Source organism: Triturus cristatus, chromosome 12, assembly GCF_964204655.1.
Source record: "Triturus cristatus chromosome 12, aTriCri1.1, whole genome shotgun sequence".
NCBI classification, from domain to species: domain Eukaryota; kingdom Metazoa; phylum Chordata; class Amphibia; order Caudata; family Salamandridae; genus Triturus; species Triturus cristatus.
This window is the reverse complement of record NC_140595.1, coordinates 402,001,947-402,146,125: the sequence shown is the minus strand read 5'-3', so window position 1 is coordinate 402,146,125 and position 144,179 is coordinate 402,001,947. Positions and strand designations below refer to the sequence as shown.

Below are 144,179 nucleotides of genomic sequence, written 5' to 3'. Positions count from 1 at the left end.
ACTAATCCCTCTATGTGCTTGTATTTATCTAGCGTATAGCGACATTCAAAGCCATTATATTCACCTTTTTCCGATCCTCCTCGATGATGCAACGTCACAAAGCAACATATATCTTGCAATATTCTATCACCACATATACTACTCATTAATATGCGTACAGATTTTAGTTATAAGAGTTATTTAACCATGCAAATAGCAAATCCCATGTGTAGTTTAAATTTTAATAATGTTAATTAGTATACATGTAACACTCGTTTAATAATATTATAGTTAATAGATTATATAATTAGTATTTTCATGCAAGAATAGAGGAGGTATACAACATTTTACACTACCTGCTCCATCAGTAGCTGGAGTCACCGGCTTAAAAGGCTTTTGCAATGCAATAAACAGTTGACCTTGCATATCAGAACGAAATTCAGAGGTACTTACCTCATATGCTTTTAGGCATTGCACCACACATAATTTGGGCTTATCTGGAAACATTGGGTAAGACACCGAGATAGAGTTACATTTGGTGCGTCTAGAAATAGTAAAAGTGACCCCTTCCTGGGAGAATCGACGACCAGCCAGGTTTAAAGCCCTGAAGTCGGAAACTCTTTTACAAGAGACTAGACATAAGAGCATAGCCAATTTGGCTGAAAGTTGCTTTCGTGATAGATTCTTGTTCGCCGGCCAAGCCTCTAGGAACCGGAGGACTACTGTCACGTCCCACAGGAATGAATATTTCGGACACGGTGGTTTGACCATCCAAATGCCTCTTAGTAGTTTACAAACCAAGGGATGTTCTCCCACCGGTTTGCCTTCAAGTTGGGTGTGCCCTGCCGAAATCGCTGACCGAAAGTTATTTACTGTCCTATACGCAGAACCCCAGGAAGCCAAAGAAGCTAGGAAATTCATTACCATGGAGACATTAGCTGTTGTGGGATCGACGTCCCGTCCAATACATCAGCTACACCACTTGTTCCATGCTGATGAATAACACTTGTGGGTATTAGCTGACCATGCCTGTTTGATGAATTCAGAAGCGTCCGCCGAAAAGCCTGGGACGTGCCACCTGTCCCAGAAACTCGCCACGTCACTAGGGGCAGTTGACCCGCGTCTATTAGTGGATGAGGGGTCTTGTGAAGGTCCAGCAACAGATTCCATCTCTGAGGGAGGAGTACTGGTGCAGTACAAGACATTTCTAACACAATCGGGAACCATGCCTGTGCTCTCCACAAAAGGGTTACTAACACCAGTTCCTCCCGTTGACGCCTGGCTTGGGCCAGGACCCTGGTGATCATGATAAAGGGCGGAAAGGCATAACAAAGAACTTGGGGCCATGTCTGAAGAAACGCATCCGAGGCCAGAGCCTCCGGATCTGGGCGCCAGCTGTAGAACTCCGGGAGATGTTTGTTCAGACGTGACGCAAATAGATCCACCTGACAAAGACACCATAAGAGGTTCAGCATCCGGAAAACTCGAGGGTGTAAGCGCCAATCGCTGTAATCCCATAGGTAACGGGAGTGCCAGTCGGCAACTTCGTTCCTGCGTCCTGAGAGATATTCCGCCACCACCGACAGTCTGTGCTGTAGACAGAAATGCCAAAAATCTTTGGCAATTTCCGCTAGGATACGAGACCTTGTACCTCCCAGCTAGTTTACGTATTGAATCGCCGATACGTTGTCCATCTGCAATAGGATGCAACAGTCTGTCTTCTGTGGGGAAAGGCTGCAGATGGCGAACAAACCTGCCAGCAACTCTAGGCAGTTGATATGGAGAGAGAGCTCCTCTGGAGACCAGCGGCCCCCCGTTGAGATCGGACCGCATCAGGCACCCCAGCCCCAGCGGCTGGCATCCGACTCGATCACCACCTCGGGCTTCGAGCCGAAAATGGCTCTGCCATTCCACGACTCCATGTGATCTAACCACCACAACATCTCCAACCTCGCGTCCTCTGAAAGAGGAATCTGTTCGGCATAACCGAGGCCTTTGTGGAGATCCTGGATCTTCAAGCGTTGGAGTGTGCGGTAGTGAAGGGGGCCTGGGAAGATTGCCTGGATCGACGAGGCCAGTAACCACACTACTCGGGCAATGGACCTCAAGGACACAATCTGCCTGCTCACAATCAACTTCAATTCTTTCTTGATCGCTCTGATCTTTTATGTGGGCAGTAGAAGCTGGCAGCTGCGGGAATCCACTTGAAAACCCAGAAACTCTATGGATTGCATAGGGGTCCGGACTGATTTCTGGGAATTCACCACGAATCCTAGGCTCTGAAGGAGATGGATGGACCATTCCAGATGAGTAGTCACAAGCTGAGGGGACTGCGCCATGAGAATGATGATGTCTAGATAGACGATCAGTCGCACTCCTCGTGTGTTCAGGGACTCTACCACAGGACAAAGGAGTTTTGTGAAGCACCAGGGTGCTGACGAAAGTCCAAAGGGAAGGACCATGTATTCGTAATAAACGCCTTGCCAGAGAAACTGAAGGAAACGCCGATGTGGGGCGTAGATGGGAACAGGTAAATACGCGTCCTTCCGGTCCAACCGGACCATCCAATCCCCTTCTTGTAGAAGGGCACGTAGCAGATGAACGCCTTCCATTTTGAAGTGGCGGTAGACGATTCACCCATTGAACTCCTTGAGATTCAGGACCAACCTGGACCCGCCCCCTTTTTTCTGAACCAGGAATACATTTCTGAGGAAACCCTGAGGGTGACATTGAGTGATCGCAATCGCCCCTTTCTTCAGGAGGAAACCTATCTCTTCTGAGATAAACGTCTGATCTTGTTGGGAAAAAATTAGGGGGAGGGGGTGGAGAGTTTGGGAGGGTGTCTCGTACATCTCCAGCTTGTACTCTTGCACCGTCTCCAAAATCCAAGGAAATAACTGAATACGTCCCCCCAAGATCACCTCTGAACATGGGATTAGTCTCACCTGTAGATCCAGCATCTTGGTGGTTTCCCTGGTTGCCACCAAACCATCCCCTGCGGAACTGGTTCCTCGCTCTTTGGGAAGGGTAGAAGTTAGGATTGCCGGAGGAGTTGTCTTGATAGCCACCTCTGTGATGTTGTAGGCCACGTGGGGTGCCTTGGTTGTTTCCTCGGCCGAACGACCGCCCTCGACTTCGTCCGGCCCTGGTGAAAACCAGTTTGAAAGCGCAGCGAAGTGATTCCTGCGCCTTGTCCAGGCCACTAAAAGTGGCCACGAACTTGGTCAACTCTTTTAAGAATGGTTGGCCGAAGAGGAGACCTTGGGCCACAGGACCTGCCTCTGACGAGGATAATTCAGCCAATTTAGGGTCTAGCTTGAAGAGTATAGACCTCCTCCTCTCGCTTGACATGGCGCAATTGGCGTTGCCTAATTGGCACATCGCCCGTTGCACCCATCCAATGAGGACATCAGGATTTATCGGTGATCCAGATTCCTTAGCATGGAATCCCATTTCCAGGATTTTTGTTAGGGGGCCTGAAAGATCCAGCAGTTTATCCTGGCATGACCGCCAGGCGCGGTCTATGCCTTTTTTGGGATCCTTGGCATACTTTTTTAAGTAAGTGAGCATTGTCGGGTCCACCTCAGGTGTTTCCGCGACCAGAGCCGCGAGATCTGGTCTGCGACACTCCGACCGAAGCCGGGCTCTGACGTCCTTATCAAAGGGTCGGCGGAGGTGGGATTGAACGTAATCCACCACCTCTTGCGGCGGGAGCCATGCTGTAGAGTTAGGGTGGACAATGTCCGCTGGGTCAAAGTTTAACACCTTGGGTTGCGGGGGTTCGGTGTGATGTTTTTTCCTGAGCTTTTTCGCGGGTTGAGGACTCTCTTCCTCATCTGAATCTGTATCGGTGTTGAAGGAGGAGGAGGAAGCGTCTCCCTGATCGCCTTGGGTAGACTCCGTTTGATCTGCTCTCGCGACATACGCGTGGTCATTAGCCAAGGCTTTGGAGAGTCTTACAAAGGCCTCAGCATGAGGGTTGGCAGCTTTAGGATCTTTAGCCTTTTGACGACCGGCTGAAGCCAGGATCCATCCCTGCTGTATTGCATACTTGTTCAAATGGCGCTTAAGAGGTGCAATAGCCCGCACCAGGGCAGAGTTTATAGAATGCTGCACACCAGCATCCAGGGCCTCCACGAGGTCTTGCTCCAGGGAGCCTGATGGCTCTGCACCATAGTAATTATCCTCATAACTGTAATCAGCCATGGTAGGGTGGATGCTACCAACTGTAATGCTGTGACAGGACAGAGGAGTAAGGGGGAGAGGCACAACCCCAGGCAAGCCAGACCAGACATCCAAACAAACTTCAGGAGTGGAGGGAGGGCCTGCCTACAACAAACCTCTCTAGGCAGTGCCTATGCTGAATTATGCAGCCCTCAGCACCTTAAGCTTTGGGCGTCAGCGGGGGCATAAACTACAACGGGCTGAAAGTTTAAAAACTGCAGCTTTCCCGCTCCGATCTGCTCCGTAGCGGTGAAATTTGACAGCACAAAATGGCCGCCGCGCATGAGTGGTATCGGCCGCCCGTTGAGGCAGATAGAGGACCTAGTCCTCGACCCCCTGAGACTCCCGCTCCACTGAGAATGGACTCGGGCGACTCGTGCCCAGCCGGGGAGGCTGACGCGCTACCTCCTGCCGCACACCTGAACGGAGGATCGATCAAGGGGCTAAAGCGGATGAGCGGGCTCAGCGCTGCGAGTACCACCGATGCAGGTACTCGGCAGCCGTGAGCCTGATAGAGCGCGAGCGCGCGCTAACAATGCCAACACAGCGGGATAACGCTAGCAAAATACAATAGATACATATACATGAGTATAAAAGCGCAAAATACAAAGTGGTGCCCCCAAACCCATACACCACTAATGCAAGCAAAGTAGTGAGGGAGAGGCACTTAACTGGCTGCTTAGCAGCAAAGAAAGAGGACGTGTGTGCCTCGGTTGGACATTATGTAGGCACAGTCTCTATGGTTATGGAGTACAGGGTGCTCATGGGATTTGTGGTTTGTTATGATATGTTGAATAAAAAAGATCGTTTTTTATTGGCTGCTGTAATAAAGCAAAGAAAATGAGAAGCATAATCGGAGCCTCCGGTCCTGACATAGAATTACTTAAAGTGTGATTATTAGAAATAAGGGTAATATTTGGAGTCCCTTCCCTTTTGATACATACTCCCAGCTAGCATATAAATGACAAAAGATGATAGTGATGGCCCATTGCAGAGTGGCTTGCTGCAGCTATGTTTTTTTCCACTTACAACAAAGCACTGTTATCAGCATAATGCTTCTTATGGACAAAGCCTGGCACCTTCCCTGGGATCAGTTGAAGCCCTCGCTAGAGGGGCCAGACCTCCTGTTTAAAGACCCCTGAATTAGATCAAGTTTGCACGCCAACACTCCACTGCCCCGTTGACAATGCTATTAATGAACTAAGAGGGATGTCGGCTGTCGTGCACTTTGTATCCATTTTTAATAGGCAAGGAGCAACTTTATAATCTATGAAATGAAACACAAGAGTTCATAGCTGCCAAGGTTTCAGATTGCTATGTGTGACATTTTCATAACTTCAGTGTAATTATGAGTGACATTTTAACGACTATGAGTGACATCTTCTTGTGACCAAAATCAAGCAATGAAGTCTAGTCCCACTGCCAGTATAAAAATTAGGAAAATCACCCTAAGTCATTAAACAGTCCCGATGTTCTGATGTCATCAGCCCAGCCACCCTCTGCCACAGATCACCTGGGGATTAGTTAAACCCCATCCCACTGGCCACTTACCAACTGGCTATGCTTTTAGTAGCAAATACTGCAGGAGAGCTCATCTTAACTCTACTATTATAATCATGACCAGCCCCACCACCATAACATAACTTGAGAAACTATTGGCATGGTCACTACTTACCACCACTCTCGGCAGCCTTTCAAATGTTGCTGCGCAGCTAAGCACTGCCACCTCTGCCTGGTGAACTTATTGGTTGATTACCTCTCGCAGCTTCTTTCTGAGCATTAGAGTGCTGATCTGGTGTGCCACATGTTGCGTTGGGCCGGCTCTAAACCAGACTCTCAGGGCCTCACTCAGTCTGTTGTGCGTCAGGACTCGATCCTCTGAAGAGGTGAGGAGCCGCGTGGTAGAGAGCTGCTCTAACAGGGGTGTGGCTAGCTGGACTGGTGATCCCAGGTCGCGCTTTTTATTAAATGTTTGCACGCGCCGGGACAGACACTGTGTGCACCACCACCCAACCCCCAGCAAACACATGTGGTAGTCCATGTGGTAGTCAGGTGTGAGAAGTTCAGTTGTTGACTTATCCAGGGCCGGCAGGGGACTGGCTGGGCAACTTGGGCTGGGAGACAAGTCGCCTGGGGAAGAATGACCCTATAAGACTGGAGGAGGGGGGTTGATTTCAGCCCCTGCTCGCCGGAGTTAGATGCAGTGAAATCTGTCCTGACTGGGGAGAGGAGTTGCCGCTCATTCGCAGGCTGTGATGGCGACTGGCTGAACAACTGGGGCTGGCCCTTAAAGCCCTCGGTGCTGACTTGCCCATGCCCCCTGGGGCTAGCGGGGCAGACGTTATGATCGATACTTAATTCAGTGGGGGGAAGCAACCGGGTGAGCATGGGCCTCCGACCCCTGGGAACGATCGCGGGACCATAATGAGTGCTAAATGGGGCCCCCTCCCCCTGGACCAACACAGTTAAAATAGGAGGGGATGCACTGGCTAAGAGAGGGCATAGAACGGAAATGCTCCAGGCTGCATTTCTCCTACTTGCAGCATGCACCGCAAAGAAAAAGAAAACAAAGTTGCTGCCTGCCGCCTTATGACGTGTGAGTTGTGATGTCGTAAAACAAGGCAAAGTCGGCGCTGCCAAATCCACGTATTGCTGCCGGCGGGCCAGTCACTGTTGTTGTTATGTTTAGCCCACGTGGTCTGCATAGCCGGAGCAGCTCTTGGTGGCTTGATCTAAATTTAAACAGGTTTTTTTCACTACTGTGAGAGAAAATGTTCAGAGTCGCAAGTTGAGCAAGCCAATTTTAGCACACTGGCAGACTGCTTTTTATGTATTACTTTACTAGAGCGCCTCTTCGTGGTGTGGTGCTGGTGGTCTTTTTGATAGCTGATTTGCATGACAATGTTTTTGCTTGCGGTAATGCGCTACATTAACTTAAAATGCGTTAGTGTAACGCGAGATGTGTGAGACTTGGCAGGACTGAGAGTTTTCTGTACAGCGCACATACTGCACTCACACTTTTCAAGTTGGTCTCACAGGCAATAATGAAGAACAAGCAAATATGGCACAACAGGGAAGAGGCACGTGTTCCGTCATAGGGAAGGTAAGAAGTGTTCACGAACTGCAGGTCATGCAGTAGATTATTTAAACAGAACCGGAACTGTGTCCCCACAGTTGACTGACAATCAGACAGTTAGGGGGAAAATGGCTAATTGCAGGTTAAAAATAGACGACCGGAATGGCTTATTTATTTTAGTGCTCTGAAGCTACCGAAGCACTTTACAAAAGCCCAAAGTCCAAAAAAGAGTCTCAAGTTTCACAAAAACAGTGAGTGTCAAGTTTCACAAAGGCAGGGCTTGGCAACCCTTAGAGAAGCCCATCTAGGGTAGGTGGCGGCTTGGATTAACCACCTCAGTGTCAACACTTGATACATCATGTAATCCAGCCAATTTAGGAAGTAAATAAATAAATAAGGCTTCTATCAAAGCTCCACTTCCACTTTGTTCTTGGTTTTCTGTGGACACAAGAATGCTATCTTTTGACTAATGCAATTGTTTATTCACTATGTTTGGGTAGCACGTTATGGGATCGTAAGCCGGGGCTGTTACTGTCTTCACAAACTGATGGCCCAGGGAGTGGGGTTGAATCACGTTCCCAAAACTGTTACGGGTAGACGACAGGCACTCTGCAAGTTGGGGGTGGCGGGTGGTTTTGTACCCGTTGTGCAAGGAGGCAGGGTGGGGGATGGGAGTTGAGTTTCGGGGGGGGCTGTTTTCGGTGTTTTGTTTTTTGTACTTGTGCAATGCTATTGTTTGTTTTCCCTTTCGTCAATGGGTCTAATCGTCCTATGCAACTATTCACTTTATCTATGACACGTTGTGTTCACCACCGGAATCCTATGGTATTGTCATGGGGAGCACTGGAGGTACTTAGAGGTGTGTTCACTTGTCCACTCATGGACCCTACTACTACCCGATCTGTCTCATTGCCGCACTGCATGCCCGCCCGCTTCCACTGCACCTGTGGCACAGTCATGAGCCTGTCTTCTGAGTCCCGACTCTATATCGCCCACGCATTTTTACACACATGGTACCACACTTAGTTCTTAAACTCCTTACATGGAATGTTAATGACCTGGGAGACAAGATTAAGGGGGAGTAGTACTGTAATACCTGAAGTGACAGGCACCGGACATTGTCCTACTCCAGGAGACACACTTAATTGGTAACTCCGTTGGGGCACTGAAGAGGTGGGGGTATTGATTGGTCGCTCATTCAGGGTTAACCTCGGGTTCATGAGGGGCTGGTGTGCTCCTCCGCAGGGGATGTCCATATATGATACACAAGACTTGGACTGATGAGCAGGGTAGCTATGTAGCTCCCTCTGGCACCTAGGAGGGTTAGACTCTCAACGTCATATCCATATATGTCCCCACTGGATTACAGCGTCCTGCGTTGCGGGACATTAGAGCGCTCATACTTGACTTGCCATTGGGGTTACTGGTGTTGGGGGGAGACTCTAATCTGGTAGTTGACGGCTCCAGGGCTCGCCTCCCACCCCGTAGGGACCCCCCTGGGGGATCTCAACTGACTGAGTTCTTATCCGCTATGGGTTTGGTGGATATCTGGCGATGGCTCAACCCGACCACCATACAATTTACGTTTCAATCTGGGTCCCACAATAGTCAATCACGCATTGATCATATGTTCACGTACGCTCAAGATATCCATGTTTTCTATGAATCCAGGTGCCTTGCGTGGGGAATCTCTGACCATTCCCCCATTCTCACGAATTTAACCTTGGGGCAAACCAAGCGCTGCACTACCCTCACTATCAATCCTTGGGCACTTAAGGTACCCCACATTAGGGAAACATTGCTCAAGGAAACTGACTACTATTTTACAGAGAATATGGGGTCGGTCACTTCAGCCTGTGTATTGTGGGGGACGTCCGGTGTTGTCATTAAGGGCCGAGCCCTATCGCTGATGGTGGGGCATAAGACGAAACTCACCAAGCGTGTAGTGGAACTGGAGGAGGAAATCCTGATCAAGGAAAAAGCCCTGGCGTGTGCTCTTGGCTCGGATGCACAACATACACTAAATATGGTGTGCCTTGACTATCAGCAGCTGCTGACGGAAGCGGCCAAAACTCGTTATAATGCCACCCGCCATAAGATATACGAGCATGGCGAGCAGACAGGTAAACTTCTGGCCTGGCTAGAAAAAGGGAACAAGCATCACTCGATATCTGGGACTGACGGTGTACTGCTCACTGATCCCCAGCAGCTTGCCAAATGTTTGCCTCTTACTTCTCATCGGTGTATACCTCTGCCGAGACGTCCCAGTCCTCAATGGCTGCGGAATTCCTGTCGACTATTAAAGTTGCCTGCCTGTCCACACAAGACAGAGACTCCCTAGAAAGTGACATTACAGAGACCGAAATTCAAAAAGCAATTCAGGACATATGTTCAGGTAAAGCTAAGGGACCCAAAGTGCTCCCAATTGAACTCTTTAAGCCATTGGCTTCCAAGCTCTCTCCCCACTTACTGCACATGTATACCGAACGTTTTGATCCAGGAATCCTACCAACTGAAGTCAGGACGGCCTCAATTGTGGTTATATACAAACCAGGCAAGCCAGCAGAGGACTGCAAATCATATCGCCCGATATCCCTCCTCACTGTTGAGGCGAAAATTCTAGCAAAATTATTGGCCATTAAACTTATCCCCTATATTACCGAGCTGGTGCATCCGTATCAATCCGGATTTATGCCAGGGAGGAACACAGCCTTGAACTTGAGGCGATTGAATGGGGTTCTGGGCAGAATAGATACGATCAGGGAGGATGTGATCCTGCTGTCACGGGATGCCTCTATGTCGTTTGATGCCATCAAGTGGGACTTTCTCTTCGCAGCACTGGCTAGGATGGGCTTTGGACCCAATTCTATCAAGTGGATCCAGTTACTTTACACCCAACTGACCGGGCAGGTAACAGTCAACGACCATGTTTCTAGGCAATTCCCATTGCACAGGGGCACCAGACAGGGGTGCCCTCTATCGCCCCTGCTTTTTGCCCTAGTACTGGAGCCCCTGGCTGTCTGGGTCAGGGGAGACCCAGAGATAAGGGGTCTGAAATGGACAGAGGAACACAAAGATTGCATTTCGCTATATGTGGATGACATCCTCCTCTATTTGGCCTCGCCCTCACGGTCCCTTAGCCGAGTTCTCCACATATTCCACATATTTGGTGCCGACTAGAAGTATACAATTAATAAGTCCCAACTTTATGTGCTATGGGGAGAACCGCCACATATCCCTAGGGGCTACAACATACTGGTGGCATTACGGGGCTTCAAGTACCTTGGCATCTTCATTACCCCGGATCTGACTTTATTTTATAAGTCCAACCTGCTAGTGCCCTTGATTCGTCTGTGATCGGACGCTAAGCATTGGTGATCCCTCCCCCTGACCCTCCTGGTGCGGGCCGCACTTTTTAAGATGTTAGCACTGCTGCGTTACCTGTACACACTGCAAAACACCCCCAATGTGATCCCCGATGCCTATTTTACCAGTATTGACAGCGTAATGCGAGGATTGCTGTTGGAGGGGCGGGCACCGTGCATAGCCATGAAAAAACTGACAATGGGATGATACGATGGGGGTATTGCATTGCCCGACAGGCGGCTCTATTACCAAGCGTCCCAACTGGTTGGAGTCAATAGGTGGGTGCCTGGTGAGCACGACGATCCAAACTTTCACACAGAACGTTGGCTCTTGGGACGGAGAGGATACAATAGAGCACTCTACACAAACCTCCGCAAGTTTCACCTCACCGGACTCACCGCACGCACAGTGGAGGTCTGGCATGGAATCAATAAGAAATGGGGCTGGCATAACAAGCTTACGAAAGCCACACCACTCTGGGAACCGGATATGCTGGGTCAGCATAGCAAATGTCCTGTATTTGACAGGTGGGACATGATAGGCATCTCAACAGTGGAGGAGGTGTGGGTGAGGGGTAAACTGGCCCCATTTGCTGACCTGCAGACCAAATATCAATTAGCGCAAACTGAGACTTTTAGATATGTTACATATCAGCCATGCAGTCACAGCTGCCTTGCCCAAGGAGCTTCCTCTGTCTGAATCTTCTTCACTGGAGGACATGTTGATACTTGACCCTAGGCCAACAAAAGCCATATCCCTTACCTATAAAAAGCTGTTGAATAAACAGCCTGACCCTATGCAACACCTGCAGCAGGGTTTGGAGGCTGACCTGGGGGTTATGGATGAGGAAGACTGGCGCGATGCACTGGCTTCTTCCAGAGAAGTGGCTATCCCAATGAGATTGCGCCTGGTCCAACTGAAAATCCTCCACCGTGTTTACTTCAATGCAAAGCTCTTGTTTAAATAAGCTAGAAGGCCTGACCCCCTATGCCTTCGAAATTGCAACCAGCCGGGCACTTTCTTCCATATCCTATGGGACTGCCCAATAGTGAGACAATACTGGGATAGGGGTACAAAACAGATGGTGAGAACGTGCGGTAAGATCTGAAGGCCTCCCCCAGTTGTGCCTCCTTAATGTGTGGGAAGCCACGGACCTCACGCAAACTGAGCAAACATGGGCCTCAATGGGGTGGGCCATTGCAAAACGCAACATTGCACAGAAGTGGGGGGTGGGGACGGCCCCGTGCTTGCAAGATTGGGCTATTGACATGGATAGGGCAATGATTGCCGAAAAGGATGTGGTCAAGCATAGAGGGTGCCCTAAGAAATGAGACCATAAGTGGGGGAGGTGGAATGAATACAGAGGCGATATATGTTTATCTTCTTCAAGTGAACTGCAGCCTGAAAGACGTTTATTGTTGGATACTCCTGGGATTGATGCGGTGCCCTTGCCCTAAACTGCACAAGGTAACTGCTCAATTACGAGATGCCAACTGGTGTGCGCGCATTGTCTGAATGCTAATCCACCTATGTACTGGATGCTTAACCCGTTGCATGCTCATGACGAGCTCAGCTCGTCATGAGTCACAGTGGAGCTGTGCTCATGATGAGCTGAGCTCGTCATAACGGCCGTGGACCGCTTACACGCAATTAATTCACCGCTTGTGCGGCAGAATTAATCAGTGGGCGGGGTCGTGACGAGCCCAGCTCGTCATGCGCACAGCTCCACTGTGAGTCATGATGAGCTGAGCTCGTCACGAACACAGCGCCGCCGCCGCGGCCCCCCGCACCGCGGGGGAATTACCCCCGCAGGCAAGGGGTTAATGGACAGGTTGGGCACTATCATTCTGGTTCAACATGGTGAAGTGATTTGTGCTTATCGAACGCTCTCTGTATTGCAATATGTGACTCTGTACTGTAGACCCAACTATTGCTTTATCATTGCCTTGTACCTTTTACCTTTTCTTAATAAAAATTGTTTTTAAAAAAATGACTTTTATATGACTAGTCTCTATCTCTATTGGCATTGTAGGTAAACATTGGACTGGAATCTGGCTCAAGTGATTGCCAGTGGCTGAGATTTTTGCAAGCATTTCTCCTATCATCTTTTTGTTTTATGGAGAGCAACTTCGTAAGTGTGATAAGAATGCCTAGATGTAAGTTCCTTGGCTGCTTTGCCACAGCACTCAAGCATTATTTCACTTACAAGGCAGAACTAGGCCAAGATCAGTATCAGGTTGCTTGTGTTTCCGTTCATAGGGAACTTGGTCTGTCAGTTTTCCCAGGTTGGGGCTACTGGAGTGAGACCAAGATTAATTTGCACATAGAAGGACTCTGTTGTGGCTTAGTGGATAAAAAATCATGGACTGAAATGTGGCCCTGTGTGATTGCCAGTAGTTAAGACTTCTTAAAACATTACATCTATGACTTTTGTTTTTTCTTTGGTATCCTTTGGTCTAGCCTGTGTGTCCTTTAACTTTGGTTATTCTTTGGCCTATCTGGTGAGTCATGAGGCCTTGCTGTTGTCAGAGGTTAGGGTCGTGGGAGGTGAGGTCTGGCCTTGGGTGGCAGAATACGACTGCTACGTGATGAGGATTGGCACGTGATTGGCAAGGCCTGGCCAGTGAGTGGCAAGGTCTGGCTGAGGGTAGTAAGTTTCAGTAGGTAAATCATGAGCCTGGTAAGTCACCAGGTCTGATTGGTATGTTTAATGGGCTTGTGGTGTGGCCTGAGGTCTGGCTAGCGTGTCCTGTTGTCTGTCTGCTGAATGGCAACAACTGGCTGCTGGATGCTGAGGTATGGCTGGTAAATCTCAACTTTCGGCTAGCTGATGTGAGCCAAAGTCTGGCCCAGCCCGGAGTTAGAGCTGGTGGGTCTTGAACTCTAACTGATGGTTCCTGAGATTGGGCTGGTGGGTTCCATTATTATAATGGTGAGGACTGAGTTCTGGCTTGTGGGTCCTGGCATATGGCTGGTAGCTTAAGAGATCTATGAGAGCCATGGTTCAATGTTTGGGAGCCAAATTCTGGCTTATCAATGCTTAGGGCTTGCACTGAGGTTCTAATTTCTGGATGATGGCTCTCGAGGTCTGGCTGATGGGAGTCCACTCTGGCTGGTGTGTCTTTATGGCGGAATGGAGAGTCCTGAGAACTAGACGGAGTGTTCTGAGGTCTGGGAGGGTGTGCCATTTGGTGGATTCTGATGTAAAGCATTTAGGTTTTGATTTCAGACTGGTAGGTTCAGAAATCAGGCTGTTGAGTTTGTGTGTTAGCCTTGTAGACGCTGAGGCCTTGCCTGTCTGTCTCAAAGCCTGGTGTGTGTGTCCTGTAATCTGGTGAGGTCTGACTGAAGGGCAGAGAGGTCAGACAGAACTATGGAGCGGTCCAATAGGAGTGCAAAGATGTCTAGCTTGTGAGTGGAGTGCTCATCTGATAGGTAGATAAGTCAGGCTGGGAGGTGATGAGGTTTAGGTGGTAAATTGCAAAGTCTTGCTAATGTGTGTAATGTGCTCTCTCTGGTGGTTTGCAAGGTTTTGTTGTTCAATGGAGACTTCTGACTCATAGATGATTAAGTCTGGCTATTGATTGCAGGATGTCGCTGGTGAGCTCTGATGTCTGAATTGAGAATCTGATGTCTCAATCTAATGTTAGTCTCATGGATATTGATTTCTGGTTGGTATGGTTTGATGTGACGTTGCTGAGAGTAGATGTCAAGCTGGTAGAATCTGAGGTTCAGCTAGTATATCCTGTGACTTGCTTTGGGTGTTCTGAGGCCTGGCTCATGTGTCCTGAGGCTTGGCTTTTGTGTTCTGCATCAAGCTTTGTGTATCCTGAGATAAGATTTGTGGGTGGAGTATTAAGAATGGTAGATGTAATGCTATGGCTACTGGATGGAAATAACCAGCTGGTGTCTGGAGAGTTACAGCTAGTGGGGGAGAGATGTCTAGCACATAGGTTGTGAAGTGTGGCTGCTGTGTTAGGAATTCTGTCTGCTCGGTGTTGATGGATTGCTCGTGACTGATGAGATCTGGCTGATGTTTGCAGGGCCAGGTGTGTGTGCTGCAAGTCCTGGATGTTGAGCACTGACATAATAATAATGGGTGTGAAGAACCAGTTGATGATTCTGATGACAGGCTGGTATGTTTCAATGTCAGGCTGCTAACTTCATTTGTCAGGCTGGTGAGTTCATGTGTCTGGCTCCTGGAACCTGAGATCTGACTGGCATAGCATGTGGCCCAGTGGTGCACCCTAATGCTTAGCTCTTGTATCCTGAGGCCTGTCATTTGCGTTTTGAAGCCTGGTTCTTGAGTCCTGAGATGTGTCTGGTGGATGGAGTCCTATGATTCGTGAGTGTAGAGGTTCATCCTGTCTATCAGGTAGGTGGTTAATCTGGCTGGTGGGTGGCATGGTCTGGCTTGAGGTTGAATAGGTCTGGCAATTGTTTATAAGGTCTCAATGATGGGTGGCATTCTCCGGCTGTTGAGCTCTGACATTTTAATAGTGGTTGATGTGAGAAGTTGGCCTGGTATATGCTGTCCACTAATTAAAGTGGGCACCCTGTACCAGTCCAAACAACCCTTCTGGTGATTAGGTCAAAGACAACCTTTATAGAAAGCTATCCTAGTGGTAGCTTTGGTGAGCAGCCTTCAGGCTAAGTCTCGAAGGAAAGTAAAGCAGCTTGTTTTACCAGATCAAAACCTCCTGAATGACCAAACGAAAGGAGAACCACACAAGTGTTATATAAAATATATGTATTTATTACTAAACAGTCTCTACTAACCTCTTTATGAGATTAGAGCACAAGGCACACAATACTTAATCAATAGAACGACAATAAATAGCACAATACACAGCGGGCTCCAGGGGAGACCGAACCATATACTAAAAAAATGGTATAACAACAACGACTTCACTAGACACAGTGCCTAGAGCACGTAGAATCACTGGTACCCCAAGGAACCACCCAAAGGAGTGACACAGGGAGCCCACGGAGGGCGGGTGCAGTGTGGGAACACAGACGTGAGCTCCGTACAACTCTATGGGGAAGTCGCGGTTGGAAAATTACAGTTTAAGGACACTTCGGAGAGGACTTCAAGCAAACCCTTTGGAACATAGAAGATTCTAAGGCCAGCACCCTTGTGAGTACTGAGGTACCTGTGTTACCTATCCCAAAGGAGCCTGGTGCATAGGGGTCAAGTGGTGTTGGAAACCCTCATTGTTTTCAATGGCGTGATGCGAAGCAGTACTGCTGCCGGGAAGATGAAAAGTGTCCGGTGGAATCCAAGCCTGGATCCGGGGTGAGAAGAACCTGAAAGCAGAGGGGACAGAGTCTGGGTCACATCAGGGTGACCAGGGGCTCGGTAGATGAATGCCCACCGATTGCGGGTGCTTCAGGTGTGAAAATAGGATGCTTGACTCTGCAGCCACGGGGACCAGGAGACATCGATGATGACCAAAGTCCGGAGGTGAGCTGTCCCATGAAGGATGTCGAGTGCTGAGGAGTCAGTATCTGGATTGAACACCAACAAGCCTTGGCAAATGCAACCCACGCGGACAGAGGGAACAAGCTACGGTGAGGACCAGCAACGTCCTGGGGACTCTCCAAGCTATGGGGAGTCAGGGCACAACCAGGGAAGCCAAAGGAAATTTAAGTGACCCTTGCTAGGACCCACAGGGCAATGGACCAGGGATCGCAAAGGGACCTCGAGCTGAATCATGAAGTACCAGCCCACGGAGCACTTGTGAAGTGGAGGCCAGAAATCTTCAGTGGAAATACTGCTCGGGGTCAGGACTACACATATCCCAATGCACAGCCTCAGGGATCGCCAAAAAGCATTTGCAGCTGCAAAAGTACACGGTGCACAGGGGCTCGGGTTGCCAATCCCCACGAGGGATACTGGTCTCAGGATTTCTGAGAGAGCAGATCAACCTCAGAGACACTCGGGAACCCACCTCCAGTGTTGCAGAAATCTTTGGAGTCCTCAGTAGCTCGGGAGATGCAAACCGGTCAGATGCGTTAAGGTGCCTGCTGCTGCAGGGGAGTAACTCTTTTACTCCAAGAGAGATTCTTCTGTCGTCCAGTGAAGTGTAGACTATCGAAGTACGTGGTTTCTGCTTGCAGAGTTTAGTCTAGGTAAAATCTAAAGTCCTGTAGTCAGGTTTCCTACTTTATACCCAAGGAAGGGGTTGGACAAACTCTGGGGACCCACGTAATGGAGGGTCAGGACAGAGGGGTGGCTACACCCATGTCCTTTGTGCAGTTTTGCGCCAGAGCAGGAGCAAATGGCTCCTGCAACCGGTTTGACCTGGACTATGCACAGGAACACCAAAGGTGCCCCCAGTGCAGACTTTCTGGCACTCTCAGAGTGCACCCACCCAGCCTCAATACACTAAAGCCTGTCCGGGAGGTGGTCACACCTCCCTGTGACAGGAAACCTATTGTCAGGCCTTCCTCTGCTGGAGCTTGGCTCAGCAACAGGAGGGCAGACTTGTGTCTGTGGCTGGCAGCATCCATTTTGTTATGCCTAGGTTGAGAAAGCTGGTACCGGGTGTACCGGTGTTTCACATATGTCCCTCTAGAAGGGTGGAATCATACCTACCCCGCCGGTTACTGGTGGGGAGGTATAATTCCAAGGTGTTTGACACCAAACACGACATGTTTCTAAGCAACCGTTTTAAAGTTAGCATTTCCGCGAGGTTATAATGCACTTAAATATATATGGTAGGCTGCATCACAGACAACCCCGGAAAATAGGTTCCGAAGGCTGCAGAGGGGCTCTGCTCATTCAGGGGCACCCTCTCACTTAAAACCAAGCACCCTGCCTTCAGGATTGATAAGACCTGCCCTAGGGGTGACTGATAGTTTTATATGTGCAGTGCTTTAGAATAGATATAGGTAACCTATATCTAAGTAAGGGGTGCATGCACCACCTTACACAGGCTGCAGTATCAGACCAGTGGTGTCATTTTGAATGGCTTCTCAGGGGTGGCACAATACATGCTTCAGCCCCTGGGAGGCCTCTGGGGTACCTATGCCCTGGGTACATAGTGTACCATATACTAGGGACTGATAAGGGTACCCCAGTATCCAATCTGGAGTGTACCTAAAGTACATGCAATCAGTTTAGAGGAGAAAGCAGATAGACTGGGGTCCTGAATAGCAGGATCCCAGTCAGTCTAAGTCGAAAACAGTGATACATCAGCAAAAAGTGAGGGTAACTATGAGAAGCAGATCCTACTCTCCTACAGTTGCCAAGATACAGCTGATGAATTCTGATGTCAGGCTCGAAGGCTTCTATTTTTTACCACTAGGATCTGATATCAGGCTGTCAGATCCTGTTCTGGGGGGTCGCACAGATTGGGCAGAGGCTGTATGTCCTTAACTGTAGGAGTTGAAATTGTTTGTCATTGATGTCTCTATAAAACTAGGCCAATTATAACCTTTTCTGCAAATTGCTTGCAGGGTAGTGAGAGTGAGCATTCACAGGATTCTCAGAGAGGTAGTGTGGTGTGCTCAAGCTCAAAAATCAACTATCAACCAATTGATAAAATAAAGTTAATGTCCAGACCAAGAGAGAAAGTACTTAAATCATACAATTGTACTAAATACTACACACTTAACATTCACAAGTCAGTGATTTTTGATGCTATCTCTTGTAGATGTTGCACCACCCGGCTCCCTCTCTGTTCCTTGCCACGTGCTCACCTGGGTTCTGACTTCCCCTTTACACTAAGCATTGTCAAGAGTAGCGGGTATCTGGCTCGGGTGCAGTGTGATATTTCCCCCATTTAAAAAATCTTTCTTTTATCTTGCCCCGTCTCATGATTGGTGTGTTCTTACAAGGCCGCTTTGCTGCCACTGTGTACCCAAAACAGCTTTTCTGTGCATCTGAAAGAGCTGCAGAGAACCAGCAAGTCTTGGTTAGAGTTCATCAGAGCTGGATGTGGATCTTGGTCAACAGCTCGCCCGCCCAACCTTTCCTTCAAGGTTGTGGTGCAGGTTCCAGTGTTGATAGGTTTGAGGATCCTCCTTAGGCATTCTGGATGGCGTAGCTCCATCGGAGCAAGTGCAGCTTGCGGGTTGTGTGACAGGTGGTCCTGAAAGGTTGCATTCCCAGCTGGAATGATTGTAGGTGCAGGGGCAAACCTCCTCAGTCAGCAGTTGTAGCCCTCTTCCAAGCCTTCTGTTATGCAGATGCAGCTCAATTGCGTTAGCGTTTCGGCAGTTGTAGTAATTCAGTTACCGAAAAGTTAAGAAAAGTGTTCCCTTTGAAAATGCTTATCACATCATCCACACACTTAGTGAATAAGTGCATGGATGATGTGATAAACATTTTCAAAGGAAACACTTTTCTTAACTCTCTGGTTATTGGTGCTCTGTCCCTTTGGAACATATGAGCCCCTCGACTTGTTTTTCAAGATATTCCAATTACCTTCAGGAACTGGAGGGTGAATCCCCGGGAGACCCACAATCCCTACCATATTGCTCTTGTGCAGTCTGCGTCTTCCTAGCCACTAGACAGCAACACAAAATGCGCTGGATCTTGTTCTTTCTGCAGGGCATGGAATGCTCCTTCCCTCTCTCAGCAGGCAGGCAGACTTCTAGGCACTTCAAGGCAAGTACGCACCTCTTCCATCCAGTAATCCAGACTTCAGGTGATGTCTCCTCACCTCTGGGAGACTGGCAGTCATGCAGACATTATCCCTTGTTGCACAGCAGTCCTTTGGGTCTCACTCAATTTCTTGGTTAAAAAGGACTTGGAACTGGAACAAAGTGGATTGGTTTGGGTCCCATTTTTGCGCACAATTTTCGAATGCGGGATGTGGATATATTGTCTTTAATTGCAGAAGCGGTTTGGGTTGGTACATTTTTCAGTATCTTTTCCAGGCAATGTTTGTGTACAATGATGCTTCTTAGTGGACAGATGTCACCATCATGATGGATCATGAATCAAGGAAAGACAAAATAGGTGTTGGGATGGAAATATTGCCTGTATGATTTACAGTTGTGCCTCTGCCATGTGTGCCCAAACTGTGAGAATCTTTGATCCTGCTTTTTGGATTTTGGCCTTGCAGCACATTATTCAAGTAGGTATGTGAAGGCCTAGGCAGGCTCTGGGCTGAGATATGTTATGAAGTTGTCCTAAAACTGGAGGGGCACAGAAAGCAAGCCCTCGTAATGACAGAAGGACTACTGTCTCTGTCACAGATTTCACATGTGTAGTGTAGTGAAGGCAGCATACTGTGTTTTGTAAATGATTATAGTGACCAGGCCTTTTTACCTGTGTCATGTGAATGCAAGCCTACTGGCCCGCGCATCTGACAGTTCGCTGCCCACTGTGAACCTGGAATGCTAGCGCCAAGATCCCATGTGTGTGTGCTAGTATGCAGTATATGTGTCTCTGAGTGAGCCAGAGTGATACAGGTCTGTGGGTTCCATTTTGGAAGCCCCTGTTTTGGGGACATGCACAGGATGGAGGTGAGTTTGTTTCATTGCTGCCATTTCTAAAATGGGTGGCTGAAACTGAAGTGAGGAGCGATGAGACGGGCTTTCCCTTAGATGATGTCCTTTCTGATCCAGAGGACTACAAATTAGTCTTGATGTAACTGCCAGTTGGTGGACGGCAGGGTAGTGAGGGGTGAAGACTTCAGTATCTGTTCTGAAGGATCCCATTGAAGGGTAGCCTAGCTTTGTCCATTCCTGATCTCTTTCAGAAGTTGTCATAAGTAGCTAAGGTATAGCCTGCTCACACCTTTTGTGCCTCTGTGTGTGTGGGGGGAGGAGAATGCCCAAGCTGAAGACTGCCCTTTTGCACAGAGCATCACTGAAGATAAAGGCTGGATCAGGAAGATGGCCTTGCTGGAACACAGAAAAGTGAAAGCAGCCCAAACTGGTTCAATGAAGGCAGCTTTAGAATCCACATCCTCTTCTGTGAAAACCATATAAAAGTGAGAGCTGTTGACCCTCTTTTTGTTCCATTCTAAAGTTCTCTTTGATTGGGCGGGAGGATGGGTACTCCACATCGAATTCAGAGGACTACTGAGAAACCAATGGTTGGTGTCGGTCTGACAACCAACTCCCTAGAGGTGAGAGAACATCACATGTAGTGACAAGGAGTTGCTGCACTTTTCCTGGGAACCATGAAGTCCATCCTATGCGAGAGGGAAGGGAGCACCAATCCTGGAAAGGGAGAAGACTGATGAAGAGCCTGCAGGAACTGACCCTGCCACAGGGGTCTGTCAAACAGAGACTCAGCCATAGCCTTGTAAACATGGGTGACAAGATCAGGAGTGCCAATCTCTTGGTACAGCTTTATAGAAGGAGCAACAACACTGCAGAAGTGTGTTGGGCTATCTCCTTGCATCACCCCCATCTTTACTTCAAAGGCACCAAGAGCTGTGTGCCCGATTGGTTAGCCTGGTTGAAGCCAGGTTAAGTGCCAGGTTGTGGCATCCACTTTGTGTGCCTAAGAACGTGGATGGTCTAACCACAGCACGGCCAATCTGTGCCATGTGGTCCTGACTGGTCCCCAGAACTAAAGAATGCGAAATCTAATGTGCACAGTATTAAGTAGAGGATCCTGCACTGCCTACCAGGGCCCCCCTGCTTGGAAGAATTGAGGCTGTTGCCTTGAGGCACTATGGCCCATATGTACAAAATGTTTAATTTGGGATACCTAAATAGTGAATCTGTAGAAATCGCTATTTGGGAATCGCTAATCGGAATGCAGATACCCTGACATGTCCTAATAGCGATTTCTATGGATTCACAATTGCTATTAGGAAATCACAATTTAGGAAATCGCTAAATTGCGATTTCCTAATAGGAAGTCGCAATTTAGGAAACGGAGACCCAAATGCTGCTGGAAGCAGAATACTGATGTCAGAGCCCAGGTGGAGGCTAATTACAGTGTGTAGCCACCAGCTAGTGGCCTAAAACACCTTCTGGAAGCAAGGAGTGCACCTTCCTCACTGCTGCTAGTCTCACAAACAAAGACAAAATCAGACCATGGCTGCTGAAGAGGGTAAGGACGCTGGGTGCAGCAGTCCTGCCGGATGAATGTGCTGCCAACGTGGACCAGCTGTTTGGCAAGGTCTCATTCACAGTCCCTGAGGTCCAGACAAACAGGATCTGGAATGGAATCCTTGATAAAGTTAACTCCCTGGATGTGACACAGAGGACCATTCCAGAGATAAGAAAGAGGTGTTACGACCTGCGGTCCCATACCAAGGAGAGGCTGGCCAGTAGAATAGCAGAGGGACGTGGGACAGGCGGAGGACTTTTAAAACACCCCCCTCTGACTCACATAGAGATGCTAATTGAGGGGACCCCTGAATAGGAAAGTGTCTGAGAAGTTGGGGACATCCACATCTACATCCAGGGTAAGTCATCTTCCATTTATGTACCATCAACAACATAATGTTAGGCAATCCACATATCATACATCACAGCATGAATTACACCGTTGAGGCGTTTGGCCCAGCTAGGCAGTGCATCATAGGAGTTGTATGAACATCATTAGCATGCGGTAATGAGTGCTGATGACAACACCAAACATATGTGTACAACACAAACAGATACAGCAGAGTGACATCAACACTGTGGTAAAACATGAACCATTTAATTACAAAAATCATATTAATGCATTTCCACAGATCACAGTCAGGACCCGTGGCTGCCAAAGGGGCTACTGGCAGTATATTTGACTCTGAACTCTTAACACCACTATCCCATCAGCCCATTGCAACAACATGGACTTGCAGGAGAGCCACCATCTCCCCACTGCCCGATTTTGAGGACAGCGATGGCTGACAGCCACATGGCAGGGACCCCACAACATCAGAGCCCAGGACACTGAGAAGGCGGCCAGAGACCATGTCCAATGTGTCTGATACACCGCCCATGTATGGTGGCCCGGAGAGGTCCATCCTGAGCACACAGTGCCTACAAATCAAAAACCTAGGCGCTATCAGTAGGCAGCTTCAATGCGTGGAAAAGTCCAAAGAGAGGGGCAGGAGCGCTGGCTATCAACGATGGAGAGGGAGCACTGTGTGCAACAGCTGTGGCACAGGCAGTACCATGTCCGCTTTTACACCTTCTCCAGGTCAATCAACCAGCTGGTAGCCGCAACATCAAGCCTGGCAAGGTGTACTCTAAAAATACAGACAGACATGACACACTGCTGTCAGGACGTCGCTTGCAAGCTGGTGCAGGTCTCAACTGCTTTGTAGAACATACAGACCCACAAACTGTGCATCCTCAACATCCCACCATCACCTGAGAGCAAGAAGGGTTCTAGCCTCAGTGGCTTGTCTGTCCAGGAGCCATGCTCAGCCAGGCATACACGCCGCAATCCCTTCGACACTGACACAGCGTCAGTCCCACAACCCAGTGCTGCAGATATAGCACCCAACCGAAGGGGACGCAAGAAGTGACTCCCTAGCAACACAGTGGAATGAGTTGCATTTGTTTATCCAGCACATTGTTTACCCTGTTAATTTCATGTTTACTATTATGTAGTAGCCACCCGAATAAAAGGTGGCCACTCGGTTGTGCACCAAGCACTACCCCATGTGTGATGTTTAATTTCTATGATGTGATGTAATCCATTACCTCAGATATAGTTGTTTATCTATGTATATCATGTGCGTCCCTCTGCTGCATAGGAACGCTCCTACTGCCCCCTTAGTGACAGTACGTCATCATAAGAATCAGGCTCGATGTGGATGTTGTGCAGACCCCTCCTCCTAGCAATATTGCTCAGGATGGCACAGGTAGCGATGATTTTGCAGAATGTGTCCGGGCCTGTAGAGTAGTGGCCGGCCAGTCTTGTGGAGGCAGCGGAAGCGACACTTCAGGATGTAAAGGTCCTCTTGGTGATTGAGTGTGTTGTCCTGTGTGGCCTGTTGTATTGTCTCTGACTTGGTGTCCTCTGGGTCAGGTACAGTGTGATTAGCCGGGGCCGTAACGCATGCGCACTGTCACCTTAGGAGCATGGGAAGGGAAATCATTAGGTCACATCACACACACCATCATCACCACTGTATTCATTGAGTTTGTGATTCTCTTACCAAGTAGGAACCCATTGCTAAATTTCCCTTGTGCCAATCGGTTCTCTATTCCACTGTGCGTAACATGAAGGAGTTGTTGGTGCTGCCTAGGTATCTGACCACAAGGTCTGTGATGATACAGGAGGCGTCACACACTACCTGCACATTCAGTGCGTGTCAGCTTTTCCTGTTCCTGTAAATGTAGTCAGTGACTGAGGGGGGACATATGGCAATTTGTGTGCCATCAACACAGTCAATGACATTGGGTAACTGTCCAACCCTGTAGAAATTCAATTTTGTTTGCTGCAATGCTTGAGGGGTATTGGGGGAATATATGTATTGGTTAACCTTTCTAACCATTATGTGTAGGAACTTGTGAAAGAACCTGGAAAAGGCAATTAGTGCCCCCCCTGCTATGACCCCCTGGTAACTCCCCAATGCTAGGAAGTGTATGCAATACATTACCTCCACATGGGGAGGTATTGCATTGTTCCAGAGTCTATGGCAGATGGCTTCTCTTTAGGTTAAACAATGATGAACAGGGTCTTTATGTAATGAACATATATGCTCCCAACATTGATAACACAGTATTTTGGCTCACTCTCAACGAAAAATTAAATGATATCCCACAAGTGTCAAAATTGATTTTGAGAGGTGACTTTAACCTGCCAATAGATCCAATTTTGGATCGTCACTCTGCCTTTAAATTCAGAACTTCCAGAGCCCACAAGCTGATGATCAACCTGTGCTCTTCTCACCGAATCTTAGATGCGTAAAGATTACATAATCCATTTCTCTCATCTCCACTCAAGTATCTCTCCCATTGTTTATCTCTTGGTGGACTCCTCACTCCTCAAAGTCACTTCCGACCCAAGGACCCACCCCATTTTTATCTCAGCCCACATAGCCATTTCCTTATCCATTCAAAACTATCCGGACAAAGGAGAAAACCAAGTGTGGTGGTTAAACTCAGACATCTTAGATAATGAGACGGACGTGGAAGAGCTAAAGAAAGAAATTGAACACTTTTTCAGTGGCAACAAAAATTCTGTCTCTTCCCCTGTGACACTTTGTGATACGTTTAAGTGTGTCATGAGAAGCCAAATCATTAAACGTATGCCAAACAAAAACCATCAATGAATCCTTACAGTCCCTCGGTGCTGAAATCAAAAGAAAGGACAAAGCATTCAGACACTCTAGTAACAGCTCTCTACTGAAGGACATTAAGCAGCTAAAGTACACATCTAACACCATTATTTGTGAAAGAGCTTATCTTCTTATTCAGGCCCAAAAGTTACAACATTTTCTTTTTCAAATAGAGCGGGCAAAGCTCTTGCTAATACACTCAAATTCAAGGATATAAATACTCAGATCACACATATCAAGGCTTAGGAGGATTCTCAGAAAGTTAAAACAAAAGAAATACGTGAGGTGTTTAGAGCGCTGTACTGAAATCTCTACACATCTCATAACAAACAGGATAATACTAAATGTCTGGAGTTTTTCAAATCCCTTCCTATTGCTTCGGTTTCTGACCTAGATAGAGAGCGCCTAAGTGAACCTATTACAACTGATGAGATTATCAAAGCAATAAAACCAACCTGCTGAGGAAAGGCTCCAGGTCTCAACAATTTTCCTATAAGTTGTTATAAAACATTAGCACACTTGATCATTAAACACCTTACAAATACCCTGGGTCCCTTTGCGCTTAGCAGCAAGGTAACTGGAACGGTCTTCGAGGGCACCATTGTTTTTTATCCCCAAAGAGGGTAAAGTCCACTGTGTGAAGCTGGCCTGGTATATGCTGTCCACTAATTAAAGTGCGCTCCTTGCACCAGTCCAACCAACCCTTATGGTGATTTAAGAGGTCAAAGATAAGCTGGATTGTTGTCGAAGGATTCCTGAAAGCAGAGGGGACAGAGTCTGGGTCACTCAGGAGTGACCAGGGGCTTGGTAGACAAATGCCCACCGATGTCTGTTGCTTCAGGTATGTTGAGGGAGTCCTTGACTCTGCAGTTACAGGGACCAGGAGATGTCGAGGATGACCAGGAGCCGGATATGAGCTGTCCCACAAAAGTGGCAATGGCAACCCACGAAGAAGGTCAAGGAGGATTACAGTTCATACCAGCAAGGTCCAGGAGACACACTGTGGTAAATAAATTAATTACCAGATCGGAATCTCTATAAATTAACAATACCAATAAAATAATGAACAGAGGAGTCCGTTGTGTGCGAGTTAAATGGGCCTTTATTCATTAACTCGAGTTAAGGGAGAGCTCCATCACCTCAGCAGGTTCAGGAGTAGTCTGCTACTTTATTCACGGGGTACAGTTTTTATACATTTCACAGTACATTGCAAGTCATTGGGAGGAGCCCTCCTACTTTGTAGCAAATGTCTTTGCAAATTAGCATTGCTCAAGGAGCGTAAGCAAAACACAGATAAACACATACTTTTCAAGGAAGCAGCTTGAGGGGATGTTATCAGAGGGTGGGGGAGCTTGTGTGCCTGAGAGATAAGGATGTGGTGAGTGGGTCATGAACGGACAACCTTGGAGGGAACTGAAATATGTGACAATCTGCGTGGCCCCAGTGAGTCTTAGGCCAGCTGGCTTCGAGGAGATACAAGATAAACTTGTTTCCTCAGAAAAGAAGAAGATTGGTGGGCCATTTCTCAGAGTCGGCCTAACCACAAAAATGCATGGGTGTAACTGACTGAAAACAAAGTGCAATTCGAAAAAATACGTGAACTGGCTGACCCTGGGCAAACTGAAGTGAATTCTAAAATGTATGCTGTATCTAAAATGGATGCTGTATAGAATTGTTTTGGAGTGGCAGAGAAAGGAGAGTGTGTGAGGGGACAGAACCGGGAACGTGATCTTTTAATGTTCATTTTCTCATCCCCTCCTTGTCCCCAAGCGCAACTCATTTTTCCTTTTAGGCCACTTCTATGGCCATGAGACCGTCCACATGGGCTTGCAGCATCATTTTCTCATTTTCCTTTGCTCTATTGATTGGTTGTGGGACGAGACATGTAGCACAGAGACCGCACAAAGCGGGGCCGCATTGGACACAAAGGCAACATGATATTATGAGGACAAGGATCATCCCAAGTACGGCCAGCATTTTCCATCCCCATGTCGAAATAAGGCTCCATATCCAGTCCACCAAGGACCAAGAGCCTGTGGCCTGGTCGAAGCCCTTTGATATTACATGAAGTCGGGAAATAGCTGCATACACCGTGGGGGCGTTATCAGGAATATAAATGCAGCAGCTGGAACCGATCAATTTGCATACCCCCCCACGGTCCGCCAGGATGATGTCTAAAACCATACGATTTTGTAACGTCATGAGTCTTTCGGAGGCCATTTCAGCAGTGATGTTGCCCAGCGCACCGGCCGTCTCGTCAATAGTGTTTTTCAGCACACGGGATAATTGTCTTATGTGACGGCTATTAATCATGGGTCCCCAGAAGGGAATGAAGCCTTTAAAAAAATCTCCTGCCTCCTGTCCTGAAGTATCCCCTGCATCTATGACCCCCCTTCGCCGCCTTCGCGTGGTGGAGAGAGGGTCAATCAGATGGTAATCTGCCGGGGCAGTATAGGTGGGAGGTAACAGGAAGGCAATATAACAGGAGCCGCTCCACCCAGTGGGTAGCCACACATAGGCTTTGTCTCCGCAAATAAAATAAGAATTAGGTGATATCACCAGATAGGGGGACATCGTGGTGTTCAAACTTCTATGAACTAGACAAGAAGTTTCCCCCACCGGCTTATCTCTTATACCCGTTATGCACAGGGCTCCCTTTTGGGGTATCACCCATGCAAAGGATGGTGTGAGTTTCCTTTTTGTTCTTTTCATACCTACAAATAGGGTGTTGCCGCTACTATTAACAGTATTCATTTCCTGCTTCTCCTCCTCCGTGTAGGGAAGAGTAAAGATGTCATTGTCGGACCTGTAGCAAAAGGGATAGGCCCGCTTTCCCGAAGCATTACGCCAGACGTGTTCAATAAAGGAAGAGAGGACGGAATCATTTATTCTTCCCGTCCTCTGTTCCTCCTGCAACATGAGTCTCCAAGTCAAACAGGAGCCTGCCATAGAGAAGGAGTATGAAAGTAACGGGACACCTTTGCTGACAGAGTGTGGCATTAGTCCACAGACCCAACAGTCAGTGGTGTTAATCGATAGTTGGTGATGATGCAACATAGAAAGGAAAGTGTTGTTGCGAAATTCTAGGCGCCTGTCTGTAAGATGCGTAGGAAGTTCTAAATGGGAATGCATAGTAGTATTGTTTAACGTTTTTGACAAAAGAGGAGGGTATGCCAAGTGTAAGATCCACCCCAAGCATGCAACAAAAAGGACAATAAATAATAACATTACTAAAAAAAAAAATATCTCTGACGTAGCATTTTACAATACTTCTTCCTCATTATCGATATTTTAGTCGCCCCCCCCCACAATCTGCAGTAGTCATCGTCTGACCGTTTCACCAGTTAGTCTGTACCAACTGGACTTAATTGATCAGATCTAGACTGCTTTCGCGGAGCGCAGTTTTGACTTATAAGTTTATTGTGGCGTGAGGTCCAAGAGAGGGGGCAAGTAGTTTGAATTATCTTTCTTTTGAACAGTGTTCTCAATGTTCCCAAAGTACTTTCTACAATGGCTGGCGTGGAGCCATCCTTTTCTTCCTTCAACTTTTACTGCTGTACGTCTAGTCAGAAGTACCAACTTCGGTTGTTTCCACCTGGGCTCCAAGGGCGATGTTCTATCAAAGTTTCGGACCAGGAACTAGTCCCCAGGATTTATCGTATGCTCTTCGGGATTGGTGTGATCTGGAAAAGCAGCCACCACCTGTGAACGACAAGAGCGTAGTGCAGACATCATGGCGGCAAGATAATCTGTCAACATATTACTGTCAGTATCCGTGATAGATTTAGGTCTAGGTGTGCCCCACATGTTAGGAGGTCTTCCATAAACTACCTCATAAGGAGATAGACCGGTCCTTGAGTGTGCTACCATCCTCATAAAGAAGAGGGCCACCGGCATAGCCGTGACCCAGTCGACACCCTTTTCCGCACAGATTTTTGCAATTTTAGTCTTCAATGTCTGATTGTGTCTTTCGACTAGACCTGCAGCTTGTGGGTGCCTGACACAGTGGTACTTCCAAGTGTACCCTAACAACAATAATACCTGTTCCATTAGTTTAGAGGAAAAAGGTTGACCATTGTCAGAATAGATAACTCGGGACAGTCCATATCGAGGAAAGAATTCTCTAACCAATTGTCTAGCTGTTGTTTCGACTGTGTAATCTGGTACTGCATAGGCTTCTGTCCACCTAGTCAATGCACATACAACCACTAGTACGTATTTCTGTCCCCTACATCTATTCATTTGTATGTAATCCATTTGTAGGACCTCAAAAGCATGTTCAGGAGGGTGAAAACCACCTTGTTCTACAGACACCCCTTTCCCTGGGTTGAACTGACAACATATCATACATGTTCTGACTTTGTGTTTTGCGGCAGCTCGCAAGTGTTTGTTGTGCCATAATGGTCGTAAGCTATCTAACATTCCTTTCTCACCTAGGTGTGCTGGACTATGTGTAGTTTCTATGATTATAGGTACCATCGAATCGGGTAGGAACCACACTGTTTTGTCTTTTGTCACCCACCCCTGTTCAGTCTCTGTCCCTCCTGCTTCAGTCCAGTTTTTCTTTTCTTCTGGGGTGGCGTGGGCCTGTATGTCTATGATGTCTTTGGAAGGGTCTCTTACTATCAGAACTGTGTCCTGTTGAATTTTGTGGGAAATGGCTACTGTCTGGGCTGTGTGTTTGGCAGTTTGATCTGCAAGATCATTTCCTTTAGAAACATTGTCTGTAACTTTGGTGTGGGCTTTGCATTTCATAATCGCTACTGCCATCGGTAGGTGTATGGCGTCCAACAGGTCCTGTATTAAAGGTCCATGTTGTATCTTTGCTCCATGGGAGGTCAGAAAACCTCTTTCTTTCCATAGAGTCCCGAAATTGTGAACAACCCCAAAGGCATACTGCGAATCTGTGTAAATGTTTACTTTAAAATTTTTCGCCCACTTACAGGCCTGTGTGAGGGCGATTAATTCTGCAGCTTGGGCCGAAAGGGTGCCTATTCTGTTTGTTTCTATAACCCTACTATCAGTTGTTATGGCATAAGCTGCCGTTAACTCTCCTGTACTCATCCGCATGCATGACCCATCCACAAAGAGCGTAACATCTACATCCGATAGCGGGACATCAGTCAAGTCTTGCCTGGGTTTGGTGACAATCTCTATCATTTTGATACAGTCGTGTGTATCTTCATCATTTGTGGCATTGGGTAGCAAGGTAGCAGGATTTAATGTGTTACACCTCCTTATCTCTATGTGTGGCTGGAATCATGTCAGCTCATATCTCGTTAATCGTGCAACTGTGAGGTGTTGTGTTTGTGTTCTGTTGAGTAGGAGTTCCACCGCGTGTGGTACAAGTACTGTCAGGGGGTGTCCGAGGACAATGGCATCGCTTTGTCTGATGGCCTAAGCTGTGGCAGCTACAGATTTTAGGCAGGCAGGTAGGGCTTGTGCGACTGGGTCTAATGTACTTGAAAAGTAGGCACAGGGCCTGTTTCTTCCTGCTTGGTCCTGCGTGAGGACTGAGAGTGCTGTACCGCCTCGTTCTGTTACAAATAGTGTGAAGGATTTGGTGTAATCTGTAGTAGCCAGGACTGGGGCCTGACAAAGTGCTTGTTTTAGTTCCTCAAAGGCCTCTGTATGCTCAGTTGTCCATGGCAAAGATGCCGATAAACCGGCCTCCAAAGTGGTCAGTTGTATCAATGGTTTGGCCAAATGGGCATACTGAGGAATCCATTGTCTACAATATGATGTTAAGCCAATGAAGGCACGTACTTCTTTCTGTGTTGTTGGACGTGGAATAGTGGCGATTAACTGCACTCGTTCCTGTGTAAGTTGTCTACCCTCCTTGGACAGCAAGTGCTCAAGGTAGGCCACTTGCTGTGCACAGAACTGTAATTTAGAGGGGGAGACTTTGTGTACTTTGTCTGCAAGAAATAGTAAAACCTGGAGGGAAGCTTTTTCGCACTCTGTTTCTGACTGGCCTGTTATGAGGATATCATCTACATATTGTATGAGTGTTGTGTTTATAGGCATCTGGATGCTGTCCAACTGCCTCTTCAGGGCTTGACTGTAGATACTGGGACTTTCTGTATAGCCCTGCGGAGCTCTCGTAAATCTGAAGCTTCTGCCATGTAATGAGAACCCAAAAAGATATCGGCTATCCTCATGAATAGGAATGCTGAAGAAAGTGTTTTTCAGATCTATGACAGTGAAGAAGGTAGCCTTGGGGTCTATGGCTGTCAAAGGCAATGTTATGTCAGGTACCACAGGGTATTGTGGCACTACACATTTGTTTAACTCTCGCAGGTCCACTACCAAACGATATACATGTTCGGTAGTTGGTTCCGTTCTTTTAAGAACTGGAAGAACAGGTGAGTTGCAAGTATTGGAATCTGTCTCTACTACTACCTTGTGTTCAATCAGGTCATTTATTATTTGCAGTAATGCTAGTTCAGCTTGCGGTGGTATTTTATACTGTCTTATTCGTGGCAAAACCACACCTTCCTTTAGTGTAATCTTGTGAGGTGTGATGTCCATACAGCCTACGTCTGTAGGACTAGTTGCCCATAATGTCTGCGGGATCACTTTGAGTCTGACATCCAGTTCCTTTTCCAGGAAATGACCTTTGAAATCTCGCAGGAATAACCTGACACCTTCTGGTGAACAACATATCACGGCACCCAGTTCTTTCAGTGTTTTAATACCTAATAGATTTTCGGGACAGGTCTTTGTTAACACTAGATCTGTGGTACGTGTTAGTGGACCCACTCCTATGGAAACACTTTGGGAGACCTTATTTATTACTGTTTTCCCCGAAAAACCCAAGGAAATACTATGTGAGCCGGAGAGAGGTATCCCTGGGACCTCATCATGGTTTATTGTTGTCCTACTGGCCCCTGTGTCAAGGAGGAATTTTCTGTCCCGCCCCAAAATGTGTGCTTGTACATAGGGGCCACGTTGGTCCACCGTGACAGGGATCAGGGGCAAGTCTTTTTCTCTCTCTAGGCCCTTTCATGAGTATTCAGGATATTTGGGGTATATTTAATCATTGCGCTGGTACATTTGAGTTTGTGTGGGGGCGTTAGTAGGGGGTCGGGCCTGGGCCGTAGGGGCCAGGGCCTCATTGTTTCTAGGGACATAAGGACAGGCTTGCGTTTTTCCTGTTGCTATATTATGTTTTAATACGGGACACTCCCTGACGAAGTGGCCAGGTTTTTTGCAATAATTACACAACCCCTTTTCAGTGGATTTGTTATTTTTACCCGAGTTGGATACAGTCGTTGTCTGGGCTACCAGGGCTTTCATTTTGGTGTCCTTGATGCACCTTTTATCTTGTTCTTCTTCTTCTTTAATTCTATTGTGGTGGTACTGTAACATTTGCAGCATCTGTTGAGAGGTATTCGCTTGCCAGGTACTCTCAACTTTTTGGAGTCTGTTCTTGTGAGGTAGTCCCCGGTCACCCGAAACCCGTGTTTCCCCCCCCTGGATTGTTCCCCCTCCAATGTTCTCCCTTCCAGGGTACACCATACGGAAAACGAGCTACAGCGTCCGTGACAACGGAGACCCCGCCCCTCTCTTTGTTTCAGGAGCCAATCCGGAACGACAGCGGACCGGAAGGACTGCCCCGTGACCCCGGAAGTCCCTCCTCCTTACTGCCGGCCAGGCAGAGAAAAGACGGAAGGAAGGAGTCAGCAAGCGTCGGAGTGTCGTGGCAGGAGGTTTCGACTGGAGGTGCGGAGAACGGTGAAGGCGGTGGCGGAGAAACCGAAGAGTGGTCCGAAGAGTGGTGGACTCCTACGGAGGTGGCTGAAGAGCAGCCGTAACTCGGAGGAGAGTTACGGCGGAGCGCGTGAGTACCCGTTTCCATCTTAATAGCACGCTAGGTGCTCTGTGTAAATAGTGTAACTCTAGTGTATATAACCCCTCTCCCCTAGGCACGTAATTGTTCACCGGACAGACCCTGTCTCCATCATATACAGCACCGTGCACTTTGTATATATTGACCCACACGACCCCATTCCGAGCACCCCTGTTTCCCTTTTTCAGCCCCGCTCAGTCCCCCTTCTCTTCTCTTTGCCCTCACGGTCATTTCTTCGTCTTTCTCACCCCTGGTTGTGGTTACGGGTTCAAACAACGAGCCTCAGTAGGACTAACGGCTCCGTTCTTTCTCTTACTGCCCTTCGAGGAACCGTCCCCGCCGGGTGCCGGGTGCCGAAGTCGACGTCACCGATTCCAAGGTCCTGGGACACCGCACAGACGGGAAAAGAGGAAGAATCCGACGCGGAGTGTCGTCCTTCTCATCGCTTGAGACCTTCCTGGGGTCCCTTGTTTACTATACCACCTGACTTGTGTACAATAAAAAGGCAATATTGCCCACTATATCCGGCCTCCTTGCCTGCTTTTCCAGTCCGCCTACAGCCCTCGATCACAGTTCTTTATTGGGGGAAGGGCATTTTCTACCAATTTTGCTACGAAAAGACGTTGGTATCCTTCACTGCCCGAAGAAAGGCCACTGTTAATGGCGAAACATTTCTGTAATCTTACAAAATAATCTCCAGTTTCTTCCTCTAGCTTTTGTTTGCAGGATGAAATTGCATCCCAGTCCTCCTTCCTCGTTGTCAATAACTTGGACAGTACTTGCATAAGGAGGTCGGGAAATGCTAGTATCAGGGGTCCCAGTCCCTCCCCAGGTTTACGTGCTTGATCTTCACTTCCCAGTTGTATCCAATTTATTTGTCCCCCTTCTACATTCCAATCTTTCTCCATTAATTTTTCATAAATTCCCTCGGGAAGGAGCACTTTGAGTAATATTTTTATGTCCGGAAAGGTATAGTTTCCTAAACTAAGGATATCTCTTATTTCTTTATGAAACCCTGCGGGATCCCTTTCGTGCGGTGGTACTATTTTCTTCATTTCCAATATCTCTAACTTCGTAAGAGGGGTGTACACGTGTACCCGCTCAAAAACGCCATCTGGGCCTGCCCTCGGGTGTACTTCCCGTAGAGGATATTGTCCCTTGTCACAAGTGCTTATACCGGACATTTCAATTTCGAACTGTACATAACGTTGTCTCAGATCCAAAACTTTAGTAATGAATTCTTCATCCCTTGTGGACCAAAAACCGTCTGCACAGTCATGTAATAAGTGATATATTGTCTTAGGTGGGGGACATGTTTTTTCATATAGTGTCGCCAAATGTTGTAACATGAACATACCCGCTATTCTTTGATCAGACAGGGAGAGGGAGAGGAAGAGCTGTCCTATTATATCAGGGTCATAAAGTCGTGCTGGGCAATCCAATCTGTGGCTGATCGTGCTATTTCTTTCTCATGTGAGGTGAAGGGAGTGCCGTCCTCGAGCCAGCGCTCCAAGGACTGGACAGTGCACTGGAACATTTTAGCGGAAGCGGTATCCGTTCTAGTATTTTTGTATTCAGTTGAGAGATGAGGGGAGGGGGAGGGAATCCGGGACGGCGATGGCTACGGGCCAGTCCCACGACAGTAATTCTCCCTTCCTCTTCCTCCGCACTCGTCTCTTCCGAGACGTTCTCCTGTCTTTCCCTATCTTGATGGATGGTATGGATGCCCGATATCAATCGTACTACCAGCTCATCTAGCCATTTGTGTTTAGTGAACTTGGACTGTTCAAGCAAGTCGCTTAGGGCCAACAAATGGTTGGGCGCCTTGTGATTACTGGAGTCCAAAATCCTCAAAAAACAGGTCACCGCAAATTGTAACATGGTCTGCTTGGTCACGACCTTTCTATTTTGCATCATTGTTAACAAGGCCTGTTCATTTTGGCCCGTCCGGACGAAATCGCAAACTGCGTCCAATTGTGTTTTACTGTTGGGAATTATCTGGAGTGCGTCTAGGGCCTGTCTCAATCTATAAGATATTGTGGCCATTCTACCCTCCCCGGGGCATTCATCATAGGGACATTCCAAAAGCGGGATATCCTTTTTATCCTCTGTCCCTTCTTTAACATCTTCTGAGGGAGGGGCGGTGGCCATTTGGCCACCCATCGGTACTGGTGGTATAAGTTGCAGGGCTTGTCGTTGAACCACATAAGGCGGGGGACTTTCTATTAAGTAAGAGGACACGAAATCCTCTGAAGGAGTCATTTTTTCCTTTTACATATCGTCTTGGATGCACATCTCCCCACTAGTAGTCTCTGTAGGCAGAATGGGATAAATCCCTTCAACAAGTGCACTTGTTTCTCTTTCTCGTTGTTCAGTAATAACTCTCTCATCTTCCTCCTGTAATTTCTTTTCTTTAGCCTGTTCCGACACCCTCTTACCCTTTTCAATTTTTGTTTGTTCTTTCTGATACCTTCTGTGCGCTTCCTTGCGCCATAATTCAACTGCCTTCTCTTGTGAAGGCCTTGCTTTCTTTTTCCACAGCTGTTCTTCTACTGCCATAATACATTCCATATCCCACGTCTCCGTAGGGGGCCATCTAAGTCTATGTTCTAAATGTTTCGTATAGTCTGACCAAAGCTCTAAGAACATTACTCCTTCAATACTGTGTTTAGTATACATGGCATGGCCAGGCGTATCTCTAGGTGGGACCGGAACAGCTAGTTCTAATAACTTTTTCTTAGTGGTCAGTCCCCGTAACTTAGAAAACAAAGGCATTTTTTTAGATGTTCTAGACTAGACTCAATGAAGGTGTAAACCACGAAACCAGTATACTCGATATCTCTATACACTGTGAAGGCAGTACAACTTTACCGTGTTCTGTTACAGAACCCGTCTTTATACAGTCCCAGCAGTACTCACCGAGAAGCAAAACTTGAAGACCTGGTCATTGGACTGGAACGCTGTGCAGTGGACTGAGGAACAATGGAACTCTGGAAACCTCGGACTCGACAGGTTCACTGGTCGGGCTCTGGGTCGAAACACTCCGCCAATCTTCCTCACCGCCTCGTGTGGATGTTCAGTCTCACTCTGTCTCCTCCTCGCCGCAAGGGAGTCAGCAGGAATACCCCGCTTCTTGTGCACTTGAGAGTCCGTCGGGGGGGGTCTGGAAGGGACAAGGACCGGACGTGGATCTCCGGCGCGTGGGGAAGGGGGAGTGTCCCTGTTCGGGCGCCAGTTAATGTGGTAACTAAATTAATTACCAGATCGGAATTTCTATAAATTAACAATTCCAATAAAATAATGAACTGAGGAGTCCGTGGTGTGTGAGTTAAATGGGCCTTTATTCATTAACTCGAGTTAAGGGAGAAATCCATCACCTCAGCAGGTTCAGGAGTGGTCTGCTACTTTATTCACGGGGTACAGTTTTTGTACATTTCACAGTACATTGCAAGTCATTGGGAGGAGCCCTCCTACTTTGTAGCAAATGTCTTTGCAAATTAGCATTGCTCAAGGAGCGTAAGCAAAACACAGATAAACACATACTTTTCAAGGAAGCAGCTTGAGGGGATGTTATCAGAGGGTGGGGGAGCTTGTGTGCCTGAGAGATAAGGATGTGGTGAGTGGGTCATGAACGGACAACTTTGGAGGGAACTGAAATATGTGACAATCTGCGTGGCCCCAGTGAGTCTTAGGCCAGCTGGCTTCGAGGAGATATGAGATAAACTTGTTTCCTCAGAAAAGAAGAAGATTGGTGGGCCATTTCTCAGAGTCGGCCTAACCAAAAAAATGCATGGGTGTAACTGACTGAAAACAAAGTGCAATTCGAAAAAATACGTGAACTGGCTGACCCTGGGCAAACTGAAGTGAATTCTAAAATGGATGCTGTATCTAAAATGGATGCTGTATAGAATTGTTTTGGAGTAGCAGAGAAAGGAGAGTGTGCGAGGGGACAGAACCGGGAACGTGATCTTTTAATGTTCATTTTCTCAACACCACAGCAAGGGGAGTCAGGGCAGGCCTGGAGCAACCAAGGGAGCCCAGGAAAAGCAAAGTTGACCCTCAAGTGGACTCACAGACCAGAGGCACAGGAGCCGCAAGAGGACCTGGAGCAATTTCACACAACAGCAGCCCACGGAGCACTCGGTGTGAGGAAACCGGAGTTCTTTGGAGGAAATTGTGCCAGAGGTTGGAGCTACTCAGAGCCCAATGCACTTGTCTTGGAAATGTTAACAAGCATATGCACTTGCAACTGTATGCGGTGCATAGGGGTTCAGGTATTGCAGCCCCCACAAGAGATTCTGACCTCAAACTTGGTGAGAGGGCCGCTCGGACCTCGAGGGACATAGAAACCCACCTCCTGTGTTGCTGGAGCCTTCGCAGTCCATAGGAGCTCAGGGTTAGCAGACCAGACAGATGTGTTGTGGTGCCTGCAGATGCAGGGGAGTTACTCCTTCACTCCAAGGGATATATCTTCAGTTGTCCTTGATGCTCCACAGGTCCTGCATGAAGCCTGTATGGTGCACAGGCGATGCTTCAGACTGAGATGGAGACGAAGTCAGGCCCAAACGATGTCCAGCGCACTCCAGAATGTCCAGACGGTCGAAGTTCAGTGGTTTCTGGTTCAGAATCTTGTCCATGCCAAATCCAGCTGTCCTACAGCCAGGTAAGCCCCTAAGTACCCACGGGAGAGGGTTCGACAGATTCAGGAGACCCTCCCAGGGGAGGGTCAGGACAGTGGGGAGGTTACTCTCATGTCCTTTGTTCAGTTTTGGCCAGAGCGGGAGCCAACAGCTCCCAGGACTGGTTTGAACTGGACTATGCACATGGACACCAAATGTACCCCTCATGCAGACTTTCAGTTGCTTGCAAGCGCACCCACGCAGGCCTAATACACTAAATCCTGTCTGGGAGGTGATGGGAACCCTATTGTTCTGCCTTCTTCTGCTCATGCTTTGCTCAGCAGCAGGAGGGCAGAAATGTGTCTCTAGTCGGCAGCAACCATTTTGTGCTGTCGGGGACTAGAAGACTGGTCCCAGGAACACCAGGCACCTCACAAAGCTCTCTTCTGTGGGGTTGAATCATACCTCCCACACCAGCTATTGGTGTGAGGGTATGATTCCACAATGTTTGACACCAAACACAATAGGGTTAGTTTCAGACGTTTTAGAGTTGGTAATCACACGGTCGCATAATGCCACTCTATATGTCATAAAAGGCTGCCTCACTGACAACCACGGAGTATGGACTCCGTAGGCTGCAGGGGTGTCCTACTCATGCAGTCCCACCCTCTCACTTAGAAGCAAGCCCCCTGCCTTCAGGATTATTAAGGCCTGCTGTAGGGGGGGACTTATAGGTTTTAAGTGCACTGACCCTTAGATATAGTAAAACGATATCTTAAGTAAGTGGTGCATGCACCAACTTACACAGGCTGAAATGGCAGGCCTGTAGGTTCCATTTTGCATGGCCTCTCATGGGTGGCATAATACATACTTCAGCCCGTGGGAGGCCTCTGGGGTACCTATGCCCTAGGTACATGGGTACCATATACTGACTGACAAGGGTACACCAGTATCCAATCTGGAGTGTACCAAAGTACATGTCGTAAGAGTTTAGGTAGAAAGCAGATAGAATGGGGTCCTGATTAGCAGGATCCCATTCAGACTAGTCAAAAACAGTATAACATTTACCAAAAAGTGGAGATATATATAAGAAGCAGATCCTACTTTCCTACAACCACTCTGACCCAATTTTATTTTTTGCCCCATATCAATATTAATGACTATAGCAAAAATCTTTGCCAGAATTCTTGCCAAAAGACTGGAGTTATATATCGCGAGGCTGATCTATAATTCTCAAACGGGGTTCATCAAGGGGAGACTTGCTAGAGACAACATTTGCACATTTTGTCATGTAATTGAAAACATCCGCCTTTTCTCATCCTTAACAGCGGCAAGAACCTTGATGCTGAAAAGGACTTTTACAAAGTCTCCTGGCCCTTTCTCCATACAGTCCTTGATCTCAAAATCTCTGCATCTCTTTCATCAACATGGTTATAGCCCTATATGTTAACCCTAAAGCTAATATTAGAGTTAACGGTGCCACCTCTAACTCCTTCAGCCTTCCCCAAGGCAAGAGACAGGGTTTCCCTCGCTCTCCTCTGCTTTTTGTACTCACCATTGATCCTGTACTTACACTACTCAATTTATCTACGGATATAACAGACCTTCAGTTTGTCTCCAGATCTCATAAAACCGCAGCATACAAGGATGACAGTCTCATTTTCACTGAAGATACTGAGAATGCGATTCCAAGAATCACCAACATTATTCAGGGGCTCTCAAAGATATCTGTGTACACCTTAAACAAGGATAAAACTGAGGTCTCTTCTCTGACTTATGCTTCTCCTCACATTTAGGCGACTCTGGACTTAAGTGGAAGCTCAAACTTCTTATGTATCTAGGGATTTGGTTCTGCAAAGATTTAGGTGAAACACTACAATATAGCGAATCGCTGACTACTTCCAAAGTTAAAGACCTGCTTTCCTTCTGACCGCCTAAATATATTACATGGTGGGGTAGGCTTCAAACACTCAAGATGATAACTCCAATTGTGAACTTTGTATCCGCTATGTTGCCGGTGAAACTGTCTTCCTCCTTTTTTCAGGATATTGACAGATTAACCTCAAAATTTTTGTGGAGTGATAAGAGGGAGGATTTTATACAGGGCTCTTTGAAATAGCTTTACACAGGCTTCACCCAAGGGGGTTGAAATCTCCCAAACTGGTGCCTTTATCAATCAGTCTTTCTAGCAGCGCAAGGCGCTTTCTGGTTTGTCCCAAATACCCTGAACCCCCGCGTTGGGTAGACATAAAAAGTGCCCTTTGCTATCCCTTTAGCCTATCTTCCATAATCACAATGTTGAAGTTTAAAGCCCCACATTTCTCAGGTATACTCTCAGATTCTGTGGCAGCACTAAATCTCTTGGGCAAACACTTGCTGGAATATTTTCACAACTCTAGTTTAGCCTCACTCTGGTACAATCCTAAAGAAAAGGCGGAGGTTGCTATGAATATTACCCATACATGGGCTTCCAAAGGCATTGGACAAATCAGAGATCTATACGATGATAACAACAGTCCACTGCCTTTCTCACATCTAGCACAATTGTATGACTTCCCTAACTTAGACTTCTATAGTTTCCTGAAAATCAAAGTGAAGTTATCCAAATCCAGACATGCCGTACATCCGATCCTTCCAGATCGTTTGGGCTCCTGGGTTTCGTTTAAGCTAGATTGCCACAAAACTTTACAAAACCGTTTCCAATCCACCCCAACCACAATCTTCGAAATTATAAAAATGGGCTCACCACTTTGATTTACAAGTGTTTGACCACATTTCAGAGGAAATCTGTCAAAATATTAGAAAACTATAGTTCTGCTATAAAATAGCTCCTTCTCTATTTTAATAAAAATACTCTACAAAGAACTTACTACACTGGACCCCAGCTAGATTACAGAAACTAACATTGCAGGAGAGTGACTCTTGTTGGAACTGCAACAAAGAGACTGGTTCCTGTCAACATATGCTCTTCCACTGTCCACTCATTGATCATTACTGGGCCCAAATTCAGACCTACCTCTCAGCTATTTTTAATACATCGATTCCCCTAGACTTTCCCAGGGTGGCTTTGGGCTCCTGGGTCTCTAAGACCAATTTGAACCTTAAAGCCCTGGACATGGCACTGCTTGACCTCCTTCTGGTGATCGCTGTCAAAGTCATCCTGTCAGAATGGGAATCTTTCAACCATCTCTCTTTTCATAGCTGGTGGGCTTAAGTCTCATTTTTGGGAGGAGCTCATGGCTCTCAATCCAGCCGCCAGATTTATCTCCAAATCTCGAGTATGGTCTGGCAGTCCCTAGATAAGTTCATAGAGCTAGAGAGGAACACGCCCACGCATCTACTGTTCCCAAACTCGGGGTCCTAGACACTGATTTATACCCAGTACTTGGAGACCCCACTAACCTTTCTCCCCCCACCTCTCCCCTACTTTTTTTCCTCTGCACTGCCCTGTTCCTTTCTCTACTCCATTCTCTTCTGCCTTGAGATCCTACTTTCCTACAGGGCCCTTTCCACCATAGGAGCTGTAGTGGTCATCAGGGGAATGGCTTCTGGGTACCTAGTGGCATGGTCTACCACCACTAGTATGTAACTGTGCCCAGATGCAGTAGGAGGGTTCATGGGACCAATGATTTAAATCCCAATGCTCTCAAAGGGAACCCCCACCACTGGAAGTGGTATCGGGGGGGGGCTTTGTGGTGCCACCTGCCTTACCACTGGCTTGGCAAGTGACACAGGAGTGACAAAATCCTTTGTGTCCTCAGACATGTGAGGCCAGTGAAAGTGTGGGACCAGCCTGTCCCAAGTTTTACTTTGGCCTAAGTGTCCTGCCAGGGGAATGTCATGTGCTAGGGTAAGTAGGACGCCCCTAAACTTCAGAGGTATAACCCACCTCCTGGTGGCACCAGACTTGGGGTCTCTACCCTCTGCGTAAAGGAGTCCCTCCTCCTAGTGGATCCTGTGGGACCTACTGACATTCCCAGCAGCCTCAGCAGCAGTTTGCTGTCTGAGGGATTCAAGAGAGGGACAGGTTTTCTGCTCCAAACTCAAGTCTGCCCTGGAAGGGCCCCCTGCCCCCAAGAACTTAACCTGATAAAGCCCAAGTTCATCTGAAGCTGTTCCTTCACATGGACTAAGATCATCGCCCTCGAGAAACTGATCCTCACTTTGATTCTGGGGGGGAAGACACGTCCTTACCCCTCCTGCTCCTTTCCTTGGAAGGCACCTGGTCACTTATTCCAGGATCCAGGGACTGCTCAGTGGATGTCAGTTTGCCTTGTGATCTGCTCACAGCAAACAAATCTGGAGAGATGGCCAACATTGCTGCCTGAGTCCTAAATTCAACTTCAGCTCAAACTGAAGTCTCCCAATCAATGCCCAACAACCAATCTACTGGTAGGTCTGAGCTTACAACAACCTTTTTAGGGCCAGTTACCCCACCCCAGCTAAAATTAACAACTGCCAAGGTATGGTCAGTCCTGACATTGTTTGCATTGGTCACTTAGTACATTTCTAAAAGTATGATTTGTTCAGCAGACACAAGTTTCTCTGTCACCATGGTGACACTGGCCTGTCAGGTTGTCAGCAGCACAATAAATAAACCACGCCACTAACCTTTCTCTGATGTCCAGCAGAGATGATGAAAGATGATATTCTCCTTAATTCCCCTGAACTCAACCCCCAACAGAGGAAAATAACCCTGTTGCGTGAGGTCGTGCCCGGGGGAAAAAGGGAAGGGGATAAAATACTAAACTTGCTGCAAGCTCTCTTGTCCCTTCTTGGTCTGGTCTAGGGAACTGTATGGCCGTCTTCTGGAATATGACTCTGCAGGACAGGAGAAAACACAACATATATGAGAAGCTCACTCTGGTGTTCTGACAATCTCTAGCATTGTTCTCTGGACCCACTCACCAGAAGTACTGCAGCTAACGTAAGAATTATAAGGTATGCTTCGCTAAGACTGAAAATGTTCACTACCAGAATACACCCAGGAACAGGTAAGCGAACAGCAAAAATATGCCTAGAAAAACAATATACTACTGTTGCTCCACAGTAATATATAAATAGTTCAGTAGTTCACGATGCCCAGATAGAATTTTTGCCACTCAAACTGGTGCAATCAAAATGCCACTCCTGCATTCCTTTGTGCTGGATAATGATGCATAAAACGTACAATAAAGAAGCAAACTTATTACACAGACATTACAGTACTAACGCCTGTGCTGAATAATATTGTCATAAGCAACCAAGGTGGGATGAAAACGAACCAATCACCGGAGAAAAACCAGCAGAATATAAATCAGAACTCTGAATTAAAAAAGCAGGAAAGTTAGTTCGCTGACTAACGTCTCAACAAAACAAATGAAAACAGCCAAATGTCGCGGGCGGAAGGGAAACGCTCCGGCCAGTCTTCCACTTTTGCAGGGTTTGTCAATGAAACCCGAGTCGCGGCAACGAAGGAAACGCTCTTGTGTTTCTTTCGAAACTGAACGCGGCTCGAACAAGCGGAAACAAAAGGGAGGGCAAAGTTAAGGAAGCGCACCGGTGTTCCTTCGGAATACCTGAACCTCCGATGAACCTCCTCAGTGTTGTTGGAGTCCTTGGGAAATTACCGGAACGACGCTGCAAATGCTTCTAGCTGAAAATCCGGCGGGGAGCACCATCCGCCATCCTGAGTCTCGAAATAGTAGATTGTCAAGCACCTTCCTCATGAGGAGGAGCTGCTTAAATACGGAACTGCTTTAGCCTTCCTGTTGTCTCGCCCCGCTGCCTGCTGGGAAACATAGTTCACAGGGCTTTTTCTCAGCCTGAGCCCGGGAGCTGGAAGATACACGCGGTGATATTTAGCCTGTCTGCCTGTTACCTGATGGGTGATCGCTACATGGCCCCTGTGTCCCTGTAGACCATTGCCACTGTTCCACTGATCAATGGTTGTTGTCTGTACTTGCCCAGGTTACTGGGACAGACAGTAAGGTGGTGATATCTATGCCACCATCACAGACTAGGACAGCCTGAGATGGAGTTCTGACTAAGCCAGAACACACCTCAGATCCCAAGGTTAACCCCACTAATCCCTTGTTCACTGTACTACCACTTGTACCTGAGCCTGGGGGTGCAGTTGCCTTAAGGGCAGTGGTAGTAGTTGTAGTTTCATTGGCCTTTGGACAGTCAACATATCTTGTCCAATGGATTTTCTGTTTACAGAGATACCACCAAGGTTTCTTTTTGCCTTTTCCCTTGTTGGATTGTGACTCCTCCCCAGATGCAGGTTTTGGGGCCCTGATGAGGACTCTTTTTGTCTTTACCCTTGTCCCCACCCTTATCTTGAGTCTTAGAAGAATCTTGCTTCTTCTGGTCACCCCTATTGTTCTGGTTTTCCTGCTTCACCCTGGTCCTGACCCATATATCGTCCTTCTTTCCCAATTCTTGGGGAGAAGTCAGATCTGAGTCCACCAGATACTGTTGCAATAGCTGATTTTGACAATTATTAAGGATCTGCTCCCTCATAATCAAATTGTAAAATCCATCACATTCATGCACTTTGCTTCCAAGCAACCCACATTCCATATTCTTAATGGCACTATCCACAAAGTCTTTCCGTTCCTTATTCTGTGCCTGCTGGGTGTCTCTGAACTTAACCTGTATTCTTCAGTAGTTAAGCCAAACCCATCAATGAGAGCACTCTTCAAAACTGAGTAATTGTCAGCATCCTCTTCTCTAACAGTGAGGAGCTTATCTCTACATTGATCAGCAAAGGAGAGCCACAGGATAGCTGCCCACTGCTCGTGAGGGACCTTCTGCACTTTACAGTGCACACTACTCCTCCTTCCTGACATGCCCAGGCCACCCTGCCCTATACTTATTACGTGGCTCAGACAGCATAAATAAAATGATAATAACGTTGTGTTATTATCATTTTATTTATCATCTGCTGGCGTGGGCTGAGGAGCAGCGCTCCTCTGTCATTACGAAGGAGCTGCCCCTGTTTAATAGCAGTGGTTATGTGTTGCCACTTGCAATAATTTCATTTTGTTCCCGTGAAACAGGTTTCAACTTTGTAGTGTCCATAAATGAAAGTTAGCAGACGTTTGGCAGGCATCCGTCTGTCTGTCATCTCTAAGACGGTTAGTAATGATAAGAAGGGAGCTGTGTGATGGTGATGCTTCATTCTGACATACCCAGGCACTTTTGAATTATTACAGGTGGCTTGGCCACAGGTCAATTGTGAGTCATAACTTGTTTGTAATACGAAAATAAGGACCAGGCACCTATATGGTTTTTACAGTGTCCCATGTATATGTGACCAAATATGAATGCAGCCCTGCCATGTACCACACATCAGGCGTTAGACTAGCGCATTGCAGTGTGGTAGTCCGCATCACTGCATTGAAATGCAACATCACACATATATAGTGCCTCAGCTGTCAAGCTGGAGCGCTGTTACTGCACTGTCAAAAATCCAGGCTGCAGTGCTCGGTCCGTGCTGCTTGCTGCATGCTTGGGGGTGGCTGGCTCAGCTCCTGACTGGGCTGGCCTAGGCAGCTGAGAGGCTAGAATATAACACGAAAGTTAATTCACCGCTGTGGCAATGGATTCCGATTCAATGTCTGTGACATGACATCACGTGATGGAGTGTCATAGTGAGTCAGTCTTAACAAGTATTTGCAATGCAATAGGTCTTGTATTTGTGAAAGTTAGAGCTATTAGCACTGTAAATGGCAGGATACGTCCTTAGTTGTAACTCACTGAAAAAAGGAAACTTAGATTAAGTTAGTCAAACCATGCAGAAGAAATGCACAGCCGCTATTGTTTAAGTTGAAGCGTGGCGTGCCATGCTGATAAAATTAAAACATAAGATTATGCGTGGCTGAAAAAATACAAATAAAAAAAGTGCGGCACAAGCTTTTCATAAAGTGTGGCATGTTGCGCTGCTTTTAAAAAATGTATTATGTTTTGTGCAGTTTCAGAATCAAGTTCTGCGAGCTACACATAAGAAAAGAAAGGTGTGGTCGCCATTATTGCAGCTAATGCCCAAAATCGTAAGATTCAGTGAGGCGTTTATCACGCTGGATAAAAGAACAAGCATTTGCAATGCAATAGGTCTCGCAGTTACACGAGTTAAAGCTATTGGCATTGTAAATGACAATGCCAATAGGCATTGTTATTTGCAATGTCAATAACTCAAACTCGCGTAAATGCGAGACCTAATGCATTGCAAATGCTTGTTGAGATGGGTGTTGGTTGTAGTTTGACCTACATGTGAGGTGTTGGATAAGGTGTGTAAGATACAAAGAGTGTGAGACTATATGCAATCACACATACCTGCCATTCTAAGAGGGGTCAGTATCTTAAGGATGAGACAGTCATAAAGTGCATAGGATGTGGATAGCTGGATTCCACCAAGGAATATGTCGTATGGAGTACACCCAGCAGCAACAAAGGCCCAACCTCTAGATGTACTGCTAAACATTCACTCACAAGCTGTAGCAGAACCCCTAGAGACACTGGTATGCAGTCAGGTTATATACTGTGCAAAATTATCCACACAGAGGCACCACATGCCTCCTAATGTCCTAGAAGTTTAGGCTTTTGAATTAAAAAAATAAACACATTTAAAATGAATGTGCATTGCAAAAGTACTCTTGAGGATCGAATTGATAACTTCGCTATCTACTCAGGAATGTCCATATCTGTTAGTGTTTGCATACAAGAATGACATTGCACTGTATTATCAAAACAAGTGTGTCCATCATGTTCCACACTGTCTAAAGCCAAAGGCAAATTATTATGATAACCACCAACTATGAAAATGCTTTAGATTTAAATTACTTCCATTTGCTCTTGGGCCGCTTCATGGGAATCAATGCTTGAAGCAAACCTGCCTTCCAATACATAAGCCTGTCCAATGTAAAGTGTTAATGATAAAAAGACCAGCAAATGAATCATGCCATATAGGTGGCACATATTTCACAGAGGGACTTCATCTCTAGACCCTCTGCTCTTATGATACTTTGCTGCACCCTAACCCAGCCCATCAGAGACAGACTGTAGAAAGATTATATTGAAAAGTGTCTAATATGTACGACAGGATCTAGAAAGAAGAATGATGTGTCCGCTACCCTGAAAGTCAGTAAATTACTCCTAGAGGAGTAAATACTTGAATTCAAAGCCAGATAATTAATAATGATCGGTGGAAATGTGGAATACTTACTAAAGTCTCAGTCCTTAGCAGTCATGCGGCCTACATTCTGGTCTATCATTATTGCCCGCTATGCTACTTCAGAACAACCTTGTGCTAATGAGACTTTGCATCAGAGAGGTACCTCTTGACATATGTGGTGCACTTACTGCATTACAATGATAAACAGTGAAGGGGGAATGATTGCAAATGTCGCAGTCACTTGTGCTAATTTGCAGTCCATAGTTTTTTACTTCCTATATCATTTCAAACAGGGACCATGCCTCACCAAACCAAACTTGGTTCTGCTACTGTAGGAACTGCTCAATTCAAACTGGCAGTCCAAGCCCTCTCGTAGTAACCATTGGCCAGGTTCGGCCTTGTTGGGACTTGTTATTGGGGTGCAGCTGAAGTCGTATGGCAAAATGTTGGATTTGCATATTACATTTACGGCATTACACTGAAACACAGAAGTGAGGGATGGAACACTTTGTTAAGTTTCAGCCACTTCCAATTACTTTGGGATGCGTTTCAGTCTTTAATTTTTGCCAGTCCAGGCAGTGGCAAGCCTTATAAAAATCAGACTTGGTCCTTCTCCAGTCGAAACACTTCATCCAAAACTCCTAGGCTAGCTCCCCTCCGAATTGAAGCTCAAGCAACCACAGCAGGGCCGGCTTTAGGGCGGTGCGAACGGTGCCACCGCACCGGGTGCTGACTGCCGGTGGGGGCGCCGTATACTATTGTTTTAAAAGCATCCGTTTCTTTCCTCTTAGCCTTCAGCAATTTTCAGACAAGTATGAGTGGCGCTAAATAATTAATTAAAGGCATCTAAGAGAGAGTGGTTATGGAGACTTCAGGGGTACTGTGAAAGGATGGTAGTGAGGCAATCCGTGGTGGAGGTGGTCACCTAGAGGGGGGGGCAGCATCCTGGTCTTCATCCCCTGCTAGATAGGATTGGGCAGCGTCTCCGCCTCTGTTTAATGGCTCATGGCTTCCGAAGTGGGTGGGGTGAGGCTGAACATGGGGTGTCCTTTAAGAGGCCAGCAGGGAGCCAGGGCCTCTTTTGTGGTCGCTCACACACCTAATGCCTTCTATCGGCTTCCCCCAAAACGCACGGTCCTGGAGCACATAAACTACAGGGCATTGGTGACTTGCAAATACTGCACGTAATGAATGGCCTGTGGGCGCACACATGGAACGAGTGATGCGCGCTCCACACATGGAACGAGTGATGCGCGCTCCACACATGGAACGAGTGATGCGCGCTCCACACATGGAACGAGTGATGCGCACTCCACACATGGAACGAGTGATGCGCGCTCCATATTATAGGGCCTGTTTTATTAACCGAGGCGAACGTTTTAGAAGCCGAATTGAAAGGTTCTCCTCAGTTCGCACAATATGATTATTGGATACAAACTGTTGACACCAAGAGAGCCCTGATATTTACAGATTGATGTCCTGCGGAACAGGGTTGAAAAAGCAGTGGGATCTTAGCAAGGACATTTTTATTGTAGCTGTGACATCTGATAGAGTATTAGTATGTGTAAGCTTGTATAGCCTATCAATTGTTTTAAGGTAATGAAATGAATCGCCTTTGACTTTGTGACATTTAAGATATCAATTTGATGTGTTTGCTTTATAAATGATAATAAAATATGGCTAGTTTGCTAAAAAAAAAATGTATCGATGCCTTGTTTTATTTGTTATTGTTCAGAAGGATTGTACTTCGTTTATGTTTCAACTAAACGAATCATAACGCTTATAATTGCATGTGGTTTTTTTTTTGTCAATATAGTCTTCTAAAGCCTTCAATGTTTCCCTTTCCCAGACACGGTTACAGCTGCTTGGGTGTCGCTATACTATTTATCTTATGACCCTGTACTTTACTTCTGAAAGTTTATTATATTTCCTGTCTCCTATTTGTGCGAAACTTCTGTTTCCTGAAGCGTTCTCTCACCCACAGGTCCTGTTGGCGCCAGATAAAACTGCCAATAAATAATTAAATACATGGCATGTGTATCAATACTTACCTTTTATGCACACATTTACTCTGGTAGTAGGAACTATATAGGACGGTTCCATCTCTGTTTTGCCTGTTAAATACGCTCGTTCCTTAAGAGTATGATATGGAGGTTGCATTATTTTCTGGCACGTGACATCCCTCGTGACGTCATTTTGCATTGGCTATGGCAGTTCATTCCCCATTTATGTTGTAAGATGTGTGCCCTAATGCATAGTCTTGATTTGCTGAGGGCCTCACTGGTCCTTCTGATAGTTCTGCCCTGGTGTGCGTCAGAGGGTATCTGGGGCAGTCACTTCTCTGCCCCTCCATTCTTGGCTGTGACGCATGCTTCTTGCTTGGCTGTTATTCACAGCATCTGCGTGGGCTGTCAAGCCTTGAAGATGGAGTAACCGTGCACGGACCATTACTTGGAAAAGTTGCCTTATTTATAATGAATGAATCGCCTGCACCAAGTGGCCTGTCCTGTTCGCTGTGTCACAGTGAGATGGGGATTAATGCCACGGGCTCCTGCTGTGATCAGGGGCGCCTGTTTTCTAGTTTAAGTTGTGTTTAAAAGCACCCACTGCAACCTTCCTGACCTACAGCACATTTCATCCAACAATAAAAATGTCAAGCCTACTCCCGTGATTGATGTTTTTCATGGTGATTGATGTTTTTCATGGAGGGAGAAGGAAGTTTTGTCTAGTGGAAGTTTTGACCGGGGGATGTTTTGATTCATCATAAGGTAGTGCAGAGCGTTAATGTGCCTGCTGCAAAGAATGTGTATCATGCAAATCACGAAGTGAACATAATGTAAATAGGTCAGTGGGATACTGCTTTTGTCCGAGACTTCGTTTTGTTACTTGTAGTTTATAAGTTAAAATACTAATAAAAACAGTGAGCTAACTGCCATCAAAGAACTGAAATGCATACTTCAAGTACAGATTAGAGCGTATGGATTTTTCCCCAGACTTTCAATATTCTAATGTTCTACAAAGTGATGATTTGGGTAGAAAATAATTCCAATTATTAAAGCTAATCCCTAACCATGGTCTTACGTTTTAAATTCGGAGTTTGTGCTTCTCCAGTCCAAGCCCCCCTAAACCTTACTGCCTACCAGCATGGATGACATATAAATTCTACCACTCTGTCTTATGTAACGTTTCCTATACATTGATTTACACACATATGATTGAGTAATGTGTGTACAATGTAAAGTGCTCTGACACCCTTCACTGTTATGAGTGACACTATAAAACGAATTAAATGCAGCTGAGTGAGAGTGGTTATGGTGGCATAAGGGGTAGTGGTAGTGCGGGAATTCGTTGTGCAGGTGGTCATGGGGGGGGCGCCAAAAAACATTGTCGCACAGGGTGCCACCAGCGCTAAAGCCGGCCCTGAACCACAGACCTGTTCTAGCACTGTGTTTCAATGTGATGGGCCAAGAGCAACAACTATGCTCAGACTTTGGTATCAAGCTAGCTGTGTCACAGGACGTAAGCTGGCCCACACTCTTGAGGCCCAAAAAGAACAAAACTGTCTAGGGCTGTGTATGTTCTTATATAGGGGGAGCTTGTCTGGCACTTCAAGCTGACTGTTCCTGTTGGAGCAGGACCATGTTTGATTTGTACCTAGGTGAACCCTGTCTGGAGTGGCATGGTGGGGAAAGAAGATGGGCTCAAGTGCAGTTTTTAGGTCTCGTGAGCCAAAGGCTCGAAGAGACATTTTATATCTGGGCTTTTCAAAGTGCTGCTGTGGCCTAAAGCTACAGTGCACGTGAACGTGCACGCGCGCAGCGCCATGTGTCTTTCCTCCCTAGCGATCGTAATCACGATCACTTTCACTTTCGCGGGCTCCTCTGTTGCTGGCATTCCCCCCTCCCTTCTTGCCCAGCCCATCTTGTTGAACAGTGTGAATGCTTTTTTTCCTGTGGTATTTGCGCACTACTTGTGCTTTGTTGCTACCGGAGCACCCACTTTATGGGCGCTGCTCTTTCGTCCCTTTAAAGTTGGGCCCTGAATCTCGTTTCACTGGAGCAGTTCCCTTCGTTTACTTTTCGGAAACAGATAAACTAATATAATAGGCAGACACTCTTCTCAGCTCATGCCGCCATTTCATGTTCTCTTGTGTCCGCGGCTGTAAACCATGTCCTTACACAATCACTCTCCTCCTGCTTGTTATTTGAGCTGTGTTGGTGCCGTGTCCTCGCCCGCTTTGGTAATTAACCCACGTTGATTAGCTAAAAATAAACGTAGCATGCGGGAGGCTGTGGGGATTTCCCTGCTAATTTCGTCTTGACTGCCTCTGTTTATTTTCACCAATTAGTAGGCTTATCACACTGCTAGAACCGTACCGGGAAATCAATAGTACTTGTTTTTTAAGCAGGCGAGGCCCGAAGCTTCGTATTTGTTACATTCATGACGGTCCCTGTTTCACAAAGGCCCGGCACATGTAGCGTGTAAACACCACAGTAATAAACAAGGACATCAATCCTGCCCTGCTCCGCAGCTATTTTCTGAATTTGTAGAGAGTGTGTTTATAACGGAAATGATTACCTTGTCCTTCGAAGCAACCTGTAGCCTCTGAGGTCCATGCACCAGTATCACTGAAGTGCAAATTTCAGTGCATACTGCGTGCACACTATACGACCACTTATAAATGCAGTCACATCCTCGCCTCCACACTTGAACCCCCACCTCCACATGAGCATAAAAAGAGCATAAAATGTACATTAACAATCGATGCAAATATCTACATTAAGCAAAATACACATACGCTTTGGTAAGTAAAATTCAATATGTACATTTAAATGTGCTGTTAGTCACAAATGCTGAAAAAATGTGTGCTGGATCAATACGAATTCTTGTTTTTCTTTTATGGATGTTTCCAATTCGCTTCCAAGTGCATCACTCAGAATACTAAGGGCAACCTCTGAATTAAGCACAGATCTTTGGTGCGTGTTTTGTAATTGAGTCAAAGTCCGGGGGCTTTCAGTGGTCGGGTGGGGGGAGCTAGAGAGCAGGAGTTGATGCAATTCAAAGATTTGCTAAATATATTTGCCGGCAATTTCTCCTACACAAAGTGCAAAGATCTGTTTTGCAGAGGTTGAAGCTTGCTTTACCTGTGAGGTGGGGCGTGGGATAGTTCAATCATCTGGCCATTACTGACCTAGGAGTATACGCTGTAAGTATTCTGAAGCTGCTCCCTCGGTCGTTGTCTTTCACTCTGCCTGGAAGTCTCTTGGTCTGTGGATGCTAGTCTCCTTCTGTTGGGGTCCTGGTCTTTCTCCTTCTCTTCCTCCCCCTCTCTCTACACACCGCTTTCACCTATCTCGTTATATTTATGTCTGTCTTCTCTCTCTTAAATACATCACTAGCTTTCTATCTTCCTCTATGGTTGCTTGACTGACTATAGTCTCACCAGCCTCTCCGCTCATGCAGTTGTCAACATCAGTTCATCCTTGTAGCTATCTACCTGCCAATCAATCTCTGATTCTCCAATAAAAAGAAACCAAATCAGTCAGTCAGTTACTGAAATTCTTTAACATGTGTGATGCATGCAAACTGTACACATTTGTGTCTTTTTGGAGTACAGTCTCTGGCACACTGGCTACCATCTTACACATGAGGCCTCCAGAGAGTGCCAAGGTTGGTGGTGCACCCAACGTAGAGGTAGGTAACCACAGACATACCTACAGACATACGTACATACATACATAAAAGCAAAACACAGCCAGCTACCCACACATCTAGCAGACACACACACCAAGTCCTGGTTCTCTTGGCACACCAATAAGCCGTCATTATTTCTCATCAATCACAACCTGCTGCTGTTTGTTTAATTCTGCTGTACTCAAAGGAGAGAATGGTGTTCTGCAGAGCTTTTAATCACATGAAAACTAGGGTGACCAACTGGCATTGGTGCAAATTTAGGGCTCGCATTTGCAAGAGTTTAACCTATTGGCATTGTTAATGACAATGACTTTTATTTATGTTTTAAAAACCGACACATAAATAAACGGCATTGCCATTTACAATGCCAATAGCTCAAACTCTAACAACTGCGAGACCTATTGCATTGCAAATGCTTGTTAGTGATTGGCTGTGGCTCCAGTAAGAAGGAATGAGCAGAATGCTGAAGGTGTTGCCATTGGTGGAGTCTAGATTTAGCTGTCACAAAGTTTAGAGTTGATTGATAAATGGTCATGTGCTTGATGAACAGTGATGTGAAAAGCACTCTGCTTCAAATCAGCAACTAGTTTGTGTCAGTGTGTTGCACTGACTTGGCATCGTACTAGAAGTCTGGTGAAGACCTGAACTGCAGCATTTTGAGCGAGTTGTAACTTATTTTTTAGTTATGCATGGGAGCCTAGGTAAAGACTGCCCTAGCTAAGGCGAAACTGTGCTAATGCATTAACAACCACACTTGGTGATCAGGGTGGATAAATGGTAGTATCCTTTTTGAAGAAAAATAGTGCTGGAAACTTTGGCCACCTTGGTTTCTAGGGACAGGTCATCTTTGATGTAGATTCCTACGTTGCACTACTGTTTTGATTGCTTTTGGGGAGGGTTGTTGAGGGGAGCCCCATACAGTTAGCCACAGGTTTGAGTTTCAGTTGTGCAAACATTGCTTGTGTTAAGGGGTGCCTTCTTTGCAGGAGTGAACTTTAGAACGGTGGACTGACACCCACCAGGATACCTGTGGTAAGCAGTCCGTTATTGTAGTTCCTCCTTCTTTCCCAGCTGAGGTTCCCTCCATTTGAGAGAGACCAAAAACATTTGGGCGTTGTCCTCATACATGTAGAACTGCACCCCATAAGGTGGAGCAATGTAGCCATAGCAGCATGTCGCTGTATGCAAATGGTGCCACTGTTCACCATTGAGGGACACCACGGATTACTGTCTTGGGTTCTAAGGTTTGTGGTGGTAAAGTCTCCTGCCTCGTCAGCCACCATAGGCTCTTTCGTAAATGGGCGACGGGGCAGCACGAGGTGTAAACAGAATACTTGCTGTTTTGAGACAACCCCCTCCCTCCCCTAGATAAGGGTGTTTGTATTGAAAGGATCCAGAGGGAATAATAAAAGTCCGGCCGAACTGGACTTTTAATGTATGAATTATGAAGCAGGAACTCGCTAACTGGGATGAATAGAGTGGAAGTGGCAAGTGATAAGACAAAGCAGAGGCTATTCCAGTGTATTTGTGTGCGAGAGAAGGTTTGTTTGTATTTTTCCTCGGTCCTGTCCTGGCCTGCCCAGCAGAGCGGCCCTGCTGAGTTTGGCAGAGTGCTGCTGGCTGTGGCTTTGATCACCGAGTCCAAGCTTTGCAAGCAGAGCTGCCGTCACCTTGACGCACTCCCGCGCAGTGATGGGTCCCTAATGTGGGCTGCTTTCACTTTGAATCCCCGGTTACGTAACGCTGTCATAATCATCAGACGCCTGATATCATCAAATGGAAAATATTGAATATACAAACTTCTCCTGAACTGGGAGATGTACAGATTTAAATTAATTAATCAAGATGTAAAGTAGGGAAATGCATTTTTTCTGTGAAGACTTATTTAAGACATGACAAAAGCATCCTGCATCACGCCAAGAGTATACCGTGCAGTGCTCGTCAACAATTAAGGTGGGGGGTGGGGGAGAGAAGCGGGAGTTCTGATAAACTGGTGTGAAATAGCAGCAGGGAAGGGGGTGGAGAGGGGCTACGAGGGAGAGCGATGTAAAGCCATATGGCTGCTTTGCGCGCGTGCACGCCTCGTGCACTGTAGCTCTATGCCAGGGGAGGCACTTTCAAAAACTCACTTACAAAATGTCTCAAAGAGACAGCTTTCGCTGTCTCAGCGAGACCTAAAAGGGGTTGCTGGAAAGTAGAAAGTCATTTAAGAAAAGAGTGCTCACAGATTGTAATTAAAACATACCACACAACAACACATGTAACAGGGGCAGTCCTCATGGGAGGTTACAACAGGAGAAAGGGAGGTATTAAGACGGGTCTACTAAGCCTATTAACAATCAAAAGTCCTAATTTATAAAGGACAGTAACGGAGCCAATTGAAAAGATAACCGCAGGGAAATGGGTGGAGCTTAAAGTCCATACCTGCGCCGAGGGAGAGGCAAGCCCTGCCTGGAGGCGGACCTCAAACTGGCCAATGGTTACCTGCGGGCCCGGCGTCAGCGGCAGACTTGAAGTTAGTTGGTCAGTGTTAGAAGAGCGCACGGCGCCGGTGCTCGCACAGAGCGTTTGTTAACTGACTCAATGATTTATACCGTAATGCGACAGACATTCAAGTGTGTCGACCCGTGGGACCCGGACCGCCATCAGGCAGCCTTCTGCAGTGCAGTCCGGCAGCACTGAGCTCAGCAGTCAGGCATCAGAATACGTGCCGCAGGGAGAGGGAATCACTGACATAATTCCTGGAGGTCCGCGGCCCTGCCGTGAGACCGACACTGCAGCTGTGCTAGTTAACAGTAAGTGTCACTACCGGTCTTCAATTCTCATATAACGTGGCGGCCCCGCTACAAAGAGGTCTGGAGTCGGAGTGAGCAGGTGTTGCTCACTTGCACATGATGGCGGAAAAGCACTATAATTCAAAGCTAAAGGCAAGAAGTGTGTACTGTGGCATCGAAAATACCCCTGTTTTTCTGAAAAGGATTCCCTTAAAATATATAATTTTCTTTTTGAAGTAAAGAGAACATGAACCTGGAGAAAAGTAAATCCTATTTCTTCCCGCTGTCGCTCTCACGCTGCCAAAATCGCTCCAAAGTTTCTCGGGCGTGCTACGCCTGGTTTAATGACATATTTGACTCGAGTATCTTGTGACTGGATTCTAAATATTATGATGAAAGGAGGCTTGGTTTCTTTTTGAGTGTGTTTATTAGGTTCTGTTTTCAGTATGTGCATGTTTCAACTGAACTGCCAGTATGTTGCGATTATCTTCATTTACAGGCGCATTAAACTTAGTGATTAGAGAAACAGTAACACTCCGTGATTCAATCTGCTTATCCCCGGCGCCCTGGGCAGTTGTTCCGGCCCCTCCCGTATGCAAAAAGTAACATGCCTCACTCTTCCCATTTACTGTTCTTATTATTACATGTTGACTACACATTTGTGTTTAAGATTAGCCCTTTTACATTGTCGCAGCATTGCAGTTTCGTAGCAATCAATTATAGGTGTTTCGTGCTATATGCTTTAGATGGAAAAGATGCATCTCGGCAGTAGGGACATTAACTCTCCGACCTATTGCAGGCAAAATATTGCGACTGGTTAGGTAATCCTTTGGGGTACTGCCTCCACACCGGATTATTGTGGACTTAATTTGTACAGTCTTTTATTCACAGGGTAGTCACCGGGTTCATGCGCTTGCCACGGAACATTGAGACTAACCTGCAGGCCACGAGCTGGAAACAAGGCAAGTTAGCTCAGTGGCTCGTGCACACGATTGAAAGAGATGCGTGTAACTTGCAGGCCATTACTTTTGTAATCCATTGGCGATGGTTAAGTAGAAAGAAACAATGAGGTGTGTGTCCCTTTTTGTGTGAATATTGATGATTAGTTTATCATAAGCCTAGAGTTAAAAGTAAACAATAATTTAAGGTGCATTGAGAAGTCATTATATCTGTGTCTGTATTTATGAATGTCGTGGTACTTTCATAGGGCAAACCTAGCTGGGCAGCAATGCTCTGCACGGGGGGCGTGAGCAGAGGCGCAACTAGAGCCAACTTTCGGTGAGGGGCTAAGAAAAAATTTCGGGGGTGTGCGGAGTCTTTGAGCAATAGGCAGAGTGGAGCTGCAGGGGTTCTTGGAAGGGGTGAAAATACAGCAAGGCCTCATTAACATGCAAATGGTCTTAAAGACCTGTGAAGTGCTCGGGTGCGGCTGTGTGTGTGCCCGGGAAGCTGTCTCATCCCGGGCTGCCACACATGGCGGGGGGGGGCTGAAGCCCTATGAGTCCAATGGGTGTTGTGCGCCTGGGCGTGAGCTCCACGGTGTGATTCTTGATCTGTTGCAGAAGGCCTTGACTGACCAAAAGACAGCGAAGCAGCATGTTCTGCGACTGTTTCTTAGGTCATTCCTTTGAGGACACTTTAGCTTCACCTTTTCTTAAATCTATCTTTTTCTTTGTCGCTGATCAAGTAGAAGAATTTCAATCCCGTTTGTGTTTCATCCTGTTCGTAGTTAACTTTCGAATTATAAGCAGGAAAATCTGTCAAGTTTTTGCCTGTATCGCATTACTTAATCATAAAAGAGTTAGTAGAGTGCATGCATTCCCCCATGACTGGATTGGACTACCTGTCACCCTGGCATTTCCCGGTGGGGTGGAAGCTAAGGAGCTGCTTCTAGAGTTCAATGTGTAGCACAGAGTTGTTCCTTCGGAATCACTGTGCAAGTAGCAATAATTGCTTACGTGGGGCAGAATGGGCACATTTTCAAACCCATTTACGAGTGAATTAATGAAACATAATTTGCGAATATCCACTATCAACGCATATAGCAAACAATGAAATGAATATATTATTATTTTTTCACAGCAATGCACAACATATGCACACCTACGTCGTATCAAGTGAAGAAACAGCGCGGTGCGAGTGAATGGTGAAGAAGTGAATAGATCATTTAAAACCAAGCATGGTAAATGTTTAAAGTCTGTGTAATGTGTCTGCAGTTGATCGATATCCACAGAGGCAAGGTCCTCTTCACTCTTACTGCGCCTTACGTATTCTGTATTAATCACAGGCCTACACAATAGTTTTGTAAATGTTTCGAGCCTTCCCAACAACCAATTCACATGAGATCTTTATTAGGACTAAAGCGAGGGTAAGCCCCTCTGTCCAGCGTGCCACGGCTCATTCCGCACATGCACAATTTGGAATATGGTCTCAGGAAGTGGAAAGAAACTCGTGCATAGGCTCACAAATTATAGTGAACATCTAGACACTTTAGGTCATGCTTTTAAGAAAGGTTGAGGTTCACACCAGGGTGGAATGTACAATTCTAAAGTGCGTTTACATCCATTTTTTCAGAATTGTGGAAGAGCCCCCTATCCTATGTACACTGAAGTAGGTCAGGCTCACTTGACAAGTCTTCTGGCATGCTACAGTATGGGGCTTATTCGAACATGGCTGGTTTTGCTTTACAGTCCAGCATTCATTCTTCTGGAATCTGGAGAAGTGAAGGAGGTGGTGACAAGCTGATCAGGTGAAACATATTTTCTAAGGTCATTGCATCGCCTCTTGAGTCCTGCCCTACGCAGGTCCTGGAAAACATGAAAGCCAACGAAAAAATAAGTGCGAAGTATGAAAAATTTAGTTCTAATGTTATCACAGAGCAAATTATTCAGTGGGAGGAAATACTCTAGTGAAACCTGCAAACGCAGAAACAACTCCCCAGTTTTTGGGGTTGTCTCTGTGAAACAAAATGAAATGCTGAGTGGACTCAAGCAACATAGTGGCCTTCCTGGCATTCAAACAGTGAAAGCACCTTTGGAAAAATGATCCCACCCATATTGTGCAGTTCTATAAATGAAGTGGGCAGATCCGCACTGCAAGTCTGGCAGGCTGCTTGCCTCATTCTAAATGATATCCTTAGCTACTCGGCCTCTGTTTTGGAGTATTGGTTTCTAAATACACTTTTTGACCTAACGTGGTCGTTTGTGAAATCACTTTGCCTTTGTCTCTCAGATAATAAATAACGTGGTAGTTTGTGAAATCACTTTGCCTTTGTCTCTCGGATAATAAATATATGTAGGGCATTATAAGTATGTGTGATGTGATACATGCAACATATATTTCGAAGATTATTTTTTTTTGTAATCTTAATTTGAGGCATTCAATACTGTTCCGTGTACAGCACATAAAGCTTTGGCTTCTCATAATAACATTCTCAGCTTACAGTCCACTGCTCCTGAGATCAGTTCAAATATCTATACATTACAATCAATAGAAATTCATTTTGTAGTTTGTCTTTTAGCAGTGTGCACAGAGAAACTTTTTAGGTTTCGCCTACACTGTTTGTGAAATCTTTTGTATTAAATATAAAACTTAAAAGGGGTTTACACCCCGCCTCGTGTTCTTCTCTTATCGGTTTCCCATCGGCGAAGTACTGTTTTCATCCACTACTGTGGAATATTTTTTAAAAGGATTTCCATGCACAGCACAAGTTTACTTTCATCTGAGTGCACAGCTCTTCTAATGTGTAGTCCTCTATCTGTTTCTGCTGGCTTGCTTCTTTTTGTTGGCTCGTTATTAGTAGCTTTCTGCTTAGACAGCCTGACTTTAATATGGCCGCCTCTCAGGACATTGCCTTGTTCTTGTTTTCAGTGTTACCTTATGATCCTTCATTGGTGACTGTTTCCTGTGGCCGTTCAACCCACCGTCCTTTGCAGTGCATTATTTCAGGTAGTTCCCCCATGAGTTTGTGCGTGTGCAGTTTTAGACTATGGATCGTACTTCTGCTGTTCACCATTGAGTTACTTGTCTTCTGCCAATCACTTGTTACTTCGTTAACCGGAGTGATGCCGGTTTCACCAGTCTTCCTCCTCTGCTCCAGACAGACAAGAGTACATTCCATCTCCAAATGTTTGTTTTCTCTGGTTGTTTACTTCTACGACTATATTTAAAGCCATACCTTTGTCTTCATCATGTTGAGTCATTTACTATGGTCTTCAGCGGGATCTGTTTGTTTATAATTATGCCCCTTTCACCCTTTTTCCTATACTCGTCTAACTCAAGGGCATGTTTCTCTGTCTCTGTGCAAGCTTCTACCCCTCTCGCGGGACCCGTTTCTTTGTTTCCTGATAGTGTTGTCTGTGTGCTGTCTACGCCACCACTTGTTTCTTGTCATTGTGCGGTGCACCTGGTGTTTGCATTTTGTCCATTCGTTGCATATTCGTAACCTATTGGGCAGGTAGTGCTAGGCTTAGAATTTTGAAAGGCGGGCCCTTCGACTTGCATTTCACTTGCATAACAGGAGTAAGTGCTTCTGCCACTGTTGAACTAAGACAGGTCCTTTTACCTCCTTTTCTTGTTCTGAGATCGTAGCTTCGATACCTCCTGTCATTCTTCAGGTGGGACAGTCCTCTGTACCAGGGCTTTAAATGGACTTGGCTCCTCTGGGTCTAAAACTTGTATTTCATGATTTGCTTAATTTTGCATTCTCGAAGAGTGTTAGCTATTTCTAGGATGTTGCATTACTATAATTTTTTCCTGTAATCTATTTTTCCCGTGTAGTGTTGTTAAATCGGACAGCCTTTGGTGTGGTCGACCACCAAACATTTTGCTTTCTTCCCTCCCGTTTGCTGAAATTTGTTTTTGTTTGCCTTAGGACTCTGCACTTTATCACTGCTAACCAGTGCTAAAACACGTCTTGCCCTTCCCAGCACGTGGTGCCTGCACCCTTATCTGTTTAATTGAAATAAATGGTCTCCTGAAGCATATCGCACGTAACTAAGTTTCATTGAACAATTTCTAGATCATTATTATTAAGCAAAGAGATGAAACCGATGGATTACCAATGCTTGTTTTTTAATAGCGATACCATTCAGAGCTCAATTATTGAACATAAACTGGATAGTGTTTAGGAACATATATCGAGATGTCCCTCAGCTGTCCTGATCTGTGATATGTAGCAAGCCTTCTTGTGCTTTGGTAATCTGTGCTATAAACCTTGATTATATATTAACTTTGCTTGCAAATTTTTGCTTGAGTATTTATAGTAGTGTAAGTTTTTATTGGACCTTAAAATGGGTGTGTTCATTTAATGAGTTCACACTTTGCTGGTGCAGCATCTGTGGGATGATAGTTTATTTTTGTATAAGTGTGTGTGTGCTTGCAAATTTACTACATGCCTTCTGTTCTACAAAGCTCAACATTATCGTTCCATAAAGCAAAGAAACCTTATTCTAAAATGTTGGTAGGTGGATTATACATAGGGGTAATTATGCACCTGCCATTAGTAATAAGGCCACTAACAATGTATAGGGTCCTGTAGGGGTCTCAGTAAATTATCTCCTTGGTCTTGGATTTTTCCACTGTGTCACTTCCGCTGCTCATTGATAGTGGATGGGATTCGATCAACTGACATGCTTGTTTTCGGTCTGTTTTGATTACTGTTTTGTGGCCATTCAACTTTACGGGTGACACGTCTTGTTTCAGTGTTTGTTCCTTCACCTGGATCCTCTATTAGTACTAATGCGGTCTTATTAGTTCTCTCAAGTTGCAGTTCAGTCTTTTTTTGTCTTTGTCAGAGTCCTTAATACCACTTTGTGAAATGACAGGCACTTGATTTTTGCAACAGTCTGCACTTCTTCACCCCATTCTTCTCCTTGCTGTTCTGGTGATCCTGCATCCTCACATTGTTTCTAATCTGAGAGAAACATCATGAGCTAGCAGGCTGTTGCTTTATTCACGGAAACATTTCCAGCCATTTACTAATCTAATTGTGGGATTTATTTACTTAAAGTGAAAGAAATGAGAAGATATATTGGGGGATGCACACCTCTTTTTATACAGAGTGAACCCCGACTGGGGTCCTTGGAGTCATGAAATTTATTAGACAGGACAAAATCTGCGTGTTCCTGACTACATCTGTTGAAGGCTGTCCTCTGGTTATGTTAGCTTTTTAGTCCTGAGGAAGACCCGGTATGATGCATAGCTAATAACACATCATCATAGGGTTGAAACATCGATGATAATGTTCTATGTCAGCTATCCTATGATACGAAACGAAGATATAAGGATACCCTTAATGTGAATCTTTGTATAATAGACATCATATGTTATTACATAGTCTCAAGTTTTGTGTCAACACGGATTTAAAAAAAAAACATTTTTTATATGGTTTGTTTTTGTTTATTTTTTTTCTTCATTTTCTCACCATGCATGTTTGTATGATTAACTGAATGTATTATTTTTGTTATCGACAGCTGATCATTTATGAAGAACAAAAGTTAAAGAATGTCGGATATGTGGCAACAAATGTATTGAATTAGAAAACTGCTTTTGTGTGTAGTGTCTGTGGTTTTACTTTGTTTGGAATATTTATCCCTCAAAAAGGTGAATTTCTTTCTGGAAGGGATCTTTCTGGACCCTTTGTATCAATGTTGATTGGTAAACATTTTCTCACAATTCTTGGACCAGAATTGTTCCACCTGACAGAACGTTTTATAATTTATAACTGTATATCAAGGTTCTGAGGGACACAGGGCGGCCCGATGGTACTTAATGATGTCATTGCAAACAACAAACTGTCAGGTCATGGGGCGTGGCTTGAATGCCGAGGAAAATGGCCGCTGCTTGTCAGTGCTCCGTGGCGGAGTAGCGTGTTGGGCCTCCCCCAGGGCATTCCTCCCTCACCTTGGGATCTCTCGGCGGTGGGAGCATGTTCGGGACACTCGCCTGCATCGCCTGGGATATCGACGGCGTCTGGTGATATCGGAGTCGGTTGGTTTTTGCGTCCTGCTTTCTCTCGCGGCTACATGAAAGCCGCGGCCACCATAAAAGATGGAGGTTTAATAATTCTCTCTTGTTGGATCCCAAATTTACTCCAGCCTTCCTTGAGTTTTCATCCCTATTTTTTACAGAAAATGAGTCTCCTCTGATATCTCCTCAGGTGTTATGGGACACTTTTAAGGCTGCTTCTAGAGATTTCATTATTTCGTTGGTTTCCCCTAAAAGGCGTGTTGCATCCCATTCCTTACAGTCAATCAACACACAAATTAAACAACTGGAACATTCTTCTTATTTAACGAAATCTCAATCTGACTTAGATAAACTTCTTAAGGCCAAACTCTCTTTTAATAAACTCTCCACGGAGTCTGCAAATTTAATCTTACTAAAATCCAGTGCCAAATATTACAGCGCGCAAAATAAGGCAGGTAACCTTCTTGCCAAGTATCTTAAAGTTAAGAGAGAACGCACAGAAATAGAGTCTATTGTCTCCTCATCTAATATCACTCTTTATAAGGATGAAGATATTCTGACGGAATTCACTAATTTTTATCAAAATCTTTATACTCCGGAGTCTCCTCCTCTGTTAACGGATATTGATCATTATTTATCCTCTATCCCCTCTCCTTCTTTTCTAGAAACTGATTTTGCACCATTAGAAGCAGATATAGGCCCTAAAGATATCTTGGACTCCATTCAGGTGCTTAAAAAAGGCAAGGCTCCTGGACCAGATGGCTTCACGATAGAATTCCATTTACATTTTTCTAAGTTGCTTGTTCCCAAACTTCACCAGCTATTTTTATTTTTTATATCGTCCAAAAAATCTTAAGGTTCTTTTCAAGAAGCCTTAATCTGCCTCCTCCCTAAAGAGAATACGGACCATACTTTATGTAAAAATTATAGACCTATTTCTTTAATCAACCTAGACTATAAGATATTTGCAAAAATTCTTGCGCTTCGTCTCGACAAAATTTTACCTAAAATAATTGGTAAAGAACAATGCGGTTTCATTAAGGGCCGTCACCTTTCTGATAACACTTGCCTCTTTTTCAATGTACTTAGTCCCATTCCTACCAGCATTCTTTAGCTGCTGTTGCGTTAGACGCCGAAAAGGCATTTGACAGGGTTAATTGGCAATTTATGTTCGCAGTTCTTGTTTGGTTTGGTTTTGGACAGAAATTTCTTGCTTATATTTCTTTACTGTATTCTTTTCCTAGATCTTTTATCTTAGCTAATGGCCTTGTTTCTTCCTCGTTTCCTCTCTTCAGAGGTGTCCGACAAGGATGTCCTCTTTCTCCTATTCTTTTTATTTTGGCATTAGAACCTTTCTTGACAAAAATTCGAGTGAATAAGGATATTACCGGCTTCCCTTATGGGGATAAGTATTTGAAACTTTCTGCATATGCGGACGACATTCTTTTATTTATCTCTAACCCACAATCCTCTATTCCATCCTTTTTATCGGAAGTCTCTGATTTTGCGAAAGTATCAGGTTATAAACTTAACGTTGATAAATGTGAAATTTTCCCTTTGAATAAATTTTGTGTTCATGCAGACTTTTTGGCCTCTTCTTTTCATTGGAGTCCGATTAAGATTAAATACTTAGGTTTGTGGTTCAAGTCCTCTATTAAAGACACTGTAACACTAAATATTAAAAATTTACAAACAACGCTAAAAGATTCTACAACTCGTTGGCATCCCTTGTTTTTATCATGGTGGGGTAGATTGGATTCTATTAAAATGATGTTAGTTCCAATAATTTTGTTTTATCTTTCTAATCTTCCAGTTAATGTCCCTAAGTCTTGTTATAAACATATATATTCTACTCTATCAAAATTATGACAACATAAGAAAGCTAGGATGTCTTTTGCAAAACTCAAATGTCCTAAGCAGTTGGGTGGAGTTAATTTTCCGGATTTTGCCTCTTATCATACCTCATTTTTTCTTAAGCATTCGGTTTCCTTACTATCTGAACAAGTGTCTGATATCCCTTCACAGCCTTTGTGGGTAGACATTGAGTCTTCCTTCTTTCACCCTTTCACTTTTGAAGAATTTGTGTCACTGTCCCATATTCCCAAGAAATTCTCTCTCCCTATTCTTAAAAATTCTCGGAAAATATTTTCCCCTTTTTTCCTGGAAGGTTTAGATGACCGCTCACGTTTTTTGCAATCCCCCTTGTGGTATAACCCTCTTATTAAAATTAGAAACAAGACGCTTTTTTGGAAGGACTGGAAAGATCTCGGTATTAATTGGACTCACCAACTGTTTGATGAAGGTACTTGTATTCCCTTTTCTATTCTTCAATCCCACTTTTCTTTGCCAATATCATTTGAATCCAAATATAACCTATTGCGCACGGTTGTGCAAAACAGTTATGATGCCCTTTCGGATTCCATCATTCACACCAACTCTTCTCCTCTTTCTCTCCCTTATTTGCTTGCTTCTTCCTCCGCCTCCCAAATCTATAAAAAATTAAGGGATACTTCTAGCAGTCGAGATAAATCTAAAATAGAAAAAAATTGGGAGTCAGATTTAGAGGAAGCATTTTCTGTCTCGATGTGGCAAAAAATCTGGACCAAGATAAGGAAAGCTTCTAGAGCAGCAAATACAACTCAAACGATATTTTTTATATATAATAGACTTTTGATCACTCCTGCCAAACTGCATATAATTGACCCATCCATTCCCTCCTCTTGCTGGTCTTGCTCAACTTCACTGGCGGATCTTAAACATATGTTATTTACATGCCCGGTAATTTATAAATTTTGGACCGATGTATGGAATCAGATTAATAAGATTTTTTCCACCCATTTCCCTCTTACTTTTTCACATATTTTCTTAGGCAGTCTCTCAGACATATGGTCCTCTTCCACTACTAACACATCCATTATTGATTTACTTATAGCCGTAGCGTTTCAACAAATCACTAAATCTTGGAAAGATACCTCAAATGTTTCTTTTCAAGCTTGGTGGTATGGAGTTTGTTATCATCACAGATTAGATAGAGCCTATGTTTATCCTATTACACTTGCTGTTAAGCGCGACTTACTATGGCTACCCATCACAAATTTCTTAAATATATCTGCTCGATCCCTACCTTTACATAATCCTTGTACGGAAGAAGTTCCCAAACCTCCATGAAAATATTCCTGATGGTTTCATGTATATATTTTTATTGATTGTCTTATGGTTATCTTTATGCATCATTATTAGAGGAGTTTCTGTACAGTTTGTATATCTATTTATACTTTTTGTATACCAATGATTACATTCATAATGCATATGTTTTGCTTTATTAAATTATCTTTTCTTTTCCTTTCTCTTCTATCTCTTTCCCTTATCTCTTTATTTCTCCCTCTTATTTATGCCATTTCTTTTTGCACTTTAGACGTGTTTAGATATTATGTTCTATTGTTGTTTTGTTGTAATTGAATTTCAATAAACTTTCCTTTAAAACTTAAAAAACTGTCAGGTCACTCTGGTCTCCCATCACCTTGCTGTTTTTCTTCTGAAACATTTTATTGTACACTTTCTAATTCTTACCTTGTGTCGGATATTGACATCAACATAGAAAAGACCAGTGTCTCAGACTCTCAAGCGAAAGTCCCATTAAATATGCAGGCCACCAGTGCATAATACTATGCAACCTCATTGGCATGTCTGTTCCTGACTGCAATATAACCATTGCCACCCATGTGTTCTGCACATTTAACCACTGCAATTTCAGCAGGTAATTGGAGTGCTTCCAAAAGATTTCTTACATGCTCCAAATTTCTGATAGGGGCTCCAGATGAGGTCATGAAACCTCTGTGACCACATTTGCCCAAAATCATGGACCGTGCCAAAGCCATACTGACCATCTGTAAATATAGTCACCTTTTTAATTGGGCTATGAACATAGTCTTTTTTTTTAAGGGTAATACATTCTGCAACTTGTGCTGAGGTAATACTTCACCATGAAGCTTCCACAACCTAATTAATTGTACAGACAGTGTATGCTGCTCTCAGGATACCTTCAAAGTGTCTCAAATATGAGCCGTCAACAAATGATATAATTAGGCTCATTAAGGGGTTCATCTTTAATTTTGCTTCTTGGCTTTGTGAATAAATCCATGACATCAATACAATCCTGTCATCACTTATTGGCAACAAATGTGATGGGTTCAGAATCTGGCAGAGTTTTAAAGTGACGTTTTCTGTGGCCAGAATCTTTTGTTCATACTTTGAGTCTATTGTGGGTCATGAATCGTGTTTTTTTTTTTTTTTTTTTTTTTGGGGGGGGGTGGTGTCTGCAAAAGTTTTACAAAGTATGGGACCTTTATAGTTAAAGGATGTCCCATCACTATGCCCTCACTTCTTTTGGGACTAATGCCCACTGCAATGACTGCTTTAAGGCAGCCAGGCAGTCCTGCGGCTACAGGTTCAAGGGTAATTGAAAAGTAAGCCACACGTAGTCGAGCATCTCCATGTATCTAATTAAGCACTGAGCGAGCACAGCCCTCACTCTCACTGCAAAATAGTATAAACTCTTATTTGTTTTCTGGCATTCCTAGTGCTAGGTCATGACAGAGACTTTATCTCAGCTCTATGAAAGCTTTCTAGCAATTGTTGTCCTAAGGCAGCAGATCAGGTATAACTTTTTGTCATCCTCAGTAAAGGCGTTGTCACTTGGGATAAGTTTGGTATCCACAGTCTACAGTAGCCAATCATTCTCAAAACATCCTGACTTCTCTATGTACTTGAGGTTGATTCATTTGCAGAATTTCTTCCACTCTCTGACTGCTTTCTTGCTCCTATCTCATTGTTGTGTCCCAGGCACTGAATTTCTTTCTGACAGTATTGCAACATCCCTGGCGACTCTTTGTGTCCGTTTTCAGCCAGGTGATTCCGAAGTGCCATTGCATCCTGTTTACAGGCTTCTCGTGTCTGATGCCACAAGTAGGTCATCAGTGTATTGCACGAGTACTGATTGGTAGGTCATCTGCAATGACTATAGCTTCTTTTTCAAGATCTGATTAAAAATGGAAGGATTCTCTGTATACCCTTGTGGGACTTGGCACCATGACAAGCCTCTCTTCTGAAATACAAAGGAAAAGCGATACCGACTATTCTCACGTAATGGTCCTCAGAGAAAGGCTTGGCAGAGATCAATAAAAGTGTATCGTTCTGCAGTGAACGGAACTGAACAAGTATAGCGGCTGAATTTGGTACTACGGGATAATATGGAACTACAATACTAAAGGTTGATCCTGCACAATCCGATATTTAACATTGGTCTTCTGTAAACCTATAATCTGGGAGTTGCATAGACTCCCACCCAAATTCCCTCAAAATCCCTCAGCATGTCTTAGATTACAGGAGTTATTCCTGCAATTGTCTTTGGTGTCAAATTGTATGGTGGTGTTTTTGGATAGACTGCATTTGGCTTTAGTGTGACTCTGACATGTTCTACACCTTTGATTAGCCCGATAGCCTTTCCTGTGAAGTCCGATACTTCTGTGTTCACTGTTTCTTTTAAATAGGGAGTCATTCTTTAATAGTTCTCACTGGGAGCAACCCTACAGCTAAATCTTGTTGAGGCATTTTGAACTCAATATCCTCATCAGTGGCAGTTTCTGTTTGAGTGCGTCGGGGCTCCACCCTCTTTACATTCACTGTCAAAAAGAAAACCTTGAAGCAATGCTAAAATTGCTTTAAAAAAAAAGAAAGGTTGTTCACACACAGTGTATAAACATTGAGTTATCTTGCTGGGGCTGCTGTACACCCCTACCCACCGTGCTAGTTGCTGTGATCACAGTGACATGACTGTTACCCTAAATAAGCTCTCTTGGGCGGGCCCAAGGTCTAGAGCATTTGCTGGGCAGACAATCTAACAGCCCGGAGGCCTGTGGAGTCATCAGCTTGGCAAAAACACTGCATCAAGGACCAGTCTCCATCTCCTGATAAGGAGTGTAAATGGGAGTCTGGGGATGGCAGGTATACTGGAAACATTTTCCACGTAGAGATGGAGCTCAAGGTTAAACCTGTGTGTACCTTTAACAGCTCTGCATCAACACACATTATGTAAGCAAAATAATTGTGCGGCACTAAATTTCAAGCAGCAGGATATTGGATGACTGCATATTTTTCCGGGGCAATTGCACACAACAAGTAAACTGCATTTATTTCGATCTGTTGCTCAGCATTATTTGTCAAATGTAAATGCAGTCTTTGGATGTCTGTGGTCTGGAACATGACATCAACAGTTGTTTATGTCACTTATACATTTTCCTGTATGTGTTCATAGACTTGAAACCCGGTCCTGAAAACTGTGCTCTTCAGAGTCAGATCAAAATGCGTATGCAAGCTAATACGCATAATAATCTGGACATGGGCGAGGCAAAGTTTGGGATTGTGTTTTGCTTTTGTGAAAGTGTTTTTCCCATTTTGTATTCAATCTCCAAGTATGATGACTTTGCAGCAATATCCAATTGAAAAGAAACCTTTTTTTTCCTCCCAGCTAGGCATGATTGGATGTTCATGAGGCTTCTATAAAGATTTTTGCTTTGTGTAGTTGATGTTCTTTATTGATATTTAAAGTAGTTTACTTTTGTTGTGTCCCAGAAAAGCCTGGGATACCTTCGTCTACTGCTATTGTCTTATTGGATGCTGTGCACACTTTCTGTGGGCAGAGCCGCACACCAGTTTGTGGATGCAAGTTGTGTGTGCGTGTTAAAATAACAAGCATTGGTATTGGAACAGTTTCACCTATGTAATTATAAGCGTTTTAGGTTGTGCCATCTGGGATGAAGGAATGAGCTCCCTGATCAGTATCTCCAGAGTGGAGGGGATGTGACCAGTGCCAGAGCTCAAGAGCTGGGGATCCTGTTTCCAGTCTCCGCCGTGCGACATCCTGTGATTCTGGGCAAATCCCTTAATCTATCCATGTGATAAATTGCGCAAGATAAATCTGCTGCAAGATGGAAAAAGCAGAAAGGTGCAAAACTTTATGGAAAAATAGTTCCACCAACGTGGTTAACAGTATTTCGTTAACAGAAAACTGATAAGAGAAACAGTGGTGGAACAAGCATTGGTAAATGCAGGAAAATATGCTGCAGCCAATAAAAATGGAGAAAAAGTGGCAAGCACGGGGACCAATGAAAAACCCTGGAAAGAGAGGGGTGCGAGATGTAAGCCCTTTCAAGTTTATATTAAAAACAATGGATTTCACAAGCACAGTGCAAGCTGTGCTGCCGAAACCTAAAAAGGACTGTTCTATTTACGTCTGCTTGCTGCATTTATGAAACACTGAACAGTCGACACTCATGCTTTCACCGTACACTATTGTCTAAGTGCACTTCATGTGTATCATCCAAGTTTTGGGCATGCTGTGTTTGCATGTCCTGCTCGTTCAGCATACTGTGTGCAGTATTAGCTTGTAGAGGATTTTTTTTTTTTGGAGTATATATTGTGACAATGCTATTTGTGCTCAGAATATTATTGGTTTATTAAGTCAGTGCGCACATACAATCTGTAGATGGTATAAATAGATATGAGCGGTGCATGAGTGTAGTATTTGTGCATATTAACGTTCAGTTATTTTGATGCCGTGCCTGTTTATTGTATAGGGTTGTTACATTCTAACGGAAGGAAGCTTATTTAACCTCTTCCCCTGCACTCTGTGTGTTGGACTCTGATACTCAAGATGGATTGTTGTTAATGATAATCTCCTTTTTTGTATCCATCTCCATCCCACTTTCAAAAAGGCTCCAGTGCATTGAGTGGTTCATAGTCTTTTACCATTCCCCCTCCTATTTGCCTTGTAGTCATGAATACAGATGTCTGATCTCTCATCCTCCTGTGTGGTCAGCTTCCACAAGGACAATTGGTCCAGTGCCGCTCTGACATCATAAAGCTAAAGCAAGATGTTGTCTGACATGAGGGACACTTTGTTGCCTAGCAAGCTTACATCATAAAGCGAAAGCAAGATGTTGTCTGACATGAAGGCCACTCGGTTACCTAGCAAGCAGTAGGATACATTTTTCTTGGTAATGAAATGAGTAGCAGGATAGACAGGATGCCCAACTGAAAACTAAGAATGGTAAGATGTAAGAAAGTATGGCATTTATTGAGACTTCTAAATGTGTATAAACGCAAGTTTGAGCACAGGAGTCTGACCTTCACTATTGCTGAACTGGTAGCAATTGGCTAAAATGAAGATGGTAATTATGCTATTCATAGTTTTTATTATTCCCATTAAGTGTAGCAAACCCCCCCTCTCAACTTATCAGCTGGCTTACTTGCTACTGGCATAACATATCCTAAACCAAATGAAGTGAGAAGGGTACGCTGCCACTTGGATGGCAAACAGATCTATTTACCTACGTCCTAATGTACGTGCTACAGTTGTTTAGAGACTGTTAGCAAATGAGACATGGGTGCAGAGAAGTATAGGAGGTTAAAACACAAATTGAGATTTTATTTTCTAATGAGCTGTTGATTTTCACAATAATACAGTCTCCACAGTATTGATCTGTTTACCCTTTATAAAAATCAAGATTTTTTTTCTATTGCTTAATGTAAATGTGCTAACAGTGGACTTTTCCATCTGCAGATTATACTGAATGACCACCAGTGGCAGTGTTTGCCAACCGAGTTTCTCTGCATTGCTGAGACTGAAGAAAAAAAAAAAAAAGAAGTCTTCCGGCAAACGGCATCATTTTACCAATTTATATGGTAAGCAAAACTCACAATCATTCCTTTAAGCTTTAAAAAGACGTTCACAGCATCAGAATGTCCTCACTACCTTATAGTCGGAGTCTGTGCCTGAATACAATTTGTCAAGATGGAAGTAATATGAATCACGTTGTGTTGGTCATGATAGTTAATAAAAGACTGACTGCCTCCAACGCTACTAAAGCCTGCTTTTATATTCTGGTGCTAGCAATGTTCCATTTGAGGAAATTGCTGCCTTTGAGGCTGAAATGCACTATCTCACTTTAGAACGATAGTGCTACGTTCTGAAGGAAGGAAGCTTATGTAGCCTCTTCCCCTGCACTCTGTGTGTTGGACTCTGATAATCAAGATGGATTGTTGTTAATGATGATCTCCTTTTTTGTATCCATCTCCATCCCACTTTCAAAAAGGCTCCAGTGCATTGAGTGGTTCATAGTCTTTTACCATTCCCCGTCCTATTTGGCTTGTAGTCATGAATACAGATGTCTGATCTCTCATCCTCCTGTGTGGTCAGCTTCCACAAGGACAATTGGTCCAGTGCCGCTCTGACATCATAAAGCTAAAGCAAGATGTTGTCTGACATGAGGGACACTCTGTTGCCTAGCAAGCTTACATCATAAAGCGAAAGCAAGATGTTGTCTGACATGAAGGCCACTCGGTTACCTAGCAAGCAGTAGGATACATTTTTCTTGGTAATGAAATGAGTAGCAGGCTAGACAGGATGCCCAACTGAAAACTAAGAATGGTAAGATGTAAGAAAGTATGGCATTTATTGAGACTTCTAAATGTGTATAAACGCAAGTTTGAGCACAGGAGTCTGACCTTCACTATTGCTGAACTGGTAGCAATTGGCTAAAATGAAGATGGTAATTATGCTATTCATAGTTTTTATTATTCCCATTAAGTGTAGCAAACCCCCCCTCTCAACTTATCAGCTGTCTTACTTGCTACTGGCATAACATATCCTAAACCAAATGAAGTGAGAAGGGTACGCTGCCACTTGGATGGCAAACAGATCTATTTACCTACGTCCTAATGTACGTGCTACAGTTGTTTAGAGACTGTTAGCAAATGAGACATGGGTGCAGAGAAGTATAGGAGGTTAAAACACAAATTGAGATTTTATTTTCTAATGAGCTGTTGATTTTCACAATAATACAGTCTCCACAGTATTGATCTGTTTACCCTTTATAAAAATCAAGATTTTTTTTCTATTGCTTAATGTAAATGTGCTAACAGTGGACTTTTCCATCTGCAGATTATACTGAATGACCACCAGTGGCAGTGTTTGCCAACCGAGTTTCTCTGCATTGCTGAGACTGAAGAAAAAAAAAAAAAAGAAGTCTTCCGGCAAACGGCATCATTTTACCAATTTATATGGTAAGCAAAACTCACAATCATTCCTTTAAGCTTTAAAAAGACGTTCACAGCATCAGAATGTCCTCACTACCTTATAGTCGGAGTCTGTGCCTGAATACAATTTGTCAAGATGGAAGTAATATGAATCACGTTGTGTTGGTCATGATAGTTAATAAAAGACTGACTGCCTCCAACGCTACTAAAGCCTGCTTTTATATTCTGGTGCTAGCAATGTTCCATTTGAGGAAATTGCTGCCTTTGAGGCTGAAATGCACTATCTCACTTTAGAACGATAGTGCTACGTTCTGAAGGAAGGAAGCTTATGTAGCCTCTTCCCCTGCACTCTGTGTGTTGGACTCTGATAATCAAGATGGATTGTTGTTAATGATGATCTCCTTTTTTGTATCCATCTCCATCCCACTTTCAAAAAGGCTCCAGTGCATTGAGTGGTTCATAGTCTTTTACCATTCCCCGTCCTATTTGGCTTGTAGTCATGAATACAGATGTCTGATCTCTCATCCTCCTGTGTGGTCAGCTTCCACAAGGACAATTGGTCCAGTGCCGCTCTGACATCATAAAGCTAAAGCAAGATGTTGTCTGACATGAGGGACACTCTGTTGCCTAGCAAGCTTACATCATAAAGCGAAAGCAAGATGTTGTCTGACATGAAGGCCACTCGGTTACCTAGCAAGCAGTAGGATACATTTTTCTTGGTAATGAAATGAGTAGCAGGCTAGACAGGATGCCCAACTGAAAACTAAGAATGGTAAGATGTAAGAAAGTATGGCATTTATTGAGACTTCTAAATGTGTATAAACGCAAGTTTGAGCACAGGAGTCTGACCTTCACTATTGCTGAACTGGTAGCAATTGGCTAAAATGAAGATGGTAATTATGCTATTCATAGTTTTTATTATTCCCATTAAGTGTAGCAAACCCCCCCCTCTCAACTTATCAGCTGTCTTACTTGCTACTGGCATAACATATCCTAAACCAAATGAAGTGAGAAGGGTACGCTGCCACTTGGATGGCAAACAGATCTATTTACCTACGTCCTAATGTACGTGCTACAGTTGTTTAGAGACTGTTAGCAAATGAGACATGGGTGCAGAGAAGTATAGGAGGTTAAAAACACAAATTGAGATTTTATTTTCTAATGAGCTGTTGATTTTCACAATAATACAGTCTCCACAGTATTGATCTGTTTACCCTTTATAAAAATCAAGATTTTTTTTCTATTGCCTAATGTAAATGTGCTAACAGTGGACTTTTCCATCTGCAGATTATACTGAATGACCACCAGTGGCAGTGTTTGCCAACCGAGTTTCTCTGCATTGCCGAGACTGAAGAAAAAAAAAAAAAGAAGTCTTCCGGCAAACGGCATCATTTTACCAATTTATATGGTAAGCAAAACTCACAATCATTCCTTTAAGCTTTAAAAAGACGTTCACAGCATCAGAATGTCCTCACTACCTTATAGTCGGAGTCTGTGCCTGAATACAATTTGTCAAGATGGAAGTAATATGAATCACGTTGTGTTGGTCATGATAGTTAATAAAAGACTGACTGCCTCCAACGCTACTAAAGCCTGCTTTTATATTCTGGTGCTAGCAATGTTCCATTTGAGGAAATTGCTGCCTTTGAGGCTGAAATGCACTATCTCACTTTAGAACGATAGTGCTACGTTCTGAAGGAAGGAAGCTTATGTAGCCTCTTCCCCTGCACTCTGTGTGTTGGACTCTGATAATCAAGATGGATTGTTGTTAATGATGATCTCCTTTTTTGTATCCATCTCCATCCCACTTTCAAAAAGGCTCCAGTGCATTGAGTGGTTGATAGTCTTTTACCATTCCCCGTCCTATTTGGCTTGTAGTCATGAATACAGATGTCTGATCTCTCATCCTCCTGTGTGGTCAGCTTCCACAAGGACAATTGGTCCAGTGCCGCTCTGACATCATAAAGCTAAAGCAAGATGTTGTCTGACATGAGGGACACTCTGTTGCCTAGCAAGCTTACATCATAAAGCGAAAGCAAGATGTTGTCTGACATGAAGGCCACTCGGTTACCTAGCAAGCAGTAGGATACATTTTTCTTGGTAATGAAATGAGTAGCAGGCTAGACAGGATGCCCAACTGAAAACTAAGAATGGTAAGATGTAAGAAAGTATGGCATTTATTGAGACTTCTAAATGTGTATAAACGCAAGTTTGAGCACAGGAGTCTGACCTTCACTATTGCTGAACTGGTAGCAATTGGCTAAAATGAAGATGGTAATTATGCTATTCATAGTTTTTATTATTCCCATTAAGTGTAGCAAACCCCCCCTCTCAACTTATCAGCTGTCTTACTTGCTACTGGCATAACATATCCTAAACCAAATGAAGTGAGAAGGGTACGCTGCCACTTGGATGGCAAACAGATCTATTTACCTACGTCCTAATGTACGTGCTACAGTTGTTTAGAGACTGTTAGCAAATGAGACATGGGTGCAGAGAAGTATAGGAGGTTAAAACACAAATTGAGATTTTATTTTCTAATGAGCTGTTGATTTTCACAATAATACAGTCTCCACAGTATTGATCTGTTTACCCTTTATAAAAATCAAGATTTTTTTTCTATTGCTTAATGTAAATGTGCTAACAGTGGACTTTTCCATCTGCAGATTATACTGAATGACCACCAGTGGCAGTGTTTGCCAACCGAGTTTCTCTGCATTGCTGAGACTGAAGAAAAAAAAAAAAAAGAAGTCTTCCGGCAAACGGCATCATTTTACCAATTTATATGGTAAGCAAAACTCACAATCATTCCTTTAAGCTTTAAAAAGACGTTCACAGCATCAGAATGTCCTCACTACCTTATAGTCGGAGTCTGTGCCTGAATACAATTTGTCAAGATGGAAGTAATATGAATCAAGTTGTGTTGGTCATGATAGTTAATAAAAGACTGACTGCCTCCAACGCTACTAAAGCCTGCTTTTATATTCTGGTGCTAGCAATGTTCCATTTGAGGAAATTGCTGCCTTTGAGGCTGAAATGCACTATCTCACTTTAGAACGATAGTGCTACGTTCTGAAGGAAGGAAGCTTATGTAGCCTCTTCCCCTGCACTCTGTGTGTTGGACTCTGATACTCAAGATGGATTGTTGTTAATGATAATCTCCTTTTTTGTATCCATCTCCATCCCACTTTCAAAAAGGCTCCAGTGCATTGAGTGGTTCATAGTCTTTTACCATTCCCCGTCCTATTTGGCTTGTAGTCATGAATACAGATGTCTGATCTCTCATCCTCCTGTGTGGTCAGCTTCCACAAGGACAATTGGTCCAGTGCCGCTCTGACATCATAAAGCTAAAGCAAGATGTTGTCTGACATGAGGGACACTTTGTTGCCTAGCAAGCTTACATCATAAAGCGAAAGCAAGATGTTGTCTGACATGAAGGCCACTCGGTTACCTAGCAAGCAGTAGGATACATTTTTCTTGGTAATGAAATGAGTAGCAGGATAGACAGGATGCCCAACTGAAAACTAAGAATGGTAAGATGTAAGAAAGTATGGCATTTATTGAGACTTCTAAATGTGTATAAACGCAAGTTTGAGCACAGGAGTCTGACCTTCACTATTGCTGAACTGGTAGCAATTGGCTAAAATGAAGATGGTAATTATGCTATTCATAGTTTTTATTATTCCCATTAAGTGTAGCAAACCCCCCCTCTCAACTTATCAGCTGTCTTACTTGCTACTGGCATAACATATCCTAAACCAAATGAAGTGAGAAGGGTACGCTGCCACTTGGATGGCAAACAGATCTATTTACCTACGTCCTAATGTACGTGCTACAGTTGTTTAGAGACTGTTAGCAAATGAGACATGGGTGCAGAGAAGTATAGGAGGTTAAAACACAAATTGAGATTTTATTTTCTAATGAGCTGTTGATTTTCACAATAATACAGTCTCCACAGTATTGATCTGTTTACCCTTTATAAAAATCAAGATTTTTTTTCTATTGCTTAATGTAAATGTGCTAACAGTGGACTTTTCCATCTGCAGATTATACTGAATGACCACCAGTGGCAGTGTTTGCCAACCGAGTTTCTCTGCATTGCTGAGACTGAAGAAAAAAAAAAAAAAGAAGTCTTCCGGCAAACGGCATCATTTTACCAATTTATATGGTAAGCAAAACTCACAATCATTCCTTTAAGCTTTAAAAAGACGTTCACAGCATCAGAATGTCCTCACTACCTTATAGTCGGAGTCTGTGCCTGAATACAATTTGTCAAGATGGAAGTAATATGAATCACGTTGTGTTGGTCATGATAGTTAATAAAAGACTGACTGCCTCCAACGCTACTAAAGCCTGCTTTTATATTCTGGTGCTAGCAATGTTCCATTTGAGGAAATTGCTGCCTTTGAGGCTGAAATGCACTATCTCACTTTAGAACGATAGTGCTACGTTCTGAAGGAAGGAAGCTTATGTAGCCTCTTCCCCTGCACTCTGTGTGTTGGACTCTGATAATCAAGATGGATTGTTGTTAATGATGATCTCCTTTTTTGTATCCATCTCCATCCCACTTTCAAAAAGGCTCCAGTGCATTGAGTGGTTCATAGTCTTTTACCATTCCCCGTCCTATTTGGCTTGTAGTCATGAATACAGATGTCTGATCTCTCATCCTCCTGTGTGGTCAGCTTCCACAAGGACAATTGGTCCAGTGCCGCTCTGACATCATAAAGCTAAAGCAAGATGTTGTCTGACATGAGGGACACTCTGTTGCCTAGCAAGCTTACATCATAAAGCGAAAGCAAGATGTTGTCTGACATGAAGGCCACTCGGTTACCTAGCAAGCAGTAGGATACATTTTTCTTGGTAATGAAATGAGTAGCAGGCTAGACAGGATGCCCAACTGAAAACTAAGAATGGTAAGATGTAAGAAAGTATGGCATTTATTGAGACTTCTAAATGTGTATAAACGCAAGTTTGAGCACAGGAGTCTGACCTTCACTATTGCTGAACTGGTAGCAATTGGCTAAAATGAAGATGGTAATTATGCTATTCATAGTTTTTATTATTCCCATTAAGTGTAGCAAACCCCCCCTCTCAACTTATCAGCTGTCTTACTTGCTACTGGCATAACATATCCTAAACCAAATGAAGTGAGAAGGGTACGCTGCCACTTGGATGGCAAACAGATCTATTTACCTACGTCCTAATGTACGTGCTACAGTTGTTTAGAGACTGTTAGCAAATGAGACATGGGTGCAGAGAAGTATAGGAGGTTAAAACACAAATTGAGATTTTATTTTCTAATGAGCTGTTGATTTTCACAATAATACAGTCTCCACAGTATTGATCTGTTTACCCTTTATAAAAATCAAGATTTTTTTTCTATTGCTTAATGTAAATGTGCTAACAGTGGACTTTTCCATCTGCAGATTATACTGAATGACCACCAGTGGCAGTGTTTGCCAACCGAGTTTCTCTGCATTGCTGAGACTGAAGAAAAAAAAAAAAAAGAAGTCTTCCGGCAAACGGCATCATTTTACCAATTTATATGGTAAGCAAAACTCACAATCATTCCTTTAAGCTTTAAAAAGACGTTCACAGCATCAGAATGTCCTCACTACCTTATAGTCGGAGTCTGTGCCTGAATACAATTTGTCAAGATGGAAGTAATATGAATCACGTTGTGTTGGTCATGATAGTTAATAAAAGACTGACTGCCTCCAACGCTACTAAAGCCTGCTTTTATATTCTGGTGCTAGCAATGTTCCATTTGAGGAAATTGCTGCCTTTGAGGCTGAAATGCACTATCTCACTTTAGAACGATAGTGCTACGTTCTGAAGGAAGGAAGCTTATGTAGCCTCTTCCCCTGCACTCTGTGTGTTGGACTCTGATAATCAAGATGGATTGTTGTTAATGATGATCTCCTTTTTTGTATCCATCTCCATCCCACTTTCAAAAAGGCTCCAGTGCATTGAGTGGTTCATAGTCTTTTACCATTCCCCGTCCTATTTGGCTTGTAGTCATGAATACAGATGTCTGATCTCTCATCCTCCTGTGTGGTCAGCTTCCACAAGGACAATTGGTCCAGTGCCGCTCTGACATCATAAAGCTAAAGCAAGATGTTGTCTGACATGAGGGACACTCTGTTGCCTAGCAAGCTTACATCATAAAGCGAAAGCAAGATGTTGTCTGACATGAAGGCCACTCGGTTACCTAGCAAGCAGTAGGATACATTTTTCTTGGTAATGAAATGAGTAGCAGGCTAGACAGGATGCCCAACTGAAAACTAAGAATGGTAAGATGTAAGAAAGTATGGCATTTATTGAGACTTCTAAATGTGTATAAACGCAAGTTTGAGCACAGGAGTCTGACCTTCACTATTGCTGAACTGGTAGCAATTGGCTAAAATGAAGATGGTAATTATGCTATTCATAGTTTTTATTATTCCCATTAAGTGTAGCAAACCCCCCCCTCTCAACTTATCAGCTGTCTTACTTGCTACTGGCATAACATATCCTAAACCAAATGAAGTGAGAAGGGTACGCTGCCACTTGGATGGCAAACAGATCTATTTACCTACGTCCTAATGTACGTGCTACAGTTGTTTAGAGACTGTTAGCAAATGAGACATGGGTGCAGAGAAGTATAGGAGGTTAAAAACACAAATTGAGATTTTATTTTCTAATGAGCTGTTGATTTTCACAATAATACAGTCTCCACAGTATTGATCTGTTTACCCTTTATAAAAATCAAGATTTTTTTTCTATTGCCTAATGTAAATGTGCTAACAGTGGACTTTTCCATCTGCAGATTATACTGAATGACCACCAGTGGCAGTGTTTGCCAACCGAGTTTCTCTGCATTGCCGAGACTGAAGAAAAAAAAAAAAAGAAGTCTTCCGGCAAACGGCATCATTTTACCAATTTATATGGTAAGCAAAACTCACAATCATTCCTTTAAGCTTTAAAAAGACGTTCACAGCATCAGAATGTCCTCACTACCTTATAGTCGGAGTCTGTGCCTGAATACAATTTGTCAAGATGGAAGTAATATGAATCACGTTGTGTTGGTCATGATAGTTAATAAAAGACTGACTGCCTCCAACGCTACTAAAGCCTGCTTTTATATTCTGGTGCTAGCAATGTTCCATTTGAGGAAATTGCTGCCTTTGAGGCTGAAATGCACTATCTCACTTTAGAACGATAGTGCTACGTTCTGAAGGAAGGAAGCTTATGTAGCCTCTTCCCCTGCACTCTGTGTGTTGGACTCTGATAATCAAGATGGATTGTTGTTAATGATGATCTCCTTTTTTGTATCCATCTCCATCCCACTTTCAAAAAGGCTCCAGTGCATTGAGTGGTTGATAGTCTTTTACCATTCCCCGTCCTATTTGGCTTGTAGTCATGAATACAGATGTCTGATCTCTCATCCTCCTGTGTGGTCAGCTTCCACAAGGACAATTGGTCCAGTGCCGCTCTGACATCATAAAGCTAAAGCAAGATGTTGTCTGACATGAGGGACACTCTGTTGCCTAGCAAGCTTACATCATAAAGCGAAAGCAAGATGTTGTCTGACATGAAGGCCACTCGGTTACCTAGCAAGCAGTAGGATACATTTTTCTTGGTAATGAAATGAGTAGCAGGCTAGACAGGATGCCCAACTGAAAACTAAGAATGGTAAGATGTAAGAAAGTATGGCATTTATTGAGACTTCTAAATGTGTATAAACGCAAGTTTGAGCACAGGAGTCTGACCTTCACTATTGCTGAACTGGTAGCAATTGGCTAAAATGAAGATGGTAATTATGCTATTCATAGTTTTTATTATTCCCATTAAGTGTAGCAAACCCCCCCTCTCAACTTATCAGCTGTCTTACTTGCTACTGGCATAACATATCCTAAACCAAATGAAGTGAGAAGGGTACGCTGCCACTTGGATGGCAAACAGATCTATTTACCTACGTCCTAATGTACGTGCTACAGTTGTTTAGAGACTGTTAGCAAATGAGACATGGGTGCAGAGAAGTATAGGAGGTTAAAACACAAATTGAGATTTTATTTTCTAATGAGCTGTTGATTTTCACAATAATACAGTCTCCACAGTATTGATCTGTTTACCCTTTATAAAAATCAAGATTTTTTTTCTATTGCTTAATGTAAATGTGCTAACAGTGGACTTTTCCATCTGCAGATTATACTGAATGACCACCAGTGGCAGTGTTTGCCAACCGAGTTTCTCTGCATTGCTGAGACTGAAGAAAAAAAAAAAAAAGAAGTCTTCCGGCAAACGGCATCATTTTACCAATTTATATGGTAAGCAAAACTCACAATCATTCCTTTAAGCTTTAAAAAGACGTTCACAGCATCAGAATGTCCTCACTACCTTATAGTCGGAGTCTGTGCCTGAATACAATTTGTCAAGATGGAAGTAATATGAATCAAGTTGTGTTGGTCATGATAGTTAATAAAAGACTGACTGCCTCCAACGCTACTAAAGCCTGCTTTTATATTCTGGTGCTAGCAATGTTCCATTTGAGGAAATTGCTGCCTTTGAGGCTGAAATGCACTATCTCACTTTAGAACGATAGTGCTACGTTCTGAAGGAAGGAAGCTTATGTAGCCTCTTCCCCTGCACTCTGTGTGTTGGACTCTGATACTCAAGATGGATTGTTGTTAATGATAATCTCCTTTTTTGTATCCATCTCCATCCCACTTTCAAAAAGGCTCCAGTGCATTGAGTGGTTCATAGTCTTTTACCATTCCCCGTCCTATTTGGCTTGTAGTCATGAATACAGATGTCTGATCTCTCATCCTCCTGTGTGGTCAGCTTCCACAAGGACAATTGGTCCAGTGCCGCTCTGACATCATAAAGCTAAAGCAAGATGTTGTCTGACATGAGGGACACTTTGTTGCCTAGCAAGCTTACATCATAAAGCGAAAGCAAGATGTTGTCTGACATGAAGGCCACTCGGTTACCTAGCAAGCAGTAGGATACATTTTTCTTGGTAATGAAATGAGTAGCAGGATAGACAGGATGCCCAACTGAAAACTAAGAATGGTAAGATGTAAGAAAGTATGGCATTTATTGAGACTTCTAAATGTGTATAAACGCAAGTTTGAGCACAGGAGTCTGACCTTCACTATTGCTGAACTGGTAGCAATTGGCTAAAATGAAGATGGTAATTATGCTATTCATAGTTTTTATTATTCCCATTAAGTGTAGCAAACCCCCCCTCTCAACTTATCAGCTGTCTTACTTGCTACTGGCATAACATATCCTAAACCAAATGAAGTGAGAAGGGTACGCTGCCACTTGGATGGCAAACAGATCTATTTACCTACGTCCTAATGTACGTGCTACAGTTGTTTAGAGACTGTTAGCAAATGAGACATGGGTGCAGAGAAGTATAGGAGGTTAAAAACACAAATTGAGATTTTATTTTCTAATGAGCTGTTGATTTTCACAATAATACAGTCTCCACAGTATTGATCTGTTTACCCTTTATAAAAATCAAGATTTTTTTTCTATTGCTTAATGTAAATGTGCTAACAGTGGACTTTTCCATCTGCAGATTATACTGAATGACCACCAGTGGCAGTGTTTGCCAACCGAGTTTCTCTGCATTGCTGAGACTGAAGAAAAAAAAAAAAAAGAAGTCTTCCGGCAAACGGCATCATTTTACCAATTTATATGGTAAGCAAAACTCACAATCATTCCTTTAAGCTTTAAAAAGACGTTCACAGCATCAGAATGTCCTCACTACCTTATAGTCGGAGTCTGTGCCTGAATACAATTTGTCAAGATGGAAGTAATATGAATCACGTTGTGTTGGTCATGATAGTTAATAAAAGACTGACTGCCTCCAACGCTACTAAAGCCTGCTTTTATATTCTGGTGCTAGCAATGTTCCATTTGAGGAAATTGCTGCCTTTGAGGCTGAAATGCACTATCTCACTTTAGAACGATAGTGCTACGTTCTGAAGAAAGGAAGCTTATGTAGCCTCTTCCCCTGCACTCTGTGTGTTGGACTCGGATACTCAAGATGGATTGTTGTTAAAGATGATCTCCTTTTTTGTATCCATCTCCATCCCACTTTCAAAAAGGCTCCAGTGCATTGAGTGGTTCATAGTCTTTTACCATTCCACCTCCTATTTGCCCTGTAGTCATGAATAGAGATGTCTGATCTCTCATCCTCCTGTGTGGTCAGCTTCCACAAGGACAATTGGTCCAGTGCCGCTCTGACATCATAAAGCTAAAGCAAGATGTTGTCTGACATGAGGGACACTCTGTTGCCTAGCAAGCTTACATCATAAAGCGAAAGCAAGATGTTGTCTGACATGAAGGCCACTCGGTTACCTAGCAAGCAGTAGGATACATTTTTCTTGGTAATGAAATGAGTAGCAGGATAGACAGGATGCCCAACTGAAAACTAAGAATGGTAAGATGTAAGAAAGTATGGCATTTATTGAGACTTCTAAATGTGTATAAACGCAAGTTTGAGCACAGGAGTCTGACCTTCACTATTGCTGAACTGGTAGCAATTGGCTAAAATGAAGATGGTAATTATGCTATTCATAGTTTTTATTATTCCCATTAAGTGTAGCAAACCCCCCCTCTCAACTTATCAGCTGGCTTACTTGCTACTGGCATAACATATCCTAAACCAAATGAAGTGAGAAGGGTACGCTGCCACTTGGATGGCAAACAGATCTATTTACCTACGTCCTAATGTACGTGCTACAGTTGTTTAGAGACTGTTAGCAAATGAGACATGGGTGCAGAGAAGTATAGGAGGTTAAAAACACAAATTGAGATTTTATTTTCTAATGAGCTGTTGATTTTCACAATAATACAGTCTCCACAGTATTGATCTGTTTACCCTTTATAAAAATCAAGATTTTTTTTCTATTGCTTAATGTAAATGTGCTAACAGTGGACTTTTCCATCTGCAGATTATACTGTATGACCACCAGTGGCAGTGTTTGCCAACCGAGTTTCTCTGCATTGCCGAGACTGAAGAAAAAAAAAAAAAAGAAGTCTTCCGGCAAACGGCATCATTTTACCAATTTATATGGTAAGCAAAACTCACAATCATTCCTTTAAGCTTTAAAAAGACGTTCACAGCATCAGAATGTCCTCACTACCTTATAGTCGGAGTCTGTGCCTGAATACAATTTGTCAAGATGGAAGTAATATGAATCACGTTGTGTTGGTCATGATAGTTAATAAAAGACTGACTGCCTCCAACGCTACTAAAGCCTGCTTTTATATTCTGGTGCTAGCAATGTTCCATTTGAGGAAATTGCTGCCTTTGAGGCTGAAATGCACTATCTCACTTTAGAACGATAGTGCTACGTTCTGAAGGAAGGAAGCTTATGTAGCCTCTTCCCCTGCACTCTGTGTGTTGGACTCTGATACTCAAGATGGATTGTTGTTAATGATAATCTCCTTTTTTGTATCCATCTCCATCCCACTTTCAAAAAGGCTCCAGTGCATTGAGTGGTTCATAGTCTTTTACCATTCCCCGTCCTATTTGGCTTGTAGTCATGAATACAGATGTCTGATCTCTCATCCTCCTGTGTGGTCAGCTTCCACAAGGACAATTGGTCCAGTGCCGCTCTGACATCATAAAGCTAAAGCAAGATGTTGTCTGACATGAGGGACACTTTGTTGCCTAGCAAGCTTACATCATAAAGCGAAAGCAAGATGTTGTCTGACATGAAGGCCACTCGGTTACCTAGCAAGCAGTAGGATACATTTTTCTTGGTAATGAAATGAGTAGCAGGATAGACAGGATGCCCAACTGAAAACTAAGAATGGTAAGATGTAAGAAAGTATGGCATTTATTGAGACTTCTAAATGTGTATAAACGCAAGTTTGAGCACAGGAGTCTGACCTTCACTATTGCTGAACTGGTAGCAATTGGCTAAAATGAAGATGGTAATTATGCTATTCATAGTTTTTATTATTCCCATTAAGTGTAGCAAACCCCCCTCTCAACTTATCAGCTGGCTTACTTGCTACTGGCATAACATATCCTAAACCAAATGAAGTGAGAAGGGTACGCTGCCACTTGGATGGCAAACAGATCTATTTACCTACGTCCTAATGTACGTGCTACAGTTGTTTAGAGACTGTTAGCAAATGAGACATGGGTGCAGAGAAGTATAGGAGGTTAAAAACACAAATTGAGATTTTATTTTCTAATGAGCTGTTGATTTTCACAATAATACAGTCTCCACAGTATTGATCTGTTTACCCTTTATAAAAATCAAGATTTTTTTTCTATTGCTTAATGTAAATGTGCTAACAGTGGACTTTTCCATCTGCAGATTATACTGTATGACCACCAGTGGCAGTGTTTGCCAACCGAGTTTCTCTGCATTGCCGAGACTGAAGAAAAAAAAAAAAAAGAAGTCTTCCGGCAAACGGCATCATTTTACCAATTTATATGGTAAGCAAAACTCACAATCATTCCTTTAAGCTTTAAAAAGACGTTCACAGCATCAGAATGTCCTCACTACCTTATAGTCGGAGTCTGTGCCTGAATACAATTTGTCAAGATGGAAGTAATATGAATCACGTTGTGTTGGTCATGATAGTTAATAAAAGACTGACTGCCTCCAACGCTACTAAAGCCTGCTTTTATATTCTGGTGCTAGCAATGTTCCATTTGAGGAAATTGCTGCCTTTGAGGCTGAAATGCACTATCTCACTTTAGAACGATAGTGCTACGTTCTGAAGGAAGGAAGCTTATGTAGCCTCTTCCCCTGCACTCTGTGTGTTGGACTCTGATACTCAAGATGGATTGTTGTTAATGATAATCTCCTTTTTTGTATCCATCTCCATCCCACTTTCAAAAAGGCTCCAGTGCATTGAGTGGTTCATAGTCTTTTACCATTCCCCGTCCTATTTGGCTTGTAGTCATGAATACAGATGTCTGATCTCTCATCCTCCTGTGTGGTCAGCTTCCACAAGGACAATTGGTCCAGTGCCGCTCTGACATCATAAAGCTAAAGCAAGATGTTGTCTGACATGAGGGACACTTTGTTGCCTAGCAAGCTTACATCATAAAGCGAAAGCAAGATGTTGTCTGACATGAAGGCCACTCGGTTACCTAGCAAGCAGTAGGATACATTTTTCTTGGTAATGAAATGAGTAGCAGGCTAGACAGGATGCCCAACTGAAAACTAAGAATGGTAAGATGTAAGAAAGTATGGCATTTATTGAGACTTCTAAATGTGTATAAACGCAAGTTTGAGCACAGGAGTCTGACCTTCACTATTGCTGAACTGGTAGCAATTGGCTAAAATGAAGATGGTAATTATGCTATTCATAGTTTTTATTATTCCCATTAAGTGTAGCAAACCCCCCCTCTCAACTTATCAGCTGGCTTACTTGCTACTGGCATAACATATCCTAAACCAAATGAAGTGAGAAGGATACGCTGCCACTTGGATGGCAAACAGATCTATTTACCTACGTCCTAATGTACGTGCTACAGTTGTTTAGAGACTGTTAGCAAATGAGACATGGGTGCAGAGAAGTATAGGAGGTTAAAAACACAAATTGAGATTTTATTTTCTAATGAGCTGTTGATTTTCACAATAATACAGTCTCCACAGTATTGATCTGTTTACCCTTTATAAAAATCAAGATTTTTTTTCTATTGCTTAATGTAAATGTGCTAACAGTGGACTTTTCCATCTGCAGATTATACTGTATGACCACCAGTGGCAGTGTTTGCCAACCGAGTTTCTCTGCATTGCCGAGACTGAAGAAAAAAAAGAAGTCTTCCGGCAAACGGCATCATTTTACCAATTTATATGGTAAGCAAAACTCACAATCATTCCTTTAAGCTTTAAAAAGACGTTCACAGCATCAGAATGTCCTCACTACCTTATAGTCGGAGTCTGTGCCTGAATACAATTTGTCAAGATGGAAGTAATATGAATCACGTTGTGTTGGTCATGATAGTTAATAAAAGACTGACTGCCTCCAACGCTACTAAAGCCTGCTTTTATATTCTGGTGCTAGCAATGTTCCATTTGAGGAAATTGCTGCCTTTGAGGCTGAAATGCACTATCTCACTTTAGAACGATAGTGCTACGTTCTGAAGAAAGGAAGCTTATGTAGCCTCTTCCCCTGCACTCTGTGTGTTGGACTCTGATACTCAAGATGGATTGTTGTTAATGATAATCTCCTTTTTTGTGTCCATCTCCATCCCACTTTCAAAAAGGCTCCAGTGCATTGAGTGGTTCATAGTCTTTTACCATTCCCCCTCCTATTTGCCTTGTAGTCATGAATACAGATGTCTGATCTCTCATCCTCCTGTGTGGTCAGCTTCCACAAGGACAATTGGTCCAGTGCCGCTCTGACATCATAAAGCTAAAGCAAGATGTTGTCTGACATGAGGGACACTCTGTTGCCTAGCAAGCTTACATCATAAAGCGAAAGCAAGATGTTGTCTGACATGAAGGCCACTCGGTTACCTAGCAAGCAGTAGGATACATTTTTCTTGGTAATGAAATGAGTAGCAGGCTAGACAGGATGCCCAACTGAAAACTAAGAATGGTAAGATGTAAGAAAGTATGGCATTTATTGAGACTTCTAAATGTGTATAAACGCAAGTTTGAGCACAGGAGTCTGACCTTCACTATTGCTGAACTGGTAGCAATTGGCTAAAATGAAGATGGTAATTATGCTATTCATAGTTTTTATTATTCCCATTAAGTGTAGCAAACCCCCCCTCTCAACTTATCAGCTGGCTTACTTGCTACTGGCATAACATATCCTAAACCAAATGAAGTGAGAAGGGTACGCTGCCACTTGGATGGCAAACAGATCTATTTACCTACGTCCTAATGTACGTGCTACAGTTGTTTAGAGACTGTTAGCAAATGAGACATGGGTGCAGAGAAGTATAGGAGGTTAAAAACACAAATTGAGATTTTATTTTCTAATGAGCTGTTGATTTTCACAATAATACAGTCTCCACAGTATTGATCTGTTTACCCTTTATAAAAATCAAGATTTTTTTTCTATTGCTTAATGTAAATGTGCTAACAGTGGACTTTTCCATCTGCAGATTATACTGAATGACCACCAGTGGCAGTGTTTGCCAACCGAGTTTCTCTGCATTGCCGAGACTGAAGAAAAAAAAAAAAAAGAAGTCTTCCGGCAAACGGCATCATTTTACCAATTTATATGGTAAGCAAAACTCACAATCATTCCTTTAAGCTTTAAAAAGACGTTCACAGCATCAGAATGTCCTCACTACCTTATAGTCGGAGTCTGTGCCTGAATACAATTTGTCAAGATGGAAGTAATATGAATCACGTTGTGTTGGTCATGATAGTTAATAAAAGACTGACTGCCTCCAACGCTACTAAAGCCTGCTTTTATATTCTGGTGCTAGCAATGTTCCATTTGAGGAAATTGCTGCCTTTGAGGCTGAAATGCACTATCTCACTTTAGAACGATAGTGCTACGTTCTGAAGGAAGGAAGCTTATGTAGCCTCTTCCCCTGCACTCTGTGTGTTGGACTCTGATACTCAAGATGGATTGTTGTTAATGATAATCTCCTTTTTTGTATCCATCTCCATCCCACTTTCAAAAAGGCTCCAGTGCATTGAGTGGTTCATAGTCTTTTACCATTCCCCGTCCTATTTGGCTTGTAGTCATGAATACAGATGTCTGATCTCTCATCCTCCTGTGTGGTCAGCTTCCACAAGGACAATTGGTCCAGTGCCGCTCTGACATCATAAAGCTAAAGCAAGATGTTGTCTGACATGAGGGACACTTTGTTGCCTAGCAAGCTTACATCATAAAGCGAAAGCAAGATGTTGTCTGACATGAAGGCCACTCGGTTACCTAGCAAGCAGTAGGATACATTTTTCTTGGTAATGAAATGAGTAGCAGGATAGACAGGATGCCCAACTGAAAACTAAGAATGGTAAGATGTAAGAAAGTATGGCATTTATTGAGACTTCTAAATGTGTATAAACGCAAGTTTGAGCACAGGAGTCTGACCTTCACTATTGCTGAACTGGTAGCAATTGGCTAAAATGAAGATGGTAATTATGCTATTCATAGTTTTTATTATTCCCATTAAGTGTAGCAAACCCCCCCCTCTCAACTTATCAGCTGTCTTACTTGCTACTGGCATAACATATCCTAAACCAAATGAAGTGAGAAGGGTACGCTGCCACTTGGATGGCAAACAGATCTATTTACCTACGTCCTAATGTACGTGCTACAGTTGTTTAGAGACTGTTAGCAAATGAGACATGGGTGCAGAGAAGTATAGGAGGTTAAAAACACAAATTGAGATTTTATTTTCTAATGAGCTGTTGATTTTCACAATAATACAGTCTCCACAGTATTGATCTGTTTACCCTTTATAAAAATAAAGATTTTTTTTCTATTGCCTAATGTAAATGTGCTAACAGTGGACTTTTCCATCTGCAGATTATACTGAATGACCACCAGTGGCAGTGTTTGCCAACCGAGTTTCTCTGCATTGCCGAGACTGAAGAAAAAAAAGAAGTCTTCCGGCAAACGGCATCATTTTACCAATTTATATGGTAAGCAAAACTCACAATCATTCCTTTAAGCTTTAAAAAGACGTTCACAGCATCAGAATGTCCTCACTACCTTATAGTCGGAGTCTGTGCCTGAATACAATTTGTCAAGATGGAAGTAATATGAATCCCGTTGTGTTGGTCATGATAGTTAATAAAAGACTGACTGCCTCCAACGCTACTAAAGCCTGCTTTTATATTCTGGTGCTAGCAATGTTCCATTTGAGGAAATTGCTGCCTTTGAGGCTGAAATGCACTATCTCACTTTAGAACGATAGTGCTACGTTCTGAAGAAAGGAAGCTTATGTAGCCTCTTCCCCTGCACTCTGTGTGTTGGACTCTGATACTCAAGATGGATTGTTGTTAATGATAATCTCCTTTTTTGTGTCCATCTCCATCCCACTTTCAAAAAGGCTCCAGTGCATTGAGTGGTTCATAGTCTTTTACCATTCCCCCTCCTATTTGCCTTGTAGTCATGAATACAGATGTCTGATCTCTCATCCTCCTGTGTGGTCAGCTTCCACAAGGACAATTGGTCCAGTGCCGCTCTGACATCATAAAGCTAAAGCAAGATGTTGTCTGACATGAGGGACACTCTGTTGCCTAGCAAGCTTACATCATAAAGCGAAAGCAAGATGTTGTCTGACATGAAGGCCACTCGGTTACCTAGCAAGCAGTAGGATACATTTTTCTTGGTAATGAAATGAGTAGCAGGCTAGACAGGATGCCCAACTGAAAACTAAGAATGGTAAGATGTAAGAAAGTATGGCATTTATTGAGACTTCTAAATGTGTATAAACGCAAGTTTGAGCACAGGAGTCTGACCTTCACTATTGCTGAACTGGTAGCAATTGGCTAAAATGAAGATGGTAATTATGCTATTCATAGTTTTTATTATTCCCATTAAGTGTAGCAAACCCCCCCTCTCAACTTATCAGCTGGCTTACTTGCTACTGGCATAACATATCCTAAACCAAATGAAGTGAGAAGGGTACGCTGCCACTTGGATGGCAAACAGATCTATTTACCTACGTCCTAATGTACGTGCTACAGTTGTTTAGAGACTGTTAGCAAATGAGACATGGGTGCAGAGAAGTATAGGAGGTTAAAAACACAAATTGAGATTTTATTTTCTAATGAGCTGTTGATTTTCACAATAATACAGTCTCCACAGTATTGATCTGTTTACCCTTTATAAAAATCAAGATTTTTTTTCTATTGCTTAATGTAAATGTGCTAACAGTGGACTTTTCCATCTGCAGATTATACTGAATGACCACCAGTGGCAGTGTTTGCCAACCGAGTTTCTCTGCATTGCCGAGACTGAAGAAAAAAAAAAAAAAGAAGTCTTCCGGCAAACGGCATCATTTTACCAATTTATATGGTAAGCAAATCTCACAATCATTCCTTTAAGCTTTAAAAAGACGTTCACAGCATCAGAATGTCCTCACTACCTTATAGTCGGAGTCTGTGCCTGAATACAATTTGTCAAGATGGAAGTAATATGAATCACGTTGTGTTGGTCATGATAGTTAATAAAAGACTGACTGCCTCCAACGCTACTAAAGCCTGCTTTTATATTCTGGTGCTAGCAATGTTCCATTTGAGGAAATTGCTGCCTTTGAGGCTGAAATGCACTATCTCACTTTAGAACGATAGTGCTACGTTCTGAAGAAAGGAAGCTTATGTAGCCTCTTCCCCTGCACTCTGTGTGTTGGACTCTGATACTCAAGATGGATTGTTGTTAATGATAATCTCCTTTTTTGTGTCCATCTCCATCCCACTTTCAAAAAGGCTCCAGTGCATTGAGTGGTTCATAGTCTTTTACCATTCCCCCTCCTATTTGCCTTGTAGTCATGAATACAGATGTCTGATCTCTCATCCTCCTGTGTGGTCAGCTTCCACAAGGACAATAGGTCCAGTGCCGCTCTGACATCATAAAGCTAAAGCAAGATGTTGTCTGACATGAGGGACACTCTGTTGCCTAGCAAGCTTACATCATAAAGCGAAAGCAAGATGTTGTCTGACATGAAGGCCACTCGGTTACCTAGCAAGCAGTAGGATACATTTTTCTTGGTAATGAAATGAGTAGCAGGCTAGACAGGATGCCCAACTGAAAACTAAGAATGGTAAGATGTAAGAAAGTATGGCATTTATTGAGACTTCTAAATGTGTATAAACGCAAGTTTGAGCACAGGAGTCTGACCTTCACTATTGCTGAACTGGTAGCAATTGGCTAAAATGAAGATGGTAATTATGCTATTCATAGTTTTTATTATTCCCATTAAGTGTAGCAAACCCCCCCTCTCAACTTATCAGCTGGCTTACTTGCTACTGGCATAACATATCCTAAACCAAATGAAGTGAGAAGGGTACGCTGCCACTTGGATGGCAAACAGATCTATTTACCTACGTCCTAATGTACGTGCTACAGTTGTTTAGAGACTGTTAGCAAATGAGACATGGGTGCAGAGAAGTATAGGAGGTTAAAAACACAAATTGAGATTTTATTTTCTAATGAGCTGTTGATTTTCACAATAATACAGTCTCCACAGTATTGATCTGTTTACCCTTTATAAAAATCAAGATTTTTTTTCTATTGCTTAATGTAAATGTGCTAACAGTGGACTTTTCCATCTGCAGATTATACTGAATGACCACCAGTGGCAGTGTTTGCCAACCGAGTTTCTCTGCATTGCCGAGACTGAAGAAAAAAAAAAAAAAGAAGTCTTCCGGCAAACGGCATCATTTTACCAATTTATATGGTAAGCAAATCTCACAATCATTCCTTTAAGCTTTAAAAAGACGTTCACAGCATCAGAATGTCCTCACTACCTTATAGTCGGAGTCTATGCCTGAATACAATTTGTCAAGATGGAAGTAATATGAATCACGTTGTGTTGGTCATGATAGTTAATAAAAGACTGACTGCCTCCAACGCTACTAAAGCCTGCTTTTATATTCTGGTGCTAGCAATGTTCCATTTGAGGAAATTGCTGCCTTTGAGGCTGAAATGCACTATCTCACTTTAGAACGATAGTGCTACGTTCTGAAGAAAGGAAGCTTATGTAGCCTCTTCCCCTGCACTCTGTGTGTTGGACTCTGATACTCAAGATGGATTGTTGTTAATGATAATCTCCTTTTTTGTGTCCATCTCCATCCCACTTTCAAAAAGGCTCCAGTGCATTGAGTGGTTCATAGTCTTTTACCATTCCCCCTCCTATTTGCCTTGTAGTCATGAATACAGATGTCTGATCTCTCATCCTCCTGTGTGGTCAGCTTCCACAAGGACAATTGGTCCAGTGCCGCTCTGACATCATAAAGCTAAAGCAAGATGTTGTCTGACATGAGGGACACTCTGTTGCCTAGCAAGCTTACATCATAAAGCGAAAGCAAGATGTTGTCTGACATGAAGGCCACTCGGTTACCTAGCAAGCAGTAGGATACATTTTTCTTGGTAATGAAATGAGTAGCAGGCTAGACAGGATGCCCAACTGAAAACTAAGAATGGTAAGATGTAAGAAAGTATGGCATTTATTGAGACTTCTAAATGTGTATAAACGCAAGTTTGAGCACAGGAGTCTGACCTTCACTATTGCTGAACTGGTAGCAATTGGCTAAAATGAAGATGGTAATTATGCTATTCATAGTTTTTATTATTCCCATTAAGTGTAGCAAACCCCCCCTCTCAACTTATCAGCTGGCTTACTTGCTACTGGCATAACATATCCTAAACCAAATGAAGTGAGAAGGGTACGCTGCCACTTGGATGGCAAACAGATCTATTTACCTACGTCCTAATGTACGTGCTACAGTTGTTTAGAGACTGTTAGCAAATGAGACATGGGTGCAGAGAAGTATAGGAGGTTAAAAACACAAATTGAGATTTTATTTTCTAATGAGCTGTTGATTTTCACAATAATACAGTCTCCACAGTATTGATCTGTTTACCCTTTATAAAAATCAAGATTTTTTTTCTATTGCTTAATGTAAATGTGCTAACAGTGGACTTTTCCATCTGCAGATTATACTGAATGACCACCAGTGGCAGTGTTTGCCAACCGAGTTTCTCTGCATTGCCGAGACTGAAGAAAAAAAAAAAAAAGAAGTCTTCCGGCAAACGGCATCATTTTACCAATTTATATGGTAAGCAAATCTCACAATCATTCCTTTAAGCTTTAAAAAGACGTTCACAGCATCAGAATGTCCTCACTACCTTATAGTCGGAGTCTATGCCTGAATACAATTTGTCAAGATGGAAGTAATATGAATCACGTTGTGTTGGTCATGATAGTTAATAAAAGACTGACTGCCTCCAACGCTACTAAAGCCTGCTTTTATATTCTGGTGCTAGCAATGTTCCATTTGAGGAAATTGCTGCCTTTGAGGCTGAAATGCACTATCTCACTTTAGAACGATAGTGCTACGTTCTGAAGAAAGGAAGCTTATGTAGCCTCTTCCCCTGCACTCTGTGTGTTGGACTCTGATACTCAAGATGGATTGTTGTTAATGATAATCTCCTTTTTTGTGTCCATCTCCATCCCACTTTAAAAAAGGCTCCAGTGCATTGAGTGGTTCATAGTCTTTTACCATTCCCCCTCCTATTTGCCTTGTAGTCATGAATACAGATGTCTGATCTCTCATCCTCCTGTGTGGTCAGCTTCCACAAGGACAATTGGTCCAGTGCCGCTCTGACATCATAAAGCTAAAGCAAGATGTTGTCTGACATGAGGGACACTCTGTTGCCTAGCAAGCTTACATCATAAAGCGAAAGCAAGATGTTGTCTGACATGAAGGCCACTCGGTTACCTAGCAAGCAGTAGGATACATTTTTCTTGGTAATGAAATGAGTAGCAGGCTAGACAGGATGCCCAACTGAAAACTAAGAATGGTAAGATGTAAGAAAGTATGGCATTTATTGAGACTTCTAAATGTGTATAAACGCAAGTTTGAGCACAGGAGTCTGACCTTCACTATTGCTGAACTGGTAGCAATTGGCTAAAATGAAGATGGTAATTATGCTATTCATAGTTTTTATTATTCCCATTAAGTGTAGCAAACCCCCCCTCTCAACTTATCAGCTGGCTTACTTGCTACTGGCATAACATATCCTAAACCAAATGAAGTGAGAAGGATACGCTGCCACTTGGATGGCAAACAGATCTATTTACCTACGTCCTAATGTACGTGCTACAGTTGTTTAGAGACTGTTAGCAAATGAGACATGGGTGCAGAGAAGTATAGGAGGTTAAAAACACAAATTGAGATTTTATTTTCTAATGAGCTGTTGATTTTCACAATAATACAGTCTCCACAGTATTGATCTGTTTACCCTTTATAAAAATCAAGATTTTTTTTCTATTGCTTAATGTAAATGTGCTAACAGTGGACTTTTCCATCTGCAGATTATACTGTATGACCACCAGTGGCAGTGTTTGCCAACCGAGTTTCTCTGCATTGCCGAGACTGAAGAAAAAAAAAAAAAAGAAGTCTTCCGGCAAACGGCATCATTTTACCAATTTATATGGTAAGCAAAACTCACAATCATTCCTTTAAGCTTTAAAAAGACGTTCACAGCATCAGAATGTCCTCACTACCTTATAGTCGGAGTCTGTGCCTGAATACAATTTGTCAAGATGGAAGTAATATGAATCACGTTGTGTTGGTCATGATAGTTAATAAAAGACTGACTGCCTCCAACGCTACTAAAGCCTGCTTTTATATTCTGGTGCTAGCAATGTTCCATTTGAGGAAATTGCTGCCTTTGAGGCTGAAATGCACTATCTCACTTTAGAACGATAGTGCTACGTTCTGAAGAAAGGAAGCTTATGTAGCCTCTTCCCCTGCACTCTGTGTGTTGGACTCTGATACTCAAGATGGATTGTTGTTAATGATAATCTCCTTTTTTGTGTCCATCTCCATCCCACTTTCAAAAAGGCTCCAGTGCATTGAGTGGTTCATAGTCTTTTACCATTCCCCCTCCTATTTGCCTTGTAGTCATGAATACAGATGTCTGATCTCTCATCCTCCTGTGTGGTCAGCTTCCACAAGGACAATAGGTCCAGTGCCGCTCTGACATCATAAAGCTAAAGCAAGATGTTGTCTGACATGAAGGCCACTCGGTTACCTAGCAAGCAGTAGGATACATTTTCTTGGTAATGAAATGAGTAGCAGGATAGACAGGATGCCCAACTGAAAACTAAGATGAAAGAAAGTATGGCATTTATTGAGACTTCTAAATGTGTATAAACGCAAGTTTGAGCACAGGAGTCTGACCTTCACTATTGCTGAACTGGTAGCAATTGGCTAAAATGAAGATGGTAATTATGCTATTCATAGTTTTTATTATTCCCATTAAGTGTAGCAAACCCCCCCTCTCAACTTATCAGCTGGCTTACTTGCTACTGGCATAACATATCCTAAACCAAATGAAGTGAGAAGGGTACGCTGCCACTTGGATGGCAAACAGATCTATTTACCTACGTCCTAATGTACGTGCTACAGTTGTTTAGAGACTGTTAGCAAATGAGACATGGGTGCAGAGAAGTATAGGAGGTTAAAAACACAAATTGAGATTTTATTTTCTAATGAGCTGTTGATTTTCACAATAATACAGTCTCCACAGTATTGATCTGTTTACCCTTTATAAAAATCAAGATTTTTTTTCTATTGCTTAATGTAAATGTGCTAACAGTGGACTTTTCCATCTGCAGATTATACTGAATGACCACCAGTGGCAGTGTTTGCCAACCGAGTTTCTCTGCATTGCCGAGACTGAAGAAAAAAAAAAAAAAAGAAGTCTTCCGGCAAACGGCATCATTTTACCAATTTATATGGTAAGCAAATCTCACAATCATTCCTTTAAGCTTTAAAAAGACGTTCACAGCATCAGAATGTCCTCACTACCTTATAGTCGGAGTCTGTGCCTGAATACAATTTGTCAAGATGGAAGTAATATGAATCACGTTGTGTTGGTCATGATAGTTAATAAAAGACTGACTGCCTCCAACGCTACTAAAGCCTGCTTTTATATTCTGGTGCTAGCAATGTTCCATTTGAGGAAATTGCTGCCTTTGAGGCTGAAATGCACTATCTCACTTTAGAACGATAGTGCTACGTTCTGAAGAAAGGAAGCTTATGTAGCCTCTTCCCCTGCACTCTGTGTGTTGGACTCTGATACTCAAGATGGATTGTTGTTAATGATAATCTCCTTTTTTGTGTCCATCTCCATCCCACTTTCAAAAAGGCTCCAGTGCATTGAGTGGTTCATAGTCTTTTACCATTCCCCCTCCTATTTGCCTTGTAGTCATGAATACAGATGTCTGATCTCTCATCCTCCTGTGTGGTCAGCTTCCACAAGGACAATTGGTCCAGTGCCGCTCTGACATCATAAAGCTAAAGCAAGATGTTGTCTGACATGAGGGACACTCTGTTGCCTAGCAAGCTTACATCATAAAGCGAAAGCAAGATGTTGTCTGACATGAAGGCCACTCGGTTACCTAGCAAGCAGTAGGATACATTTTTCTTGGTAATGAAATGAGTAGCAGGCTAGACAGGATGCCCAACTGAAAACTAAGAATGGTAAGATGTAAGAAAGTATGGCATTTATTGAGACTTCTAAATGTGTATAAACGCAAGTTTGAGCACAGGAGTCTGACCTTCACTATTGCTGAACTGGTAGCAATTGGCTAAAATGAAGATGGTAATTATGCTATTCATAGTTTTTATTATTCCCATTAAGTGTAGCAAACCCCCCCTCTCAACTTATCAGCTGGCTTACTTGCTACTGGCATAACATATCCTAAACCAAATGAAGTGAGAAGGGTACGCTGCCACTTGGATGGCAAACAGATCTATTTACCTACGTCCTAATGTACGTGCTACAGTTGTTTAGAGACTGTTAGCAAATGAGACATGGGTGCAGAGAAGTATAGGAGGTTAAAAACACAAATTGAGATTTTATTTTCTAATGAGCTGTTGATTTTCACAATAATACAGTCTCCACAGTATTGATCTGTTTACCCTTTATAAAAATCAAGATTTTTTTTCTATTGCTTAATGTAAATGTGCTAACAGTGGACTTTTCCATCTGCAGATTATACTGAATGACCACCAGTGGCAGTGTTTGCCAACCGAGTTTCTCTGCATTGCCGAGACTGAAGAAAAAAAAAAAAAAGAAGTCTTCCGGCAAACGGCATCATTTTACCAATTTATATGGTAAGCAAATCTCACAATCATTCCTTTAAGCTTTAAAAAGACGTTCACAGCATCAGAATGTCCTCACTACCTTATAGTCGGAGTCTGTGCCTGAATACAATTTGTCAAGATGGAAGTAATATGAATCACGTTGTGTTGGTCATGATAGTTAATAAAAGACTGACTGCCTCCAACGCTACTAAAGCCTGCTTTTATATTCTGGTGCTAGCAATGTTCCATTTGAGGAAATTGCTGCCTTTGAGGCTGAAATGCACTATCTCACTTTAGAACGATAGTGCTACGTTCTGAAGAAAGGAAGCTTATGTAGCCTCTTCCCCTGCACTCTGTGTGTTGGACTCTGATACTCAAGATGGATTGTTGTTAATGATAATCTCCTTTTTTGTGTCCATCTCCATCCCACTTTCAAAAAGGCTCCAGTGCATTGAGTGGTTCATAGTCTTTTACCATTCCCCCTCCTATTTGCCTTGTAGTCATGAATACAGATGTCTGATCTCTCATCCTCCTGTGTGGTCAGCTTCCACAAGGACAATAGGTCCAGCGCCGCTCTGACATCATAAAGCTAAAGCAAGATGTTGTCTGACATGAAGGCCACTCGGTTACCTAGCAAGCAGTAGGATACATTTTCTTGGTAATGAAATGAGTAGCAGGATAGACAGGATGCCCAACTGAAAACTAAGATGAAAGAAAGTATGGCATTTATTGAGACTTCTAAATGTGTATAAACGCAAGTTTGAGCACAGGAGTCTGACCTTCACTATTGCTGAACTGGTAGCAATTGGCTAAAATGAAGATGGTAATTATGCTATTCATAGTTTTTATTATTCCCATTAAGTGTAGCAAACCCCCCCTCTCAACTTATCAGCTGGCTTACTTGCTACTGGCATAACATATCCTAAACCAAATGAAGTGAGAAGGATACGCTGCCACTTGGATGGCAAACAGATCTATTTACCTACGTCCTAATGTACGTGCTACAGTTGTTTAGAGACTGTTAGCAAATGAGACATGGGTGCAGAGAAGTATAGGAGGTTAAAAACACAAATTGAGATTTTATTTTCTAATGAGCTGTTGATTTTCACAATAATACAGTCTCCACAGTATTGATCTGTTTACCCTTTATAAAAATCAAGATTTTTTTTCTATTGCTTAATGTAAATGTGCTAACAGTGGACTTTTCCATCTGCAGATTATACTGTATGACCACCAGTGGCAGTGTTTGCCAACCGAGTTTCTCTGCATTGCCGAGACTGAAGAAAAAAAAAAAAAAGAAGTCTTCCGGCAAACGGCATCATTTTACCAATTTATATGGTAAGCAAAACTCACAATCATTCCTTTAAGCTTTAAAAAGACGTTCACAGCATCAGAATGTCCTCACTACCTTATAGTCGGAGTCTGTGCCTGAATACAATTTGTCAAGATGGAAGTAATATGAATCACGTTGTGTTGGTCATGATAGTTAATAAAAGACTGACTGCCTCCAACGCTACTAAAGCCTGCTTTTATATTCTGGTGCTAGCAATGTTCCATTTGAGGAAATTGCTGCCTTTGAGGCTGAAATGCACTATCTCACTTTAGAACGATAGTGCTACGTTCTGAAGAAAGGAAGCTTATGTAGCCTCTTCCCCTGCACTCTGTGTGTTGGACTCTGATACTCAAGATGGATTGTTGTTAATGATAATCTCCTTTTTTGTGTCCATCTCCATCCCACTTTCAAAAAGGCTCCAGTGCATTGAGTGGTTCATAGTCTTTTACCATTCCCCCTCCTATTTGCCTTGTAGTCATGAATACAGATGTCTGATCTCTCATCCTCCTGTGTGGTCAGCTTCCACAAGGACAATTGGTCCAGTGCCGCTCTGACATCATAAAGCTAAAGCAAGATGTTGTCTGACATGAGGGACACTCTGTTGCCTAGCAAGCTTACATCATAAAGCGAAAGCAAGATGTTGTCTGACATGAAGGCCACTCGGTTACCTAGCAAGCAGTAGGATACATTTTTCTTGGTAATGAAATGAGTAGCAGGCTAGACAGGATGCCCAACTGAAAACTAAGAATGGTAAGATGTAAGAAAGTATGGCATTTATTGAGACTTCTAAATGTGTATAAACGCAAGTTTGAGCACAGGAGTCTGACCTTCACTATTGCTGAACTGGTAGCAATTGGCTAAAATGAAGATGGTAATTATGCTATTCATAGTTTTTATTATTCCCATTAAGTGTAGCAAACCCCCCCTCTCAACTTATCAGCTGGCTTACTTGCTACTGGCATAACATATCCTAAACCAAATGAAGTGAGAAGGGTACGCTGCCACTTGGATGGCAAACAGATCTATTTACCTACGTCCTAATGTACGTGCTACAGTTGTTTAGAGACTGTTAGCAAATGAGACATGGGTGCAGAGAAGTATAGGAGGTTAAAAACACAAATTGAGATTTTATTTTCTAATGAGCTGTTGATTTTCACAATAATACAGTCTCCACAGTATTGATCTGTTTACCCTTTATAAAAATCAAGATTTTTTTTCTATTGCTTAATGTAAATGTGCTAACAGTGGACTTTTCCATCTGCAGATTATACTGAATGACCACCAGTGGCAGTGTTTGCCAACCGAGTTTCTCTGCATTGCCGAGACTGAAGAAAAAAAAAAAAAAGAAGTCTTCCGGCAAACGGCATCATTTTACCAATTTATATGGTAAGCAAATCTCACAATCATTCCTTTAAGCTTTAAAAAGACGTTCACAGCATCAGAATGTCCTCACTACCTTATAGTCGGAGTCTGTGCCTGAATACAATTTGTCAAGATGGAAGTAATATGAATCACGTTGTGTTGGTCATGATAGTTAATAAAAGACTGACTGCCTCCAACGCTACTAAAGCCTGCTTTTATATTCTGGTGCTAGCAATGTTCCATTTGAGGAAATTGCTGCCTTTGAGGCTGAAATGCACTATCTCACTTTAGAACGATAGTGCTACGTTCTGAAGGAAGGAAGCTTATGTAGCCTCTTCCCCTGCACTCTGTGTGTTGGACTCTGATACTCAAGATGGATTGTTGTTAATGATAATCTCCTTTTTTGTGTCCATCTCCATCCCACTTTCAAAAAGGCTCCAGTGCATTGAGTGGTTCATAGTCTTTTACCATTCCCCCTCCTATTTGCCTTGTAGTCATGAATACAGATGTCTGATCTCTCATCCTCCTGTGTGGTCAGCTTCCACAAGGACAATAGGTCCAGTGCCGCTCTGACATCATAAAGCTAAAGCAAGATGTTGTCTGACATGAAGGCCACTCGGTTACCTAGCAAGCAGTAGGATACATTTTCTTGGTAATGAAATGAGTAGCAGGATAGACAGGATGCCCAACTGAAAACTAAGATGAAAGAAAGTATGGCATTTATTGAGACTTCTAAATGTGTATAAACGCAAGTTTGAGCACAGGAGTCTGACCTTCACTATTGCTGAACTGGTAGCAATTGGCTAAAATGAAGATGGTAATTATGCTATTCATAGTTTTTATTATTCCCATTAAGTGTAGCAAACCCCCCCTCTCAACTTATCAGCTGGCTTACTTGCTACTGGCATAACATATCCTAAACCAAATGAAGTGAGAAGGATACGCTGCCACTTGGATGGCAAACAGATCTATTTACCTACGTCCTAATGTACGTGCTACAGTTGTTTAGAGACTGTTAGCAAATGAGACATGGGTGCAGAGAAGTATAGGAGGTTAAAAACACAAATTGAGATTTTATTTTCTAATGAGCTGTTGATTTTCACAATAATACAGTCTCCACAGTATTGATCTGTTTACCCTTTATAAAAATCAAGATTTTTTTTCTATTGCTTAATGTAAATGTGCTAACAGTGGACTTTTCCATCTGCAGATTATACTGAATGACCACCAGTGGCAGTGTTTGCCAACCGAGTTTCTCTGCATTGCTGAGACTGAAGAAAAAAAAAAAAAAGAAGTCTTCCGGCAAACGGCATCATTTTACCAATTTATATGGTAAGCAAAACTCACAATCATTTCTTTAAGCTTTAAAAAGACGTTCACAGCATCAGAATGTCCTCACTACCTTATAGTCGGAGTCTGTGCCTGAATACAATTTGTCAAGATGGAAGTAATATGAATCACGTTGTGTTGGTCATGATAGTTAATAAAAGACTGACTGCCTCCAACGCTACTAAAGCCTGCTTTTATATTCTGGTGCTAGCAATGTTCCATTTGAGGAAATTGCTGCCTTTGAGGCTGAAATGCACTATCTCACTTTAGAACGATAGTGCTACGTTCTGAAGGAAGGAAGCTTATGTAGCCTCTTCCCCTGCACTCTGTGTGTTGGACTCTGATACTCAAGATGGATTGTTGTTAATGATAATCTCCTTTTTTGTATCCATCTCCATCCCACTTTCAAAAAGGCTCCAGTGCATTGAGTGGTTCATAGTCTTTTACCATTCCCCGTCCTATTTGGCTTGTAGTCATGAATACAGATGTCTGATCTCTCATCCTCCTGTGTGGTCAGCTTCCACAAGGACAATTGGTCCAGTGCCGCTCTGACATCATAAAGCTAAAGCAAGATGTTGTCTGACATGAGGGACACTTTGTTGCCTAGCAAGCTTACATCATAAAGCGAAAGCAAGATGTTGTCTGACATGAAGGCCACTCGGTTACCTAGCAAGCAGTAGGATACATTTTTCTTGGTAATGAAATGAGTAGCAGGATAGACAGGATGCCCAACTGAAAACTAAGAATGGTAAGATGTAAGAAAGTATGGCATTTATTGAGACTTCTAAATGTGTATAAACGCAAGTTTGAGCACAGGAGTCTGACCTTCACTATTGCTGAACTGGTAGCAATTGGCTAAAATGAAGATGGTAATTATGCTATTCATAGTTTTTATTATTCCCATTAAGTGTAGCAAACCCCCCTCTCAACTTATCAGCTGGCTTACTTGCTACTGGCATAACATATCCTAAACCAAATGAAGTGAGAAGGGTACGCTGCCACTTGGATGGCAAACAGATCTATTTACCTACGTCCTAATGTACGTGCTACAGTTGTTTAGAGACTGTTAGCAAATGAGACATGGGTGCAGAGAAGTATAGGAGGTTAAAAACACAAATTGAGATTTTATTTTCTAATGAGCTGTTGATTTTCACAATAATACAGTCTCCACAGTATTGATCTGTTTACCCTTTATAAAAATCAAGATTTTTTTTCTATTGCCTAATGTAAATGTGCTAACAGTGGACTTTTCCATCTGCAGATTATACTGAATGACCACCAGTGGCAGTGTTTGCCAACCGAGTTTCTCTGCATTGCCGAGACTGATCTAAAAAAAAGAAAAGAAGTCTTCCGGCAAACGGCATCATTTTACCAATTTATATGGTAAGCAAAACTCACAATCATTCCTTTAAGCTTTAAAAAGACGTTCACAGCATCAGAATGTCCTCACTACCTTATAGTCGGAGTCTGTGCCTGAATACAATTTGTCAAGATGGAAGTAATATGAATCACGTTGTGTTGGTCATGATAGTTAATAAAAGACTGACTGCCTCCAACGCTACTAAAGCCTGCTTTTATATTCTGGTGCTAGCAATGTTCCATTTGAGGAAATTGCTGCCTTTGAGGCTGAAATGCACTATCTCACTTTAGAACGATAGTGCTACGTTCTGAAGGAAGGAAGCTTATGTAGCCTCTTCCCCTGCACTCTGTGTGTTGGACTCTGATACTCAAGATGGATTGTTGTTAAAGATAATCTCCTTTTTTGTATCCATCTCCATCCCACTTTCAAAAAGGCTCCAGTGCATTGAGTGGTTCATAGTCTTTTACCATTCCACCTCCTATTTGCCCTGTAGTCATGAATAGAGATGTCTGATCTCTCATCCTCCTGTGTGGTCAGCTTCCACAAGGACAATTGGTCCAGTGCCGCTCTGACATCATAAAGCTAAAGCAAGATGTTGTCTGACATGAGGGACACTCTGTTGCCTAGCAAGCTTACATCATAAAGCGAAAGCAAGATGTTGTCTGACATGAAGGCCACTCGGTTACCTAGCAAGCAGTAGGATACATTTTTCTTGGTAATGAAATGAGTAGCAGGATAGACAGGATGCCCAACTGAACACTAAGAATGGTAAGATGTAAGAAAGTATGGCATTTATTGAGACTTCTAAATGTGTATAAACGCAAGTTTGAGCACAGGAGTCTGACCTTCACTATTGCTGAACTGGTAGCAATTGGCTAAAATGAAGATGGTAATTATGCTATTCATAGTTTTTATTATTCCCATTAAGTGTAGCAAACCCCCCCCTCTCAACTTATCAGCTGGCTTACTTGCTACTGGCATAACATATCCTAAACCAAATGAAGTGAGAAGGGTACGCTGCCACTTGGATGGCAAACAGATCTATTTACCTACGTCCTAATGTACGTGCTACAGTTGTTTAGAGACTGTTAGCAAATGAGACATGGGTGCAGAGAAGTATAGGAGGTTAAAAACACAAATTGAGATTTTATTTTCTAATGAGCTGTTGATTTTCACAATAATACAGTCTCCACAGTATTGATCTGTTTACCCTTTATAAAAATCAAGATTTTTTTTCTATTGCTTAATGTAAATGTGCTAACAGTGGACTTTTCCATCTGCAGATTATACTGAATGACCACCAGTGGCAGTGTTTGCCAACCGAGTTTCTCTGCATTGCCGAGACTGAAGAAAAAAAAAAAAAAGAAGTCTTCCGGCAAACGGCATCATTTTACCAATTTATATGGTAAGCAAATCTCACAATCATTCCTTTAAGCTTTAAAAAGACGTTCACAGCATCAGAATGTCCTCACTACCTTATAGTCGGAGTCTGTGCCTGAATACAATTTGTCAAGATGGAAGTAATATGAATCACGTTGTGTTGGTCATGATAGTTAATAAAAGACTGACTGCCTCCAACGCTACTAAAGCCTGCTTTTATATTCTGGTGCTAGCAATGTTCCATTTGAGGAAATTGCTGCCTTTGAGGCTGAAATGCACTATCTCACTTTAGAACGATAGTGCTACGTTCTGAATGAAGGAAGCTTATGTAGCCTCTTCCCCTGCACTCTGTGTGTTGGACTCTGATACTCAAGATGGATTGTTGTTAATGATAATCTCCTTTTTTGTGTCCATCTCCATCCCACTTTCAAAAAGGCTCCAGTGCATTGAGTGGTTCATAGTCTTTTACCATTCCCCCTCCTATTTGCCTTGTAGTCATGAATACAGATGTCTGATCTCTCATCCTCCTGTGTGGTCAGCTTCCACAAGGACAATAGGTCCAGTGCCGCTCTGACATCATAAAGCTAAAGCAAGATGTTGTCTGACATGAAGGCCACTCGGTTACCTAGCAAGCAGTAGGATACATTTTCTTGGTAATGAAATGAGTAGCAGGATAGACAGGATGCCCAACTGAAAACTAAGATGAAAGAAAGTATGGCATTTATTGAGACTTCTAAATGTGTATAAACGCAAGTTTGAGCACAGGAGTCTGACCTTCACTATTGCTGAACTGGTAGCAATTGGCTAAAATGAAGATGGTAATTATGCTATTCATAGTTTTTATTATTCCCATTAAGTGTAGCAAACCCCCCCTCTCAACTTATCAGCTGGCTTACTTGCTACTGGCATAACATATCCTAAACCAAATGAAGTGAGAAGGATACGCTGCCACTTGGATGGCAAACAGATCTATTTACCTACGTCCTAATGTACGTGCTACAGTTGTTTAGAGACTGTTAGCAAATGAGACATGGGTGCAGAGAAGTATAGGAGGTTAAAAACACAAATTGAGATTTTATTTTCTAATGAGCTGTTGATTTTCACAATAATACAGTCTCCACAGTATTGATCTGTTTACCCTTTATAAAAATCAAGATTTTTTTTCTATTGCTTAATGTAAATGTGCTAACAGTGGACTTTTCCATCTGCAGATTATACTGAATGACCACCAGTGGCAGTGTTTGCCAACCGAGTTTCTCTGCATTGCTGAGACTGAAGAAAAAAAAAAAAAAGAAGTCTTCCGGCAAACGGCATCATTTTACCAATTTATATGGTAAGCAAAACTCACAATCATTTCTTTAAGCTTTAAAAAGACGTTCACAGCATCAGAATGTCCTCACTACCTTATAGTCGGAGTCTGTGCCTGAATACAATTTGTCAAGATGGAAGTAATATGAATCACGTTGTGTTGGTCATGATAGTTAATAAAAGACTGACTGCCTCCAACGCTACTAAAGCCTGCTTTTATATTCTGGTGCTAGCAATGTTCCATTTGAGGAAATTGCTGCCTTTGAGGCTGAAATGCACTATCTCACTTTAGAACGATAGTGCTACGTTCTGAAGGAAGGAAGCTTATGTAGCCTCTTCCCCTGCACTCTGTGTGTTGGACTCTGATACTCAAGATGGATTGTTGTTAATGATAATCTCCTTTTTTGTATCCATCTCCATCCCACTTTCAAAAAGGCTCCAGTGCATTGAGTGGTTCATAGTCTTTTACCATTCCCCGTCCTATTTGGCTTGTAGTCATGAATACAGATGTCTGATCTCTCATCCTCCTGTGTGGTCAGCTTCCACAAGGACAATTGGTCCAGTGCCGCTCTGACATCATAAAGCTAAAGCAAGATGTTGTCTGACATGAGGGACACTTTGTTGCCTAGCAAGCTTACATCATAAAGCGAAAGCAAGATGTTGTCTGACATGAAGGCCACTCGGTTACCTAGCAAGCAGTAGGATACATTTTTCTTGGTAATGAAATGAGTAGCAGGATAGACAGGATGCCCAACTGAAAACTAAGAATGGTAAGATGTAAGAAAGTATGGCATTTATTGAGACTTCTAAATGTGTATAAACGCAAGTTTGAGCACAGGAGTCTGACCTTCACTATTGCTGAACTGGTAGCAATTGGCTAAAATGAAGATGGTAATTATGCTATTCATAGTTTTTATTATTCCCATTAAGTGTAGCAAACCCCCCTCTCAACTTATCAGCTGGCTTACTTGCTACTGGCATAACATATCCTAAACCAAATGAAGTGAGAAGGGTACGCTGCCACTTGGATGGCAAACAGATCTATTTACCTACGTCCTAATGTACGTGCTACAGTTGTTTAGAGACTGTTAGCAAATGAGACATGGGTGCAGAGAAGTATAGGAGGTTAAAAACACAAATTGAGATTTTATTTTCTAATGAGCTGTTGATTTTCACAATAATACAGTCTCCACAGTATTGATCTGTTTACCCTTTATAAAAATCAAGATTTTTTTTCTATTGCTTAATGTAAATGTGCTAACAGTGGACTTTTCCATCTGCAGATTATACTGAATGACCACCAGTGGCAGTGTTTGCCAACCGAGTTTCTCTGCATTGCCGAGACTGAAGAAAAAAAAAAAAAAGAAGTCTTCCGGCAAACGGCATCATTTTACCAATTTATATGGTAAGCAAATCTCACAATCATTCCTTTAAGCTTTAAAAAGACGTTCACAGCATCAGAATGTCCTCACTACCTTATAGTCGGAGTCTGTGCCTGAATACAATTTGTCAAGATGGAAGTAATATGAATCACGTTGTGTTGGTCATGATAGTTAATAAAAGACTGACTGCCTCCAACGCTACTAAAGCCTGCTTTTATATTCTGGTGCTAGCAATGTTCCATTTGAGGAAATTGCTGCCTTTGAGGCTGAAATGCACTATCTCACTTTAGAACGATAGTGCTACGTTCTGAAGGAAGGAAGCTTATGTAGCCTCTTCCCCTGCACTCTGTGTGTTGGACTCTGATACTCAAGATGGATTGTTGTTAATGATAATCTCCTTTTTTGTGTCCATCTCCATCCCACTTTCAAAAAGGCTCCAGTGCATTGAGTGGTTCATAGTCTTTTACCATTCCCCCTCCTATTTGCCTTGTAGTCATGAATACAGATGTCTGATCTCTCATCCTCCTGTGTGGTCAGCTTCCACAAGGACAATAGGTCCAGTGCCGCTCTGACATCATAAAGCTAAAGCAAGATGTTGTCTGACATGAAGGCCACTCGGTTACCTAGCAAGCAGTAGGATACATTTTCTTGGTAATGAAATGAGTAGCAGGATAGACAGGATGCCCAACTGAAAACTAAGATGAAAGAAAGTATGGCATTTATTGAGACTTCTAAATGTGTATAAACGCAAGTTTGAGCACAGGAGTCTGACCTTCACTATTGCTGAACTGGTAGCAATTGGCTAAAATGAAGATGGTAATTATGCTATTCATAGTTTTTATTATTCCCATTAAGTGTAGCAAACCCCCCCTCTCAACTTATCAGCTGGCTTACTTGCTACTGGCATAACATATCCTAAACCAAATGAAGTGAGAAGGATACGCTGCCACTTGGATGGCAAACAGATCTATTTACCTACGTCCTAATGTACGTGCTACAGTTGTTTAGAGACTGTTAGCAAATGAGACATGGGTGCAGAGAAGTATAGGAGGTTAAAAACACAAATTGAGATTTTATTTTCTAATGAGCTGTTGATTTTCACAATAATACAGTCTCCACAGTATTGATCTGTTTACCCTTTATAAAAATCAAGATTTTTTTTCTATTGCTTAATGTAAATGTGCTAACAGTGGACTTTTCCATCTGCAGATTATACTGAATGACCACCAGTGGCAGTGTTTGCCAACCGAGTTTCTCTGCATTGCTGAGACTGAAGAAAAAAAAAAAAAAGAAGTCTTCCGGCAAACGGCATCATTTTACCAATTTATATGGTAAGCAAAACTCACAATCATTTCTTTAAGCTTTAAAAAGACGTTCACAGCATCAGAATGTCCTCACTACCTTATAGTCGGAGTCTGTGCCTGAATACAATTTGTCAAGATGGAAGTAATATGAATCACGTTGTGTTGGTCATGATAGTTAATAAAAGACTGACTGCCTCCAATGCTACTAAAGCCTGCTTTTATATTCTGGTGCTAGCAATGTTCCATTTGAGGAAATTGCTGCCTTTGAGGCTGAAATGCACTATCTCACTTTAGAACGATAGTGCTACGTTCTGAAGGAAGGAAGCTTATGTAGCCTCTTCCCCTGCACTCTGTGTGTTGGACTCTGATACTCAAGATGGATTGTTGTTAATGATAATCTCCTTTTTTGTATCCATCTCCATCCCACTTTCAAAAAGGCTCCAGTGCATTGAGTGGTTCATAGTCTTTTACCATTCCCCGTCCTATTTGGCTTGTAGTCATGAATACAGATGTCTGATCTCTCATCCTCCTGTGTGGTCAGCTTCCACAAGGACAATTGGTCCAGTGCCGCTCTGACATCATAAAGCTAAAGCAAGATGTTGTCTGACATGAGGGACACTTTGTTGCCTAGCAAGCTTACATCATAAAGCGAAAGCAAGATGTTGTCTGACATGAAGGCCACTCGGTTACCTAGCAAGCAGTAGGATACATTTTTCTTGGTAATGAAATGAGTAGCAGGATAGACAGGATGCCCAACTGAAAACTAAGAATGGTAAGATGTAAGAAAGTATGGCATTTATTGAGACTTCTAAATGTGTATAAACGCAAGTTTGAGCACAGGAGTCTGACCTTCACTATTGCTGAACTGGTAGCAATTGGCTAAAATGAAGATGGTAATTATGCTATTCATAGTTTTTATTATTCCCATTAAGTGTAGCAAACCCCCCTCTCAACTTATCAGCTGGCTTACTTGCTACTGGCATAACATATCCTAAACCAAATGAAGTGAGAAGGGTACGCTGCCACTTGGATGGCAAACAGATCTATTTACCTACGTCCTAATGTACGTGCTACAGTTGTTTAGAGACTGTTAGCAAATGAGACATGGGTGCAGAGAAGTATAGGAGGTTAAAAACACAAATTGAGATTTTATTTTCTAATGAGCTGTTGATTTTCACAATAATACAGTCTCCACAGTATTGATCTGTTTACCCTTTATAAAAATCAAGATTTTTTTTCTATTGCCTAATGTAAATGTGCTAACAGTGGACTTTTCCATCTGCAGATTATACTGAATGACCACCAGTGGCAGTGTTTGCCAACCGAGTTTCTCTGCATTGCCGAGACTGATCTAAAAAAAAGAAAAGAAGTCTTCCGGCAAACGGCATCATTTTACCAATTTATATGGTAAGCAAAACTCACAATCATTCCTTTAAGCTTTAAAAAGACGTTCACAGCATCAGAATGTCCTCACTACCTTATAGTCGGAGTCTGTGCCTGAATACAATTTGTCAAGATGGAAGTAATATGAATCACGTTGTGTTGGTCATGATAGTTAATAAAAGACTGACTGCCTCCAACGCTACTAAAGCCTGCTTTTATATTCTGGTGCTAGCAATGTTCCATTTGAGGAAATTGCTGCCTTTGAGGCTGAAATGCACTATCTCACTTTAGAACGATAGTGCTACGTTCTGAAGGAAGGAAGCTTATGTAGCCTCTTCCCCTGCACTCTGTGTGTTGGACTCTGATACTCAAGATGGATTGTTGTTAAAGATAATCTCCTTTTTTGTATCCATCTCCATCCCACTTTCAAAAAGGCTCCAGTGCATTGAGTGGTTCATAGTCTTTTACCATTCCACCTCCTATTTGCCCTGTAGTCATGAATAGAGATGTCTGATCTCTCATCCTCCTGTGTGGTCAGCTTCCACAAGGACAATTGGTCCAGTGCCGCTCTGACATCATAAAGCTAAAGCAAGATGTTGTCTGACATGAGGGACACTCTGTTGCCTAGCAAGCTTACATCATAAAGCGAAAGCAAGATGTTGTCTGACATGAAGGCCACTCGGTTACCTAGCAAGCAGTAGGATACATTTTTCTTGGTAATGAAATGAGTAGCAGGATAGACAGGATGCCCAACTGAACACTAAGAATGGTAAGATGTAAGAAAGTATGGCATTTATTGAGACTTCTAAATGTGTATAAACGCAAGTTTGAGCACAGGAGTCTGACCTTCACTATTGCTGAACTGGTAGCAATTGGCTAAAATGAAGATGGTAATTATGCTATTCATAGTTTTTATTATTCCCATTAAGTGTAGCAAACCCCCCCCTCTCAACTTATCAGCTGGCTTACTTGCTACTGGCATAACATATCCTAAACCAAATGAAGTGAGAAGGGTACGCTGCCACTTGGATGGCAAACAGATCTATTTACCTACGTCCTAATGTACGTGCTACAGTTGTTTAGAGACTGTTAGCAAATGAGACATGGGTGCAGAGAAGTATAGGAGGTTAAAAACACAAATTGAGATTTTATTTTCTAATGAGCTGTTGATTTTCACAATAATACAGTCTCCACAGTATTGATCTGTTTACCCTTTATAAAAATCAAGATTTTTTTTCTATTGCTTAATGTAAATGTGCTAACAGTGGACTTTTCCATCTGCAGATTATACTGTATGACCACCAGTGGCAGTGTTTGCCAACCGAGTTTCTCTGCATTGCCGAGACTGAAGAAAAAAAAAAAAAAGAAGTCTTCCGGCAAACGGCATCATTTTACCAATTTATATGGTAAGCAAAACTCACAATCATTCCTTTAAGCTTTAAAAAGACGTTCACAGCATCAGAATGTCCTCACTACCTTATAGTCGGAGTCTGTGCCTGAATACAATTTGTCAAGATGGAAGTAATATGAATCACGTTGTGTTGGTCATGATAGTTAATAAAAGACTGACTGCCTCCAACGCTACTAAAGCCTGCTTTTATATTCTGGTGCTAGCAATGTTCCATTTGAGGAAATTGCTGCCTTTGAGGCTGAAATGCACTATCTCACTTTAGAACGATAGTGCTACGTTCTGAAGGAAGGAAGCTTATGTAGCCTCTTCCCCTGCACTCTGTGTGTTGGACTCTGATACTCAAGATGGATTGTTGTTAATGATAATCTCCTTTTTTGTATCCATCTCCATCCCACTTTCAAAAAGGCTCCAGTGCATTGAGTGGTTCATAGTCTTTTACCATTCCCCGTCCTATTTGGCTTGTAGTCATGAATACAGATGTCTGATCTCTCATCCTCCTGTGTGGTCAGCTTCCACAAGGACAATTGGTCCAGTGCCGCTCTGACATCATAAAGCTAAAGCAAGATGTTGTCTGACATGAGGGACACTTTGTTGCCTAGCAAGCTTACATCATAAAGCGAAAGCAAGATGTTGTCTGACATGAAGGCCACTCGGTTACCTAGCAAGCAGTAGGATACATTTTTCTTGGTAATGAAATGAGTAGCAGGATAGACAGGATGCCCAACTGAAAACTAAGAATGGTAAGATGTAAGAAAGTATGGCATTTATTGAGACTTCTAAATGTGTATAAACGCAAGTTTGAGCACAGGAGTCTGACCTTCACTATTGCTGAACCGGTAGCAATTGGCTAAAATGAAGATGGTAATTATGCTATTCATAGTTTTTATTATTCCCATTAAGTGTAGCAAACCCCCCCTCTCAACTTATCAGCTGTCTTACTTGCTACTGGCATAACATATCCTAAACCAAATGAAGTGAGAAGGGTACGCTGCCACTTGGATGGCAAACAGATCTATTTACCTACGTCCTAATGTACGTGCTACAGTTGTTTAGAGACTGTTAGCAAATGAGACATGGGTGCAGAGAAGTATAGGAGGTTAAAACACAAATTGAGATTTTATTTTCTAATGAGCTGTTGATTTTCACAATAATACAGTCTCCACAGTATTGATCTGTTTACCCTTTATAAAAATCAAGATTTTTTTTTCTATTGCTTAATGTAAATGTGCTAACAGTGGACTTTTCCATCTGCAGATTATACTGTATGACCACCAGTGGCAGTGTTTGCCAACCGAGTTTCTCTGCATTGCCGAGACTGAAGAGAAAAAAAAAAAAGAAGTCTTCCGGCAAACGGCATCATTTTACCAATTTATATGGTAAGCAAAACTCACAATCATTCCTTTAAGCTTTAAAAAGACGTTCACAGCATCAGAATGTCCTCACTACCTTATAGTCGGAGTCTGTGCCTGAATACAATTTGTCAAGATGGAAGTAATATGAATCACGTTGTGTTGGTCATGATAGTTAATAAAAGACTGACTGCCTCCAACGCTACTAAAGCCTGCTTTTATATTCTGGTGCTAGCAATGTTCCATTTGAGGAAATTGCTGCCTTTGAGGCTGAAATGCACTATCTCACTTTAGAACGATAGTGCTACGTTCTGAAGGAAGGAAGCTTATGTAGCCTCTTCCCCTGCACTCTGTGTGTTGGACTCTGATACTCAAGATGGATTGTTGTTAAAGATAATCTCCTTTTTTGTATCCATCTCCATCCCACTTTCAAAAAGGCTCCAGTGCATTGAGTGGTTCATAGTCTTTTACCATTCCACCTCCTATTTGCCCTGTAGTCATGAATAGAGATGTCTGATCTCTCATCCTCCTGTGTGGTCAGCTTCCACAAGGACAATTGGTCCAGTGCCGCTCTGACATCATAAAGCTAAAGCAAGATGTTGTCTGACATGAGGGACACTCTGTTGCCTAGCAAGCTTACATCATAAAGCGAAAGCAAGATGTTGTCTGACATGAAGGCCACTCGGTTACCTAGCAAGCAGTAGGATACATTTTTCTTGGTAATGAAATGAGTAGCAGGATAGACAGGATGCCCAACTGAACACTAAGAATGGTAAGATGTAAGAAAGTATGGCATTTATTGAGACTTCTAAATGTGTATAAACGCAAGTTTGAGCACAGGAGTCTGACCTTCACTATTGCTGAACTGGTAGCAATTGGCTAAAATGAAGATGGTAATTATGCTATTCATAGTTTTTATTATTCCCATTAAGTGTAGCAAACCCCCCCTCTCAACTTATCAGCTGGCTTACTTGCTACTGGCATAACATATCCTAAACCAAATGAAGTGAGAAGGGTACGCTGCCACTTGGATGGCAAACAGATCTATTTACCTACGTCCTAATGTACGTGCTACAGTTGTTTAGAGACTGTTAGCAAATGAGACATGGGTGCAGAGAAGTATAGGAGGTTAAAAACACAAATTGAGATTTTATTTTCTAATGAGCTGTTGATTTTCACAATAATACAGTCTCCACAGTATTGATCTGTTTACCCTTTATAAAAATCAAGATTTTTTTTCTATTGCTTAATGTAAATGTGCTAACAGTGGACTTTTCCATCTGCAGATTATACTGTATGACCACCAGTGGCAGTGTTTGCCAACCGAGTTTCTCTGCATTGCCGAGACTGAAGAGAAAAAAAAAAAAGAAGTCTTCCGGCAAACGGCATCATTTTACCAATTTATATGGTAAGCAAAACTCACAATCATTCCTTTAAGCTTTAAAAAGACGTTCACAGCATCAGAATGTCCTCACTACCTTATAGTCGGAGTCTGTGCCTGAATACAATTTGTCAAGATGGAAGTAATATGAATCACGTTGTGTTGGTCATGATAGTTAATAAAAGACTGACTGCCTCCAACGCTACTAAAGCCTGCTTTTATATTCTGGTGCTAGCAATGTTCCATTTGAGGAAATTGCTGCCTTTGAGGCTGAAATGCACTATCTCACTTTAGAACGATAGTGCTACGTTCTGAAGGAAGGAAGCTTATGTAGCCTCTTCCCCTGCACTCTGTGTGTTGGACTCTGATACTCAAGATGGATTGTTGTTAATGATAATCTCCTTTTTTGTATCCATCTCCATCCCACTTTCAAAAAGGCTCCAGTGCATTGAGTGGTTCATAGTCTTTTACCATTCCCCGTCCTATTTGGCTTGTAGTCATGAAAACAGATGTCTGATCTCTCATCCTCCTGTGTGGTCAGCTTCCACAAGGACAATTGGTCCAGTGCCGCTCTGACATCATAAAGCTAAAGCAAGATGTTGTCTGACATGAGGGACACTTTGTTGCCTAGCAAGCTTACATCATAAAGCGAAAGCAAGATGTTGTCTGACATGAAGGCCACTCGGTTACCTAGCAAGCAGTAGGATACATTTTTCTTGGTAATGAAATGAGTAGCAGGCTAGACAGGATGCCCAACTGAAAACTAAGAATGGTAAGATGTAAGAAAGTATGGCATTTATTGAGACTTCTAAATGTGTATAAACGCAAGTTTGAGCACAGGAGTCTGACCTTCACTATTGCTGAACTGGTAGCAATTGGCTAAAATGAAGATGGTAATTATGCTATTCATAGTTTTTATTATTCCCATTAAGTGTAGCAAACCCCCCTCTCAACTTATCAGCTGGCTTACTTGCTACTGGCATAACATATCCTAAACCAAATGAAGTGAGAAGGGTACGCTGCCACTTGGATGGCAAACAGATCTATTTACCTACGTCCTAATGTACGTGCTACAGTTGTTTAGAGACTGTTAGCAAATGAGACATGGGTGCAGAGAAGTATAGGAGGTTAAAAACACAAATTGAGATTTTATTTTCTAATGAGCTGTTGATTTTCACAATAATACAGTCTCCACAGTATTGATCTGTTTACCCTTTATAAAAATCAAGATTTTTTTTCTATTGCTTAATGTAAATGTGCTAACAGTGGACTTTTCCATCTGCAGATTATACTGAATGACCACCAGTGGCAGTGTTTGCCACCCGAGTTTCTCTGCATTGCCGAGACTGAAGAAAAAAAAAAAAAAGAAGTCTTCCGGCAAACGGCATCATTTTACCAATTTATATGGTAAGCAAAACTCACAATCATTCCTTTAAGCTTTAAAAAGACGTTCACAGCATCAGAATGTCCTCACTACCTTATAGTCGGAGTCTGTGCCTGAATACAATTTGTCAAGATGGAAGTAATATGAATCACGTTGTGTTGGTCATGATAGTTAATAAAAGACTGACTGCCTCCAACGCTACTAAAGCCTGCTTTTATATTCTGGTGCTAGCAATGTTCCATTTGAGGAAATTGCTGCCTTTGAGGCTGAAATGCACTATCTCACTTTAGAACGATAGTGCTACGTTCTGAAGGAAGGAAGCTTATGTAGCCTCTTCCCCTGCACTCTGTGTGTTGGACTCTGATACTCAAGATGGATTGTTGTTAATGATAATCTCCTTTTTTGTGTCCATCTCCATCCCACTTTCAAAAAGGCTCCAGTGCATTGAGTGGTTCATAGTCTTTTACCATTCCCCCTCCTATTTGCCTTGTAGTCATGAATACAGATGTCTGATCTCTCATCCTCCTGTGTGGTCAGCTTCCACAAGGACAATAGGTCCAGTGCCGCTCTGACATCATAAAGCTAAAGCAAGATGTTGTCTGACATGAAGGCCACTCGGTTACCTAGCAAGCAGTAGGATACATTTTCTTGGTAATGAAATGAGTAGCAGGATAGACAGGATGCCCAACTGAAAACTAAGATGAAAGAAAGTATGGCATTTATTGAGACTTCTAAATGTGTATAAACGCAAGTTTGAGCACAGGAGTCTGACCTTCACTATTGCTGAACTGGTAGCAATTGGCTAAAATGAAGATGCTAATTATGCTATTCATAGTTTTTATTATTCCCATTAAGTGTAGCAAACCCCCCCTCTCAACTTATCAGCTGGCTTACTTGCTACTGGCATAACATATCCTAAACCAAATGAAGTGAGAAGGATACGCTGCCACTTGGATGGCAAACAGATCTATTTACCTACGTCCTAATGTACGTGCTACAGTTGTTTAGAGACTGTTAGCAAATGAGACATGGGTGCAGAGAAGTATAGGAGGTTAAAAACACAAATTGAGATTTTATTTTCTAATGAGCTGTTGATTTTCACAATAATACAGTCTCCACAGTATTGATCTGTTTACCCTTTATAAAAATCAAGATTTTTTTTCTATTGCTTAATGTAAATGTGCTAACAGTGGACTTTTCCATCTGCAGATTATACTGTATGACCACCAGTGGCAGTGTTTGCCAACCGAGTTTCTCTGCATTGCCGAGACTGAAGAAAAAAAAAAAAAAGAAGTCTTCCGGCAAACGGCATCATTTTACCAATTTATATGGTAAGCAAAACTCACAATCATTCCTTTAAGCTTTAAAAAGACGTTCACAGCATCAGAATGTCCTCACTACCTTATAGTCGGAGTCTGTGCCTGAATACAATTTGTCAAGATGGAAGTAATATGAATCACGTTGTGTTGGTCATGATAGTTAATAAAAGACTGACTGCCTCCAACGCTACTAAAGCCTGCTTTTATATTCTGGTGCTAGCAATGTTCCATTTGAGGAAATTGCTGCCTTTGAGGCTGAAATGCACTATCTCACTTTAGAACGATAGTGCTACGTTCTGAAGAAAGGAAGCTTATGTAGCCTCTTCCCCTGCACTCTGTGTGTTGGACTCTGATACTCAAGATGGATTGTTGTTAATGATAATCTCCTTTTTTGTGTCCATCTCCATCCCACTTTCAAAAAGGCTCCAGTGCATTGAGTGGTTCATAGTCTTTTACCATTCCCCCTCCTATTTGCCTTGTAGTCATGAATACAGATGTCTGATCTCTCATCCTCCTGTGTGGTCAGCTTCCACAAGGACAATTGGTCCAGTGCCGCTCTGACATCATAAAGCTAAAGCAAGATGTTGTCTGACATGAGGGACACTCTGTTGCCTAGCAAGCTTACATCATAAAGCGAAAGCAAGATGTTGTCTGACATGAAGGCCACTCGGTTACCTAGCAAGCAGTAGGATACATTTTTCTTGGTAATGAAATGAGTAGCAGGCTAGACAGGATGCCCAACTGAAAACTAAGAATGGTAAGATGTAAGAAAGTATGGCATTTATTGAGACTTCTAAATGTGTATAAACGCAAGTTTGAGCACAGGAGTCTGACCTTCACTATTGCTGAACTGGTAGCAATTGGCTAAAATGAAGATGGTAATTATGCTATTCATAGTTTTTATTATTCCCATTAAGTGTAGCAAACCCCCCCTCTCAACTTATCAGCTGGCTTACTTGCTACTGGCATAACATATCCTAAACCAAATGAAGTGAGAAGGGTACGCTGCCACTTGGATGGCAAACAGATCTATTTACCTACGTCCTAATGTACGTGCTACAGTTGTTTAGAGACTGTTAGCAAATGAGACATGGGTGCAGAGAAGTATAGGAGGTTAAAAACACAAATTGAGATTTTATTTTCTAATGAGCTGTTGATTTTCACAATAATACAGTCTCCACAGTATTGATCTGTTTACCCTTTATAAAAATCAAGATTTTTTTTCTATTGCTTAATGTAAATGTGCTAACAGTGGACTTTTCCATCTGCAGATTATACTGAATGACCACCAGTGGCAGTGTTTGCCAACCGAGTTTCTCTGCATTGCCGAGACTGAAGAAAAAAAAAAAAAAGAAGTCTTCCGGCAAACGGCATCATTTTACCAATTTATATGGTAAGCAAATCTCACAATCATTCCTTTAAGCTTTAAAAAGACGTTCACAGCATCAGAATGTCCTCACTACCTTATAGTCGGAGTCTGTGCCTGAATACAATTTGTCAAGATGGAAGTAATATGAATCACGTTGTGTTGGTCATGATAGTTAATAAAAGACTGACTGCCTCCAACGCTACTAAAGCCTGCTTTTATATTCTGGTGCTAGCAATGTTCCATTTGAGGAAATTGCTGCCTTTGAGGCTGAAATGCACTATCTCACTTTAGAACGATAGTGCTACGTTCTGAAGAAAGGAAGCTTATGTAGCCTCTTCCCCTGCACTCTGTGTGTTGGACTCTGATACTCAAGATGGATTGTTGTTAATGATAATCTCCTTTTTTGTGTCCATCTCCATCCCACTTTCAAAAAGGCTCCAGTGCATTGAGTGGTTCATAGTCTTTTACCATTCCCCCTCCTATTTGCCTTGTAGTCATGAATACAGATGTCTGATCTCTCATCCTCCTGTGTGGTCAGCTTCCACAAGGACAATAGGTCCAGTGCCGCTCTGACATCATAAAGCTAAAGCAAGATGTTGTCTGACATGAAGGCCACTCGGTTACCTAGCAAGCAGTAGGATACATTTTCTTGGTAATGAAATGAGTAGCAGGATAGACAGGATGCCCAACTGAAAACTAAGATGAAAGAAAGTATGGCATTTATTGAGACTTCTAAATGTGTATAAACGCAAGTTTGAGCACAGGAGTCTGACCTTCACTATTGCTGAACTGGTAGCAATTGGCTAAAATGAAGATGGTAATTATGCTATTCATAGTTTTTATTATTCCCATTAAGTGTAGCAAACCCCCCCTCTCAACTTATCAGCTGGCTTACTTGCTACTGGCATAACATATCCTAAACCAAATGAAGTGAGAAGGATACGCTGCCACTTGGATGGCAAACAGATCTATTTACCTACGTCCTAATGTACGTGCTACAGTTGTTTAGAGACTGTTAGCAAATGAGACATGGGTGCAGAGAAGTATAGGAGGTTAAAAACACAAATTGAGATTTTATTTTCTAATGAGCTGTTGATTTTCACAATAATACAGTCTCCACAGTATTGATCTGTTTACCCTTTATAAAAATCAAGATTTTTTTTCTATTGCTTAATGTAAATGTGCTAACAGTGGACTTTTCCATCTGCAGATTATACTGTATGACCACCAGTGGCAGTGTTTGCCAACCGAGTTTCTCTGCATTGCCGAGACTGAAGAAAAAAAAAAAAAAGAAGTCTTCCGGCAAACGGCATCATTTTACCAATTTATATGGTAAGCAAAACTCACAATCATTCCTTTAAGCTTTAAAAAGACGTTCACAGCATCAGAATGTCCTCACTACCTTATAGTCGGAGTCTGTGCCTGAATACAATTTGTCAAGATGGAAGTAATATGAATCACGTTGTGTTGGTCATGATAGTTAATAAAAGACTGACTGCCTCCAACGCTACTAAAGCCTGCTTTTATATTCTGGTGCTAGCAATGTTCCATTTGAGGAAATTGCTGCCTTTGAGGCTGAAATGCACTATCTCACTTTAGAACGATAGTGCTACGTTCTGAAGAAAGGAAGCTTATGTAGCCTCTTCCCCTGCACTCTGTGTGTTGGACTCTGATACTCAAGATGGATTGTTGTTAATGATAATCTCCTTTTTTGTGTCCATCTCCATCCCACTTTCAAAAAGGCTCCAGTGCATTGAGTGGTTCATAGTCTTTTACCATTCCCCCTCCTATTTGCCTTGTAGTCATGAATACAGATGTCTGATCTCTCATCCTCCTGTGTGGTCAGCTTCCACAAGGACAATTGGTCCAGTGCCGCTCTGACATCATAAAGCTAAAGCAAGATGTTGTCTGACATGAGGGACACTTTGTTGCCTAGCAAGCTTACATCATAAAGCGAAAGCAAGATGTTGTCTGACATGAAGGCCACTCGGTTACCTAGCAAGCAGTAGGATACATTTTTCTTGGTAATGAAATGAGTAGCAGGCTAGACAGGATGCCCAACTGAAAACTAAGAATGGTAAGATGTAAGAAAGTATGGCATTTATTGAGACTTCTAAATGTGTATAAACGCAAGTTTGAGCACAGGAGTCTGACCTTCACTATTGCTGAACTGGTAGCAATTGGCTAAAATGAAGATGGTAATTATGCTATTCATAGTTTTTATTATTCCCATTAAGTGTAGCAAACCCCCCCTCTCAACTTATCAGCTGGCTTACTTGCTACTGGCATAACATATCCTAAACCAAATGAAGTGAGAAGGGTACGCTGCCACTTGGATGGCAAACAGATCTATTTACCTACGTCCTAATGTACGTGCTACAGTTGTTTAGAGACTGTTAGCAAATGAGACATGGGTGCAGAGAAGTATAGGAGGTTAAAAACACAAATTGAGATTTTATTTTCTAATGAGCTGTTGATTTTCACAATAATACAGTCTCCACAGTATTGATCTGTTTACCCTTTATAAAAATCAAGATTTTTTTTCTATTGCTTAATGTAAATGTGCTAACAGTGGACTTTTCCATCTGCAGATTATACTGAATGACCACCAGTGGCAGTGTTTGCCAACCGAGTTTCTCTGCATTGCCGAGACTGAAGAAAAAAAAAAAAAAGAAGTCTTCCGGCAAACGGCATCATTTTACCAATTTATATGGTAAGCAAATCTCACAATCATTCCTTTAAGCTTTAAAAAGACGTTCACAGCATCAGAATGTCCTCACTACCTTATAGTCGGAGTCTGTGCCTGAATACAATTTGTCAAGATGGAAGTAATATGAATCACGTTGTGTTGGTCATGATAGTTAATAAAAGACTGACTGCCTCCAACGCTACTAAAGCCTGCTTTTATATTCTGGTGCTAGCAATGTTCCATTTGAGGAAATTGCTGCCTTTGAGGCTGAAATGCACTATCTCACTTTAGAACGATAGTGCTACGTTCTGAAGGAAGGAAGCTTATGTAGCCTCTTCCCCTGCACTCTGTGTGTTGGACTCTGATACTCAAGATGGATTGTTGTTAATGATAATCTCCTTTTTTGTGTCCATCTCCATCCCACTTTCAAAAAGGCTCCAGTGCATTGAGTGGTTCATAGTCTTTTACCATTCCCCCTCCTATTTGCCTTGTAGTCATGAATACAGATGTCTGATCTCTCATCCTCCTGTGTGGTCAGCTTCCACAAGGACAATAGGTCCAGTGCCGCTCTGACATCATAAAGCTAAAGCAAGATGTTGTCTGACATGAAGGCCACTCGGTTACCTAGCAAGCAGTAGGATACATTTTCTTGGTAATGAAATGAGTAGCAGGATAGACAGGATGCCCAACTGAAAACTAAGATGAAAGAAAGTATGGCATTTATTGAGACTTCTAAATGTGTATAAACGCAAGTTTGAGCACAGGAGTCTGACCTTCACTATTGCTGAACTGGTAGCAATTGGCTAAAATGAAGATGGTAATTATGCTATTCATAGTTTTTATTATTCCCATTAAGTGTAGCAAACCCCCCCTCTCAACTTATCAGCTGGCTTACTTGCTACTGGCATAACATATCCTAAACCAAATGAAGTGAGAAGGATACGCTGCCACTTGGATGGCAAACAGATCTATTTACCTACGTCCTAATGTACGTGCTACAGTTGTTTAGAGACTGTTAGCAAATGAGACATGGGTGCAGAGAAGTATAGGAGGTTAAAAACACAAATTGAGATTTTATTTTCTAATGAGCTGTTGATTTTCACAATAATACAGTCTCCACAGTATTGATCTGTTTACCCTTTATAAAAATCAAGATTTTTTTTCTATTGCTTAATGTAAATGTGCTAACAGTGGACTTTTCCATCTGCAGATTATACTGAATGACCACCAGTGGCAGTGTTTGCCAACCGAGTTTCTCTGCATTGCTGAGACTGAAGAAAAAAAAAAAAAAGTCTTCCGGCAAACGGCATCATTTTACCAATTTATATGGTAAGCAAAACTCACAATCATTTCTTTAAGCTTTAAAAAGACGTTCACAGCATCAGAATGTCCTCACTACCTTATAGTCGGAGTCTGTGCCTGAATACAATTTGTCAAGATGGAAGTAATATGAATCACGTTGTGTTGGTCATGATAGTTAATAAAAGACTGACTGCCTCCAACGCTACTAAAGCCTGCTTTTATATTCTGGTGCTAGCAATGTTCCATTTGAGGAAATTGCTGCCTTTGAGGCTGAAATGCACTATCTCACTTTAGAACGATAGTGCTACGTTCTGAAGGAAGGAAGCTTATGTAGCCTCTTCCCCTGCACTCTGTGTGTTGGACTCTGATACTCAAGATGGATTGTTGTTAATGATAATCTCCTTTTTTGTATCCATCTCCATCCCACTTTCAAAAAGGCTCCAGTGCATTGAGTGGTTCATAGTCTTTTACCATTCCCCGTCCTATTTGGCTTGTAGTCATGAATACAGATGTCTGATCTCTCATCCTCCTGTGTGGTCAGCTTCCACAAGGACAATTGGTCCAGTGCCGCTCTGACATCATAAAGCTAAAGCAAGATGTTGTCTGACATGAGGGACACTTTGTTGCCTAGCAAGCTTACATCATAAAGCGAAAGCAAGATGTTGTCTGACATGAAGGCCACTCGGTTACCTAGCAAGCAGTAGGATACATTTTTCTTGGTAATGAAATGAGTAGCAGGATAGACAGGATGCCCAACTGAAAACTAAGAATGGTAAGATGTAAGAAAGTATGGCATTTATTGAGACTTCTAAATGTGTATAAACGCAAGTTTGAGCACAGGAGTCTGACCTTCACTATTGCTGAACTGGTAGCAATTGGCTAAAATGAAGATGGTAATTATGCTATTCATAGTTTTTATTATTCCCATTAAGTGTAGCAAACCCCCCTCTCAACTTATCAGCTGGCTTACTTGCTACTGGCATAACATATCCTAAACCAAATGAAGTGAGAAGGGTACGCTGCCACTTGGATGGCAAACAGATCTATTTACCTACGTCCTAATGTACGTGCTACAGTTGTTTAGAGACTGTTAGCAAATGAGACATGGGTGCAGAGAAGTATAGGAGGTTAAAAACACAAATTGAGATTTTATTTTCTAATGAGCTGTTGATTTTCACAATAATACAGTCTCCACAGTATTGATCTGTTTACCCTTTATAAAAATCAAGATTTTTTTTCTATTGCCTAATGTAAATGTGCTAACAGTGGACTTTTCCATCTGCAGATTATACTGAATGACCACCAGTGGCAGTGTTTGCCAACCGAGTTTCTCTGCATTGCCGAGACTGATCTAAAAAAAAGAAAAGAAGTCTTCCGGCAAACGGCATCATTTTACCAATTTATATGGTAAGCAAAACTCACAATCATTCCTTTAAGCTTTAAAAAGACGTTCACAGCATCAGAATGTCCTCACTACCTTATAGTCGGAGTCTGTGCCTGAATACAATTTGTCAAGATGGAAGTAATATGAATCACGTTGTGTTGGTCATGATAGTTAATAAAAGACTGACTGCCTCCAACGCTACTAAAGCCTGCTTTTATATTCTGGTGCTAGCAATGTTCCATTTGAGGAAATTGCTGCCTTTGAGGCTGAAATGCACTATCTCACTTTAGAACGATAGTGCTACGTTCTGAAGGAAGGAAGCTTATGTAGCCTCTTCCCCTGCACTCTGTGTGTTGGACTCTGATACTCAAGATGGATTGTTGTTAAAGATAATCTCCTTTTTTGTATCCATCTCCATCCCACTTTCAAAAAGGCTCCAGTGCATTGAGTGGTTCATAGTCTTTTACCATTCCACCTCCTATTTGCCCTGTAGTCATGAATAGAGATGTCTGATCTCTCATCCTCCTGTGTGGTCAGCTTCCACAAGGACAATTGGTCCAGTGCCGCTCTGACATCATAAAGCTAAAGCAAGATGTTGTCTGACATGAGGGACACTCTGTTGCCTAGCAAGCTTACATCATAAAGCGAAAGCAAGATGTTGTCTGACATGAAGGCCACTCGGTTACCTAGCAAGCAGTAGGATACATTTTTCTTGGTAATGAAATGAGTAGCAGGATAGACAGGATGCCCAACTGAACACTAAGAATGGTAAGATGTAAGAAAGTATGGCATTTATTGAGACTTCTAAATGTGTATAAACGCAAGTTTGAGCACAGGAGTCTGACCTTCACTATTGCTGAACTGGTAGCAATTGGCTAAAATGAAGATGGTAATTATGCTATTCATAGTTTTTATTATTCCCATTAAGTGTAGCAAACCCCCCCCTCTCAACTTATCAGCTGGCTTACTTGCTACTGGCATAACATATCCTAAACCAAATGAAGTGAGAAGGGTACGCTGCCACTTGGATGGCAAACAGATCTATTTACCTACGTCCTAATGTACGTGCTACAGTTGTTTAGAGACTGTTAGCAAATGAGACATGGGTGCAGAGAAGTATAGGAGGTTAAAAACACAAATTGAGATTTTATTTTCTAATGAGCTGTTGATTTTCACAATAATACAGTCTCCACAGTATTGATCTGTTTACCCTTTATAAAAATCAAGATTTTTTTTCTATTGCTTAATGTAAATGTGCTAACAGTGGACTTTTCCATCTGCAGATTATACTGTATGACCACCAGTGGCAGTGTTTGCCAACCGAGTTTCTCTGCATTGCCGAGACTGAAGAAAAAAAAAAAAAAGAAGTCTTCCGGCAAACGGCATCATTTTACCAATTTATATGGTAAGCAAAACTCACAATCATTCCTTTAAGCTTTAAAAAGACGTTCACAGCATCAGAATGTCCTCACTACCTTATAGTCGGAGTCTGTGCCTGAATACAATTTGTCAAGATGGAAGTAATATGAATCACGTTGTGTTGGTCATGATAGTTAATAAAAGACTGACTGCCTCCAACGCTACTAAAGCCTGCTTTTATATTCTGGTGCTAGCAATGTTCCATTTGAGGAAATTGCTGCCTTTGAGGCTGAAATGCACTATCTCACTTTAGAACGATAGTGCTACGTTCTGAAGGAAGGAAGCTTATGTAGCCTCTTCCCCTGCACTCTGTGTGTTGGACTCTGATACTCAAGATGGATTGTTGTTAATGATAATCTCCTTTTTTGTATCCATCTCCATCCCACTTTCAAAAAGGCTCCAGTGCATTGAGTGGTTCATAGTCTTTTACCATTCCCCGTCCTATTTGGCTTGTAGTCATGAATACAGATGTCTGATCTCTCATCCTCCTGTGTGGTCAGCTTCCACAAGGACAATTGGTCCAGTGCCGCTCTGACATCATAAAGCTAAAGCAAGATGTTGTCTGACATGAGGGACACTTTGTTGCCTAGCAAGCTTACATCATAAAGCGAAAGCAAGATGTTGTCTGACATGAAGGCCACTCGGTTACCTAGCAAGCAGTAGGATACATTTTTCTTGGTAATGAAATGAGTAGCAGGATAGACAGGATGCCCAACTGAAAACTAAGAATGGTAAGATGTAAGAAAGTATGGCATTTATTGAGACTTCTAAATGTGTATAAACGCAAGTTTGAGCACAGGAGTCTGACCTTCACTATTGCTGAACCGGTAGCAATTGGCTAAAATGAAGATGGTAATTATGCTATTCATAGTTTTTATTATTCCCATTAAGTGTAGCAAACCCCCCCTCTCAACTTATCAGCTGTCTTACTTGCTACTGGCATAACATATCCTAAACCAAATGAAGTGAGAAGGGTACGCTGCCACTTGGATGGCAAACAGATCTATTTACCTACGTCCTAATGTACGTGCTACAGTTGTTTAGAGACTGTTAGCAAATGAGACATGGGTGCAGAGAAGTATAGGAGGTTAAAACACAAATTGAGATTTTATTTTCTAATGAGCTGTTGATTTTCACAATAATACAGTCTCCACAGTATTGATCTGTTTACCCTTTATAAAAATCAAGATTTTTTTTTCTATTGCTTAATGTAAATGTGCTAACAGTGGACTTTTCCATCTGCAGATTATACTGTATGACCACCAGTGGCAGTGTTTGCCAACCGAGTTTCTCTGCATTGCCGAGACTGAAGAGAAAAAAAAAAAAGAAGTCTTCCGGCAAACGGCATCATTTTACCAATTTATATGGTAAGCAAAACTCACAATCATTCCTTTAAGCTTTAAAAAGACGTTCACAGCATCAGAATGTCCTCACTACCTTATAGTCGGAGTCTGTGCCTGAATACAATTTGTCAAGATGGAAGTAATATGAATCACGTTGTGTTGGTCATGATAGTTAATAAAAGACTGACTGCCTCCAACGCTACTAAAGCCTGCTTTTATATTCTGGTGCTAGCAATGTTCCATTTGAGGAAATTGCTGCCTTTGAGGCTGAAATGCACTATCTCACTTTAGAACGATAGTGCTACGTTCTGAAGGAAGGAAGCTTATGTAGCCTCTTCCCCTGCACTCTGTGTGTTGGACTCTGATACTCAAGATGGATTGTTGTTAAAGATAATCTCCTTTTTTGTATCCATCTCCATCCCACTTTCAAAAAGGCTCCAGTGCATTGAGTGGTTCATAGTCTTTTACCATTCCACCTCCTATTTGCCCTGTAGTCATGAATAGAGATGTCTGATCTCTCATCCTCCTGTGTGGTCAGCTTCCACAAGGACAATTGGTCCAGTGCCGCTCTGACATCATAAAGCTAAAGCAAGATGTTGTCTGACATGAGGGACACTCTGTTGCCTAGCAAGCTTACATCATAAAGCGAAAGCAAGATGTTGTCTGACATGAAGGCCACTCGGTTACCTAGCAAGCAGTAGGATACATTTTTCTTGGTAATGAAATGAGTAGCAGGATAGACAGGATGCCCAACTGAACACTAAGAATGGTAAGATGTAAGAAAGTATGGCATTTATTGAGACTTCTAAATGTGTATAAACGCAAGTTTGAGCACAGGAGTCTGACCTTCACTATTGCTGAACTGGTAGCAATTGGCTAAAATGAAGATGGTAATTATGCTATTCATAGTTTTTATTATTCCCATTAAGTGTAGCAAACCCCCCCTCTCAACTTATCAGCTGGCTTACTTGCTACTGGCATAACATATCCTAAACCAAATGAAGTGAGAAGGGTACGCTGCCACTTGGATGGCAAACAGATCTATTTACCTACGTCCTAATGTACGTGCTACAGTTGTTTAGAGACTGTTAGCAAATGAGACATGGGTGCAGAGAAGTATAGGAGGTTAAAAACACAAATTGAGATTTTATTTTCTAATGAGCTGTTGATTTTCACAATAATACAGTCTCCACAGTATTGATCTGTTTACCCTTTATAAAAATCAAGATTTTTTTTCTATTGCTTAATGTAAATGTGCTAACAGTGGACTTTTCCATCTGCAGATTATACTGTATGACCACCAGTGGCAGTGTTTGCCAACCGAGTTTCTCTGCATTGCCGAGACTGAAGAGAAAAAAAAAAAAGAAGTCTTCCGGCAAACGGCATCATTTTACCAATTTATATGGTAAGCAAAACTCACAATCATTCCTTTAAGCTTTAAAAAGACGTTCACAGCATCAGAATGTCCTCACTACCTTATAGTCGGAGTCTGTGCCTGAATACAATTTGTCAAGATGGAAGTAATATGAATCACGTTGTGTTGGTCATGATAGTTAATAAAAGACTGACTGCCTCCAACGCTACTAAAGCCTGCTTTTATATTCTGGTGCTAGCAATGTTCCATTTGAGGAAATTGCTGCCTTTGAGGCTGAAATGCACTATCTCACTTTAGAACGATAGTGCTACGTTCTGAAGGAAGGAAGCTTATGTAGCCTCTTCCCCTGCACTCTGTGTGTTGGACTCTGATACTCAAGATGGATTGTTGTTAATGATAATCTCCTTTTTTGTATCCATCTCCATCCCACTTTCAAAAAGGCTCCAGTGCATTGAGTGGTTCATAGTCTTTTACCATTCCCCGTCCTATTTGGCTTGTAGTCATGAAAACAGATGTCTGATCTCTCATCCTCCTGTGTGGTCAGCTTCCACAAGGACAATTGGTCCAGTGCCGCTCTGACATCATAAAGCTAAAGCAAGATGTTGTCTGACATGAGGGACACTTTGTTGCCTAGCAAGCTTACATCATAAAGCGAAAGCAAGATGTTGTCTGACATGAAGGCCACTCGGTTACCTAGCAAGCAGTAGGATACATTTTTCTTGGTAATGAAATGAGTAGCAGGCTAGACAGGATGCCCAACTGAAAACTAAGAATGGTAAGATGTAAGAAAGTATGGCATTTATTGAGACTTCTAAATGTGTATAAACGCAAGTTTGAGCACAGGAGTCTGACCTTCACTATTGCTGAACTGGTAGCAATTGGCTAAAATGAAGATGGTAATTATGCTATTCATAGTTTTTATTATTCCCATTAAGTGTAGCAAACCCCCCTCTCAACTTATCAGCTGGCTTACTTGCTACTGGCATAACATATCCTAAACCAAATGAAGTGAGAAGGGTACGCTGCCACTTGGATGGCAAACAGATCTATTTACCTACGTCCTAATGTACGTGCTACAGTTGTTTAGAGACTGTTAGCAAATGAGACATGGGTGCAGAGAAGTATAGGAGGTTAAAAACACAAATTGAGATTTTATTTTCTAATGAGCTGTTGATTTTCACAATAATACAGTCTCCACAGTATTGATCTGTTTACCCTTTATAAAAATCAAGATTTTTTTTCTATTGCTTAATGTAAATGTGCTAACAGTGGACTTTTCCATCTGCAGATTATACTGAATGACCACCAGTGGCAGTGTTTGCCACCCGAGTTTCTCTGCATTGCCGAGACTGAAGAAAAAAAAAAAAAAGAAGTCTTCCGGCAAACGGCATCATTTTACCAATTTATATGGTAAGCAAAACTCACAATCATTCCTTTAAGCTTTAAAAAGACGTTCACAGCATCAGAATGTCCTCACTACCTTATAGTCGGAGTCTGTGCCTGAATACAATTTGTCAAGATGGAAGTAATATGAATCACGTTGTGTTGGTCATGATAGTTAATAAAAGACTGACTGCCTCCAACGCTACTAAAGCCTGCTTTTATATTCTGGTGCTAGCAATGTTCCATTTGAGGAAATTGCTGCCTTTGAGGCTGAAATGCACTATCTCACTTTAGAACGATAGTGCTACGTTCTGAAGGAAGGAAGCTTATGTAGCCTCTTCCCCTGCACTCTGTGTGTTGGACTCTGATACTCAAGATGGATTGTTGTTAATGATAATCTCCTTTTTTGTATCCATCTCCATCCCACTTTCAAAAAGGCTCCAGTGCATTGAGTGGTTCATAGTCTTTTACCATTCCCCCTCCTATTTGCCTTGTAGTCATGAATACAGATGTCTGATCTCTCATCCTCCTGTGTGGTCAGCTTCCACAAGGACAATAGGTCCAGTGCCGCTCTGACATCATAAAGCTAAAGCAAGATGTTGTCTGACATGAAGGCCACTCGGTTACCTAGCAAGCAGTAGGATACATTTTCTTGGTAATGAAATGAGTAGCAGGATAGACAGGATGCCCAACTGAAAACTAAGATGAAAGAAAGTATGGCATTTATTGAGACTTCTAAATGTGTATAAACGCAAGTTTGAGCACAGGAGTCTGACCTTCACTATTGCTGAACTGGTAGCAATTGGCTAAAATGAAGATGGTAATTATGCTATTCATAGTTTTTATTATTCCCATTAAGTGTAGCAAACCCCCCCTCTCAACTTATCAGCTGGCTTACTTGCTACTGGCATAACATATCCTAAACCAAATGAAGTGAGAAGGGTACGCTGCCACTTGGATGGCAAACAGATCTATTTACCTACGTCCTAATGTACGTGCTACAGTTGTTTAGAGACTGTTAGCAAATGAGACATGGGTGCAGAGAAGTATAGGAGGTTAAAAACACAAATTGAGATTTTATTTTGTAATGAGCTGTTGATTTTCACAATAATACAGTCTCCACAGTATTGATCTGTTTACCCTTTATAAAAATCAAGATTTTTTTTCTATTGCTTAATGTAAATGTGCTAACAGTGGACTTTTCCATCTGCAGATTATACTGAATGACCACCAGTGGCAGTGTTTGCCAACCGAGTTTCTCTGCATTGCCGAGACTGAAGAAAAAAAAAAAAAGAAGTCTTCCGGCAAACGGCATCATTTTACCAATTTATATGGTAAGCAAATCTCACAATCATTCCTTTAAGCTTTAAAAAGACGTTCACAGCATCAGAATGTCCTCACTACCTTATAGTCGGAGTCTGTGCCTGAATACAATTTGTCAAGATGGAAGTAATATGAATCACGTTGTGTTGGTCATGATAGTTAATAAAAGACTGACTGCCTCCAACGCTACTAAAGCCTGCTTTTATATTCTGGTGCTAGCAATGTTCCATTTGAGGAAATTGCTGCCTTTGAGGCTGAAATGCACTATCTCACTTTAGAACGATAGTGCTACGTTCTGAAGAAAGGAAGCTTATGTAGCCTCTTCCCCTGCACTCTGTGTGTTGGACTCTGATACTCAAGATGGATTGTTGTTAATGATAATCTCCTTTTTTGTGTCCATCTCCATCCCACTTTCAAAAAGGCTCCAGTGCATTGAGTGGTTCATAGTCTTTTACCATTCCCCCTCCTATTTGCCTTGTAGTCATGAATACAGATGTCTGATCTCTCATCCTCCTGTGTGGTCAGCTTCCACAAGGACAATAGGTCCAGTGCCGCTCTGACATCATAAAGCTAAAGCAAGATGTTGTCTGACATGAAGGCCACTCGGTTACCTAGCAAGCAGTAGGATACATTTTTCTTGGTAATGAAATGAGTAGCAGGCTAGACAGGATGCCCAACTGAAAACTAAGAATGGTAAGATGTAAGAAAGTATGGCATTTATTGAGACTTCTAAATGTGTATAAAGGCAAGTTTGAGCACAGGAGTCTGACCTTCACTATTGCTGAACTGGTAGCAATTGGCTAAAATGAAGATGGTAATTATGCTATTCATAGTTTTTATTATTCCCATTAAGTGTAGCAAACCCCCCCTCTCAACTTATCAGCTGGCTTACTTGCTACTGGCATAACATATCCTAAACCAAATGAAGTGAGAAGGATACGCTGCCACTTGGATGGCAAACAGATCTATTTACCTACGTCCTAATGTACGTGCTACAGTTGTTTAGAGACTGTTAGCAAATGAGACATGGGTGCAGAGAAGTATAGGAGGTTAAAAACACAAATTGAGATTTTATTTTCTAATGAGCTGTTGATTTTCACAATAATACAGTCTCCACAGTATTGATCTGTTTACCCTTTATAAAAATCAAGATTTTTTTTCTATTGCTTAATGTAAATGTGCTAACAGTGGACTTTTCCATCTGCAGATTATACTGTATGACCACCAGTGGCAGTGTTTGCCAACCGAGTTTCTCTGCATTGCCGAGACTGAAGAAAAAAAAAAAAAAGAAGTCTTCCGGCAAACGGCATCATTTTACCAATTTATATGGTAAGCAAAACTCACAATCATTCCTTTAAGCTTTAAAAAGACGTTCACAGCATCAGAATGTCCTCACTACCTTATAGTCGGAGTCTGTGCCTGAATACAATTTGTCAAGATGGAAGTAATATGAATCACGTTGTGTTGGTCATGATAGTTAATAAAAGACTGACTGCCTCCAACGCTACTAAAGCCTGCTTTTATATTCTGGTGCTAGCAATGTTCCATTTGAGGAAATTGCTGCCTTTGAGGCTGAAATGCACTATCTCACTTTAGAACGATAGTGCTACGTTCTGAAGGAAGGAAGCTTATGTAGCCTCTTCCCCTGCACTCTGTGTGTTGGACTCTGATACTCAAGATGGATTGTTGTTAATGATAATCTCCTTTTTTGTATCCATCTCCATCCCACTTTCAAAAAGGCTCCAGTGCATTGAGTGGTTCATAGTCTTTTACCATTCCCCGTCCTATTTGGCTTGTAGTCATGAATACAGATGTCTGATCTCTCATCCTCCTGTGTGGTCAGCTTCCACAAGGACAATTGGTCCAGTGCCGCTCTGACATCATAAAGCTAAAGCAAGATGTTGTCTGACATGAGGGACACTTTGTTGCCTAGCAAGCTTACATCATAAAGCGAAAGCAAGATGTTGTCTGACATGAAGGCCACTCGGTTACCTAGCAAGCAGTAGGATACATTTTTCTTGGTAATGAAATGAGTAGCAGGATAGACAGGATGCCCAACTGAAAACTAAGAATGGTAAGATGTAAGAAAGTATGGCATTTATTGAGACTTCTAAATGTGTATAAACGCAAGTTTGAGCACAGGAGTCTGACCTTCACTATTGCTGAACTGGTAGCAATTGGCTAAAATGAAGATGGTAATTATGCTATTCATAGTTTTTATTATTCCCATTAAGTGTAGCAAACCCCCCCCCCTCTCAACTTATCAGCTGTCTTACTTGCTACTGGCATAACATATCCTAAACCAAATGAAGTGAGAAGGGTACGCTGCCACTTGGATGGCAAACAGATCTATTTACCTACGTCCTAATGTACGTGCTACAGTTGTTTAGAGACTGTTAGCAAATGAGACATGGGTGCAGAGAAGTATAGGAGGTTAAAAACACAAATTGAGATTTTATTTTCTAATGAGCTGTTGATTTTCACAATAATACAGTCTCCACAGTATTGATCTGTTTACCCTTTATAAAAATCAAGATTTTTTTTCTATTGCTTAATGTAAATGTGCTAACAGTGGACTTTTCCATCTGCAGATTATACTGAATGACCACCAGTGGCAGTGTTTGCCACCCGAGTTTCTCTGCATTGCCGAGACTGAAGAAAAAAAAGAAGTCTTCCGGCAAACGGCATCATTTTACCAATTTATATGGTAATCAAAACTCACAATCATTCCTTTAAGCTTTAAAAAGACGTTCACAGCATCAGAATGTCCTCACTACCTTATAGTCGGAGTCTGTGCCTGAATACAATTTGTCAAGATGGAAGTAATATGAATCACGTTGTGTTGGTCATGATAGTTAATAAAAGACTGACTGCCTCCAACGCTACTAAAGCCTGCTTTTATATTCTGGTGCTAGCAATGTTCCATTTGAGGAAATTGCTGCCTTTGAGGCTGAAATGCACTATCTCACTTTAGAACGATAGTGCTACGTTCTGAAGGAAGGAAGCTTATGTAGCCTCTTCCCCTGCACTCTGTGTGTTGGACTCTGATACTCAAGATGGATTGTTGTTAATGATAATCTCCTTTTTTGTATCCATCTCCATCCCACTTTCAAAAAGGCTCCAGTGCATTGAGTGGTTCATAGTCTTTTACCATTCCCCCTCCTATTTGCCTTGTAGTCATGAATACAGATGTCTGATCTCTCATCCTCCTGTGTGGTCAGCTTCCACAAGGACAATAGGTCCAGTGCCGCTCTGACATCATAAAGCTAAAGCAAGATGTTGTCTGACATGAAGGCCACTCGGTTACCTAGCAAGCAGTAGGATACATTTTCTTGGTAATGAAATGAGTAGCAGGATAGACAGGATGCCCAACTGAAAACTAAGATGAAAGAAAGTATGGCATTTATTGAGACTTCTAAATGTGTATAAACGCAAGTTTGAGCACAGGAGTCTGACCTTCACTATTGCTGAACTGGTAGCAATTGGCTAAAATGAAGATGGTAATTATGCTATTCATAGTTTTTATTATTCCCATTAAGTGTAGCAAACCCCCCCTCTCAACTTATCAGCTGGCTTACTTGCTACTGGCATAACATATCCTAAACCAAATGAAGTGAGAAGGATACGCTGCCACTTGGATGGCAAACAGATCTATTTACCTACGTCCTAATGTACGTGCTACAGTTGTTTAGAGACTGTTAGCAAATGAGACATGGGTGCAGAGAAGTATAGGAGGTTAAAAACACAAATTGAGATTTTATTTTCTAATGAGCTGTTGATTTTCACAATAATACAGTCTCCACAGTATTGATCTGTTTACCCTTTATAAAAATCAAGATTTTTTTTCTATTGCTTAATGTAAATGTGCTAACAGTGGACTTTTCCATCTGCAGATTATACTGTATGACCACCAGTGGCAGTGTTTGCCAACCGAGTTTCTCTGCATTGCCGAGACTGAAGAAAAAAAAGAAGTCTTCCGGCAAACGGCATCATTTTACCAATTTATATGGTAAGCAAAACTCACAATCATTCCTTTAAGCTTTAAAAAGACGTTCACAGCATCAGAATGTCCTCACTACCTTATAGTCGGAGTCTGTGCCTGAATACAATTTGTCAAGATGGAAGTAATATGAATCACGTTGTGTTGGTCATGATAGTTAATAAAAGACTGACTGCCTCCAACGCTACTAAAGCCTGCTTTTATATTCTGGTGCTAGCAATGTTCCATTTGAGGAAATTGCTGCCTTTGAGGCTGAAATGCACTATCTCACTTTAGAACGATAGTGCTACGTTCTGAAGGAAGGAAGCTTATGTAGCCTCTTCCCCTGCACTCTGTGTGTTGGACTCTGATACTCAAGATGGATTGTTGTTAATGATAATCTCCTTTTTTGTATCCATCTCCATCCCACTTTCAAAAAGGCTCCAGTGCATTGAGTGGTTCATAGTCTTTTACCATTCCCCGTCCTATTTGGCTTGTAGTCATGAATACAGATGTCTGATCTCTCATCCTCCTGTGTGGTCAGCTTCCACAAGGACAATTGGTCCAGTGCCGCTCTGACATCATAAAGCTAAAGCAAGATGTTGTCTGACATGAGGGACACTTTGTTGCCTAGCAAGCTTACATCATAAAGCGAAAGCAAGATGTTGTCTGACATGAAGGCCACTCGGTTACCTAGCAAGCAGTAGGATACATTTTTCTTGGTAATGAAATGAGTAGCAGGATAGACAGGATGCCCAACTGAAAACTAAGAATGGTAAGATGTAAGAAAGTATGGCATTTATTGAGACTTCTAAATGTGTATAAACGCAAGTTTGAGCACAGGAGTCTGACCTTCACTATTGCTGAACTGGTAGCAATTGGCTAAAATGAAGATGGTAATTATGCTATTCATAGTTTTTATTATTCCCATTAAGTGTAGCAAACCCCCCTCTCAACTTATCAGCTGGCTTACTTGCTACTGGCATAACATATCCTAAACCAAATGAAGTGAGAAGGGTACGCTGCCACTTGGATGGCAAACAGATCTATTTACCTACGTCCTAATGTACGTGCTACAGTTGTTTAGAGACTGTTAGCAAATGAGACATGGGTGCAGAGAAGTATAGGAGGTTAAAAACACAAATTGAGATTTTATTTTCTAATGAGCTGTTGATTTTCACAATAATACAGTCTCCACAGTATTGATCTGTTTACCCTTTATAAAAATCAAGATTTTTTTTCTATTGCCTAATGTAAATGTGCTAACAGTGGACTTTTCCATCTGCAGATTATACTGAATGACCACCAGTGGCAGTGTTTGCCAACCGAGTTTCTCTGCATTGCCGAGACTGATCTAAAAAAAAGAAAAGAAGTCTTCCGGCAAACGGCATCATTTTACCAATTTATATGGTAAGCAAAACTCACAATCATTCCTTTAAGCTTTAAAAAGACGTTCACAGCATCAGAATGTCCTCACTACCTTATAGTCGGAGTCTGTGCCTGAATACAATTTGTCAAGATGGAAGTAATATGAATCACGTTGTGTTGGTCATGATAGTTAATAAAAGACTGACTGCCTCCAACGCTACTAAAGCCTGCTTTTATATTCTGGTGCTAGCAATGTTCCATTTGAGGAAATTGCTGCCTTTGAGGCTGAAATGCACTATCTCACTTTAGAACGATAGTGCTACGTTCTGAAGGAAGGAAGCTTATGTAGCCTCTTCCCCTGCACTCTGTGTGTTGGACTCTGATACTCAAGATGGATTGTTGTTAAAGATAATCTCCTTTTTTGTATCCATCTCCATCCCACTTTCAAAAAGGCTCCAGTGCATTGAGTGGTTCATAGTCTTTTACCATTCCACCTCCTATTTGCCCTGTAGTCATGAATAGAGATGTCTGATCTCTCATCCTCCTGTGTGGTCAGCTTCCACAAGGACAATTGGTCCAGTGCCGCTCTGACATCATAAAGCTAAAGCAAGATGTTGTCTGACATGAGGGACACTCTGTTGCCTAGCAAGCTTACATCATAAAGCGAAAGCAAGATGTTGTCTGACATGAAGGCCACTCGGTTACCTAGCAAGCAGTAGGATACATTTTTCTTGGTAATGAAATGAGTAGCAGGATAGACAGGATGCCCAACTGAACACTAAGAATGGTAAGATGTAAGAAAGTATGGCATTTATTGAGACTTCTAAATGTGTATAAACGCAAGTTTGAGCACAGGAGTCTGACCTTCACTATTGCTGAACTGGTAGCAATTGGCTAAAATGAAGATGGTAATTATGCTATTCATAGTTTTTATTATTCCCATTAAGTGTAGCAAACCCCCCCCTCTCAACTTATCAGCTGGCTTACTTGCTACTGGCATAACATATCCTAAACCAAATGAAGTGAGAAGGGTACGCTGCCACTTGGATGGCAAACAGATCTATTTACCTACGTCCTAATGTACGTGCTACAGTTGTTTAGAGACTGTTAGCAAATGAGACATGGGTGCAGAGAAGTATAGGAGGTTAAAAACACAAATTGAGATTTTATTTTCTAATGAGCTGTTGATTTTCACAATAATACAGTCTCCACAGTATTGATCTGTTTACCCTTTATAAAAATCAAGATTTTTTTTCTATTGCTTAATGTAAATGTGCTAACAGTGGACTTTTCCATCTGCAGATTATACTGTATGACCACCAGTGGCAGTGTTTGCCAACCGAGTTTCTCTGCATTGCCGAGACTGAAGAAAAAAAAAAAAAAGAAGTCTTCCGGCAAACGGCATCATTTTACCAATTTATATGGTAAGCAAAACTCACAATCATTCCTTTAAGCTTTAAAAAGACGTTCACAGCATCAGAATGTCCTCACTACCTTATAGTCGGAGTCTGTGCCTGAATACAATTTGTCAAGATGGAAGTAATATGAATCACGTTGTGTTGGTCATGATAGTTAATAAAAGACTGACTGCCTCCAACGCTACTAAAGCCTGCTTTTATATTCTGGTGCTAGCAATGTTCCATTTGAGGAAATTGCTGCCTTTGAGGCTGAAATGCACTATCTCACTTTAGAACGATAGTGCTACGTTCTGAAGGAAGGAAGCTTATGTAGCCTCTTCCCCTGCACTCTGTGTGTTGGACTCTGATACTCAAGATGGATTGTTGTTAATGATAATCTCCTTTTTTGTATCCATCTCCATCCCACTTTCAAAAAGGCTCCAGTGCATTGAGTGGTTCATAGTCTTTTACCATTCCCCGTCCTATTTGGCTTGTAGTCATGAATACAGATGTCTGATCTCTCATCCTCCTGTGTGGTCAGCTTCCACAAGGACAATTGGTCCAGTGCCGCTCTGACATCATAAAGCTAAAGCAAGATGTTGTCTGACATGAGGGACACTTTGTTGCCTAGCAAGCTTACATCATAAAGCGAAAGCAAGATGTTGTCTGACATGAAGGCCACTCGGTTACCTAGCAAGCAGTAGGATACATTTTTCTTGGTAATGAAATGAGTAGCAGGATAGACAGGATGCCCAACTGAAAACTAAGAATGGTAAGATGTAAGAAAGTATGGCATTTATTGAGACTTCTAAATGTGTATAAACGCAAGTTTGAGCACAGGAGTCTGACCTTCACTATTGCTGAACCGGTAGCAATTGGCTAAAATGAAGATGGTAATTATGCTATTCATAGTTTTTATTATTCCCATTAAGTGTAGCAAACCCCCCCTCTCAACTTATCAGCTGTCTTACTTGCTACTGGCATAACATATCCTAAACCAAATGAAGTGAGAAGGGTACGCTGCCACTTGGATGGCAAACAGATCTATTTACCTACGTCCTAATGTACGTGCTACAGTTGTTTAGAGACTGTTAGCAAATGAGACATGGGTGCAGAGAAGTATAGGAGGTTAAAACACAAATTGAGATTTTATTTTCTAATGAGCTGTTGATTTTCACAATAATACAGTCTCCACAGTATTGATCTGTTTACCCTTTATAAAAATCAAGATTTTTTTTTCTATTGCTTAATGTAAATGTGCTAACAGTGGACTTTTCCATCTGCAGATTATACTGTATGACCACCAGTGGCAGTGTTTGCCAACCGAGTTTCTCTGCATTGCCGAGACTGAAGAGAAAAAAAAAAAAGAAGTCTTCCGGCAAACGGCATCATTTTACCAATTTATATGGTAAGCAAAACTCACAATCATTCCTTTAAGCTTTAAAAAGACGTTCACAGCATCAGAATGTCCTCACTACCTTATAGTCGGAGTCTGTGCCTGAATACAATTTGTCAAGATGGAAGTAATATGAATCACGTTGTGTTGGTCATGATAGTTAATAAAAGACTGACTGCCTCCAACGCTACTAAAGCCTGCTTTTATATTCTGGTGCTAGCAATGTTCCATTTGAGGAAATTGCTGCCTTTGAGGCTGAAATGCACTATCTCACTTTAGAACGATAGTGCTACGTTCTGAAGGAAGGAAGCTTATGTAGCCTCTTCCCCTGCACTCTGTGTGTTGGACTCTGATACTCAAGATGGATTGTTGTTAATGATAATCTCCTTTTTTGTATCCATCTCCATCCCACTTTCAAAAAGGCTCCAGTGCATTGAGTGGTTCATAGTCTTTTACCATTCCCCGTCCTATTTGGCTTGTAGTCATGAATACAGATGTCTGATCTCTCATCCTCCTGTGTGGTCAGCTTCCACAAGGACAATTGGTCCAGTGCCGCTCTGACATCATAAAGCTAAAGCAAGATGTTGTCTGACATGAGGGACACTTTGTTGCCTAGCAAGCTTACATCATAAAGCGAAAGCAAGATGTTGTCTGACATGAAGGCCACTCGGTTACCTAGCAAGCAGTAGGATGCATTTTTCTTGGTAATGAAATGAGTAGCAGGATAGACAGGATGCCCAACTGAAAACTAAGAATGGTAAGATGTAAGAAAGTATGGCATTTATTGAGACTTCTAAATGTGTATAAACGCAAGTTTGAGCACAGGAGTCTGACCTTCACTTTTGCTGAACTGGTAGCAATTGGCTAAAATGAAGATGGTAATTATGCTATTCATAGTTTTTATTATTCCCATTAAGTGTAGCAAACCCCCCTCTCAACTTATCAGCTGGCTTACTTGCTACTGGCATAACATATCCTAAACCAAATGAAGTGAGAAGGGTACGCTGCCACTTGGATGGCAAACAGATCTATTTACCTACGTCCTAATGTACGTGCTACAGTTGTTTAGAGACTGTTAGCAAATGAGACATGGGTGCAGAGAAGTATAGGAGGTTAAAAACACAAATTGAGATTTTATTTTCTAATGAGCTGTTGATTTTCACAATAATACAGTCTCCACAGTATTGATCTGTTTACCCTTTATAAAAATCAAGATTTTTTTTCTATTGCTTAATGTAAATGTGCTAACAGTGGACTTTTCCATCTGCAGATTATACTGAATGACCACCAGTGGCAGTGTTTGCCACCCGAGTTTCTCTGCATTGCCGAGACTGAAGAAAAAAAAAGAAAAGAAGTCTTCCGGCAAACGGCATCATTTTACCAATTTATATGGTAAGCAAAACTCACAATCATTCCTTTAAGCTTTAAAAAGACGTTCACAGCATCAGAATGTCCTCACTACCTTATAGTCGGAGTCTGTGCCTGAATACAATTTGTCAAGATGGAAGTAATATGAATCACGTTGTGTTGGTCATGATAGTTAATAAAAGACTGACTGCCTCCAACGCTACTAAAGCCTGCTTTTATATTCTGGTGCTAGCAATGTTCCATTTGAGGAAATTGCTGCCTTTGAGGCTGAAATGCACTATCTCACTTTAGAACGATAGTGCTACGTTCTGAAGGAAGGAAGCTTATGTAGCCTCTTCCCCTGCACTCTGTGTGTTGGACTCTGATACTCAAGATGGATTGTTGTTAATGATAATCTCCTTTTTTGTATCCATCTCCATCCCACTTTCAAAAAGGCTCCAGTGCATTGAGTGGTTCATAGTCTTTTACCATTCCCCGTCCTATTTGGCTTGTAGTCATGAAAACAGATGTCTGATCTCTCATCCTCCTGTGTGGTCAGCTTCCACAAGGACAATTGGTCCAGTGCCGCTCTGACATCATAAAGCTAAAGCAAGATGTTGTCTGACATGAGGGACACTTTGTTGCCTAGCAAGCTTACATCATAAAGCGAAAGCAAGATGTTGTCTGACATGAAGGCCACTCGGTTACCTAGCAAGCAGTAGGATACATTTTTCTTGGTAATGAAATGAGTAGCAGGCTAGACAGGATGCCCAACTGAAAACTAAGAATGGTAAGATGTAAGAAAGTATGGCATTTATTGAGACTTCTAAATGTGTATAAACGCAAGTTTGAGCACAGGAGTCTGACCTTCACTATTGCTGAACTGGTAGCAATTGGCTAAAATGAAGATGGTAATTATGCTATTCATAGTTTTTATTATTCCCATTAAGTGTAGCAAACCCCCCTCTCAACTTATCAGCTGGCTTACTTGCTACTGGCATAACATATCCTAAACCAAATGAAGTGAGAAGGGTACGCTGCCACTTGGATGGCAAACAGATCTATTTACCTACGTCCTAATGTACGTGCTACAGTTGTTTAGAGACTGTTAGCAAATGAGACATGGGTGCAGAGAAGTATAGGAGGTTAAAAACACAAATTGAGATTTTATTTTCTAATGAGCTGTTGATTTTCACAATAATACAGTCTCCACAGTATTGATCTGTTTACCCTTTATAAAAATCAAGATTTTTTTTCTATTGCTTAATGTAAATGTGCTAACAGTGGACTTTTCCATCTGCAGATTATACTGAATGACCACCAGTGGCAGTGTTTGCCACCCGAGTTTCTCTGCATTGCCGAGACTGAAGAAAAAAAAAAAAAAGAAGTCTTCCGGCAAACGGCATCATTTTACCAATTTATATGGTAAGCAAAACTCACAATCATTCCTTTAAGCTTTAAAAAGACGTTCACAGCATCAGAATGTCCTCACTACCTTATAGTCGGAGTCTGTGCCTGAATACAATTTGTCAAGATGGAAGTAATATGAATCACGTTGTGTTGGTCATGATAGTTAATAAAAGACTGACTGCCTCCAACGCTACTAAAGCCTGCTTTTATATTCTGGTGCTAGCAATGTTCCATTTGAGGAAATTGCTGCCTTTGAGGCTGAAATGCACTATCTCACTTTAGAACGATAGTGCTACGTTCTGAAGGAAGGAAGCTTATGTAGCCTCTTCCCCTGCACTCTGTGTGTTGGACTCTGATACTCAAGATGGATTGTTGTTAATGATAATCTCCTTTTTTGTATCCATCTCCATCCCACTTTCAAAAAGGCTCCAGTGCATTGAGTGGTTCATAGTCTTTTACCATTCCCCCTCCTATTTGCCTTGTAGTCATGAATACAGATGTCTGATCTCTCATCCTCCTGTGTGGTCAGCTTCCACAAGGACAATAGGTCCAGTGCCGCTCTGACATCATAAAGCTAAAGCAAGATGTTGTCTGACATGAAGGCCACTCGGTTACCTAGCAAGCAGTAGGATACATTTTCTTGGTAATGAAATGAGTAGCAGGATAGACAGGATGCCCAACTGAAAACTAAGATGAAAGAAAGTATGGCATTTATTGAGACTTCTAAATGTGTATAAACGCAAGTTTGAGCACAGGAGTCTGACCTTCACTATTGCTGAACTGGTAGCAATTGGCTAAAATGAAGATGGTAATTATGCTATTCATAGTTTTTATTATTCCCATTAAGTGTAGCAAACCCCCCCTCTCAACTTATCAGCTGGCTTACTTGCTACTGGCATAACATATCCTAAACCAAATGAAGTGAGAAGGGTACGCTGCCACTTGGATGGCAAACAGATCTATTTACCTACGTCCTAATGTACGTGCTACAGTTGTTTAGAGACTGTTAGCAAATGAGACATGGGTGCAGAGAAGTATAGGAGGTTAAAAACACAAATTGAGATTTTATTTTGTAATGAGCTGTTGATTTTCACAATAATACAGTCTCCACAGTATTGATCTGTTTACCCTTTATAAAAATCAAGATTTTTTTTCTATTGCTTAATGTAAATGTGCTAACAGTGGACTTTTCCATCTGCAGATTATACTGAATGACCACCAGTGGCAGTGTTTGCCAACCGAGTTTCTCTGCATTGCCGAGACTGAAGAAAAAAAAAAAATGAAGTCTTCCGGCAAACGGCATCATTTTACCAATTTATATGGTAAGCAAATCTCACAATCATTCCTTTAAGCTTTAAAAAGACGTTCACAGCATCAGAATGTCCTCACTACCTTATAGTCGGAGTCTGTGCCTGAATACAATTTGTCAAGATGGAAGTAATATGAATCACGTTGTGTTGGTCATGATAGTTAATAAAAGACTGACTGCCTCCAACGCTACTAAAGCCTGCTTTTATATTCTGGTGCTAGCAATGTTCCATTTGAGGAAATTGCTGCCTTTGAGGCTGAAATGCACTATCTCACTTTAGAACGATAGTGCTACGTTCTGAAGAAAGGAAGCTTATGTAGCCTCTTCCCCTGCACTCTGTGTGTTGGACTCTGATACTCAAGATGGATTGTTGTTAATGATAATCTCCTTTTTTGTGTCCATCTCCATCCCACTTTCAAAAAGGCTCCAGTGCATTGAGTGGTTCATAGTCTTTTACCATTCCCCCTCCTATTTGCCTTGTAGTCATGAATACAGATGTCTGATCTCTCATCCTCCTGTGTGGTCAGCTTCCACAAGGACAATAGGTCCAGTGCCGCTCTGACATCATAAAGCTAAAGCAAGATGTTGTCTGACATGAAGGCCACTCGGTTACCTAGCAAGCAGTAGGATACATTTTCTTGGTAATGAAATGAGTAGCAGGATAGACAGGATGCCCAACTGAAAACTAAGATGAAAGAAAGTATGGCATTTATTGAGACTTCTAAATGTGTATAAACGCAAGTTTGAGCACAGGAGTCTGACCTTCACTATTGCTGAACTGGTAGCAATTGGCTAAAATGAAGATGGTAATTATGCTATTCATAGTTTTTATTATTCCCATTAAGTGTAGCAAACCCCCCCTCTCAACTTATCAGCTGGCTTACTTGCTACTGGCATAACATATCCTAAACCAAATGAAGTGAGAAGGGTACGCTGCCACTTGGATGGCAAACAGATCTATTTACCTACGTCCTAATGTACGTGCTACAGTTGTTTAGAGACTGTTAGCAAATGAGACATGGGTGCAGAGAAGTATAGGAGGTTAAAAACACAAATTGAGATTTTATTTTGTAATGAGCTGTTGATTTTCACAATAATACAGTCTCCACAGTATTGATCTGTTTACCCTTTATAAAAATCAAGATTTTTTTTCTATTGCTTAATGTAAATGTGCTAACAGTGGACTTTTCCATCTGCAGATTATACTGAATGACCACCAGTGGCAGTGTTTGCCAACCGAGTTTCTCTGCATTGCCGAGACTGAAGAAAAAAAAAAAATGAAGTCTTCCGGCAAACGGCATCATTTTACCAATTTATATGGTAAGCAAATCTCACAATCATTCCTTTAAGCTTTAAAAAGACGTTCACAGCATCAGAATGTCCTCACTACCTTATAGTCGGAGTCTGTGCCTGAATACAATTTGTCAAGATGGAAGTAATATGAATCACGTTGTGTTGGTCATGATAGTTAATAAAAGACTGACTGCCTCCAACGCTACTAAAGCCTGCTTTTATATTCTGGTGCTAGCAATGTTCCATTTGAGGAAATTGCTGCCTTTGAGGCTGAAATGCACTATCTCACTTTAGAACGATAGTGCTACGTTCTGAAGAAAGGAAGCTTATGTAGCCTCTTCCCCTGCACTCTGTGTGTTGGACTCTGATACTCAAGATGGATTGTTGTTAATGATAATCTCCTTTTTTGTGTCCATCTCCATCCCACTTTCAAAAAGGCTCCAGTGCATTGAGTGGTTCATAGTCTTTTACCATTCCCCCTCCTATTTGCCTTGTAGTCATGAATACAGATGTCTGATCTCTCATCCTCCTGTGTGGTCAGCTTCCACAAGGACAATTGGTCCAGTGCCGCTCTGACATCATAAAGCTAAAGCAAGATGTTGTCTGACATGAGGGACACTTTGTTGCCTAGCAAGCTTACATCATAAAGCGAAAGCAAGATGTTGTCTGACATGAAGGCCACTCGGTTACCTAGCAAGCAGTAGGATACATTTTTCTTGGTAATGAAATGAGTAGCAGGATAGACAGGATGCCCAACTGAAAACTAAGAATGGTAAGATGTAAGAAAGTATGGCATTTATTGAGACTTCTAAATGTGTATAAACGCAAGTTTGAGCACAGGAGTCTGACCTTCACTATTGCTGAACTGGTAGCAATTGGCTAAAATGAAGATGGTAATTATGCTATTCATAGTTTTTATTATTCCCATTAAGTGTAGCAAACCCCCCCCCCTCTCAACTTATCAGCTGTCTTACTTGCTACTGGCATAACATATCCTAAACCAAATGAAGTGAGAAGGGTACGCTGCCACTTGGATGGCAAACAGATCTATTTACCTACGTCCTAATGTACGTGCTACAGTTGTTTAGAGACTGTTAGCAAATGAGACATGGGTGCAGAGAAGTATAGGAGGTTAAAAACACAAATTGAGATTTTATTTTCTAATGAGCTGTTGATTTTCACAATAATACAGTCTCCACAGTATTGATCTGTTTACCCTTTATAAAAATCAAGATTTTTTTTCTATTGCCTAATGTAAATGTGCTAACAGTGGACTTTTCCATCTGCAGATTATACTGAATGACCACCAGTGGCAGTGTTTGCCAACCGAGTTTCTCTGCA

The 144,179-nt window shown here is 42.4% G+C and overlaps 2 long non-coding RNA genes across 2 annotated transcripts; both read left to right on the top strand.

The window, feature by feature from the left end:
* The first annotated feature begins 58,742 nt into the window (after positions 1-58,742).
* Positions 58,743-100,794, top strand: LOC146776024 (uncharacterized). Its single transcript, XR_014972172.1, has 24 exons — positions 58,743-58,884; positions 70,526-70,647; positions 71,906-72,027; positions 73,288-73,408; positions 74,667-74,788; positions 76,047-76,168; positions 77,427-77,548; positions 78,809-78,929; positions 80,188-80,309; positions 81,569-81,690; positions 82,950-83,071; positions 84,330-84,451; positions 85,711-85,826; positions 87,086-87,207; positions 88,468-88,583; positions 89,843-89,964; positions 91,224-91,345; positions 92,605-92,726; positions 93,986-94,107; positions 95,294-95,416; positions 96,676-96,797; positions 97,984-98,105; positions 99,365-99,486; positions 100,673-100,794. It is a non-coding gene; the product is annotated as an uncharacterized LOC146776024 (long non-coding RNA).
* Positions 100,795-102,052: 1,258 nt separating this feature from the next.
* On the top strand, positions 102,053-137,491 carry LOC146776023 (uncharacterized). Its single transcript, XR_014972171.1, has 27 exons — positions 102,053-102,174; positions 103,435-103,556; positions 104,743-104,864; positions 106,123-106,244; positions 107,431-107,552; positions 108,811-108,932; positions 110,193-110,314; positions 111,574-111,695; positions 112,955-113,076; positions 114,335-114,456; positions 115,643-115,764; positions 117,024-117,145; positions 118,332-118,453; positions 119,713-119,834; positions 121,021-121,139; positions 122,398-122,519; positions 123,780-123,901; positions 125,161-125,282; positions 126,542-126,663; positions 127,922-128,043; positions 129,230-129,350; positions 130,547-130,668; positions 131,931-132,046; positions 133,233-133,348; positions 134,607-134,728; positions 135,989-136,110; positions 137,370-137,491. It is a non-coding gene; the product is annotated as an uncharacterized LOC146776023 (long non-coding RNA).
* The last annotated feature ends 6,688 nt before the right edge of the window (positions 137,492-144,179 follow it).